We start from the raw sequence: 122847 nt of genomic DNA, 5'->3' as shown, positions 1-122847 counted from the left end.
AGGTTTACAGTATCAGGCACAAATTCCCTCCAGTGGAGAAGGCCTCAAATCCAATCAGAAAGCAGTTGAGGGCTAGAGAGATGGCTTAGCAGTTAAAAAAGGACCCAGGCTCGATTCTCCAGGATGGAAGTAAGCCAGCTGCACAAAGGTGGCATATGCATCTGGAGTTTATTTGCAGCAACTGGAGGCCCTGGTGCACCCATTCTCTATCTGCATCTCTCTCTCTCTCTCTCTCTCTCTCTCTCAAATAAGTAAATAAAGATTAAAAAAAAAGAAAACGAAAGTAGTTGAGCTAGGTATAGTGGCACACATCTTTAATACCAGTTCTCAGGAGGCAGAGGTAGGAGGATGGCTGTCAGTTTGAGACCACCCTAAGACTACATAGTGAATTCCAGATCAGTCTGGGTTAGAGTGAGACCCTACCTCAAAAAACCTTTAAAAGAAAGAAAGCATAGTGAATTCCAGGTCAGCCTGGGCTAGAGTGAGACCCTACCTCAAAAAAACAAAAAAATAAATAAATAAAAAAGAAAGAAAGAAAGAAAGAAGGGAAGGAGGGAGGGAGGGAGGGAACAGCTGATTACTCCCATAACATAATGCCACTATTACACCACATCTTGCCTAGAAAGCTGGTTGTGGAGTATACAAGGCCCATAGCTGCGTAGGGCTATTGATGACTTTTCTCCCTCAGCAGCTGGAGTAGCTCTTTGTGGTACACAACAAAAACTAGCCAGTAGGGGGCTGGGGAGATAGCTCTTCAGTTAAAGGTGCTTGCTTACAAAGCCTGCTGACCTGAGCTTAATTCCCCAGTGCCCATATAAAGCCAGACGCACAAAGTAGTGTGTGCATCTGGAGTTCATCTGCAGTGGCAAGAAGCCCTGTGGCACTCATACACACACACACATTCTCTCTCCCTCCCTCCCTCTTGCATGCATATGTGCATAAACAAACAAACAGATAAATAAATCAATAAACATAATTTAAGAAAGGAAAATTAGCCAGCAAGGAGGAAGCTGCCAGGTCAGTTCCAGCTTGATTTCTCTCTATCCTGCAATCAAAGCACATGATGTCTTCAGCAACAGGGACTTACTAATGTTAATGTTGCCTACCTTTTTTGAGAGAGGGACTCTCATTGGCCTGGAACCTTTCTAGTTAGGTTAGACTGTCTGGCCAGCAAGTCCCAGAGATCTACATGTCTCCCTGGGGCTCCTCAGCACTGAGGTTACAGACATGTGCCACCATCCCTGGCTTTTGCTTTGCTTTGCTTTGTTTTGTTTTGTTTTGTTTATAAGGCAGGATCTCACTCTACCCCAGGCTGACCTGGAACTTACTCTGTAGTCCTAGACTGGGCTCAAACCTCTGCCTCCCAAGTGCTGAGCTTTTTTTTTTTTTAAATTAATTATTTATTTATTTGAGAGTGACAGACACAGAGAAAGACAGAGGGAGAGAGAGAGAATGGACGCGCCAGGGCTTCCAGCCTCTGCAAATGAACTCCAGACGCGTGCGCCCCCTTGTGCATCTGGCTAACGTGGGATCTGGGGAACCGAGCCTCGAACCAGGGTCCTTAGGCTTCACAGGCAAGCACTTAACCGCTAAGCCATCTCTCCAGCCCCCCTTTTTTTTTTAATGTGAGTTCTAGGGATGGACGTTAGGCAGAGCAAACACTTTTTGCCAACTGAGGTAACACTCTAACCCTACATATTGTTTCAGAAAAGAAAATAAAAAAATAAAATAGACAGTTGAAACCATATGGTTTGACTATGTTCTACTAAATGCATAGAATGTACTCATATTCTAGACAAAGGGGAAAATAGTTTCTTCTTTTCAGGCAGGGTTTCTAGCTTAGGCTGACCCAGAACTCACTCTGTAGTCTCAGGCTAGCCTCAAACTTACAGCAATCCTCCTACCTCTGCCTCCTGGGAACTGGAATTAAAGGCATGCACCAACACACCCAGCTTCTTCTTATTATTTTATTTTATTTTATTAGAAAGAGAGAGAAAGAGGCAAGCAGAGAGAAAAAATGGGTGTGCCAGGGCCTCTAGCCACTGCAGTCAAACTCCAGACACATGTGCCACCTTGTACATCTTGTTTAGATGGGTACTGGGAATCAAACCTGGGTCCTTAGGCTTCATAAGCAAGAATCTTAGCTGCTAAGCCATCTCTACAGCCCTTAAAAAGGGGGGGGCTGAGGGACAGAGCTAGAAAGATGGCTTAGCAGTTAAGGCACTCGTCTGCAAAGCCAAAGGACCTAGGTTTGATTCCCCAGGACCCACGTAAGCCAGATACACAAGGGAGTGTATATGTCTGGAGTTCATTTGCAGAGGCTAAAGGCCTTGGCATGCCCATTCTCTCTATATATCTGCCTCTGCCCCACTCTCTTTCAAATACAATAAATTAAAAAAAAAAAAAACTTAGCTGGGCATGGTGGTGCATGCCTTTAAGAGGCAGAAGTAGGAAGATCACCGTGAATTTGAGGTCTCCCTGAGACTACATAGTTAATTCCAGGAGAAGCCAGACAGAGTGGTTAAAAAAAAGTCTGTAATCCTAGCACTCAGAAGGCTGAGAAAGGAGAATCATGAGCTCAAGGTCAACCTGGGTTACAGATCATGTCTTATCTCAAGAGAAGATAAAAAGAGGATTAGGAGCTGGAGATATGGCTCAGCAGTTAAGGTGGTTGCCTGTAAAGCCAGATGCACAAGGTGGTTTATGTGTCTGGAGTTCATTTGCAATGGCTAAAGGCCCTGGTGCATCCATTCTCATTCTCTCTCTCTCTCTCTCTCTGTCTCTCTCTCTCTCTCTCTCTCTCTCTCAAATAAATAAGCAAATAAATAAAGATTGGAGGGCTGGAGAGATGGCTTAGCGGTTAAGCGCTTGCCTGTAATGCCTAAGGACCCTGGTTCGAGGCTCGATTCTCCAGGACCCACGTTAGCCAGATGCACAAGGGGGCGCATGCGTCTGGAGTTCGTTTGCAGTGGCTGGAAGCCCTGGCGGGCCCATTCTCTCCCTCTCTCTCTCCCTCTCTCTCTCTCTCTCTCTCTCTCTCTCTCTCTCTCTCTCTGCCTCTTTCTCTCTCTATCACTCTCAAATAAATAAATAAAAATGAAAAAAATTATTAAAACAAACAAAAAAAAAAGATTGGAGCCAGTCATGATGGCGCACGCCTTTAACCCCAGACTCAGGAGGCAAGATAGGAGGATCTCTGTGAGTTCGAGGCCACCTTGAGAGTACATAGTGCATTCCAGGTTAGCCTGGGCTAGAGCAAAACCCTACTTGGAAAAAACAACAACAACAAAGGATTGGAATCTTATCTTGTTGGAAAAATGATATGAAGCCCAGTCTGGTTGCATGCTCTTATCATCCTAGCACTCAGGAAGTGGAGACAGGAGGGTTCAAGGTCATCCTTAGTTATAATAGAGATATTGAAGATAGCTCAGGAAACAAGATTTTCTCAAAAAAAGAAAAGTGGGCTGGAGAGATAGTGTTTGCCAGCAAAAGCCTAAGGACACATGTTTGATTCCCCAGAACCCACAGAAACCAGATGCACATGGTGACATGCATCTGGAGTTCCTTTGCAGTGACTGGAAGCCCTGCTGCACCAAGTCTATCTCTCTCTTTCTAATAAATAAATAAATAAATAAAATATTTTTTATTTTGAATCTTTTTTACTTTTTTTTTTTTTTTGCTTTTTAATTTAACTTAATTTTTTTTTTTTTTTTTTGAGGTAGGGTCTCACTCTAACCTAGGCTGACCTGGAATTCACTATGTAGTCTCAGGGTACCCTCAAACTCATGGTAATCCTCCTACCTCTGCCCCCGGAATACTGGGATTAAAGTCATGCACCACCACGCCCAGCTAATCAGTCTTTTATTTTGATGTCATCATCTTTTCTTCCTATTATGATGGTCTTGTGTAGGTAGTGTCAGGTACTATGAGGTCATGGATATCCAGGCCATTTTATGTCTGGAGGGAGCATGTTGTAAGGAGCCCTACCCTTCCTTTGGCTCTTACATTCTTTCCACCATCTCTTCTGCAATGGATCCTGAACCTTGGAAGATGTGATAACGATGTTTCAGTGTTGAGCACTCCTCTGTCACTTCATCTCAGTACCATGGTGCCTTCTGAGTCAACCCAAGGTCACCACCATCTGAAAAGAGAAGCTTCTCTAACCAAAAGTGAGAGTAGCGTTCATATATGGGTATGAACGTTAAGAGAAGAGCTTACCGGGCAGTTTGGTGAACATAGTGTACACATTTAGCCAGACAGCAGCAGATGTTCTAGCCCTAGGGCTCATGACTACTCCTCTCATAGGTTTTCAGTATCAGGCATGTAGTCCCTCCCATAGAGCAGGCCTGCATTGGAGTTAGAGAGTGATTGGTTTCCTCCATAACAGACATACCACTATTGCACCTGTTGGCTCACTTAGCTGGTTGGCCAAATTTAAGGCTTGCAGTGTCCACTGGTGTTTTCTCTCTCCCCCATTGAACTGCATGCAATGTAGCTTTTTTCAGCTTGTTGAATAGCTGGTCTACATCGAGGAGGTTTTCAGCTCAGCTCCAGCAGAATTTCAGTGACCTTGCAGCCCAAGTATGTGGAGACTCCATATACTTGAATCTTTTTTTTTTTAATGAGAGAGAGAATTGGCCTGCCAGGGCCCCTACCATTACAATCAAACTCCAGATGCACGCACCATCTTGTGGGACCTTGCATGCTTGTGTCACCTTGTGCATCTGGCTTATGCGGGACCTGGAGAATTGAACATGGGTCCTTAGGCTTTGTGGGCAAACACCTTAACTGCTAAGCCATCCCTGCAGCCCCCCAAAAAATTTTAATAAGGCATAAAAGAAGCTGGGTGTGGTGGTGCACGCCTTTAATGTCCGCACTCAGGAGGCAGAGGAAGGAGGATCGTTGCGAGTTCGAAGCCACCGAGACTCCATAGTGAATTCCAAGTCATCCTGGACTACAGCAAGACCCTACCTTGAAAAAACAACAAAACAAAAAAGCTATGAAAGAGTATATAACTATACTTTCTTCTGCTACTCTATATTTTCACAGGTCTTTTGATTATAAAAAAAAAAAATCCATACAGACATGTATTTGTCCAATGCCTGCTTTTTGCCATAGCCTACTATGTCTGTGCATCCAATCCTGTCCCTTTCTTTTCACCTGACAATCTACCTTAGATTGAACACCGGTGTATTCACGAACCTTCTCATTTTGTTCGTTACATGCTCTGCACACACCCTGCCTTATTTCACTAGGTCCCTATTCAGGAACGTTTATGTTCCTTCTAATGTTTTGCCATTCCTGCTGCACTGATCAGCCTTTACAGATACCATTATACCCATGTGCGCTAGTTCCTAGAAGGACTGGCTGGGCCTAGGGTACATTCCTTTCTGAGTTTGTTGGCTATTGCCAAAATTCTCTCCCTCCCACCAGCTTTCCTGTGTTGCCACCAACAATAGCAACAACCTGTGATCTTTGCCAACTTGGAAGGTGAAGAATAACTTTTGTTTTTTTGTTTTTAGAGACAACGACTCACTGTAGCCCAGGTTGACCTAGAATTCACTATGCGGACTAGGGTGGCCTTGAACTTGTGGTGGTCCTCCTGCTTCTGTCTCCCCAGTCATGGGTTTACAGGCATGTACCACGATACCCAACTTCAAAGAATAGTATTTTCTTCTTAAATTTTCTATTTATTTTCTTACTTTTTGACAATTTCATACATGTATAGAATGCTTTTTGAGGGGTGGAGAGATGGCTTAGCAGTTAAGCACTTGCCTGTGAAGCCTGAGGACCCCTGTTCGAGGCTCGAGTACCCAAGACCCGTGTTAGCCAGATGCACAAGGGGGCGCACGTGTGTGTCTGGAGTTGTTTGCAGTGGCTGGAAGCCCTGGCACCCCCATTCGGTCTATCTGCTTCTTTCTCTGTCTGTTGCTCTCAAATAAATAAATAAAAATAAACAAATTTTTTTTAAAAAAATAATATATTTTTATTATGTTAACTCCTCTCTCTCTCTCTCTCTCTTTGTATTTTGTTTGTTTGTTTGTTTTTGTTTGTTGGTTTTTTGATTTTTTTTGGGGGGGTAGGGTCTCACTCTGGTCCAAGCTGACCTGGAATTAACTATGTGGTCTCAGGTTGGCCTCGAACTCACAGCAATCCTCCTACCTCTGCCTCCTGAGTGCTGGGATTAGAGGTATGCACCACCACGCCCAGCCTATCTTATTGTTTTAGTTCTTTATTTATCAGAGATGAGAGAAAGAATGGTAGGGCCTCCTGCCACTGTGAACCAACTCCAGATGCATGTGCCACTGTGTGCATCTGGCTTTGCATGGGTACTGGGAAACAAACCCCCGAGCCATCAGACTTGGCAAGTAAGTGCCTTTAACTGCTAAGCTCTCTCTCTAGTACCCCTCTCTTATTCTTCTGCCACTCTCATCCATCCCTTCTTTCCAACAAGCTCCTTCCTACTTTCATGGTTTGTTTTGTTTGGGTTTGGTTTTGGTTTTTCGAAGTAGGGTTTCACTCTAGCCCAAGCTGACCTAGAATTCACTCTGTAGTCTCAGGGTGGCCTCGGACTCACTGCAATCCTCCTACCTCTGCCTCCTGAGTGCTGGGATTAAAGGTGTGCACCACCACGCCCGGCCCAAAGAACAACATTTCTTTTTTTAAAAAAAATATTTTGTGTATTTTTATTTATTTATTTGAGAATGACAGAGAGAGAAAGAGGCAGTTAGAGAGAGAGAGAGAGAATGGGAGCGCCAGGGCCTCCAGCCACTGCAAATGAACTCCAGACACGTGCGCCCCCTTGTGCATCTGGCTAACGTGGGACCTGGGGAACTGAGCCTCGAACCGGGGTCCTTAGGCTTCACAGGCACGCGCTTAACCACTAAGCCATCTCTCCAGCCCAAGACTAACATTTCATTGTGCTTCTAGCTTGTCTCTTTCTGTTCCTTTTTGATTTTAGCAGCGTCTCAAACTTGCTATGAGGCCAAGGACTCCCACCACCATCTCTCAAGCACTGGGATTACAGGTAGGTACCATCACTCTCAGCAAAGGCCATGCTCTTAAACTCTGCCTCTTGCCATCAGCAGGAAAAACAGAGGATCCAGATTCCCAGCTACTGGTGTCCCCCCACATCCCTGTCTCCTTTGCACACGCTCTTCTAGGCTATCACACTAATGTATGGACCCAGAACCACCACAGCCACGCAAGAGGAATGAGTGTGCATCGCAGAGAACACTGGTTCACAGTGATAGCTCTGTGACTACATGGACGGAAGAAGCGAAGTTCATTCATTCATTCATTCAGCGAATATTTACTATACGCTATGCACTGTATTGGCACTTGGACACAACAGTGAGCAAGACAAACCAGGTTTCAGGTCTCATAAAATTTACATTGCACCGAACAATAAACATGGAAATAATTTAAATTCCGGTTTAAGAGTTAGTGAGTGTTAAACCATGTGCTTTGGCCAAGGGGAGCTACTTTAGATGGTGAATTGGCAAAGACGTCTCTAAAGAAGGTGCCAATTCCACTGAGAAGTGAATGGCATGAGGGAACCAGCTGTTGGTATTCAAGGGAAGAGTACTGCAGACTGAGGGAACGGCCAGTGCAGACATTCCTGGCAGAAGCCAGATGTAGTGGCGCACGCCTTTAATCCCAGCACTCGGGAGACAGAGGTAGGAGGATCACCATGAGTTCGAGGCCACCCTGAGAATACAAAGTAAATTCCAGGTCAGCCTAGGCTAGAGTGAGACCCTACCTCGCAAACAAACAAACAACAACAACAAAAGTTCCTGGCAGAGACAAGTTGGTGAGTCTGTGAAAGGGACAGGCCATTTACCTGGAGCCCGGCAGGAGGGTTAAAAACATTCTGTCAGTGACTGAGTGGTAGATGCATTTAGGTCTCACCATGGGCTCTGTAGAGCAGGGAAAAGCCTGGATTTTATGAATGGGAGGTTTCCAATTAGGGATGTCGGGGTGGAACATAACCTCATGTTTTTCAAAAGGAACACTGTGGCTGCTAGGAGAAGAGCGGATCCCAGAGAGTTAATAAGGAGACCAACCAGAGGTTACTGGGGCAGCTTGGACCAGAGACCATGCCAGGCTGGACCCAAACCTCAGCAGGCCCCAGAATCCTCTGGAACACCCTCTGATTGTGGAAGAAGAGCCCAGGTTTGGTATGACTGACAAACTTCCACGTGATATTGTTGTCCCTCGTAACCCCCGCTTTGAGAAGCATGGTTACTAGACTGGAGATGTGAGAAGTAGACACATTTCAATCAACTTAGGAGGGAAGAGTCAACAGGACTTACTGATGGATTAAACTTGCAAGACAAGTGAAAGAGAAGAATCGAGGACAGCATTGAGTGTTGGGTTAAGTGACTGTGGTGATTGGTTCAGGTGCCCCCCCACCCATAAATTTAGGTGTTTCTGGATGCTAGGTTCCCCAGCTGATGGCATTGGAAATTGAAGCCTCCTGGAGGGAGTGTATTGTTGGGGGTGGGTTTATGGGTGTGATAGCCAGTTTCCCCATGCCAGTGTTTGGCACACTCTCCTGTTGCTATGGTCCACCTTATTTTGGCCAGGGTGTGATGTCCACCTTCAGCTCATGCCATTATTTTCCCCTGCCATTGTGGAACCCCCCCCCCCGGGTCTGTAAGCCAAAATAAACCTCTTTTTTCCCACAAGCTGCTCTTGGTCAGCTGATTTCTGCCAGCCATGCGAACCTGACTGCCACAGTGACCAAAGAGGCAAGGGCAGGAAATCTGAAGGAAGGACAAATTGAGGAGGGAAAGAAAGCAAAAGTTCTGCTTGGGATAGAAGTTTGAGAAAACAGACAGCCAAATGACACCCAATACTGGGCTGGCTATAGAAGCTCCCGTATTGGACATATTGTCAGGACTAGGAGGAGTCAGTTTAGAGATGGTGTTTAAAGAAATGGGATAGGCCGGGTGTGGTGGTGCATGCCTTTAATCCCAGCACTCAGGAGGCAGAGGTAGGAGGATCGCTGTGAGTTCAAGGCCACCCTGAGACTACATAGTGAATTCCAGGTCAGCCTAGTCCAGAGTGAGGCCCTACCTCGAAAAAAATAACTGGACTGGAAAGATGGATCAGTGGTTAAGGTGCTTGCCTGTAAAGCCTAACAACCTGAATTCAATTACCCAGTACATAAAGCCAGATTAGATGTACAAGATGGTGGTTACAGCAGCTGGAAGTGCTATTGTGTCGATTATTGGCCCACCCCACCCACCCATGCACGGTAGTGCATGCCTTTATACGCAGAATTCAGGGAGACGGGAGGTAGGAAAATTGCTGTGACTTCAAGGCCAGCTTGGGACTACAAAGTGAGTTACAAGTCAGTTTGTGCTGGAGTGACATGCTACCTCAAAAAAAACAAACCAAGCCAGGCATGGTGGCACACACCTTTAATCCCAGCACTCGGGAGGCAAAGGTAGGAGGACTGCAGTGAGTTCGAGGCCACCCAGGGAACTTTGTAGTGAATTCCCGGTTGGCCTAGGCTAGAGCGAGACCCTCCCTTGAAAACCCAGGGGGTGAAAAATGCTCAGTTTCTTCTATAGGAAACTTTGTCTAAAAATAAGAAAGTAACTTGACAACTCTGTGAGAAGCCATAGGGTTTCATAAGCATGGCTAGAATCTTCTAGAATCATGCTGAGCCACCAACTGTAGGAGAGCAAGAGCTGGGCTCCCCTCTCAGGGCAGTGAGGAAGGTGGAGGGTCCTGGAGCGGTGGAAGCATCACGAAAAGAAGCAGTTTGAGTTCCGGGAAAGGGGGATCTAGACAGGATGACCCTGAGTGGCTTCTCAGATAGAAGGCTTGTATCATTCTGGAACCGTCTTTACTTCTGGTTGCAATGAAACAAGCGTTGGACAAGCCCTATCAAAAAAAAACCCAGTTCTTTCACCCAGTGTTTGTGATCCCCAGCCAGACGGTCAACCCAAGCGGAGCCCTGGCTCCACCACCCGTCTCCTCCCTTCTCTGTATTTTTGATGGCTTCCTCTGGCCTGACTCCTTCCCCTCAGACTACAATAATGCCACTCCAACCTAAAATAAGTCCCTGCCCTCCACCCTTCCTCCCCTGCAGCTACTGCATTCTTTGCTTTTACCCCAAACTTCCTTCTACGCTGCTCAAGCTTCCTCACTTTCTCAACTCCTCCTGCTGGACCTTGGCTTCTGTTTCAAAAGCCAGGGCCACCTCTGAAATCATCATCAAACCCTCAAACCCTAGCCTGCTCCTTGGTCCCCACCACAGGCACCATCATCCCTCTTCATCCGTCCGTCCCCATCCCACACAAAGGCTTTCTCTCCCTCAGTGGAACCCCTGGGGCCTATGGTCCTTTGAATTTCATGAATAGCCTTTTTGCATCTTCTTTGACCATTTCTGGGTGAGTTCATCCATACCCATCCATGGTTACCTCACCTTATCAAATTGGTTCTGTGGATTTTATCTCCAAAGTATGCTGTCGCCGGGCGTGGTGGCACACGCCTTTAATCCCAGCACTTGGGAGGTGGGAGGATCATCGAGAGTTCGAGGCCACCCTGAGACTACATAGTTAATTCCAGGTCAGCCTGGACCAAAGTGAGACCCTACCTCGAAAAAACATAAAACAAAAAAGCAAACCAAAGTATGCTGTCTTTTTTCTTTAACATCCTTACTTTGTTATTCTAACAGGCATCTGACCAAGTGATCCTCCTCAAAAGTAGCCCCATGTTAGAATCACTGGAAGGTGTATATGTTTTGCACGCATGCACACAAGGACCTCATGGATAGATACTAAGCAACACTCTAGCATTGAGCTACATACCAAGCCCAGAATTATCAGCATTAAAAAAAAAAAATTCTGATGCCCAACCCCACTCCAGATTAATTAAATCAGATTTCTGAGTAAGGTGGAACACTGGTATTTCTAAATATCTCTACAGAGCTGTAATAGCATGTGCTTGTCGTCACCAGCATTTGGGAGGCTGAAGCAGGAGGATTGCTTTGAGTTAGAAGCTGGCCTAGGCTACAACAAAAGCAAAACCCACAAAGCATTTTCTACGATGTGTCTGGGCCTCGTGGCTGACACCTAGAATCCCACGTGAGGAGGCTGAAGCTGGAGTAGAAGGGAGTCAGGTAGCTTTGTCAGGGAGTTTAGGGTGACTCAGCCCCAAAAGTAAAGGCAGACGTGTCTGCCATCTCCACTTTGCTAGGTATAGATCAAAGGATGATCTGACTTCTTATCTCTCTCCAACCCTCCTGCCTCCACCTGGCACAGCCCCTCTGCACTTTCTTCTCTTTAATCTAACAAAGGCTCTCTAAACCTTACCCTCTGATCTATGGATTTTAATTCTTTAAATTCATAAGACAAGAATCCAGGGTACTCTAAATTTGTTGGTGTGTTGGCATATTGGTGTACAAGGAACCCCAAGATTCCTGTTTCAGGAGGATTGCTGTAAGTTTGGAGCTAACCCAAGCTGGACAGTGAGTTCCAGGTTGATCTGGGCTTCAGAGCGCCCGGTGTGAGATCTTCTCTCTAAAAGCAAAATAAGGGCTGGAGAGATGGCTTAGCGGTTAAGCGCTTGCCTGTGAAGCCTAAGGACCCCGTTCAAGGCTCGGTTCCCCAGGTCCCACGTTAGCCAGATGCACAAGGGGGCGCACGCATCTGGAGTTCGTTTGCAGAGGCTGGAAGCCCTGGCGCGCCCATTCTCTCTCTCCCTCTATGTCTTTCTCTCTGTGTCTGTCGCTCTCAAATAAATAAATAAAAATTAAAAAAAATAAAAAAATAAAAGCAAAATAAGCTGGGCGTGGTGGCATTCACCTTTAATCCCAGCACTCTAGAGGTAGAGTAGAAGGACTGCTGTGAGTTCGAGGCCACCCTGAGACTATGTAGTGAATTCCAGGTCAGCCCAGACTAGAGTGAGACCCAACCTTGAAAAACCAAACAATAAAAAATAAAAGCAAAACAAACAAATAAAACAAGGGTTCAGGGAAGAGCACAGGGCTTTTAGGGCTATGGGATTACTGTATATGAGAATACAATGATGGGTGTGTGCCATTATTTCATCATTTGTTGAAATTCATAGGCTGTTCACCACAGAGTGACTGTGTTGTGTCAATGCAGGTCCATCGATTGTTTCAAATGTACCCTGGTGTTGATACATATTGATAGTGGAGGTTGCTATGCAAGTGTGCAGCAGAAGTTTTTAGAGCTATCTCTGTATCTTTCTCACTACTGAGGTGAATGTAAGGCTGTTCTAAAAACCAAGTCTTTAAAAGTGCAAGATTCAGGACCAAAAATGATAGTATACGCGTGTAATCCTAACCCTTGGAAGGTACAGGCAAGAGGATCAGGCATTCGAGGCTAGCTTTGGAATATGGCAAGTTCAGAGTGAGCCTGGACTACAAGAGACCCTGTTTCAAAAAAAATATATATATATAGCTAAATAGTAAGTGTTAGTCAATATTCAGTATTGATTGTATGCCAAGCACTGTACAAAGCCCTTAACAAACTCTAGCTCACTAACATTCAGAACTCGGTCATGACCACTGAGCCAATGAGGGCTGGAGAGATGGCTTAGCGGTTAAGGCACTTGCCTGTGAAGCCTAAGGACCCAGGTATGATTCTTCAATGCTCACATAAGCCAGATGTACAAGGTGGCGCATGCATCTGGAGTTTGTTTGCAGTGGCTAGAGGCCCTGGAATGCCCTTTGTTTCTCTCTCTGTCTCTCAAATAAATAAATAAAACATTTTTTATTTATTTTTTATTTTTTAAAAAATTTTATTAACATTTTCCATGATTATAAAAAAATATCCCATGGTAATTCCCTCCCTCCCCCCCCCCTTTGAAATTCCATTCTCCATCATATAAATATTTTTTAAATGACACATTTTTTAAGTTGTTTTTCTTTAAGTAGGGTCTCTCTCTAGCCCAGGCTGACCTTGAATTCATCCTGTAGTCTCAGGCTGGCCTCGAACTCACAGTGATCCTCCTACCTCTGCCTCCCAAGTGCTGGGATTAAGATATGCACCATGCCTGGCAATATTTTTTAAAAACATTTTTTTAGGGGCTGGAGAAATATCTTAGGGCTAAGGCACCTACCTGCAAAGCCAAAGAACACAGGTTCAATTCCCCAGGACCCACATAAGCCATATGCACAAGGTGGTGCATGTGTCTAGAGTTCATTTGCAGTAGCTAGAGCTTCTGGTGCACCCATTCTGTCTCTCTTTCTCTCTCTCTGACTCTTTCTTTCTCTCAATAAATAAAAAAAAATTAAAAAAAATAAATATATATTTTTATTTATTTATTTGAGAGAGAGACAGAATGGGCTTGTCAGGGCCTTCAGCCACTGCAGACAAACTCCAGATGCATGTGCCACCTTGTGCATCTGGCTGATGTGGGTCCTGGAGAATTGAACCTGGCTTTGGCTTTGCAGGCAAGTGTCTTAACCACTAAGCCATTTCTCTAGCCCCCCCCCAAAATACTTTTTAATAAAAAAATAAATAAATAAGTAAAGACAATGAATAACTACCCCAAGTCAACACTCCCTTGAAGTCTGGCTTCACACCTAACTAGATCTACTCCTCTGGCTTCCTGGGTTGTAGTTCTAATCTGAATCTCAGTACAGCAAACCAGGGTCTCCACCATCTGCTTAGTCCATTGCATCCTACACACCTGGCCATTCTCTGAAGAAATTGTGTCGTCCATAATGTTGTGACCTTTGCCTGGAATGTCTTCCCTTCATCCCCAGCTGGACAAGATCCCACTTCTACTACCGAGCTCAGCTCTCTGACACCTTCTCTTCCCTGCCCTTCCCCACCTTCCCAAAAGGTACTGGTTGTATGGCACTTTGGCCATCTGATAAGAGACAGTGGTGTTCATCCATGTTGCTCCCCAAGAATGGGGCTATTTGAGGAAAGCACTGTGTCTTATAGACCCCTATCCAACATCTTAGAGAACCCACTGGCCTATAAAAGGGACTCATTTAACAAACAGTATAAAATTCAATGTGCTTTCTAATTATTACGGAAGACTCAGGTTCTAACTAGGGGGAGAGACCTTTGTCTTATGAGAATGACGTTTAGAATGTTCTTTAACTGCCAGGATATCTCTACCGATCTGATAGGGTTATTGTTAGGATTTGTTGAAATAATTATTTAACAACGTTGTGCATTGTTAAACACACGATGAAACAGAAGGCTGACTTATTAAATAGTCTCTGGTCACGTCCAGTGGCTAGTGGGCCATTATGAATGTCAGGAAATGTAGATTTAGCCACCACCAGCTAGCTACACGCCTTCAAACAGCCTGTCATTGCATAGGCATCTCCTGCTCTGGAACAAACGATTTCCTCACTGCCGTGGCATTCTGCACAGCTGAAAGAGCCACGCCAGGAATGCTCAACTGAATTAACATGATGTAAAATTGGTTCTGTAAAACATGTCTCCAGTGCCTTAAGGGCTTCAAACAAAATTGCTGTTACAGAGTGAGGGAAGAGGGAGGCATCAGGGAGCAGTTGTACATACATGGGCTGGTAGAAAGCTTCACAGCTTTGACAGTATCCTGCGAGACCAACCCTAAAATAAAGCACTTGGGAGCTGGTGAAAAAAAAGCAAAAAATTGATGAAAACTACCAAACTGGCAGATTCATGATGTTTAATGTATCTGAAATTTAAAGGTTCTCATACTTTATTTATTTTTCTGAGGTAGGTGCTCACTCTAGCCCAGGCTGACCTGGAACTCACTATGTAGTCTCAGGGTGGCCTTGAACTCATGGTGATCCTCCCACCTCTGCCTCCCAAGTGCTGGGATTAAAGGCGTGCGCCACCACACCCAGCCAGTTCTCATATTTTCTATATATTCTCTGAGAGATGTATGGGGGGTGTGATATGAGACAGGGTCTCACTATACAGCCCTAGTCGGCTGGAACTTGCTATATAGAATAAGCTGACCTTAAATTTGTTTCAATCCTCTTGCTTCTGCCTCCCATCACTCCTGGCTCCTTCTACATATTCTTTTTTTTTTTAAAAAAATTATTTTTATTTATTTATTTGACAGAGATAACAGAAATATGCAGGTAGACAGAGAATGGGCATGCCAGGGCCTCCAGCCATCGCAAATGAACTCCAGATGCATGTGACCCTTGTGCATCTGGCTCACGTGAGTCCTGGGGAGTTGAACCTGGGTCCTTTGGCTTTGCAGGCAAGCACCTTAACTGCTAAGCCATCTCTCTAGCTCCTTCTACATATTCTTAAAGGATAAACGTTGTCTTAGCTTCCCTACTCATTAATGAATGATTAGGAAGTTTTATTTGTAGCTATTTAATCACAAATATAGTCTTACAATTTTCTCTGATGGCAAAGAAAATGATTAAACTAATGATCAGGCCAGAGAGACGGCTCAGTGGCTAAAGGCACTTGCTGGCCATACAGCCTGGCTTTGATTCCCCAGTCCTCACATAAACCCAGACACATAAAGTGGCACATTCACCTGGAGTTTGTTTGCAGTGGCAGGAGACCCTGATGTGCCAATTCTCATTCTCTTTCTCTCTCAAATAAATAAAAAAGTAAAGCAGGGTGTGGTGGCACATGCCTTTGATCCTAGCACTTGGAAGGCACAAGCAGGAGGATCACCATGAGTTCGAGGCTACCCTGAGAGACTACATAGTGAATTCCAGGTCAGCCTGGGCTAGAGCAAAACCCTACCTTGAAAAATGAAATAATTTATAATAGCTGGGAAATGGAACCAGCCTAGATGTCCCTCAACTGATGAGTGGATAATGAAGATGTGGCACATTTATACAATGGAGTTCTACTCAGCAGTAAAGAAAAATGAAGTTATGAAATTTGCAGAAAAATGGATGGACCTGGAAAGGATTATACTAAGTGAGGTAACCCAGGCCCAGAAAGCCAAGCGCCACATGTTCTCTCTCATATGTGGATCCTAGCTACAGATGATTGGGCTTCTGCGTGAGAATGAAAATACTTAGTAGCAGAGGCCAGTAAGTTAAAAAGGAGACATAAAGGGAAGAGAAAGGAAGGGAGGAGGGTACTGAATAGGCTGATATTATATATATGTAAGTAGAATGATTGAGATGGGGAGGTAATATGATGGAGAATGGAATTTCAAAGGGGAAAGTGGGGGGGGGAAGGAGGGAATTACCATGGGATTTTTTTTATAATCATGGAAAATGCTAATAAAAATTTAAAAAAATAAATAAACAAAAAAATTGAAAAAAAAGAAAAATGACATAAAAATAAAAAAGTAAAAAGTAAAAAGTAAATAAATAAATAAAATATTTTTAAAACTGATGATCACATCATATATATCAAGCATCATCAAGTGAGGCTTTTTAAAAGATTTTTATTATTTTTATTTATTTGTTTGAGACAAAGAGAGGAAGAGAGAGAGAATGGGCACACCAGGGCCTCCAGCCACTGCAAATGAACTTCAGATTCATGGGACACCATGTACATCTGGCTTATGTGGGACCTGGAGAATCGAACCTGGGTCCTTAGGTTTCACAGGCATGTGCTTTAACTGCTAAGCCATCTCTCCAGACCCAAGTGAGGTTTTTGACAATTTATTTTGTTTTATTTTAATTTTAAAGAGCCAAGCCTGGCATGGTAGCAATTCATTTAATCCCAGCACTTGGGAGGCAACGGTAGAAGAATCATCATGAGTTTGAGGCCACCTTATGACTACATCGTGAATTCTAGGTCAGTCTGGGCTAGAGTGAGACCCTACCTCAAAAAAAAAACAACAAAAAAGAACCAAGCTATGTGTGGTGGCATGGCATACACCTTTAATCCCAACACTTGGGAGGCAGAGGTAGGAGGATCACTGTGAGTTCAAGGCTACCCTGAGACTACCGAGTGAATTCCAGGCCAGTCTGGGCTAGAATGAGACCCTACCTCAAAAAACCAAAATCAAAACCAAAAATAAAAATAAAAGACCCAAGACATTGAAAGCTTATAGAGGATGAAGAAAAATTACCTGACTTTCCATCAATGGGAAACAAGATTGAAAACACTTTGTGATATACATGTATGAACTTGTCAAATTATATATATATATATATATATATATATATATATATATATATATACTTTTATTTTAATTTTATTTTATTTTTATTTTTTGGTTTTTCAAGGTAGGATTTCACTCTAGTCCAGGCTGGCCTGGAATTCACTATGTAGTCTCAGGGTGGCCTCAAACTAACGGTGATCCTCCTACCTTTGCCTCCTAAATGCTGGGATTAGAGGTGTGTGCCACCATGCCCGGCAACAATAAATTAAAGAAACACTTTTGGTGGGCCAGATGTGGTGGCACAAACCTGCAATACCACAGCTTGGGAGGCGGAGGCAGGAGGATTACAAATTTCAGGCCATTCTAAATTACATGGTAAGTTACAGGCTAGCTTAAGCTATACAATATAACCCTGTCTCAAAAAAAAAAAAGCAAAATAGGGCTAGAGAGATGGCTTAGCCATTAAGGCACTTGCCTGCAAAGCCTAAGAAGGTATGTTTGAATCTCCAGGTCCCACATAGCCAGACAGGAGGCGCACACGTCAGCAATTTGTTCACAGCGGCTGAAAGGCCCTGGTGTACCCTCTCTCTCTCTCTACCTCTTTCTCTCTCTCTCAAAAATAAAATAATAATAAAACAAAATAATACAAAACAAAAACAAAATCCTTTCGCTATAAAAGGTGTAAGCTATCCTGTCTACCTGTATCTGTGTCTGTCACCTAGCATGTCTGGGTTGTTGAAACCCAGGACCATGGAGAAGGAGCTGGAGTGGGGAATATCATATGTATATATGCAAAGTAGAATATTGAAATAAAGTCTTAAACTGTAGAAATGACTTTACCAACTCCTGACTGTTAAGAGTCTTGGGGCTCCCTACCCATCCCCCTATCACCTGGCCAAAACCGAGCAGGAGATCTAGCCAGCCTGAGACTTCACAAGGCCTCTCTTCCCACTGGGCAAGTCACCACACCCCAAGGGCATGTGCATAAAAGCCTAGATGCCACTCTTCTCTCTTTCCTCTGGCACACTTTTCTGAAGTATGGTGTGTATTTCTCCACCTCTGACTGTATCTTTCTTCTTTTTGCCTTTCTCTTTTTTTAAAGTAAGGTCTCACTAGCCCAGGCTGACCTGGAATTCACTATGTAGTCTCAGGGTCGCCTTGAATTCACTGCAATCCTCCTACCTCAGCCTCCCGAGTGCTGGGATTAAAGGCGTGCACCACCACACCCAGCTCTAACTTCTTTATCATACAAACTACACAACCAATCAGTCAGGCAGGATATGTTCAGTGATGCAATAGTGGAATGACAGTTTGGGGGGTAAGCAACTGCTTTCTGATTGGATTTGAGGCCTGCTCCATGGGAAGGAATTCATTTCTGGTACAGAAAACCTAGTCAAAAACCGATAGCTAGGAAGGTCATAGACCCTAAGTGGAAAGTTACTACTGTTTGGCTAAATGCATATGCTGTAGCCATCAAATTGTCCTCTAGATATTTATGTTTATGCCCATAAATTAGTACTGCTCTCACATTTGGTCAGAGAATCTTCATTTTGCAGATGGTGCTGACTACTGGGGAGGTCCAAAACTCGAGCCAGGTGTGGGGGCGCACGCCTGAAATCCCAGCACTTAGGAGGCAGAGATAAGAGGATTGCATGACAGTCATGGAAGTTGTCAATCAAAATAATTAATTGAAAAAAGAAACAACCTTGTCATCCAGCTGTCGAGAATAAGTGCCTATTGAGTACTTAGCACTAAATGAGACATCTCTATCATGCCCTCCAAGACTCAGGGAACATTGTGGGCAAGGGAATGAAAAGAATGTAAGAGCCAGAGGATGGAGAGGCAGTTACACACATGCCCTTATAGCAGCTCTCTCTGCCTGCACATGTTGGGCTCATCATCAGCCTTCTGTCGTGGTTGATGGATGAGTCTCAAACAAGATGGAAGGTAAAATGGAATTTCAAAGGGGAAAGTGGGGGGGGGGAGGGAATTACCATGGGATGTTTTTTATAATCATGGAAAATGCTAATAAAAATTAAAAAAAAAACAAATAACAACAACAGCAAAAAAAAAAAAAAAAAAAAAAAAAGATGGAAGGTAAGGGCCAATACCCAGAAGTCGTCCTTAAACTGCCACATATGGCCCATGACATACACACACTGACACACATTCACATACACACACACACAAAATAAGTAAATTAAAAAAAATGAGCTGGGCATGGTTGCGCATACCTTTAATCCCAGCACCTCGGAGGCAGAGGTAGGAGGATCGCCGTGTGTTCGCGGCCACCCTGAGCCATGATGAATTCTAGGTCAGCCTGAGCTAGAGCAAGCCCCTTAAAAAAATAGATAGAAAGATAATAGATGATAGATAGATGACAGATACAAAATTTAGGCATGTCCTACTGAGAGAGGAAGAAGCAGCTGTCAACCCAATTCCCACCTCTTGGCTGGGACTTACTCAGATTTGTCCTAACAAGGAGGCATGAGAAAGCCAACTGTCCTTCAGGGTTTTTGTTGTGGTGGTTGTTAGGGTTTTTTTTTTTTTTTTAAATTAAATATTTATTTATTTATTTATTTGAGAACGACAGACACAGAGAGAAAGACAGATAGAGAAGAGAGGGAGAATGGGCTCGCCAGGGCTTCCAGCCTCTGCAAACAAACTCCAGATGCGTGCGCCCCCTTGTGCATCTGGCTAACGTGCGACCTGGGGAACCGAGCCTCGAACTGGGGTCCTTAGGCTTCACAGGCAAGCGCTTAACCACTAAGCCATCTCTCCAGCCCTGGTTTTGGTTTTTCAAGGTGGACTCTCACTCTAGCCCAGGCTGACCTGGAATTCAGTCCCAGGGTGACCTCGAACTCATGAGCGGCCTCTGCCTCCCAAGTGCTGGGTGGGATTACAGGCGTGCACCACCACGCTTGGCCGTGCTCTTCAGTTTTGTAAGTTCTGTCTCACTGTGAGTTAAGACGAAAAGGTTGCGACGTCACTTTGAACCTGGAGTTAGGAAAATAGTTGCGGTTATGATCTTGTCTCTCCTGTCTCGGCGCTTCCTTGGAGCTCTTCGCTGACTACCGACAGCCTTCTAGCTGCCATCCTTGTCCCAAATTTCTAATCTCTGAAAACGAGCCACCAGACTTTACACTCATTTTCTAGAAACACTTGACACAATTCAACCATGAAGCCTTCTTTTCTTCATGGGAGGTCATTTGTTTTGAGACAAGGGTCTTGTGAAACCCAAGCTAGCCTCAAATGTGCTGTGTAGCTGAGGACAGTCTCAGATTTCTGATCCTCTTGCCTGTACCTCCTGAGTACTAAGATTACAGGCCTGTGCCCAGTTTATATGATGCTGGGATTGAACAAGGACTTTGTGAGATAGGGTCTTGCTCTAGCTCAGGCTGATTGGAACTCACTTTGTAGTCCCAGGCTGACCTCAAACTCACAGTGATCCTCCTAACTTAAAAAATAAAATAAAATAAAAATAAACAGATGCTGGGCATGGTGGTGCATGCCTTTAATCCCAGCACTGGAAGGCAGAGATAGAAGGATCACACTGAGTTCAAGGCCACCCAGAGACTACACAGTGAATTCCAGTTCTGACTGAGCTAGAGTGAGACCCTACCTTGAAACCCCCCCCAAAAAAGTAAACACTATAATTGGATCCCTCCATGACTAAATCATGACTGAGCTTAAACTCTAGCCATATAAATCCTTAACTCATTATTTTTTTCTTTTTTTAATTATTTATTTATCTATTTATTTATGTATGACAGCGAGAGAGAAAGGCAGATAGAGAGTGAGAGAGAATGGGCACACCACTGCAAACAAACTCCAGACACATGTGCCACCTTGTGCATCTGGCTTACGTGGGTCCTGGGGAATCGAACTAATGGCCTTTGGCTTTGCAGGCAAACACCTTAACCACTGAGCCATCTCTCCAGCCCCAGAGAAAGGGACAGATACAGGGAATGGGCACACCAGGTGCTCTAGCCCACACGAGCATCCCTTGTGCATCGGGCTTGCATGCATCCTGGGGATTCGAACCCTGGTCCTTTGGCTTCATAGTCAAAGGCCGTAACCACTAAGCCATTTCCTGGTACTCTAATTTTTTCTTTTAAATACTTGTAAGAGATGTGTCCTTATACCAAGAGCACAAGGATGATCTCACTGCCTGTGTGAATGCCATGAAAGTCAGGGCATGCCACATTCACAAGTAACAGAGAACAGTGATACTATAGCAACAGGTAACAGCAGCCCTGTGTGGACAGATTCACTTTGGGGAAACTCCAAGGAGGAGAGTCAGGGTGGTTTTAGCTCCAGCTGCAAGAGCCAAGTGTGGTTCACATGGTGCGCCGCTCTGCAGGGCGGTGTGCTTGCTGAATGATAGTGGGATAAACGGCTGCAAGGTTAAAGCCCACGGAAACTTTTGCATGATTCCATGGTTTAAAATATATATGCAGCCGGGCGTGGTGGTGCACGCCTTTAATCCCAGCACTCGGGAGGCAGAGGTAGGAGGATTGCCATGAGTTCAAGGCCACCCTGAGATGACAGAGTTAATTCCAGGTCAGCCTGGACCAGAGTGAGACCCTACCTCGAAAAACCAAAAAAAAAAAAAAAATAATAATAATAATAAATATATACATATATATATATATATATATGCAATAGGGGCTGGAGAGATGGCTCAACAGTGAAGGTGCTTGCCTGAAAAGCCTAAGGACCCCACTTCAACTCCCCAGTACCCAGTGGCACTTGCGTCTGGAGTTCATTTGCAGTGGCAAAAGGCCCTGGCACTCCCCTTCTCTCTCTCCCTCTACCTTCCTCCTCTCTCTCAAATAAATAAATAAAATGAAACATATATATATCATAATAATTGTGAGTTGGGCATGGTGGTACACACCTGTAATCTCAGCATTTGGGAGGTAGAAACAAAAGGACCAATTCAAGTCCAGCCCATACTACATAGTAAGTTCCAGGCTAGCCTGGGCTAAATGATACCCTGTCTGAAACAAAGAAAAGCAAAATGAGGGCTGGAGAGATGGCTTAGCGGTTAAGCGCTTGCCTGTGAAGCCTAAGGACCCCGGTTCGAGGCTCGGTTCCCCAGGTCCCACGTTAGCCAGATGCACAAGGGGGCGCACGCGTCTGGAGTTCGTTTGCAGAGGCTGGAAGCCCTGGCACGCCCATTCTCTCTCTCCCTCTATCTGTCTTTCTCTCTGTGTCTGTCGCTCTCAAATAAATAAATAAAATTTAAAAAAAAAAGTTTTAAAAAAAAAAAGTAAAATGAAAATATACATAACAAAATTTTGGCTTTTGGGGTTTTAAAAAATATTTTATTTCAAAGGGGAAAGTGTGTGGGGGGGGAATTACCATGGGATACTTTTTATAATCATGGAAAATGCTAATAAATTTTTTTTTAATTTATTTATTGAGAGAGATAGAGAAAGGGGAAGATAGAGAATGAGCCCCCCAGGGCCTTTAGCCACTGCAAATGAACTCCAGACATATGCACCACCTTATGCATATGGCTTTAGTGGGTACTGGGGAATCAGACCTCGGTCTTTAGGGTTCACAGGCAAGCACCTTAACTGCTAAGCCATCTCTCCCTTTTTTTGTTGTTTTGTTTTTGTTTCTTTGAGGTAGGGTCTCACTCTAGCCCAGGCTGACCTGAAATTCACTATGTAGTCTCAGGCTGGCCTCGAACTCATAGTGATTCTCGTACCTCTGCCTCCCAATTGGGATTAAAGGCATGCACAACCCCACCAGGCAATTTTGACTTTTTTTGGTATTATCTAGGATTGAACCTAGAGCCCTGTGCATGCTAGTCAAGCATTATATACCTGAGCTATACCCTCAGCCCTCCTTTCCCTTTTTTTTTTTTTCGAGGTAGGGTCTCACTCTAGCCCAGGCTGACCTGGAATTCACTATAGAGTCTCAGGGTGGTCTCGAACTCACGGCAATCCTCCTACCTCTGCCTCCCAAGTGCTGGGATTAAAGGCATGCACCACCACACCCAGCTATCTCTTTTCATTTTTTATTTTGATACAAAGTCTCACTAACTTGCCTAGACTGTAGCCCAGCCAGGTCTTGAACTTGCCACCTTTCTGCCTCAGCCTCCTGAGACCCAGTTTTTGTTTTTGTTTTTGTTTTTGCAAGGTAGGCTCTCATTATAGCCCAAGTTGACCTGGAATTCACTATGTTGTCTCAGGGTGGACTTGAACTGTGGAAGTCCTCCTATCTCTGCCTCCCAAGTACTGGTATTAAAAAAAGGGATTCACCACCACGGCCGGCACTTTTTTTTTTTTTTTTTTTTGAGAGCAACAGATAGAGAGAGAGAGAATGGGTGCACCAAGGCCTCTAGCCACTGCAAATGAGATGCATGCACCCCCTTGTGCATCTGGCCAACGTGGGTCCTGGGGTATCGAGCCTCAAACCAGGGTCCTTAGGCTTCACAGGCAAGCACTTAACCACTAAGCCATCTCTCCAGCCCTTTTGGCTTTTTTTTGAAATAGGATCTCATGTCTCCCAGGCTGGCCTTGAACTTACATGTAGCCAAGGATGACCTTGAACTTCTGATCCTCCTGCTTCTACTCCCTCCTGAGTACTGGAATTATAGGAATGCACCATCATAGATGGTTTATATGATGCTAGAGATTTAGCCCAAGGCTTAGTGCATGCGAGTCAGGAACTTCATTCCTGCTTATGGCCAGATAATATCCTTTTATATGTCTATATCTTACCTTGTTAATCCTTTTATGCATTGATGGGCCTTTCGGTGGTTTCCACCCTTTTTGCTATTGTGAATAATGCTGCTACAATCATGGGTAGAGAGGTTCTGAATCTCACCTTTCAATTTCTTTGGCTATCTACCCTACAGGTGCAATTACAGAATCATACAATTCTGCCTGTACTTTGAGAAACAGCCAAACTCTTCCAGAATACTACACAAGTTTGCATCCTACCAGCAATGCACAAAGACTCCAATTTCCCTGAATTCTTGGCAATGTTATTTATTTATTTATTTATTTATTTGAGAAAGAGAGGTAGAATGGGCACACAGGGCTTTCTGTCGCTGCAAACGAAGTCCAGATGCATGTGCCACCTTGTGCATCTGGCTTACGTGGGTCCTGGGGAATCGAACCCTGGTCATTTGACTTAGTAGGCAAGCACCTTAACCGCTAAGCCATGTCTCCAGCCCTTTGTTTTCCTTCCACTTATTTATTTATTTTGAGGTAGGGTCTCACTCTATCTAGTACAGGCTGACCTGGCACTCACTCTCTAGTCCCAGGCTGGCCTCCTACTCACTTACCCTTCTACCTCTGCCTTTGAGTGCTAAGATAAACGGGGTGCACCACACCTTGCTAGGCCTTTTTTTTTTTTTTCAATAACAGACATTCCAAGCACTAAGGAGACTGAGGTAGGAGGATCTCTGTGAGTTCAAAGCTGGTTTGGGGCTACAGAATAAATTTCAGGTCAGTCTGGGTTACAGTGAGACCCTGCCTTGGAAACATACACCCTCTCTCTCTTTCTCTCTCCCCCTCTCAAAATAATAATGATCTAATTAATAGTCACCAGAGCCAGGCATGGCTATGCTTAAGTGGTAGACTGAGGCCCGCATGGAATACTCAGCAAGCTTCAAGCCAGCCTAGGACACATAGCAAAACTCTGTGTCAAAAAAAAAAAAAAAAAAAAAAAAGCCACTAGAGTGTGATATCCAGCCTTGAATTCTCAAATGAAGCCCTCGTTGCCAGCTGGGAGACACTTTCTTCCTGTCAGCGCCTTAGGACTGGGGACAAGCAGCCAGCAACAACAGGTGCAGAATGAGAACCCAGCAAGGGCAGGTGTGGGAGCGGGAAGATGAACCCAGCTGCAATCCTGGATCCAGAGCTCCAGGGTCAGGAAAAAGACCCCAAGTTGTCTCTTCCCATCCCCCTCTTCCCCCACCCCTTCCTGCACCAAGGTTGACTAATGTTGGCTTCTGTTCTTCTTCCGGGGATCACTTTCTGAATCACAACCTCCAGAGTTCTACCCACCGTTTGACCTTGTTTCTAATTTCAGGTTCACGCAAGGTTCTATCAGACCAGGTTTTCTTTCACTTTGTTTATGGGGCTTCATCTAGGACTGAAAATGGAGATGGTGATAGGATGGAGCAAAGCAGAAGGGAAGGGCATGGGGTCAAGTGTTCAGGTAGCACCTTGAGAGGTTGACCTTGGGAGATGTTGGATGTGTTGGAACCCAGGAAACCTGCCACCATTGATGACCCCTGGGGCTTGGGACACCATGTCACCTTTCTGTGCCTCATTTTTCTCGCCTGCCAAAGGGGGATAATAATAGGCTCGCCATCTGTGGATTGAGGTGAGGATTAAATGAGATAGTTCCTGGAATGTGCTTAGACCAGGCATGGCACGTTGGCAGGACTGAGTAAGCATTAGCTATTATTATCAGCCTCCATCCCCCTCATTGAAGGTTCGGCCCTGAAACTGGCATGTTCCTATGAGTGGCCCCCCCCACCCCCACCCCCATACACTGCCCCTTGCGATGTCCTAGTCTGGGCCTTTCTGGGACGGTCGAGTGCATGCTCTAGGAATAGGTGCTGATGCTGCCAAAGGCGGCCAGCTCTCATATTTGATAACGGTAAAAACTGAGTCATGGTGCCCAGACAAAAACAACAGAAGAGATTGTCCCAGAGGAAGGCGAATCCCTCAGAACCAACACCAGTATGTCAGAGTCTCCTTGACCCCTAAAACAGCATCACATTTACCTGGGAACTTGATATAATTTCAGGGTTGCAGCCAAGAGCCAGTAATAGCAGCAGCACCCCGCCATGGGCAGGGTTGGCATGCAGGGAGAGCTGCTCCGTCGACTTGACGCAGGCCTGAACCACTGTGGCCGAGCAGCTGAGGGCCATGGGTACTGGCGTTAGGCAGCCTAGATTCCTATTCAATGCCGTATGACATGGGCAAGTAACCTTACCACTCTTGGCCCCAAATCTTATCATTTATCACATGGAGATAATAAGACCCATATCAGTGCTTTAAGAAGACAAACAGTGTGTAGTGGCACACACCTTTAATCCCAGCACTTGGGAGGCAGAGGTAGCGAGTTCAAGGCCACCCTGCCTGAGACTACATAGTAAATTCCAGGTGAGCCTGAGCTAGAGCAAGACCCTACCTCGAAAAAAATTTTAAAAGGAGACAAACAGGGCTGGAGAGATGGTTTAGCGGTTAAGCGCTTGCCTGTGAAGCCTAAGGACCCCGGTTCGAGGCTCGGTTCCCCAGGTCCCACGTTAGCCAGATGCACAAGGGGGCGCACGCGTCTGGAGTTCGTTTGCAGAGGCTGGAAGCCCTGGCGCGCCCATTCTCTCTCTCTCCCTCTATATGTCTTTCTCTCTGTGTCTGTCGCTCTCAAATAAATAAATAAATAAATTTAAAAAAAAAAAAAAAGGAGACAAACAGAGGGGCTGGAGAGATGGCTCAGTACTTAAGGTACTTGCCTGCAAAGCCCAACAACCCAAGTTTAATTCCAAAGCACCTATGTAAAACCAGACGCACAACGTGGCGCATGCATCTAGAGTCCATTTGCAGTGGTTGGGGGCCCTGGCATGCCCATTCTTTCTATCTCTCTTCACTTGCAAATAAATGAATATTTTTTTTTTATAAAAAAAGGGCTTCAACCAAAAAAAGGGGCGAGCTTGAAATCCCAGCTCAGGAGGCAGATGTAGGATTGCTGTGAGTTTGAGGCCACCCTGAGACTACATAGTGAATTCCAGTTCATCCTGGGCTAGAGCAAGATCCTACCTCGAAAAAAAAAAAAAAAGGAAGAAGAAGGGCTGGAGAGATGACTCAGTGGTTAAAGGTGCCTGCTTAGACAAACACAGAAAGTGGCACATGTATTTGGATTGGTGTTCATCTGCAGTGGCAAGAGGCCTGGCATGCACTTTCTCCCTTTATCTCCCTATCATTGCAAACAAATAAATAATTTTTTTTTCAAAAAAAGACAAAAAGAGTTAACATGTGTACAGACTGTAGAACAATGTTTGACAAACAGTGCACAATCCCTTTAAAATATATGTCAGAGCTGGGCATGGTGGCCCACGCCTTTAATCCCCGCACTCAGGAGGCAGAGGTAGGAGGATCGCTGTGAGTTCAAGGCCATTCTGAGACTACATAGTGAATTCCAGGTCAGCCTGGGCTAGAGTAAGACTCTACTTCGAAAAAAACAAAAATGAGAGAGAGAGAGACAGACAGACAGACAGACAGAATGACTCCAAATCCAACAAGCACAGGCTGTCTGGCCGTGTGATGAGGGAGGAGATAGCCCAGCGCTAGGTCCTGGCGTGGGCGTGACAGCCATTCCTATCACACTGAGCCACCTGCACGGAGGGGTGTTCACTCCCACCATTCAAAGACACATTTTGGAGGAAGACAGGGTTAGATTTGCATATGCCATAAGCACCTCGGGCTTATGTATATTCTTTTTCTACCAGCCTTCAGGTCACAGAAATAAACAAAGAAAAGAAATGGGCTGGAGAGCTGGCTTAGCGGTTAAGGAGTTTACCTGCAAAGCCAAAAGACCAGGATTCATTTCCCCAGGACCCACGTAAGCCAGATGCACAAGGGGGCGCACGGTGTCTGGAGTTCGTTTGCAATGGCTGGAGGTCCTGGAACGCCCATTCTCTCCCCTCTCCCCCCGCTACTTTCTCGGTCAAATAAATAAATAAAATAAAATATTTTTAAAAAATGAAATAACTTCTAAAATTGATCATCCATGGCCCTCCACACCCCAGCAGTTTCTACACAGAGTTAATATCAGGCTATTCTTTTTTTTTTTTTTTGGTTTCTACCTAGGCGTGCAAGTCTTCTGGTTGTGACCCCTCTCTGTCCCACAAATACCTCCTGGGGTCCTGTGGTTTCGTGATGGTCAACTGCCAATTCTCAGGTTTCAAATGCCTTTTGGTCTGGCATTTTGGCAACGGCTTCCTTCCTGTCTCACTGGCATTTCCTGGCACCCACTCTTGCTCAATGCATGGGCTTGAAGCAGAAGGACAATGTGGTTGACAGCGCAGCGCTTGACAATCAGCCAGAGTTCAAGTCTGCTTTCAGGACTCACTGGCTGCAAAATTTGGGGAAAGTCTCCCATCTCGCAGAGATGAGAATCGCCCGTGCTTTCCAGCACTGTTTGGAGCAAGCAGGCCATAAAAAGGAGCTTAGCACACGCCGGGCTGCAGTGCTAACTGAAACAGAGCTATTATTAGCAGGCCTGGGCCCGGCAGCTGCTCCTGTGACTCCCCGCACCCCCCCCCCTTCTCTAGTCCTGAAACCGTGGAGAGCTGGGTGGAGCGCAGGTACATTCAAAATTACAACCCGGCTGTGACACCCCGTTTTAGTTGTGCGGGTTGTAAGGCACTAGGTACCAGAGACAAGTCAGTGTTGTGAAGTCATTTGGGCTGGGACGTGGGGCTGGGGAGGAGGGGGACATGTGGCCGAACCCCAGAGGCTTTCTGGAGAAGAACTTTTTAAGAAAAACTTGGGGTGCTGGAAAGAAGTGACAGGAGTGCTCAGCACTGCAATATCTCTACCACACCTTCCAGGGTTCAGGGTCCATTGCGGAAGAGGTGGCAGAAAGAATGTAAGAGCCAAAGGAAGGGTAGGACTCCTTACAACGTGCTCCTCCAGACACAAAATGGCCTGGATATCCATGACCTCACAGTGCCTGACACTACCTACACAAGACCCTCATAGTAGGAGGAAAAGATGATGACATCAAAATAAAAGAGAGACTGATTGAGAGGGGGAGCAGGGAGTTTCAAAGGGGAAAGTGGGGGAGGGAGGGTATTACCATGGGATTTTTTTTTTTTTTTTAATAATCATGGAAGTTGTTAATAAAAAAAATTTTTTGAAGAAGCCAGGTTTGGTAGCACACGCTTTTAATCCCAGCACTGGGGAGGCAGAGGTAGGAGGATTGCTGTGAGTTCGAGGCCACCCTGAGACTCCATAGTGAATTCCAGGTCAGCCTGGGCTAGAGTGAGACCCTACCTCAAAAAAACAAAAAAAGAAAAGAAAAGAAAAAGAAAAAAGAAAACCTGGGGGAAGAAGGGCCTGGGATGATAATGCAGGAAGCTGGTCACTGGGATTTGTTTAGGGCACCAAGGAAACCAAACTCTTAAACCATATTTGCAAAACAAAACGAAATAAACAAACAAAAGCACCCACACACAGTGTGTTCCTCCTCCCCCCCAGCAACTTCACAGAAACGGTTACTACAACAAGAGCCTGGACATTTAGTGACCTTTTTCCAGGGCTAAAAGCTCTCCTTGGACTCCAGGACAAAGCAAAACAAAGAGGTCTTCTAGTTCTCTGGTTCAAAGGAAAATAGTCCTTATCTCTTTGAGGTCGGCCTCCTCCCTGCTTGTCTAGAGTTAATATCAAATGCAGGCCACCAAAGGGTCAGACCTGCCCCTGCTTATCTCAGCCCAGTTGGGGCTTTCTTGGCTGAAAGCAAGTGTGTAGTTTCAAGTGAAACAGATTTTACTCCTTGGAGTTCCCTGGGGCAGTTGGCCAACAATCCCCAAGTCTCCCCTAAACCCAAGGCTAAGTTTCATCCCTCTGACTTCATGAAAGTTTGTGCCCTGTGGCTGAATCCTGCCTGTTGCTGTTGTCTATTCCATTCTAGAGTTTTCTGTTGAATGGAGGAGATAGGGTTTATTTTCACTCTTCTGCTGGTGCTGAATTCAGTTTAGGCCCTCTCACATGCTAAGCATAGACTCCACTATTGAGCTCCACCTCAATTATTTTTGGGGGGTGGTTTCGGGGTAGGGAAAAAAAGCTCTAACCCTGATTGACTCTGTAGTCTCAGGGTGGCTTTGAACTCACGGTGATCCTAACTACCTCAGCCTCCAAAGTGCTGGAATTAAAGGCGTGTGCCACATCCAACAACTTTTTATTTATTTATTTTTATTTTTATTAATATTTTATTTATTTATTTTGTTTTTTTTGGTTTTTCAAGGTAGGGTCTCATTCAGGCTGACCTGGAATTCACTGTGTAGTCTGAGGGTGGCCTCGAACTCATGGCGATCCTCCTACCTCTGCCTCCTGAGTGCTGGGATTAAAGGTGTGCGCCACCACACCCGGCTTATTTTGTTTTTTTGAAAATATTTTTTTCTCAATTTTTATTAACATTTTCCATGATTATAAAAAATATCCCATGGTAATACTCTCCCTCCCTCCCCCCACTTTCCCCTTTGAAATTCCATTCTCCATCATATCCCCTCCTCATCTCAATCAGTCTCTTTTATTTTGATGCCTTGATCTTTTCCTCCTCTGATAATGGTCTTGTGTAGGTAGTGTCAGGCACTATGAGGTCATGGATATCCAGGCTATTTTATGTCTGGAGGGAGCACGTCATAAGGAGTCCTACCCTTCCTTTGACTCTTACATCCTCTCTGCCAACTCTTCCACATTAGACCTGAGCCTTGGAAGGTGTGATCAAGATGTTACTCAGTACTCCAGTCACTTCTTTCCAGCACTATGATACCTTCTGAGTCATCCCAAGGTCACTGCCATATGAAAAGAGAAGATTCTCTACCCAAAGTGAGAGTAGCATTAATGTAAGGGTAAGAGAAGTGCTTACTGGGCAGTTTGCTAAGCATAGTATATAAATTTTTCCAGACATCAGCAGATGTTACACTCCTAGGGCTCATGACTACCCCTGTTTTAAGTTTTCAGTATCAGGGATGTGTTCCCCCCCCCCCCCCATGGAGCGGGCCTCCAGTCCAATTGGAGGGCAGTCGGTTTCCACCATGACAGACCTGTCACTATTGCACCCATTGGCTCATTTGGTCTGGCTGGCCAATTATAAGGCTTGCAGTGTCCACTGTTGCGTATCTTCACTGGTGGTGTATCTTTCTCCCATTGAACTGCATGTAGAATGGCTTCTTCCAGCTTTCTGTCAGTTGGTCTACATGGAGGAGGTTATCAGCTCAGTTCCAGCAGGATTTCTCAGTGGCCTTGCAGCCCAAGTATGTGGAGTCTTCAGCAATATTATTCTATTTTTAACACAGTTCTTATTGATAGAAAAGGACAGAGAGACAAGTAGAAATATCTATGACAGAGGAATTAGATTTTATGGGAGGAGATTCTAGTTGTACATAGACATCTCAGCAGTGGAGATAGTGCAAATGTGAGGTGTCTGCCCAGCATAGGGCTAGGAAGTTTTTATGTCCAAGGAGATGGGGGAAGGGAGAAACATTATCAAGTGTGAAGGCAGAGAAAGTCTTTGAACTTCTTTCTTCAGAGATAGCCATCCAGGTATGGGCTCCCCTGGGGTTATCGAAACGGGGGGCGGGGGGAGTCTCTTGACAGACTTCTTGGCTTTTGCCTGTAGTATGTTGAATTACTGACATGCTAACTCCTTCACTTATGTTGCCCACACTAGCCTCAAACTTGTTATACAGCTGAGGATGACCTTGAATTCCTGATGCTCCTGCCCGCCCCTCTTAAACCTGGCATTAAAGGCATGTGCTACCGTACCTTGACATTTCTAAGTGAGCTATAACCATGTGCATGAATATATTTACTTATTTGAGAGAGAGAGAGAGAAAGAGACAGAGAGGAGAGAAAGGAAGAAAAAGAGAGAATGGGCATGCTAGGGCATCCAGCCACTGCAAACGAATTCCATACGCATGCGCTACATGGGTCCTGGGGAATAGAACCTAGGTCATTTGGCTTTGCAGGCAAATGCTTTAATTGCTAAGCCATCTCCCCAGCCCAAAAGTTGCTATCTTATTTCGTCTAGATCATCTTAGCTGAAAATCTCTCAACCAGTTTCTTTAGTATTGGTTCCCACTTTTCCCCCTCCTTTTGATCCCCCTTCAAACTGGGTCTCTCATCTGTAGCTCAGGCTGGTTTAGAACTCATGAAAATCCTCATGCCCCAGAATTCCAAGTTCTGGTTTTACAGGTGTGAGCTACCATTCCTGGCTGGTTTCCCTTCTTTCTTTCTCTGCCCTCTCATCTTTTCTCACTCTCTCTGACTCATCCAAGGACATTTTGGAGGAGGTGAATCAGCTCCATCACCAATTGCAGAGCTCCACTACAGAGTCAGTCCACTACAGCTTCAAATCCCTCAGAATATTCTCTCTGCCTCTGACTGAAGTATGGGGGGGGGGTACAGTTAGGGTGACTGAACCCCTGAAGGTCAAAAGGGCAGGAAAGATTGCACTTGCTAGAAATCAAAGATGATCTGATTTCTTATCTTTCTTGCCTAGTTCCTAGAACTGTTTTTCCACAATCAGGACCCCTCCTGGGAGGGAGGTCTTTCATAGGATTTAAACATTGTGGTTGGTCAAGTTCAGCTCCCTAGAACTTGGAGCCAGAGCTAACCTCTTCCTGAGACAGACCCTAGCTCTAACCAACCAGCTGGCCCTCTGGTTCACCTGAGCCTAAAGACAGCTCACCCCCATAAGGTTATAAATACCTTTGCAAGGGGAGGGCAGTTAATCTCTCTCGCTCCCTCTCTCTCTCTCTCTCTGTCTGTCTGGCATCACTTGGGAACTTCCAGCTGTGGGTTAGTTTTTCCCTCCACTGGGCTTGGGCTGCCTGGATCCAGGCCCAGCCTGGACGACCCCTAGTCCTTGTCCTTACTCTCCATGTGGGGTCTTTATCCCCTCCGGCTTCCCACATAGCAGGAGCTCCTTAAACTTTCTTTTCTCTTTCTTTCTGTGCTTTTTTTTCCAGGGACATGGGATCTGTAGCCACGTGGGTGCCTTTCGTTGACTCTGTACTTCCCTCAATAAATAAAATAATTAATGTGAGCTGGGTGTGGTGGCACACACTTTTAATCCCAGCACTTGGGAGGCAGAGGTAAGAGGATCACCCTGAGTTTGAGGCCATCCTGAGACTATGTAGTGAATTCCAGGTCAGCCTGACCTATAGTGAGACCCTGCCTTGAGAAACAAACAAACAAAAATAAATAAATAAGCATAATAATTTAATAATTATCCTTCTCAGTCTTTCTTTTTTTTTCGGTCTTTTGAGGTAGGGTCTCAAAATTTCTCAGTAGTCTCAGGGTGGCCTTGAACTCACAGTGATCCTCCTGTCTCTGCCTCCTGAGTGCTGGGATTAAAGACATGTGCCACCATACCCAGCTAGTCTTCTTTTCTTTTTCTTTTTCTTTTTTTGTAATTTATTTATTTGAGAGCAACAGACAAGAGATAAAGGAGGCCGATAGATAGAGAATGGGCACACCAGGGCCTCCAGCCACTGCAAAGGACCTCTAGACTCGTGTGCCCCTTGTGCATCTGGCTAACATGGGTCCTGGGAAATCGAGCCTTAAACCAGAGTCCTTAGGCTTGACAGGCAACACTTAACCACTAAGCCATCTCTCCAGCCCATAGTCTTCTTTTCTTTTCTTTTCTTTTTTTTTAATAATTTTTTTTTAAATTTTTTATTTGAGAGCGACAGACACAGAGAGAAAGACAGATAGAGGGAGAGAGAGAATAGGCGCGCCAGGGCTTCCAGCCTCTGCAAACGAACTCCAGACGCGTGCGCCCCCTTGTGCATCTGGCTAACGTGAGACCTGGGGAACCAAGCCTCGAACCAGGGTCCTTAGGCTTCACAGGCAAGTGCTTAACCACTAAGCCATCTCTCCAGCCCTAGTCTTCTTTTCTTAATTCAATTCTTTGATTAAAAATTAGAAGGGGTGAGGGAGGGAATTACCATGGGATATTGTTTACAATTATGGAAGTTGTCAATAAAAAAACAAAAGGCTGGAGAGATGGCTTAGCGGTTAAGTGCTTGCCTGTGAAGCCAAAGGACTCCCGTTCAAGGCTTGATTCCCCAGGACCCATGTTAGCCAGATACACAAGGGGGTGCATGCGTCTAGAGTTTGTTTGCAGTGTCTGGAAGCCCTGGCACGCCCATTCTCTCTCTCTCCCTCTGCCTCCTTCTCTCTCTGTCTGTCATTCTCAAATAAATAAATAAATAATTTTTTTAAAAAAGACTAGAAGCAAGGTCAAGTGTAGTGGCACACACCTTTAATCCCAGCACTTGGGAAGCAGAAGTAGGAGGATCACCATGAGTTCAAGGTCCCTCTGAGACCACCTGAGTGAATTCCAGGACTAGACTGAGATCCTACCTCGAAAAACCAAACAAAAATAGAAGCAAACCTAGGGTTTGGGGTACAAGACTTTCTTGGACCCTTAGCACCCTGTTACCTGACCATCAAGAACCACTGGCTAGTGAGCTCTCTCTCTATCACACAGCTTATCCTCAAGCCTGCAGAGCCAAGACCAATCCGAGGGAAAGAGCGGGACTGCTGCTGCTGCTCTGCAGACTGCCACGGTCTAGACCCCCTGGCTCTCTGCAGGTGTCTGAATTACTCACAAAAGCAGCCTCTTGACCCGCCCAGCCTTCTCTGTAGTGACCCCTCAGTGGTCCAGGAATGCAACCAAAACTAAATCAATTCAGCCAGGACTAGAGCAATACTCTACCCTGGAGCAGTTAAAACACTGAGTACAAGTCCATAAGATCCCTGGGCCCATAGTTCCCCCTGGTCAGGTAGTATGCAAGGCAGTCCAGTAAGAATAGGAAAGTAATTTAAGGAAGCCTTTGAGCCACCTTTCCACAGGCCACAGGTTGTAAATTAGCCTTGTACCTTCCTAATGAGTAGGAACTTTTCCCTAGGAGGACAGAGCTTCCCGCCACTGGGAGAGCAGATGTGAGAATCCTCTTGGTAAAAGCATTAGCAAGAACTTGGATTTCCCCAGAACTTCACTATGACTCAGGGTGGCCTTGAACTCACAGCACTCCTCCTACCTCTGCCTGCTGAGTACTGGGATTAAAGGTGTCCACACCAGACCCGGCTTCCCCAGGACTTCTCTTGGGTTACTTAGCTTTTAACCTGGAAGAGTTTTGGAACAGAACAATGAGAAAACACACACACAAACAAACACATACACGGGGTGGTGTACTCAAGAAGAGAAAGTCTTGCCAAGTGTAGTGGTTCACACCTATAACCCAGCACTCAAGAGACAGAAACAGGACGATCGCTACAAGTTCAAGGTCAGCCTGGTTTACATAGTCAATTCCAGGCCAGCCAGGACTACAAATCCAGACCCTAAAAGAAGCTGAAAGCCAAATTGGGTGTGGTGGTGCATGCCTTTAATCCCAGCACTCAGGAGCCTGAGGTAGGAGGGTTCATGTGAGTTCAAGGCCAGCCTGAGGCTACTAAACTCCAGGTCAGCCTCTGCTAGAGCACAGACTCTGCCTCAAAAAAAAAAAAAAAAAAAAAAAAAAAAAAGAACAAAAAGAAGCTGAAAGCCTTGTGAAGTTCCATCAGAAAAGCAACAGCTAGAGGACAAGGAGAAACTGAATAGCAAAGCTGCAGAGAAGCCGTGACTAATAGTCTAATAGTTCTAAGGACAGTGGCTGTCGCTGTTTAACACACGTGTGTTCCACCTTGTGCATCTGGTTGACTCAGGTACTGGGAAATCAAACCTGGGTCCATAGGCTTCTCAGGCAAGCGCCTTAACCACTGAGCCATCTCTCCAGCCGCATACTGACATTCGTGAGTGGCACAATGCTAGTCCAGCTGAGCATGCCACCTAACAGTCCTGTGACGTAGATTCTGGCTCTGTGAATTGGAGAGGAGGCCACTACCTAGAATTTCTGCAGGCTAGGTGAGGAGAGACACAGAGTGCTTAGAATGGTACCAGGCAGCGCACCATCGGTTTTGTTGGGTGGCCTTATCTCCCAGCTGGGTAGCCACAGAGCCGGGATTAGGCACAAATTAAGCTACAAAATGCCTCTGGCTCCAGGTTGTGCAGCAAACAAGATTTATTGAAGCCCAAGGGGATGTGGCCTTGTGTCTCCTTGCTCACACAGGTTTGGGGTTTTCCTCTAGATGAAGGCTGGGCTACACCTCACACACCCTCCAACACATTTATCAGCCAAGCGCCACAGATGAACAGCCACCACCCGCAAGTTCCCGACTGCCTCTGCCATTGTCCAGGTTTTGTGACGCAAAACCCTGCTCTGAGAAGTGATCTTGGGAGCCTTCGCTGGAGCTCTCGGCCCTGGTGTTCTGCCAAGCTACGGACTTGAAGTACCTCTTTCTCCAGCCTGGCCTCTCAGGCACCACTCTTCCTTGAACAAGTCAATGAGCTCTTTCTTCAGCCCAGCCATGCATCAGCTGGGCACGACATGGGCTTGGCTTGCCATCTCCAGTCAGTGCCATTGCTGGCCTCCAGTCACCGGTGAGGGTGGCCCCCACACCGCTGGAACTGCTCTTTCTTGGGTATTCCCCTGGCTGGTACCTTCACCTTGGTAACAGTTTGCAAGGGAGTTACGGGATTGGTGCTAAGGCAACCACTCCCACCTGACCCCTGTCAGGCTGAGCTCCCTGAGCTGAGGGAAATCAGCTCAGAATTTAAGTGCACATCACTGCTTAAGCAAGAGGCTTGAAAAACACAAGGAACTGCTTCCCCAAGTGTTTTCCTTACTGGTCAGCAATGGGCCCGAAAGCCTCTCCATAGGTCAGGGCTTTTTTTATTTTAATATTTATTTAGGACCAGAGAGATGGCTTAGCGGTTAAGGCACTTGCCTACAAAGCCAAAGGACACAGGCTCAAGTCCCCAGGACCCACATAAGCCAGATATACAAGGTGGCGCATGTGTCTAGAGTTTGTTTTCAGCGGCTGGAGGCCCCGGCGCACCCATTCTCTATCTGCCTCTTTCTCTCTCTTAAATAAATTAGAAAAAAACGTATCTTAATATTTATTATTATTATTATCTCTTTTTTGTTTGTTTTTTCAAGGTAGGGTGTCCCTGTAGCTCAGGCTGACCTGGAATTTACTCTGTATTCTCAGGGTGGCCTCAAACTCACTGTGATCCTGCCTGGGATTAGCAAACACTAAAGACAGAGAGGGAGACAGAGAATTGGGAGAGCCTAGTCCTCTAGCAGCTGCAAATGAACTCCAGATGCATGTGCCTCTTTATGCATCTGGCTTTATGTGGATATTGGGGATTTGAACCCAAGCGATCAGACATTGCAAGTAAGTGACTTAACTACTGAGCCATCTGGCTCTGTTAGGTCATACAGATGCCTGCAACCATGACTACAAATTTGAAGCTACCTTACTTCTAATGCCTGTCATTCTAGGGAGTCAAACTTGGCAGTCGCCACCATCATGATTGAGTAGCAAGTGCTTTTAACCAATGAGCCATCTGCTTGGCTAGGCCTGATCTCATGACTATCCTACCTCCGCCTTCTGAGTGCTGGGACTAAAGGCGTGCATCACCACATCTGGCTTATTTACATTAAAATTTTTTGAGCTGGGCGTGGTGGTGCATGCCTTTAGTCCCGCACTTGGGAAGCAGAGGTAGGAGGATCTCCATGAGTTTTAGGCCACCCTGAGACTACAGAGTGAATTCCAGGTCAGCCTCGACTAGAGTGAGACCCTACCTCGAAAAAAAAAAAATTCAAAATTTCTTTGTAAGCAGAGAGAGATAGAAGAGAGTCTTTACAGGGATACTCAGGAGTCAACCCCCCCCCCCCCACCGGTCAATAGGCTTTGCAGGCAAGTACCTTAAACACTGGGCCATCTCTCCAGCCCTATTTACATTTTACATGTCTCAACGGTCTATTTAGCCCTCACTAGCTTGGTATTCCCTAAATAACAGACTGAGCTCAAGGCCTGCAAGTGTGAGGACTGGAGTTTGGATCCCTAGCACCTACCTAAATGCCCTATAGGTGTTGCAGCCTGCCTGTAATCCCAGCACTCGAGAAGCAGAGATAGACGTTCCCTAGGGCAAGCAGCGAATAAATAAAGGGCACAATGATTGAAGAAGACACCCAAAGTCAAACTCTGGCCTCCACACACATAGGAACCCACACACATACGACCATGCATACATACACATGCACACATTATGCATACACATACATGCAAAAAAATAATAAAATAACTTTTAGGGATGGATAAATGGCTCAGGGGCCAAAAATACTTTCCACCCAAACATGAGGGCCCGAGAGTTTTATCCCTAGAATTATGGGAATTTCTGGATGTCAAGAGACCAGCAGCCAAGTCAGGTGAAGGACATGGAATTTATTGACCCCAGCAGCCCGGCGCCCTGATTTTTCCATAAAGACGTCAGTCCCGAACTCAAGTTTGTTACAGATTTTATAGTATAAGCAAACATGGGTTACAATAGTGCATATGTGACAGTTGAGCGGGCAGGTTACAAAAGATTTACAAAATATATACAGTTTGGTAGACAAAAGTTACAATGGGGTGTACGTGATAGTTAAAGTTAAGGCTGCGATAAATTCGCGCAAGGGCAAGGGCAGTTTCCCTAGTCATCCACCTTCATTCCTTTCTTTTCTCATCCTGAGGAATTTTCGCACCAATAGCTGCTTCATTTCAGAAACTTTCCATGCCCCTACCCATGTAAAAGGCTGGATTTGGGGCTAGAGAGATGACTTAGCAGTCAAGGTACTTGCCTGTGAAGCCTACAGACCCACGTTCAAGTCCCCAGTACGCACATACGCCAGATGCACATGGTGGCTCATGCATGTGGAGTTCATTTGCAGTGGCTAGAGGCCCTGGCATGCCCATTCTCTCTCTTTTTCATTCTCTCTCCCTCTCTCTAGTAAATAAATAAATTTAAACTAAAGGCTGGATTTGTACACACAGGCCTGTAGCCTCAGTCCTGTGAGGGGCAGAGACCAGAGACTCACGGAGGCTCACTGGTTAGACAGGAGAAATGGCAGCTCCAGATTCAGTGAGACACACGGTCTCTAGGAACCAAAATGAAGGAGTGATAGAGGAGGATGTTTAACAGTCTCCCCTCACCTCTATACATGGGTGCACACGGCATGTACACATGCACATGCACACACTATGCATATGACACACACTACATTCACACTTGCAAAAAAAAATAAAAGTAAAATTAAAAAAAAAGAGAGAGCAAGCCAGGTGTGGTGGCGCACACCTTTAATCCCAGCAATTGGGAGGCAGAGGTAGGAGGTCGCCATGAGTTCGAGGTCACCCTAAGACTACATAGTGAATTCCAGGTCAGCCTGGGCTAGAGCGAGACCCTACCTCGAAAAACCAAAAGAAAAAAGGGGGGAGTATAAATAAAATAATACCACTATAATGGCCTGTAATGTGCCATGTTAAAAGCTTTACATTGTCTCATATATGTTTTATACATAAAGGATTTTGGCAATAGACTCAAATGTTACTAATATCATTATGTTCCACAAAAAAAATGGCAGCAATCATCACTGCAGTGAAAGACCTTGACAACATGGTCTCTCCAACCCGCTTATACTCAGGCCTTCTCCTGAGACTAGCTGAGCCGCCGATCTGAAGGTGAGTCCTTTCCGCACGAGGCAGCCCCAGGGCTGGCTTCTCCTTCCTTCATCTCTGCACAGAGGCGCCATAACAGCAAGCTGTGTTGGTTAATGTCTGGATTACATAAAGGGAGCCCCAGCGTGCTTTGGGGTGGAAGGGAGAAAGTGCTGTTCTCTAGCACATGCTCACTTTACATAAAGTACTCTTCTCTTTTTCTCTTGGGGTGGGGGGGAGGGTGAATTGAGAAAGAAGCCACGTGGTCTGGTGGCAGCAGCTGGAGGTAGAAGCGGTGATTCATCAAGACTCTTCCAGAACAGTGCAGGGTGCTTCTTTTTGGGTTTTCCAGGTAGGGTCTCACTCTAGCCCAGCGTGACCTGGAATTCACTATGTAGTCTCCGGGTGGCCCCGAACTCACGGGGATCCTCCCACCTCTGCTCTTCCAAGAGCTAGGATTAAAGCTGTGTGCCACCACTGCACCGGCCAGTGCAGGGAAATAATGGGGGGGACTAAGGATGAAGCTATTACCACCCCGACGCCCACCGCAGGACCTGAGGTTGCTTTGTGGCAGGACAGTAGGTGAGCCAGTGCCAGTGGTGGGACCTGATCAGGACAGACACTGGGACAAAGTTCAGGCGACTGGAACACGTGGCGGGGCCCTAGCATGATAATCCCGGGAGACGGAACTAGCCCGCTGAAGGGAGAAAGTGGCAGGTGTTGCCCATGGGAGCGTGGGAGAGCTTCACACTAAACTTCCCTTGCTCAGGAGGTAGAGGCAGGGTTGTCAAAAGCTCAAGGCCAGCCTGTGCTACATGAGACCCTGGAGAGAAAGAGGAGAGAAAGAAAGGAGATAGGGAGGGAAGAAGGAAAGGAAGGAATGAAGGTAAGAAAAAAGGAAGGAAGGAAAAAGGATAAAAGGAAGGAAGCTAAGACACAGAATGAATGAAAGTTTGCTCAAGCCAGGTGTGCTGGCACATGCCCTTAATCTCAGCACTTGGGAAGCAGAAAGGTAGAAGGATCGCTGTGAGTTCAAGGCCAGCTTGAGACGACAGAGTGAATTCCAAGTCATCATCAGCCTGGGCTATAGCAAGACCCTACCTCCCAAAAAAATAAAAATAAAAATAAAAATAAAAAGGTGGGTTTTTAGCTGGGCAAGGTGACACATGCCTTCAATCCCAGCACTCAGGAGGCTGAGGTAGGAGAATCACTGTGAATTCAAGGTCAACCTAAGACTACATAGTAAATTCCAGGTCAGCCTGGGCTACAGCGAGACCCTAACTTGAAAAACCAAAATAAATAAAAAAAAATTTAAAAAGTTAAAAGTTTAGAAGTGCTGGGGAATATAGTTCTTCTAGCACATGTAAAGTCTTAGGTTCAATCCTCAGTATCACCAAGTCCATCACCCATAACCAACCCACGTAAGCCAGAAGCACAAGCTGGCGCACGTGTCTGGAGTTCATTTGCAGTGGCTGGAGGCCCTGACATGTTCATTCTCTCTATTTGCCTCTTTCTCTTCTCTCTTTCTCTCTCTCAAATAAATAAAAATACTTTTAAAAAATCAATTCAGGGGCTGGAGAGATGGCTTAGTGGTTAAGCACTTGCCTGTGAAACCTAAGGACCCCGGTTCGAGGCTCGATTCCCCAGGACCCACGTTAGCCAGATGCACAAGGGGGCGCACACATCTGGAATTCATCTGCAGTGGCTGGAGGCCCTGGCACGCCCATTCTCTCTCTCTCTCTCTCTCTCTCTCTCTCTCTCTCTCTCTCTGCCTCTTTCTCTGTCTGTTGCTCTCAAGTAAATAAATAAAAATTAAAAAAAAAATCAATTCAGGGGCTGAGAAGATGGCTCAGTGATTAAGAACACTTGCAGGGGGGCTGGAGAGATGGCTTAGCGGTTAAAGATGCTTGCCTGTGAAGCCTAAAGACCCAGATCCAATTCCCCAGTACCCGCATAAAGCCAGATGCACAAGGTGATGTATGTGACTAGAGTTTGCTTGCAGTGCCTAGAGGCCCTGGTGCACCCATTCTCTCCATCTGCCTCTCTCTCTCTCTTTATCTGTATCTCCCAAATAAATAAATAAATCGTGTGTGTGTGTGTGTGTGTGTGTGTGTGTGTGTGTGTGTATTTATTTATTTATTTAAAGGGCTGGAGAAATGGCTTAGTGGTTAGAAGCCTAAGGACCCAGGTTCAATTCCCCAGAACCCACATAAGCCAGCTGCACATGATGGTGCATGCATCTGGAGTTCATTTGCAGTGGCTAGAGGCCCTGGCACATTCATTCTCTATTGCTCTCTCTTTCTCGTAAGGAAAGAAAATAACACTTACAGGCTGGAGAGATGGTTCAGCAGTTAAGGTGCTTACCAGTGAAGCCTAAGGACCCAGATTCAATTCCCCAGAACACATCTAAGCTAGATGCACAAGGTGGCATACGCGTCTGGTGTTCATTTGTGGTGGTGGGAAGGCCCTGGCATGCCCGTTCTCTGTCTATACATATCTGCCTCTTTTTCTCTATATATAATAAAATAAGTAAATAATAAAAATAGAAGAGCAGTTATTTGTCAGCAGGGTGTGGTGGTGCGCACCTTTAATCCCAACAGAGGATAGATCGGAGGATCTCTGTGACTTCGAGGCCACCCTGGAACTACTACTAGTGAGATCCAGGTCAGCCTGGGCTAGAGTGAGACCCTACATCCAAAAATCAAAACAACGCCAACAAAAAGAACACTTGTAGCAAGCATGAGGGCACCTAAGAGGGCCTGGGAATTTCTGAGTTTGATTCCCCACCACGCACACAAACAGCTAGATGTGACCACACATGCCTGTAACTTGTCCTGTGGTGAGTGGGGACTGGACAGTCACTGGGACTCATGAAAATGGCAGCTCCAAGTTGAGAGAGAGAGACTCACCCTCTTAAGGAATTATAAGCGATACAGGAGGACATCTAACATTCTCCTCCTGCCTCCCCCATGCACATACAAACTGCGTATGCACATGCAAGAAAATAAATTTGAGGACTGAAGATGTAGCTTGATTGACAGAATGATTGCCTAGCTGCACAAAGCCCTGAGTTCAATCCTCTGCACCACATAAAAGAAAAAACCTGCATGGTGGGGCGGGGGGGTGGCTGGAGAAATGGCTTAATGGTTGGGACAGTTACCTATAAAGCCTAAGGACCCATATTCTATCTACTCTCCAAATCCCACATTAGCAAGACAAAGTGAAGCAAGGGCAAGGTCACACATGCCCACTAGGTGGCTCAAGTGTCTGGAGTTCAATTTTAGTGGCTGAGGCCCTGGCGTGCTAATGCCCTCTCTATCCTCCTGTCTCATCTCTCCCTCACTCTCTCTAAAAGAAGAAGGAGGAGGAGGAGGAAGAGGGGGAGGAGGAAGAGGAAGAGGAGGAGAAGAAGACAGAAAAGAAAAGAAAAAGAAAAACCTGCATGGCCAGGCACAGTGGCACACACCTTTTAATCCCTGCACTCAGGAGGCAGAGGTAGGAGGATTGCTATGACTTCAAAGGCAGCTTGGACTGCAGAATGAGTTCTAGGTCAGCCTGGGCTAGAGTGAAACCTTACATCAGAAAAAATAAATAAATTAAATAAATAAATAAAATAAATAAATAAATAAATAAATAAATAAATAAAACAAATTAGGGCTGGACGGATGGCTTAGCGGTTAAGGCATTTGCCTGCATAGCCAAAGGACCCAGGTTTGATTCTCCAGGACCTACTTTAGCCAGATGCACAAGGGTAGCACGCGTCTGGAGTTTGTTGGCAGTGGCTGGAGGCCCTGGCACACCCATTCCCCCCCCCCTTTTCTGTCAAATAAATAAAAATAAAATATATTTAAAAAAATTTAAAAACCTGAATGGTGGTTGTAGTTGACAGCTTCAGGTTTCCTGGATGAACCTCCAGATCCGACACAGTTTATGGGAGGAGGAAGGGATTTATTTGAAGCTTACAGATCCAGGGGAAGTTCCATAATGGCAGAAGGTGGTACCCCTTCCACAGATCCAAGCAGAGAGACAGAGAAAAGCCACCACCAGCAACAGCAAACATGCTTCAGGAACAAACATGCTTTAGAACTCCAGGCAAAACTCAAGCACTTCACATATCTTAGGCTGGAATTTCCCAAGCACACCTTAGGGTTGGACCCTAGGGTCTGCCCACAGTGACACCTCCACTAGCCAGAGGGTTGGAGATCTAATAACTTTTAATAAAACACTCAAAACTATTGGGGAACATGTATTCAAACAACCACAGTGGTACATGGCTATAATCCTCAGCTACATTGCAAATTCAATGCTAACCTGGGCTACATGAGGTCCTGTCTCAAAAAAGAGTCAATTGAGGGCTGGAGAGATGATTTAGCGGTTAAGGCATTTGCCTGCAAAGCCCAAGGACCCGGGTTCAATTCCCCAGGACCCACGTAAACTTCTTTCTATCTCTCAAATAGTATCCTTATCACTTTTCTTTAAAACTTGATGGATGAGTACTAAGGGAAAATAACTACAAACTCTTTTTTTAACTTTATTTTTATTTGGTTATTTGAGAGAGAGGCAGAGAGAGGGAGAGACAGAATGGGCACGCCAGGGCCTCCAGCCACTGCAAATGAACTCCAGACGCATGTGACCCCTTGTGCATCTGGTTTACATGGGTCCTGGGGAATTGAACCCGGGTTCTTGGGCTTTGCAGGCAAGTGCCTTAACAGCAAAGCCATCTCTCCAGCCCCCCCCAAATACAAACTTTAAAGAAAATTGTTTCTGTGTTTTATGAAAGAATGGAAGGACTACATTTCAACAAATAGCCAAAATAATGTTAATGAGCTTAATAAAATGAAAACTTGGTTATGTTGCTAAATTGAATTTGGTGGATTAGACTTGAATAAAATATACATTTGACTGCTACATCATAACATCTGTTTCTTCCTGAAGATGATCACAATTTCACAACACAAATCTGAAATACACTGACTTTGCACAGATGTCTTCCAACCTAGAATGCATGCAGACAAATTCATGTTACTTGTTAAATGTTGCAGAGATTGTTATTTTTGTGATTAATAGTCTCAAAGCAAAAAAAATATGGGCATCTAAAAAGTATAAAATTATATATATATGCATACTCTTATAAATGGAAGTTCTCCTTACTATCCTGTTGTATGTTACTGAGATACATGTTTGTCATCATATATATATATGATATATATATACACACACTCACACACATATTTTTTAAAAAGTCAATTGAATTGGTCTGCCAGGCCAAAGGAGCCAACAGGTGCAATAGTGGCACATCTGTCATGCTGGAAACCACATGGTGGAAACCAACTGCCCTCCAATTGGACTGGAGGCCTGCTCCATGGCGGGGAACACATACCTGATACTGAAAACTTAAAACATGGGTACTCATGAGCCCTGGGGGTGTAACATCTGCTGATGTCTGGAAAAATGTATATACTATGCTTATCAAACTTCCCAGTAAGCACTTCTCTTAATATTCATACCCTCATATTAACACTACTCTCACTTTGGATAGAAAATCTTCTCTTTTCAGATGGCAGTGACCTTGGGATGACTCAGAAGGTATCATAGTGCTGGAAAGAAGTGACTGGAATACTGAGTAATATCTCGATTATACCTTCCAAGGCTCAGGGTCTAATGTGGAAGGGTTGGCGGAAAGAATGTAAGAGCCAAAGGAAGGGTAGGACTCCTTATAACGTGCTCCTCCAGACACAAAATGGCCTGGATATCCATGACCTCACAGTGCCTGACACTACCTACACAAGACCATCGTAAGAGGAGGAAAAGATCATGACATCAAAATAAAAGAGAGACTGATTGAGTTGGGGAGGGGATATGATGGAGAATAGAATTTCAAAGGAAAAAGGGGGGGAGGGAGGGTGTTACCACGGGATATTTTTTGTAGTCATGGAAAATGTTAATAAAAATTGAGAAAAAAAAAGTCAATTGGGGCTGGAGAGATGGCTTAGCGGTTAAGCGCTTGCCTGTGAAGTCTAAGGTCCCAGTGCTCAGTAATCCTGTGGCCCTTCTAGCAGTGAGCTACCACGCCCGGGGAAGGAGGCCTGCCGCAACACACTGACCCAACGCATTGAATCAGCTCCCACTCAGAGCAGCTGCTGGCAGCTGGAAATTTGATTTAGGAGCAAATTTACTGTTAAACCCCATTGTTTTTGTGTACAAAGAACAACGACTGAGATGGGGATTTTTTTTTTTTTCCTGAAGCACTCTTGATTTTATTATACTATTGGAGTATCCCTTATTTTCTTTTTCTTTTTTTTTTTTAGTGGTTTTTCGAGGTAGGGTCTCACTCTAGCCCAGGCTGACCTGGAACTCACTATGGAGTCTCAGGGTGGCCTCGAACTCACAGCAATCCTCCTACCTCTGCCTCCCGAGTGCTGGGATTAAAGGCATGATGCCACCACACCAGACCCTTATTTTCTATTCAGTCCCTTTCTTTGAATAGCAAACACTCTTTTCTTAGTAACTGGGGAAAAAAATAAATAGGAACCACTCCAATGTTTTCTGTTTGTTTGGTGGTAGGGGTTGAGCTCAAGGCAGTCCTTGCCCATGGTGTGATGCACCTGTTACCAAACTTACACTGCCAGCCACAAATCACCCTAGCTTTGAACAGTTCATTTCCATTTCGTGAATAAAAGCATGTGTGTACACATATTTGTACGTGCATGTGTATGTACCTGTGCGCAAATGCCACGGCATGTGTGGAGAGGTCAAAAGACAACTTTCTGTTGTTGGTTTTTACCTTCCATGTCCTTTTTATTTTATTTTATTTTTAATTGCAAAGAGAGAAAGAGGCAGATAGAGAACGGGCACCCCAGGACCTTCAGCAACTGCAAACGAACTCCAGATTCACTTGCCACCTTGCTCATCTGGCTTATGTGGGTCCTGGAGAACCGAACCTGGGTCCTTAGGCTTTGCAGGCAAGCACCTTATCTCCTAAGCCGTCTATCTCTACAGCCCTTCCACATCCTTGCTCAGGTGGGGTTTCTCATTTGCTGCTCTGTTCACCAGGCTAGCTGGTCAGTGAGCTGGGGAATTCTTTGGTTTCTGCATTCATCTCTTGGTAGGTGTGCTGGGATTACAGAAGCCCACCACAGCTTCTAGTATTTTACATGGGCTGTGGGGATCCAAACTCAGGTAAGTCATGCTTGTGTGGCCAGTGCTTTATCCATTGAGCCATCTCTCCAGCCCTAAATCTCCTCACCTTTGTAACTAGCCTCTGAACTATTTCATTTTCAATCTTCTGTACCATGTTATTTAGAACTTTACAACAAAACTCCTTACCAACCCGAAACAGCAAAACTATAGTTTAGGGCCTCACCACACTATCGCCTTTATCTGCCTTCTACCCTGTGCTTTTACTAATGCAATCCAATTTACACTGAGGTTCCCCTGCCTCTCCTCCCCTCTCTTCCTCCTCCTCAGCAATTCTGAGCTTTTGTGACTTCTTCCTGACAAGTTTACGGTCCACTAAAATAGTATCCCAGGTTGGCCATGAACTTATGATCCTCTTGCTTCAGACTCCCCAGTGCTAGGATTACAGGTGTGAATCAATCAGGTCTCTCTTGTTTTGTATGTATGAAACTGATTTCTTTAAAATGTTAACTCCAATTTACTTATTTTTAGCTTTTTAATTTTTGGGGTTTTTTGTTTGTTTATTTTCATTTATTTATTTGAGAGCAACAGACAGAAAGAAAGAGGCAGAGAGAGGGGGGAAATGGAGCATCAGGGCCTCCAGCCACTGCAAACATGCATGCACCACTTTGTGCATCTGGTTTACATGGCTACTGGGGTATCGAACCTTGAATGGGGATCCTCAGGCTTCACAGGCAAGTGCTTAACCATTAAGCCATCTCTCCAGCCCCATTTATTTTTGTTTTTCTAGGTAGGGTCTCACTGTAGTCCAGGCTGACCTGGAATTCACTATGTAATCTCAGGGTGGCCTTGAACTCACAGCGATCCTCCTACCTCTGCCTCCCAAGTGCTGGGATTAAAGGTATGAGCCACCACACCTGACCAAGGGCTTTTCCATTTCTGGGAACCCCAATCCCACCTTCTCTTGGGCAGGAGCTCTCTATGTTCTTTTGTATTTCCTTTTCTTAGGCACTTTAACCTCTATAATCCCTCTAATAAAATCTTTCCAAAACTTGCCGGGTGTGGTGATGGATGCCTTTAATCCCAACACTTGGGAGGCAGAGGTAGGAGGATGGCTGTGAGTTCGAGGCCACCCTGAGACTACATAGTGAATTCCAGGTCAGCCGGGGCTAAAGTGAAACCCTATCTGGAAAAAAAACCAAACAAACAAACAAACAAAACATACCTTGTGGTCTGTGGATTTCAAGTCTTTGAATGCCTAAAACAAGATCCTGGAGGCCACTGACTCAGTGGAAGTTTTGTGTGATAGTGACAGAATGGCACTCTAACTTGGGTTACACAAAAAAGTGCTCAGAAAGGTTCTTGTGCTCTCAAAGATATCTCAAATTCTCATATCATATTGGTGCAGTGGCAGGAAACCCCAATTTCTGTAGCAAAGAGTCTGAATCAAACATATGCTAATCATTATTAAACTTGATTGATAAAATGTTAATACTTCTGCCAATTTCTGTGGGTGAGGAAGCTGGGGTTATGATGATAATTCTTTTAAATATATATACGTAAGTAAATTTTGTTTTGTTTTTGTTTTTTTCCAGGTAAGGTTTTACTTTAGCCCAGGCTGACCTGAAATTCACTATGTAGTCTCAGGGTGGCTTTGAACACACAGTGACCCTTCCACCTCTTCATCCCAAGAACTGGGATTAAAGGTGTGTGCCACCACACCAGGTAAAAATATTTGTGTGTGTGTGTGTGTGTGAGACTCTAGGCCCTCCTTATGCTACAGACAAATTCCAGATGCATATGCCACTTTTTGCATTTGGCTTTACTAGGGTAATGGGGAATTGAACCAGAAACAGCATGCTTTACAAGCAAGTGCCTTTACTATTGAGCCATTTCCCTACCCCAAGATGTTAGTTCTTAACAGAGCTCAGAATATGTACAAGGCAAAGTTCTTCCAAAGGACTAGGAAATACATTTCCTGAAAGAAATGCAGGTGATTACAAGTCATTTAGTTTTGTGCCTGCTAGGCAAGTTCTACCGTTGACCTATACCCTTGCCCTGAGTGAGTCTTTTACCTGCTACTATGCTCTAGGTAGTTGAAATTTTTTTTTTTTTTTTTTTTTTTTTTTTTTTTTTTTTTTTTTTTTTTGTGGGAAAAAGGCTTTATTTCATCTTACAGACTCTAGGGGAAGCTCCATAATGGTAGGGGGAAACCATGGCATGAGAAGAGGGTGGATATCACTCCTTGCCAACATAAGGTGGAGCAAGAGAAGAGTATGCCAGACACTGGGGAAACTGGCTATAACACCCATAAGCCCGCCCCAAGAAAACACTGCCTCCAGGAGGTGTTAATTCCCAAATCTCCATCAGCTGGGAACCTAAATTTATGGGGGACACCTCAGTCAAACCACCACATTCCACCCCTGACCCCCATAAACTGATATCCATCCATGATATAAAATGCAATGCATTCAGTCCAGCTTTAAAAGTCCCCATAGTTTTTATCTTAATGATGTTCAAACATCCCCATAATCCAAGGTGTTTTAACTAAGCCATAATACCAAAAAGAAAAAAAAAAAATAATGGCACAGAATAAACATTCATACTACAAAAGATGGCATTGGGCATAGCAAAGAAATATTCAACCAATACAAGATTTAAACAGGGCAAACATCAAACTCTGTAGCTCCAAGTCCAACAACTCTGGTCAGTGACAAATCTCCAAGTCTAATAATTCTAACCAGCAACAAGACTCTTAGAATTCCAATTCCGCCCCTCCAACTAGGCTACTCAGTCCTGGAAAACTTCATTTGGGACTGGCAGCTTTCCTTAGCAGCCATCTCATGGTCCTGACATCTCCACTGGGTCTCCTTGAATGACTTTTGAATTAGACCAGAAAAGACTATTTTTGTGAAAACAAGTCATTTATGTTTCTTATTTCTACTCTGATGAAGACTAATATTTTTTAAATTTTTTTGTTTGTTTTTATTTATTTATTTGAAGGCAACAGACAGAGAGAGACAGAGGGAAAGAGAGAGAGAGACAGGGAGAATGGGCATGCCAGGGCCTCCAGCCACTGCAAACGAACTCCAGATGCATGCACCACCTTGTGCATCTGGCTTACATGGGTCTTGGGGAATAGAGCCTCGAACCAGGGTCCTTAGGCTTCACAGGCAAGTGCTTAACTGCTAAGCCATCTCTCCAGCCCGACTAATATTTTATAGACTTTTTCTTCTAGTTAAAATCAGATAAAGCACCAGGCATAGTGGTGCATGCCTTTAATCCCAGCAATTGGGCGGCAGAGATAGGAGGATTGCTATGAGTTTGAGGCCAGCCTGAGACTACACACACACACACACACACACACACACACGTACACATACACACATATATTGCACTACCCAACAAGCAATATACTTGCAATCAGTTACTTGGCAGCAAAGGGCAAATGAAATTAATTTTCCAAGTATTTCCAGGCTGACCTGGAATTCACTGGGCTAGAGCAAGACCCTACCTCAAAAAAATAAAATAAAATAAAGCAAGTCTAATTTTACACATCTGAGAATTTTCAAAATCTCAAATTAAACAGAGGAATTTGAAGTCTCATTAGATAGAACATACCCTGCTGTAACCATTACCAACAATCATTTGGGAAGCAGATTTAGTGGATGTGGCCACACTTAGGCTAGGGTACTCATAAAAGAATATAGCACTCAGGAGACAGAGGTAGGAGGATCACTGTGAGTTCAAGGCCACCCTGAGACTAGAGTGAGACCCTGCCTCAGAAAACTAAAAAACAAAATATAGCACCATCCACAATGCAAGCTAGGTAAGTTGATTTCTATGTCCTTCACCAATCATCTTAGGCTGCCAGGCAGTTGAGATGAGAGATATAAGCTTACTTGGACACACACATATACGTATATACGTACATACATGTATATATTGTACTACCCAACAAGCAATATATTTGCAATCAGATACCTGACAGCAAAGTGCAAATGAAATCAGTTTTCCAAGGATTTCCTAACTTCCAAGAACTGTTGGAAGACATAACAGATCAAGCTTATGGTTCATGCCCACTGAGCATTCTAATCATGTAAATTCTATCTAATTTGTAAAACTGGATTACTGCTTTGGCCTCTTGCGTAGGTTTCTAAATCAGACCTCTTAAATGAACAGTGAGTAATGTGTTGTTTCTTGTAGTAACAAAAGACGTCAGTGTTTGCTTACGACTTTCTTATCACAGAAACCATCCAAAGTCACTCAGGAAAGTAAAAGATGCTGACCCACACCCAGTGGCATACACAGCTGCTGAAAACAGGACTCCCCCCACCCTTTACACTTGGATTTGAATCTGGCCTATTTCCCTTTGATTGCTTGAGTGATGATACTGGGGTTGTGCTGGGATGCAAGGCACCTAGACTGGAATGTTATAAAACCCCACTGATTGGACCCTACATTTTATAAAAATAAATAATAGTAGGAATAATAACAAAATTATAATATTCTAGAATGCATTACTTATTTAAGAGAGAGTGGGGGAGAGAGAGAGAGGCAGATAGAGAGACAGAATGGGTGCGCCAGGGCCCCTGGTCACCGTACACGAATTCCAGATGCATGTGGCATCTTGTGCATCTGCCTTATGTGGGTACTGGGGAAATGAACCTGGGTCCTTAGGCTTCGCAGGCAAGCACCTTAAATACTAAGCTGTCTCTCCAGCCAAAAATATTCTTTTAAAAATTTATTATTATTATTTTTTTTCAAGGTAGGGTTTCATTCATTCCTGGTCAGCCTGGGCTAGAGCAAAACCCTACCATGAAAAACACAAAACCAAAACCACCCTAGGAAAGGGACTACATTTACAACAGGTCCTCAGTAAATAAAGGGGTATCTGTATATGTTTATACTAAGGAGTAGTCTAGGAATTTACCTTGGTAATTAAAATTTGCATTATTCTTTCCCTCTCAGGTTTGGTTTTGTTTTTGCACAGGGTAACCTTGCTATGTAGTGCAAGCTGACCTCAAACCTGAGGCAAGCCTCCTACCTCAGCCTTCCACAGGTTTAGATAACAGCCATGAGCCACCATTCCCAGTAAGCTTTCTTTAAATATTTCTATCGTTGGAGACTTGTCTGTTTTACATTGCTATAACAAAATAGCACAGACTGGGCAAATACAATTTATTAAGTTTCTGGAGTCAGGAAGCCTAAGATGGAGGCTATGGGATCCGGTAAGAGCATTCTTGCTGTGTCATCCCATAGTGGAAGGGTAAAATAAACACATAAACAAAGTGAGACAAAAAGAGGGAGCATTAAACTTGCTTGTTTACAAGGATTCCTCTCTTAATGACATGTATCCATCCATCCATCCATCCATTTTGTTCTCATGACCTAATCACCTCTCCTTAGGTCCCACCTAATACTGTTGCATACAAGATACATTCCAGCCATAGCTCTCATTAAACAGGATGATTTTTCTTTTCAATTACTATCAGACTCATTTGCCACACTTACATGTGTGTACGTGAGATTTCTAGCAGAGGTTGGTGATTTTAGGTATACCTATTATTTCTGAGTTATTTACCTTAATCAATAACTTAAGCTGAGTGGTGGCACATGCCTTTAATCCTGGCACTTGGGAGGTAGAGGTAGGAGGATCACTGTGAGTTTGAGGCCACCCTGAGATGGCATACTGAATTCCAGGTCAGCTTGGGCTAGAGGCTAGACCCTATCTACAACCCCTCCCCACCAAAAAATTTAATTAATGTAATCTTTTATATCTACTTGCATAAAAGCAAATAGGTTTGAACCAATGGACCAGGATGATCTAAGTGTGAATGTGATTATATCATCTTGGGGCTCTGTAATGATAATATTTTCACTGGCACTACCTGTGTATTTGTGTATGAGTAACTGACTTGGCAAAATAACCAAAACCCCAAACCTCAAACATAATTAAATATGCTGCTCTCATTAGGTAGCTATCATTCTGTTAAAGTAATGTGCTATGTTGTCTATTCCAATGTAGTACAGTTTTCAAGCTTCTATTATAACTCATAAATAGTTAGCGTTATTCTTTTAAATCTGTATACACATGTACTCATTATCTGGGTACATAGTTTTAATAAAAAGTTGCTACATGGTTCATGGTATAAATGATGCTGGGTTAGGCCCCAGGCCAGTATCTTCTACTCCAAAGAGAGTTCAACATTCCTGACTTCCTTTCAGCTCTCTCTCTCTTTTTTTAATTAATTAATTAATTTATTTATTTGAGAGCGACAGACACAGAGAGAAAGACAGATAGAGGGAGAGAGAGAATGGGCGCGCCAGGGCTTCCAGCCTCTGCAAACGAACTCCAGACACGTGTGCCCCCTTGTGCATCTGGCTAACGTGGGACCTGGGGAACCGAGCCTCGAACCGGGGTCCTTAGGCTTCACAGGCAAGCACTTAACCGCTAAGCCATCTCTCCAGCCCTCTCTCTCTCTCTTAAGCTTCTACAGCCTCCTTCCCTCTATTGCTCTGACATTGTTTAATGAAAGGTCACAAATAACTTCTCGGGACTTTTTCTCTCCGAGAGTATCTACAGTTGCTTCTTACATGCTCTCCCTGTGCAAAATGACAGTCCCTAAGCTTCCTACCTCTAGAGTCTTCTCTTTCCAAAATGCCAGTAACTCCCATGCTCAACTTTCCCAATGTCTGTGGGATATCTAAATTTCATATGAGCCTGGAGTTTACCAACCCAGTGCCACAGCCTCCTTTTCTTTTTTCTTTTCAATTTTTTTATTTACAACTTCCATTATTATAAAAATTATCCTATGACAATACCCTCCCTCCACCCATTTTTCCCTTTGAAATTCCATTCTCCATCATATCCCCTTCCCATCTCAATCAGTCTCTCTTTTACTTTGATGTCATGATCTTTTCCTCCTATTATGTGGTCTTATATAGGTAGTGTCAGGAACTGTGAGGTCATGGATATCCAGGCTATTTTGTGTCTGGGGGAGCATGTTGTAAGGAGCCCTACCCTTGCTTTGGCTCTTACATTCTTCCCGCCACCTCTTCTGCAAGGGACCCTGAGCCTTGGAAGGTGTGATAGAGATATTGCAGTACTGAGCATTCCTGTCACTTCTTTCCAGCACCATAATGCCTTCTGAGTCATCCCAAGGTCACTGCCATCTGAAAAGAGAAGATTCTTTACCAAAAGTGAGAGTAGCATTAATATAAGGGTATGAACATTAAGAGAAGTGCTTACTGGGCAGTTTGATGAGCATAGTATATACATTTAGCCAGACAGCAGCAGCAGACGTTACACCCCTAGGGCTCATGACTACCCCGTTTTAGGTTTTCAGTATCAGCGATATATTCCTTCCCATGGAGCGAGCCTCCAGTCCAAGTTGAGGGCAGTTGGTTTCTACCATGACAGACGCACCACTATTGCACCTGTTGCAGAGCACCGTTTTCAATCCTGAGGGACTGACTTGACATCCCTGATCGTGCAGCCCATATTGGGACAAACAGAACAAACACCTTGCTCCTCAAATAGCTTGTATAATACATTATTCCAATTCCCTTTCTACATCTTTAGCCAGCCCTTTTGGTCTTTTCTGCCAGGATTACTTCTCCCCTAGCATTTATCCAAGTACATGCTGATACTTTTTTTTTTTTTTTTTGGTTTTTCAAGATAGGGTCTTACTCTGGCTCAGGCTGACCTGGAATTAACTATGTAGTCTCGGGGTGGTCTCAAATTCACAGCGATCCTATCCTTGCCTCCTGAGTGCTGGGATTAAAGGCATGTGCCACCACACCCGGCTATATCCTGGTTTTTTAAAAAGCAATTTTTAATGGTTTTATTTGCAAGCAGAGAGGAAGGGAGAGAATATGAATGAATGGGCATGCCAGGGCCCCTAGCCTACTGCAAACAAACTCCAGACACATGTGCCACCTTGTGCATCTGGCTTATGTGGGACCTGGGGAATCAAACCTGGGTCCTTTGGCTTTTCAGGCAAGCATCTTAACTTCCAACCCATCTCTCCACCTTATTTATTTATTTTGGAGGTAAGCCCAACAGACTTTTTTTTTTTTTTAATAATGATAGAATTAGTGCACCAATGCCTCAAGCCACTGCAATCAAACTCCAGATGCATGTGCAACCTTGTGCACTTGCATAACTTTGTGCCTGGCTTATATGGGACCTGGTGAGTCAAGTGTGAGTCCTTAGGCTTCACAGGCAAGAGCCTTAACGGCTAAGCCATCTCTCCAGCCCATTTGTTTGTTTTGTGTTTTGAGGTAGAGTCTCACTCTAGTCCAGGCTGTCCTGGAATTCATTATATAGTCTCAGGCTAACCTTGGACTCACAGTGATCCTCCTACCTCCACTACCAGAAGGCTGGGTTTAAAGGCATGTGCCACTATGCCTGGCAGAGAGATAGAGAGAAAATGAATGGGTGTGCCAGGGTTTCTAGCCCTTGCAAATGAGCTCTAGAATCATGTGCCACTTTCAACATCTGACTGACTCTATGTAGGTACTGTGGAATCAAACTCAGGTCTTTAGGCTTTGCAGGCAAGTTCCTTAACAACTAAGCCATCTCTCTAGTCCCCTAAAAGCTTTTTTTTATTTTTTATTTTTGGCTTTTTCAAGGTAGGGTCTTGTTGCAGCCCAGGCTGACCTGGAATTTACTATGTAGTCTCAGGGTGGCCTCAAACTCATGATGATCCTACCTCTGCCTCCTGAGTGCTGGGATTAAAGGTGTGTGCCACCACAGCCTGCTCTAGCCCCCCTAGAATCTTTTAAAAACATCTCTTTACCCAGGTGTAGTGATGCACTCCTATAAGCCTAGCACTAGGGAAGCTGAGTCAGGAGGATTGGAGTCTGAGGCCAGCTTGGAACTGAGACACTGTCTCAAACAAAAATAGAAGTTATACTATGAATATATATTATATCGTGAATATATATGTTACATGACACTATGAGTAGGATACTCTATGAATATATTATGTTCCTGTCAAAAATGTTTCTAGAATAAAGTCTGAAGTTCCATCTTTTTTTTTTTTTTTTTGAGGTAGGGTCTTACTCTAGCCCACACTGACCTGGAACTCACTTTGTAGTCCCAGGTTTGCCTTGAACTCATGGTGATCTTACCTCTGCCTCTCAAGTACTGGGATTAAAGGCGTGTACCACCACTCCTGGCTACAACTGTTTTTTAAAGCATACATCTTTAATGAGAATTCTGGGCTGGAGAGATGGGTTAGTGGTTAAGGTGTTTGCCTGCAAACACAAAGGACCCAGGTTCAATTCTCCAGGACCCACGTAAAGCTAGATGCACCAGTGGCTAGAAGCTGTGGCATACCCATATTCATTCATTCATTCTCTGTCTCCCAAATAAATAAAATATTACAGAAAAAGAATTTTGAGACATTTGCACACTATAATTTGATCATATTCCTGTCCTATTACCCCCTTATCCTCCTTCCCACCTCACTATTCAGTGAGAACCCTCCTTTTTCCAAGCAGTCCTTCTTCTGTTTTGATGTCTCTCATTCTTTTTGTCTTCATTTTGTCAAAATGTTGATGGGCTCTCTTGTGGGGGTCTAATCTCTTCTTGAATTCACCCCAATATACCTTTTCAGCCTTTTCAGTCTTATTTGCAAGTACAGCCTTGGGATGGATCCATAAAACTCCACTCAGTTCTGCATGCCACTATTTCTGTACCTCCTTTCATCTGTTTCCTTTGTTGAAATATCTGCCCACAGAATCACCTGTTTCCCTTTCCTGGACCAAAGTAGTCACTCAGTACTGTTTCCCAGCAGCCTTTCACTTAGCTACAATCATTTCCTCCTTCTACTAAGTTTCTTGCAGCATTTAACCTGTTTACCTATCAACAAATTTAGTTGTTTCATGCACTTATTTCTCCTGCTAGAGGGCAGGCAAGATGCCAAGTGGTATATTCTTTCTCTAGCATCAGGAGGTGTGTAGTGAAGTTTTTGGGTTCTGAACCAAAGAGAACTTTCAGGAAATGTTAAGCGAAAAACATGTCAGAAAAAAAAATATGGAAAAACAACATTAAGGAGTCCACAGCTCCTAATTTCTATTTAATATTCTTTACCACAGAGACTAGCCTTATGAGATTACCCACTTTTCCATTTAGATAAATTTATTTTTTTCCATTTAGATAATTTATTAATCAACAGGTAAATAAGCATGGAATGTGGAAAAAAGTCAGGGTCTTAATTTCAAAGATGTTAATGTTGGGAGGGGTGTACCAATACACATAAACTGATTATGATGTCACATTCGTGTAATCTAACACTTGTGAAATTGAGGCAGGAAGAGGGTGAATTAAAGGCAAGCCTGGGCTATACAGCATGCCTTGTCTCCATCTCCCACCCACCCCCCCAAATTCATTTGTTCTCCGAAGTCTGAGTTGGAAAGCTTTAACTTGGCAGAACTGAATCTCTGATCGCTAGTGCTAATAGCTTAATTGTTGATGACAGCTTGTTTTAAAAAGACGAGAGAAAAAAAATCATGTACATTTGTAACAATCAGTAATTTCTCCAACACTGGTCTTACATTAATAGGAGTGGGTCTGACCGCATCCACCCTTTTTACAAATGCAAACATAAGCCGGCTGCGGGGGCGCATGCCTTTAATCTCAGAATCCTGAGGCAGAGGTCAGAGGATCTCCGTGAGTTCGAGGCCAGCCTGGAACTACATAGTGAAAACCAGGTCAGCCTGGGCTAGAGTGAGACCCTCCCTGGAAAAAAAAATTGCAAATATAAAAGGCGCATTCTTTTCAAAAATTTCCTACTGCACCACATTGCAACATCCGAGCAAGGGAGGCACACGCGGTCAAAAGCCTCCAACCATTCGAGCATCGGTCCTTCCTGGCTCTGAGGAATTAGCTTCCAGTAAGGAGAGCCGCATCCCGCCTGCGATTGAACCTTCTAAGCAAAGGAGCGCAGTCACAAAGCGGAGCGAGGCTCCACGGGGCAAACCGCAGACCTGCCTGCATAGCAGGTGTCCAGACAACCTGGACGCAGGACGGTGCTCAGGGCTGCCGCCAGCGTGGACCGGTACCCAGCTCACAAAGCGCCAGGCTCGCCTCGGGCAAAGAGCGCAGGCGCCGCAGGGGCGGGGACCCGGGCCGCGCTCCCGCCCTCTCCCCCCCCAACTTCCCCGCCCACGTCGGCGCAGGGCGGGCGCGCGCCGATGGGGTGGGGAAGGCCCGCGAGCATGCCGGCGAGTTGTGGGCGCCGCGAGGGCGGGAAGCAACCGCTGGGCCACCACCTGCCCGGCCCGGCCGCCCGCCCGCCCGCCCGCTTTCCCTCTTCACCCGCTTAGCCAGCGCGCGCGCTCCTCCTTCCTCTTCCGCCCCTCCCGTCTGCGCTGGGGCCCGCAGGCCCCGCCCCGCTCGCGCGGCCGTCTGTGACGTAATCAGGCCCCGCCCCTAGCTATAAATACCTGCCCCGCCGGCCCCGCCTTCCCACACTCTCTGGCTCGTCGCTCGGCCGCAGTGTTTCCTCTTTCTCTCTCGCTCTTCCCCACCGCGTCGTCGTCGTCGTCGTCGTCTTCTTCTCTTGCCTTTTTTCTCGCGTTTTTTTTATTTTCCTTCCCCTCATCCCTTCTCGCTCTGCTGCCCGGCGGTGTGACGAGGCCGACTCCTCTCCTCCCACAGCCCGCGCCTTCCTCCTCTTTTTTTTTCCTCTCCCCCCTCGCGCCGCTCCCGTTTCTCTCCGTCGGCCGCCGCCGCCAGTGCCGCTCAGCTGGTGTCGGTGCCGCGCTTTCCCCCCCACGTCGTCCCCGCAGCCTATGGCCCAGGCCGCCTTGGGTATTTCTGCTCAAGGTAACCACATCCCTCTTTAAAAATTCCGCCGAAAAAGAGAAGACGCTTTACCCGACTCTTTGGGCCGTTATCTCACGTGAGTACCCGAGCCGTGGAGGGCGCGGGAAAGGGGCCGAGCTCGGGGCTGGGGTAAGGAGGGAGGTGGGGGTGTCCTCGGCTGGGCCGCACGCCGTCCTCGGCGTCCCCGCAGCGGCCCGCAGCCGGCTGCCCCGGAACATGGCGGACGGCGGCGTGAGTGGCGGCTGTCGGTGTCTCCCCTCCTTCCCCCCCTCCGCACCCCCGGCGGCGGATCGCCGGTCTCCCCGGGACCCTCGGGCGGCTGCGGTTGGGCCAGGGGGGCGGGCTTGTGCGCGCGGAGCGGGGGCGCACTCGGTGGAGGGGGCCGGTCTCGCCGGCCGGGGTCGCCAAGCCCTTCTGCCCGGCGGCGTGCGGCCCTCACTCCTCTCTCCCGTGGTGCATTGCTGTTCCGGGGAGGGGGGGGCCGTCTGGTCGCAGTGTTGGGGTCGCACAGGGGGGACCTGGAGCCTAAGCCCCCTTGTCTTTGGGCTTTCCGCGAGGAGCTGCGGCGGCCCGGCTTATATGAATGGAGCGGGGCGGGCCTGGAGCCGGCCTCGGGTGACAGCTGGGAGGAGGAGGAGGAGGCCGGATTCTTGGAGGAGGGGGATGGTGCGGAGAGCGCGGTCCCCCTCTGGCGGAGGAAAGTTGACCTCACTCGGGGCCCGGTGGCGGGGAAGCCCTGGTGTCAAGTAGCCCGAGCCCGGTATAGGCCTTTGGCCCCTTCTGGAAGCCTCGGAGCTCGCTGCCCCGCCTCTGCGGCGCTCCTGATTGGGCCCTGTCGCCTTCGTTCTCCCCACTTAGCTCCAGAAGCCCGGGGATTAGTCACCATGGCTTCGCGTTCTGGTCCGCGCCGCGATTCCTGGGGCAGAAAGACAAGGGGGGAGGGAGGAAGAAGGGTAGGTGTGGTGTTGGCTTATCAAGTACTGTCTTGGCTACCAAGTTACTGGTGGAGTGACGTGTTTTGACCCTTAGACAGTAAGATACAGACTGAACTCAGTCTCTGGCTTACAAAAAAAAATTAAATGAAATGGTCGTTTGGCCCGTAGCCTCGTGGTGTCGGAGCCAGTCTGAGTGGAATTTCGTGGTCCTGTCTTGGTGGATATGTTTTGGGTGCCCCGTGTTGTTTCACCAGTGAATCTTGATGGCTCTCTTAAAGGAAATTCTCTCCCTTTTTGAGTGCTCAGGAAAGGTTGGTGTGGACTATGAACTAGCCTGGGACAAATTAAGTCTATAAAGATTGTCTACAGAGACCCTAGTAATCTCTTAAAATCATGAAGAGCATGCAGGTGCTGGTCTTGTTGATAATAAGCCCTGAGCAGTTTGTAAAGTAAGAAAGATTAATTGCTTAAATAAATGAGTATAGGTGATGTAAAGATTAGTGAAATAAAGTAATTGATGTTTTCACTCCCCAAGATTTATGATTTGGAACATAGAAATGTGAGTGTGGATCCATTTGCTATGTTCGCCCTCTTCAGCCATCTTTGTTCTTGTCGTACGCTGGAACACTTCACACTTCCACTTTTACTATGCACATATCCATAAGTTCTGTATTGTCTTAGGAATTAAAACAGTCAGTGTCTCTAGTCCAGGCTGGTCTGCGCTCTAGGCATTCTTCTAGCTTCAGCTTCCCAAGGGCTAGGATACAGGCTTGAGCTACTATCATGCCTGGTTTCCACTTAATGAGTTTCTAAAAATAATTTTTAATTTATTTATTTAAGAGAAAAGGAGAGGGAGAATGGGTGCACCAGGGCCTCCAGCTGCTGGAAACAAACATATGTACCACCTTGTGCATCTGGCTTATATAGGTCCTGGGGAATCAAACATGGGTCCTTTGGCTGCTAAGCCATATCTCCAGCACCATTTAATGAGTTTTAACAAAGATTGAAGTAGTACCTGGTGGCCCATATCTGTAATTACAACACTCTGGAAGATTAAGCATGGTAGCAAGACCTTTGTTTCCAAAAAGAAAAAAACTTGTTTGTAATATAGATCTCTATTAAACAATAGAACATAGTTTACTCCCCCCACACCCCCAGTTCCCGCAGAGGTCTGGCATTCTGATAGTTTCTTTTTTCTTTTTTCTTTTTTCTTTTTTTTTTTTTTTTTTTGAGGTAGGGTCTCACTCTAGCCCAGGCTGACCTGGAATTCACTGTGTAGTCTCAGGGTGGCCTTGAACTCACAGCCATCTTTCTACCTCTGCCTCCCAAGCGGTGGGATTAAAGACATGCGCTACCACCCCTAGCTATTTTTAATTTTTTTTTTTTTTTCGAAGTAGGGTCTCATTCTAGCTCAGGCTGACCTGGAATTCACTATGTAGTCTCAGGCTGGCCTCAAACTCATGGCAATCCTCCTACCTCTGCCTCCCAAGGGCTGGGATTAAAGGCATGCACCACCACGCCCGTCCTTATTTTAAAGTTTTTTTATTCACGTAGAACATCGTGCTTAAATGTCCCACTTTAGTTTTTTTATTTTACTTATTTGAGAGGAAGATAAGGGGGTGGAGAATGGGTGTGCCGGGGCCTTCAGCCACTGTAAAGGAGCTCCATTCACATGCATCACCTTGTGCATCTGGTTTATGTGGATCTTGGGGAATGGAACATGGGTCCTTTAGCTTTGCAGGCAAACACCTTAACCACTAAGCCATTTCTCCAGCCCCTGATTCCCCCCCCCCCCCCCAGGTAAGGTTTCACTCTGGCTCAGGCTGACCTGGAATTCACTATGCAGTCTCAGGGTGGCCTCGAACTCATGACGATCCTCCTACCTGTGCCTCCTGGGTGCTGGAATTAAAGCAAGCTATTATGCTCCAGGCCCTGATTTTTTAAGTCAAAGAACTCATATATAAATGGAATCCACATGCATTCTTTTGTGTAAAAGGCTTCCATTCAGCATGTTTTTGTGTATTTGAGGCAGTCTCACTGTAGCCCAGTTTGACCTAGAACCAACTCTAATCCCAGAGTGGCCTTGAACTCCCAGTGATGCTCCTTTCTCTTGCCTCCCAAGTGCTTGTATTAAAGGCATGCACCAACCACAACCTGTCTCTGTGTTTAGTTGATTTTATAATATTCTTTGTATTATTGAGTGGTCTACTACGTGAATACCTGTTTTTTTTTTAAATAAGCTTTATTTTAGAAAAGTTGCAAACATAGTCACGGATAAAGACAGTGCATTTTCAAAAGTAATTTTGAGATACGGAGTGTTGAACAGTTACTGTCAAGTAACAGTTGAGCTGGGGATTAGCTCACTTGGTATTGTGCTTGTCTAGCATGCTGAAAGCTCTGAGCTTAGTCGCAACATTGTATAAACTGGACATGGTGGCAAACACTAGTAATCCCAGTACTTTGGAGGTAGAGGCAGAAGGATCAGAGGTATGCAGCCAGCCGGAACTACAGGAGACCCTGTCACAGAACCCCTACCCAGAAAAAAAAAAACATGGCAAGATATTTTTATAATTATGTATATTTTTTGGTATTTTTGAGGCAGGGCTCACTGTAGCCCAGTCTGGCCTGGAACTCAGCTCAGTAACCCCAGACCCTCTTAACCTCAACCTCCCAAGTACTGGGACTTAAAAGTATGTGCCACTAGGCCTGCCTAGCTTGACAAGTTTTTTTATGTCTGCCTAGTGATCAATTCCCTGAGTCAGTAGTATTGTTTTCTTTGGTGGTCTCTTTAGATGATAGTTAAGGACTTGATTGCAGTGTTGTGCCTGATTCAGCTGCTTTACACAACCATTTCACTCACCCCCCCCCCCCAGTATTTCTCTAACCCAGGCTGACTTGGAATTTATAGTCCAGGGTGACCTCAAATTCACAACCATCCTCCTACCTCTACCTCCTGAGTATTGGATTAAAGGTGTGGGTCACCATGCCCAGGTTTTAACCTTTCTTTTATGCATTCTCTTCCAGGTATTCTGTTTTATCTTACCCTGTGTTCTACCACAAAATGTGCCTTTAAAAATATTTTATTTATTTATTTATTTGATAGCGAAAGAGGGAGATGGGAGTAAGGAGAGAGAATGGGTGCACCAGGGGGCCCCCAGCCCCTGCAAACGACTCCAGATGCCTGTGCCCCCTTGTGCATCTGGCTAACATGGATCCTGAGGAATAGGACCTGGGTCCTTTTTGGCTTTGCAGACAAACACCTTAATTGCTAAGCCATCCCGCCAGCCCCAAATGTGTCTTTTGGGCTGTGAAAATGGTTCAGTATTTAAAGGTACTTGCTTGCAAAGCCTGATAACCCAGGTCCCGTCTCCAGAAACCAAAAAAAAAAACAAAAAAAAAAAAGCCTATGTACAAAGTGGTGCATGCATTTGTAGTTCGTGTGCCCATTTTCTATCTCCCTCTACTCCCTCTCCCTCTCTTCTTGTTCTGGCTCCTGCTCTCAAATAAATGTCATCTTAAAAATGTACCTTTCAGGGCGGGAGAGATGGCTCAGCAGTTAAGGCACTTCTCTGCAAAGCCTAAGGACCTGAGTTCGAGTCCCCAGTACCCATGTGAAGCCAGAAGCACAGGGTGGTACGCATTCCTCTGGAGTTAGTTTACAGTGGCTGGAGGTCCTGGCACTCTTGATTCTCTTTCCCTCATATAAATAAATAAAATAATTTTTAAAATGTGCCTTGTATTTTTTATAATTAATTTGTTTTATTGACAACTTCCATGACTTGAACAATATCCCATGGTAATCCCATCCCTACCCCCACTTTCCTCTTTGAAGCTACATTTTCCATCATATCCCCTCTGGCTCTCAATCAGTCTCTCTTTTATTTATTTTTTTCTTTCAAAAATTTTATTAACTTCCATGATTATAAAAAATATCCTATGGTAATACCCTCCCCCTCACTGTCCCATTTGAAACTCCATTCCCTATCATATCTTCATCAGTGTCATTTTTTATTTTGATGTCACAGTCTTTTTCCTCCTATTATGATGGCTTTGTGTAGGTAGTGTCAGGCACTGTGAGGTCATGGATATCCAGGCCATTTTGTGTCTGGGGGGAGCACGTCGTAAGGAGTCCTACCCTTCCTTAGGCTCTTACATTCTTTCTGCCACCTCTTCTGCAATGGACCCTGAGGTAGGAGGATCTCTGTGAATTAGAGGCTGCTCTGAGAATACATAGTGAATTTCAGTCAGCCTGAGCTAGACTTATGACCCTGCCTTGAATAACCCCCCCCAAAAAAATATATATTCTGTTAAAGTCACACTATAGTTGAACATGGTGGTGGCATGCTAATAATCCCAGCATGCAGGATGCTGACAGAGGATTAATGCAGAGCTCAAGATCAACCTTAGCTACGTAGTATTGAGGTCAACCTGGGCTATAATATAAGGATACACTAGAAACAACTTCTAACAATGGTTATGATCTTGGATTGCAAATAATGTAGTATAAGGCATGATGGCACATACCTGTAATTCCAGCACATAGGAGATGAAGGCAGGAAGGTTAAGAGGAATTCAAGGTCATCCTCCACTACATAGAGAGTTCAAGACCAGCCTGGGTCCAGGACTTGGGAGACAGAGGGGGGAGGATTGCATTGAGTTCGAGGCCACCCTGAGACTACATAGTGAGTTCCAGGTCAGCCTGGACTAGAGTGAGACCCTACCTCAAAAAAACAAACAACAACAACAACAAAAGACCAACCTGAGCTACAAGAAACTGTCTAAGAAACCCCAAAAGGGGTAGGAAGGGTGCTCTGGGAAGATGGCTCAGTAATTTAAAAGTGCTAGGCAAGCCTGACCACTTTAGTTGGATTACCAGAACTCACATACAGCCAGATACAAGTAGGGAACATGTCTGTAATTCCAAACCAAGGTGTCTATAGCAATGGGAGGCAGAGTCAATAGAATCCCATAGTTCGCTGGCCAGTGGCATTTGCAGCCAAGACACATCCTGACTCACATAAGATAGAAAAGCAAGGGCCAACATCCTGAAGTCCTGTGACTTCCACATGTGCTGCAGTTAAAGGTGTGCACTACCACGCCTGACAGAACACCCTTTTGAAACCAAAATCTAACTCTAAGGCTGGACATGGTGGTACACATCTTTAATCACAGCACTCAGGTGGCACAGGTAGAAGGAGCACTGAGTTCAAGGTCAGCCTGGGCTAGAATGAGACCTACCTCATAAAAGCCAAAAAAAAAAAAAAAAAAAAGTTAAAAAAAATCTAACTATAGTTCATCTGTAAGTAAACTTGCTTGAAGTGTAACCTAAGTTTTTAAGAACTATGTATTTACTTTTATTTCCTCCTTCAGGGCGAACTTTCTGACCAGGTATACAACTACCCAGAGGGCCTAGGAGAAGTGCTGTATAGAGAGCAGTTCGACTTCAACGCTGAGCCACCTTGGGAACCTAGCTGATGATAGGGGGGTTCCATCTCCTAACTTGTCCATGTAAGTATCTTCACATCTGAAGAGATCTTAATAAAATGGAAGTATGCTTTAGTGGCTTTTTCTCCCCCCCAAAAAATTAATTGTGCCTATTTTAAGTGTAATGATTCTAACTTCTAAAATAGAGACTTGACAGTTACAAGTTTCCTACTTGATTGACTAAGATGTGCATTGTTCAGCAATGACTAGATCACTTATAACTATCTTGACTACAAAATAAATAGTACTATATTTAGTATCTTTTTGTGGACTGAGATTTAAGAAATTGTAGTAGTCCAGGTTTTCTTGCTTTATTTTTGAGGTACTTTCTTTTTTATTTTTATTTATTTAATTAATTTATTTATTTGAGAGCAACAGACAGAGAGAAAGACAGATAGAGGGAGAGAGAGAATAGGCGCGCCAGGGCTTCCAGCCACTGCAAACGAACTCCAGACGCGTGCGCCCCCTTGTGCATCTGGCTAACGTGGGACCTGGGGAACCCAGCCTCAAACCGGGGTTCTTAGGCTTCACAGGCAAGCGCTTAACCGCTAAGCCATCTCTCCAGCCCTTGAGGTACTTTCTTACTCTAGCCCAGGTTGACCTAAAACTGTGTTACCCAGATTGGCACTGTTAATCCTTCTACCTTAGTCTGTGCAGTGGCAAAAGGCCCTAGCACACCCATTTCCATTCTGCTTGTGTGTGTTTACTAAATTTGTAAAAATACTGGGCAGGAGAGGTGGCTTAGTGGTTAAAGGCAAAACCTCACAGCCCAGATTTGATTCCCCAGTATCCATGTAAAGCCAAAAGGTTCAAAGTGGTACATGGATCTGGAGTTCTTTTGCCAGAGGCAGGAGGCCCTGACATCTCCTTGTGCATGTTGTCTGCTTACAAATAAAAGTTACAAATAAAACAAGAAGAAATTAGACTCAATTTTAAGGCTAAAAAGAAGGGGGGAAAGTGTAAATAGAATTTATTGAAAATTTTACAATGAGGAATTCTAGTTGGAAGATTTACCCATTCTATCATTTCCCTACCTGTGTAAATCTGAGCAAATTATTATTTGAGTCACATTTATGATAAAGTTAGGCTCAACAGGATTTTATTTTTCTTTCTGTTTTGAGGCGGGGACTCGTGTAGCTTAGGCTATGTAATAGACAGCTTCAGGTCGCTGAGATGAACTTCCAGACCAGGCACAGTTATGGAGGAAGGGAAATTATTGAAGATAGAGGGAAGTTCCATAATGGCAGAAGGTGGCCTGTTTTCACAGGGTGAAGCAGAGAGAGAAGCCACCACCAAAAAGCCAGCAAGCACACTTAGGAACTCCAGGCAGAGAGCTCAGGCACTCTGCATATGGTTAGACTGGGATTCGAGCTCCACCCCCACATCTTAGGGCTGGACCCCAGGATCCACCAACAGTGACAGTTCCAGCCAGGTGGCTGCAGATCTAACTTACAAACTATAAAAAAAAATCCTGACACTATTGGGAGCCAACAGTTCAAATTGTCACATCTTCTATCTTCATTGTGTAGGGAGGTTGACCTGAACTCTGGTCCTCCTGTCTCTACCTCCCAAGTGCTGGGATTACAGATAACACTATTCCTGGCTTAGATCAGGTTTTTTTGTTGTTTTTCTAAACAGGCACAATTAATTACTTCTGTTTTTTATGCATGTATTGCTTTTTTGGTATGCAACCTGAGTTATTTAGCCAGGTGGCTTGTATGCATATTAAAGAATAGCATGCTTGCCACCATATTATTACTAAGTGAGTTAACTACATAGTTAATTTTACTTGCTCTACTTCTGACTATCTGCCATTTTCCCCAAAATTGGCTTGGTCACTTTTATCTTTTGACATTTTAAGGCCAAGGGCAGAGAATATGCAGTAAAGAACTTGCTTTCGAAGGCTGCCACCCTAGGTTTAATTCCCCAATACCATATAAACTGAGATGCACAAAGTGGCTCATGCATCCATCTGGAGTTTGCAGAGGCGAGAGGCCGTGGCCCATATACAAACCTGTGTCTGCCTCTGCATCCTCCTCCTCCCCCCACTTATCTCTCTCTGCTTAAAAATTGAAAGAAAAGTTCAAGGCTAGCCTGGGCCATATAATTGCCTCAACAACAACAATATCTATTGAAGTGGGTTCTTATGAACATTGTTACCATTAAGATATTCTAAGGCAAGCCAGGTGTAGTGGTGCATGTCTTCAATCCCAGCATTTTCCATGAGTTCAAGGCCATCCTAAGATTGCATAGTGAATTCTAGATCAGCCTGGGCTAGAGTAAGACCTTATCTTGAAAAACAAAGATTCTACGATGGAAATATATTTTATTTATTTATTTGAGAGAGAGAAAAGAGGTAGAGAGGGAGAGAATGGGTGCACCAGGGCCTCAAGATGATTGCACCCCTTTCCTTGTGCGTACATGAGTCCTGGAGTATTGAACCAGGAATTTGGTATTAACTGCTAAGCCATCTCCAGTCCCTAAGGTGGAAATTGAAAAACAAACTTACATCTTTTTGTTTGTTTGTTTGTTTTGTTTTTGTTTTTTCGAGGTAGGGTCTCACTTTGGTCCAGGCTGACCTGGAATTAACTATGTAGTCTCAGGGTGGCCTCGAACTCTCGATGATCCTCCCACCTCTGCCTCCCAAGTGCTGGGATTAAAGGCATGTGCCACCACGCCCGGCCAAACTTACATCTTTTTAAAGAGGAGTATAACAAAAGGTACATCATAAATCTCATGGTTCAATATCTTTTGTTTGAAAGGCATTTAATAAACCTGTAAGGAAAAGAAATGCATGTAGGGCCGAGCATGGTGGGGCATGCCTTTAATCCCAGCACTCTGGGAGGCAGAGGTAGGAGGAGGATAACCATGAGTTCAAGGCCACCCTGAGACTACATAGTGAATTTCAGGTCAGCCTGAGCTAGAGTGAAACCCTACCTTGAAAAACCAAAAATTAAAATATATAAAACTTTAATTCTACATGTTATTTCCACACTTTAGTAAAAAAAAAAAAAAATATTTATTAGAGAGCGAGAAAGCACATTAGGACCCCCAGCCTCTGCAAACAAACTCCAGATGCATGTGCTACCTTGTGCATCTGGCTTCACCTGGGTACTGGGGAGTTAAACCTGGGTCCTTTAGCTTTGTAGGCACGTGCCTTAACCACTAAGCCATCTCTCCAGCCCAGTAGTTTATTTTAAATTGGAGTAATTTCACCTTCCACAAACAACTGAAAAACAGTATTTTGTTTGAATTCTCTCTGCTTTAATGTTTAATGGAAGCTAACTTGTATATTCTTGTATTTTAATAGTTCTGATGATGGTTCTGAGACATTTTAAAAAATTAGAATCAATGAGCTGACACAAGGTTTTTTGTCTTGTTTTGTTTTGTTTTTTACCAAATCAGGAAAAACTAGTGGAACTCAAAATCTGTAAAATCCCATCACTGTGTAGGTACTGGAGAATGGAAACTGATAGGGCGTGGTGAAGACACTCCAGGTTCTGGCAGCCAGGATGACTGTCTTAGTAAGTTCACTATGCCCAGGCCAGGAAGCTCTAGGACTTGATGCTTTATCATAAAGCTAGAGGTCCACAGTTTCTTACATAATTCTGAAAATACTAAAAAAAAACCCCAAAACAACAACAACAACAAAAAGACAGCTTTATTGTGACTTAAAGTAATTTGGGAGAAAGTTGACCTGAATTTGTGCTAACTTTTGAGCTATTTTTATCACTTACATTTAGTGTTAATATTCTTTTTTTTTCCAGCCCTTAAATTTGTTTTTATTATCAATAACTTCCATAATTATAGACCATGGAAATTTCCTCCCCCTCTCACTTTTTCCTTTGACACTTCACTTTCCATTGTATCCCCATACCCCTAGAATGGCTATTTTCAAGTTTTATTTATTTATTTATCATTCATTCATTCATTCATACATACATACATACGTACATACATACATACACATATATATATACATATATATATTATATATATATATATATATGTGTGTGTATATATATATATAATTTATTTACTTGAGAGAGAGAGAATGGACATGCCAGGGCCTCTGCAAACAAACTCCAGATGCATGCGCCACAAGTGCAGCTGGCTTACATGGGTCCTGGGGTAGTGTTAATATTCTTAAATTTTACTGTAGAAGTAATGTGATTGTAGAGAGCTAATTCCTAGATAATGTTACATAATATAAACATATAACACATGTACTACTTTATTGTTCTAAAGTATGACACATTGTCTCAAAGATTGCACTAGCATTCTAAAAATGATAAAAGATTATTTCCCAGAGATAGTTTATCTTTGTATAATAGTTTGTGCTCTTTTGGACACAGAAATCCTAAGATTAATGCAAGCCTTTAGTTCCATTGCTGGGGAGGTGAAAACAAGGGACTCCTTGGGACCACTGGCATGCTAGTCTAGTAGGAGTGGTTTGTTCTAGTTCAGCAAGACCCAATAAAGTATATATATCTCCTTGATAAGTATAAAGTAATGTAGCAAGCTCTGTAAGTACAGTGTTTATTAAGAGGTAGGGTCTCACTCTGGCCCAGGCTGACCTGGAGCACACACTGCAGTCTCTGGTTGCCTTCGGACTCCCAGAGATCCTCTACATCTGCCTCCCAAGTGCTGGGATTAAAGACCTACACCACCGTGCCCTGCTATAAGTACAGTGTGAATAAATATATTTGCTAAATAGGGCTGGAGAGATGGCTTAGTGGTTAAGGTGCTTGCCAGTAAAGCCAAAAACCCAGGTTTGATTTCCCAGGATCCACGATCTTTAAAATAAATGTTCTCTCATAAATTCCTGAAGTGCCCCTACATGTCTTTTTTCAATACTTATTATTAGAGACTGATTGAGAGGGGGAGGAAATATGATGGAAAATGGAGTTGCAAAGGGTAAAGTGGGGGGCGGGAAGGAGGGCATAACCATGGGATGTTTATAATCATGGAAGTTGTTAATAAAAAAATACTATTTATTTGAGGGGGGAAGGGTGGGAGACAGAGAAAACAGGTGCATCAGGGCCTTGAGCCACTGCAAACAAACTTTAGACACGTGTGCCACCTTTTGCAGATGACTTAGGTGGGTACTGGGGGATCAGACCTGGGTCCTTAGGCTTCACAGGCAAGTGCCTTAACTGCTATGCCATCTCTCCAGCCCCTACATGTCTTTTAAAAAGCACATACACATTAGAAAAGTGATCCATCAGTTGCCATTGAGTCTAACAGTTGCACTTGCAGGTATGTGTGCTGGACTCTAGCACTTGGTATTTGCTGCAGTGCTGGTCAGTGGGGCAGTGTCTTAGCGGAACATTGTATAGTATCACATAGAAGAATAAAACTATTTAAAATAAATAATGGTTTGAAAAGTATAAAACATACTCAGGGAGAGATGTAAGAGCATCCTTAAATTACTGAGTAATTTTTATTTCATTTTTTCGAGTTAGGATCTCACTCTAGTCCAGTCTGATACGAAGTCTCAGGGTGGCCTTGAACTCATGCAGTCCTATCTAACTCATCTTTTTTTCTATGAATTCACTCTACTTTAGTCTGACCTTGGATTCCTGATCCTCTTGTCTTTACCTCCCACCTATAATCCCAGGTGGGCAACCCCTCACAAAGCTTGTATTCAAAATTTAAGTACTTTTCTTGTGTGCAAGTAGACATCTGTCTTCCCCAGGAAAGTTTGTTTATTTATTTATTTATTTGACAGAGAAATAGGGAGAGAGAGAAAGAGAGAATGGGCCCACCAGGGGCTCCAGCCACTGCAAAGAAACTCCAGACACATGTGCCACCTTTGCATATGGCTTATGTAGGTCCTGAGGAATTGAACCTGGGTCCCTTGGCTTTGCAAGCAAATGCCTTAACTGCTAAGCCATCCCTTCAGACCCCCAAGGAAAGTTTTCATTATCTCAAATAGTTAATATATTTTGTGTGTCAATTGTGTCTCCCATGTATGTTCACATAATGTGGTGGTCAGAAGTTGAAATTGGGTTTCTTCCTCAGTTCTCTACTTTGAACCAGTTCACCAAGGATCCTGTCATTGCCTCTTCAGTGCTGGGATAACAGGCATTCCACCACAACTGGCTTTTTTACATGGATGTTGAGGGTCGCAACTCATTTCTTTATACTTGACCAGCAAGCACTTTACATACTGAGTCATCTCTCCAGTCCCAATAAATGTATTTTTTTACAAAGGGCACCTAATTATCAGTTCTACATGCAAAAGTAGCATCACTGAAAGTTCCTTTACTTATTTATTTTTTGAGGTAAGGTCTCACTCTAGCCCAGGCTCACCTGGAATTTACTATATGTAATCTCAAGGTGGCCACAGACTCATGGTGATCCTCCTACCTCTGCTTCCCAAGTGCTGGATTTAAAGGCATTTGCCACCGTGCCCAACTGAAAATTCTTTTTTTTTCCTCTATTTTTATTTATTTGAGAGTGATAGGCACATAGCAAGAGAGAGAGAATGGGCGTGCCAGGCCTTCCAGCCACTGCAAAGGAACTCCAGATGTATGCGCCTCCTTTTGCATCTGGCTAACTTTGGTCACAGGGAATTGAGCCTAGAACTGGGGTCCTTAGGCTTCACAGACAAGCGCTCAACTGCTAAGTCATACTCCAGGCCTGTATTTTTGTTTTCTTATTAAGATGTTTGAACTTAATTTGAAAAATATTAGCCTTACATCCCTTAGTCATCCTCCCTCCACTGCTCATATTTCCTGTTCATTCTTTTTTTTTTTAATCACTTCCAGTTCTTTTTTTTTTCTCATTTTTTAAAATTTTGTTAATTTTTTTTTATTTTTTGGTTTTTCAAGGTAGGGTCTCACTCTAGCCCAGGCTGACCTGGAATTCACTATAGAGTCTCAGGGTGGCCTCAAACTCACAGCAATCCTCCTACCTCTGCCTCCCGAGTGCTGGGATTAAAGGCGTGCGCCACTACGCCCGGCCTTCTCAATTTTTTTTAACACTTTACATAATTATAAAAAATACCCCATGGTAATTCCCCCCCCCCATACTTTCCCCTTTGAAATTCCATTCTCCATCATATCCCCTCCCCATCTCAATCAGTCTCTTTTATTTTGCTGTCATGATCTTTTCCTTCTCTTAAGAGGATCTTGTGTAGGCAGTGTCAGGCACTGTGAGGTCATGGATATCCAGGCCATTAAATGTCTGGAGGGAGCACTTTGTAAGGAGTCCTACCCTTCCTTTGGCTCTTACATTCTTTCTGCCACCTCTTCCACATTAGACCCTGAGCCTTGGAAGGTGTGATTGAGATGTTACTCAGTACTCCAGTCACTTCTTTCCAGCGCTGAGTCATCCCAAGGTCACTGCCATCTGAAAAGAGAAGATTCTCTACCCAAAATGAGAGTAGCGTTAATGTAAGGGTGTAAATATTAAGAGAAGTGCTTACTGGGCAGTTTGATAAGCATGTATAAACATTTTTCCAGACATCAGCAGATGTTACACCCCTAGGGCTCATGACTACCCCTGTTTTTAAGTTTTCAGTATCAGGGATGTGTCCCCCCCATGGAGCGGGCCTCTTCCTGTTCATTCTTGTAGGGTCTTGCTCTAGCCCAGGCTGACCTGGAATTCACTATGTAGTTTCTGGGTGGCCTCAGACTCATGGTGGTCCTCCTACCTGTGTTTTCTGAGTGCTGGGCTTAAAGGTGTGTGCCACCATGTCTGGCTTGGTTTGGTTTTTTTTGAGGTAGCATGTCACTGTAGCACAAGCTGACCTGTAACTCATTTTGTGGTCCCAAGCTGGCCTTGAATTCACAGCAACTTTCCTACCTCTGTGTCTCTGAATTCTGCGTATAAAGGCATGCACTACCTACCATGCATGGGTGGGTGGGGTGGGCTGATAATGGGCACACCAGCATTTCCAGCTGCTGTAACCACCATGTTGTGCATCTGATCTGGCTTTATATACTGGGTAATTGAATTCAGGTTGTTAGGCTTTACAGGCAAGCACCTTAACCACTGATCCATCTTTCCAGTCCAGTTCTTTTTTTTTTTTTTTGGTTTTTTGAGGTAGAGTCTCGCTCTGGTCCAGGCTGACCTGGAATTAACTCTTGTCATCTCAGGGTGGCCTTGAATTCATGGCAATCCTCCTACTCCTACCTCTGCCTCCTGAGTGCTGGGATTAAAGGCGTGCGCCACCACTCCCAGCTCCAGTTCTTTTTTTCGAGGTAGGTTCTCACTCTGGACCAGGCTAACCTGGAATTCACTATGTAGTCTCAGGGTGACCTTGAACTCATGGTGATTCTCCTTCCTCTGCCTCCCGAGTGCTGGGATTAAAGGCATGGGCCACCGCGCCTGCCATCATCAGCTCTTTTTTTTAAAAAGAATTCTTTAGTATTCTTCCTCTAGGCTTACTTACTCTGTTTGTCAAACTCATCATTTGTAGTAATTTTGAGTGTTTATTTTCCAGTTTTTGTTTGGTATGTCCCAGGTGTTTCATGCAGAGGCTTTTGTTTTTGCCCATCACTTGAATTTGGCCAGTATGGTAAAAATAATTTGGTTTTGTCGTCACTACCCATTACAATTTAGCAGTTTTTTGGCATTTTTATTGGTTTACTTCCTCTTGTTCTTTTTATTTTTATTTTTTTACTTTTTTTGTTTATTTATTTACTTCTTTATATGAGAGAGACAGATAAGAGGAAGAGGCAGATGGAGAGATGATGGGGGGTGTGCCAGGGCCTCCAGCCACTGCAAACGAACTCCAGATGCATGCGCCTCCTTGTGCATCTGCCTAACGTGGGTCCTGGGGAATAGAACTTCTGTCCTTTGGCCTTGCAGGCAAATGCCTTAACTGCTAAGCCATCCCTCCAGCCCTTCTCTTATTTTTATACAATAGTTTCATTGTCATTCTTTATTTAGAAGTTTTTTTCTCAGTGATTTTTGTGGTCAGTTACTTCTAAAGTTACTCTGTGGTAAGTAGCATTTTTTTTCCCTCTTTCTGTTGGGGTTAGAATGCACAGTGGGCTTAGAGGACATTGTCTCTTTTAAAAAGCTATGAGCCAAGTGCTGAATCATCTGATGCTTACATGAAAAGAATGGTAGAAATGCCATTAGGGATTTCCAGAGTAACTGTAGTAATATAAATTTCAAAATATGTTTTCATTTTAATGAGTAAAGGCCTGTTAGAAAAGTGGTTGATGCTTTATTAAGGTGGTTTCCTGCTTAGGTCTGTGGAAGGCTACTCTCAACCTTTCAGCTCTCCCTGTTCTACTTCCAGGGAGGTCTTCTCTTCAGAAAACCAAGACTCACATTCATCCAGCTTGGTGTCAAGTGGGCTGTTGCTGCCAGAATTATCTTGTGATTATTTGAAAGATGTATCAGTTTCTTCTGAAGTACAGTCAACTGTAGAAGCCTTTGTAGCAGGTGTGTAACAAGGCAAGTGCCCAGCTGCTGCCTCCCAGTGAGCATGAGACCCAGGCTCCTCGTGCAAGGCGCTGGGGAGCAGTGTGGGCTTCTTCAGAGCGGTTGTTTTCTTTTGGCAGCTCTTCACAGAAAATAGTATTAAAAAAAATTACAACATAAAGGTGTAATTAAGGACTAGTATACCTTTTTTTAAAGCTGTGAGTCCAAGAGGAAATTTGTTAATAATAATAATGCTGTGATTTCAGAAATTCTACTGGTGTGGCATAAACAGCTCACGCGCGAGTGCGCCCTGTCTCTCACTCTTTCTCTGGTTGGTTTTTGTTCTTTTTGAGGCAGCTGAGGCTGAAGCTGACCTGGAACTCAGTCTGTAGCCCAGGTCAGTCTTAAACTCAAGCCTTCCTAGTGCTGGGATTAAAGATGTTTATCACCATGTCTGGCTTGTCCAACTATGTATTAGTAAACTAATTTGTTGATTAAAAATAACTTTTCAGGGCAGTAGAGATGGCTTAGCAGTTAACCCCTGCCTGAAACGCCTAAAGTACCCGTGTTCAATTCCCTAAAACCCACATAAGCCAAAAGGCACAAGGTAGCACATGCATGTGGAGTTGGTTTGCAGTGGCTAGAGGCCCTGTCCTGCCCTTCTCTTCTTCTCCCAAATATAAATAAGTAAAATATTTACAATTTTTTCAGGCTTCTCAAAATGCTAGTGAATAAAGAACACCTTTTAGTAACTTTAGTTATTAATTTTGGGTATCACTTTAGTTCAGGTTGCTCTCAAAACTTGGTAGCAATCCTCCTGCACCTCTGCCTGCCCAGAGTGCTAGAGTCTGGCTCTTCTTAATATTATTAAATAATACCTTTTAAAATACTTTAGGGCTGGCCTGTAGGTCAAGGTGTTTGCCTGCAAAGCCAAAGGACCCAGGTTCAATTACCCAGGACCCACGTTAGCTAGATGTACAAGGGGGCTCATGCATCTGGAGTTTGTTTGCAGTGAGTGGCTTGAGGCCCTGGCTCACCTGTTTTCTCTCCCTCCCTCTTTCTCTTCTGTGAAATAAACAAAAATAAAATTAAAAAAATACTTTAGGGCTGGAGAGATGGCTTAGCAGTTAAGGCACTGGCCTGCAAAGTCAAAGGACCCAGGTTGAGTTTCCCCAGTACCCACGTAAGCCTCAAACTCACGGCGATTCTCCCACCTCTGTGTCCCAAGTGCTGAACTGAGATTAAAGTCATGCTTTTCTTTTTTTGGTTCTTCCGAGGAGGATCTGTCTCCAGCTCAAGTTGAACTGGAATTCACTATGTCATCTCAGTGATTTCGAATTCATGGCATTCCTCCTACTTCTGCCTCCTAAATGCTGGGATTAAAGGTGTGAGCCACTACCACCAGCAGCAAAAGGGTGCTTTTAACAGCATTTACATATGGATCACATGCATATTAAGGTTACAGGTTCCTTTAAGAATGTGGAAGGTGGCTTTCCTTTTTACTTGAGTGTGACAGGGTCTGTACAGCCCAGGCTGGCTTTTTATGCACTATATAGCTGTAGATGACCTTGAAGTTCTGATCTTGGTATTTCTGTGTGCCTAGTTTATGAGGTACTAAAGATAGAATCCAGGGCCTCTTGCATGAAAGGCAAGAATTTGACCAAGTGACATACATTCCCAGCCGCTAGAAGATGGGCTTTCTTTTTCAGTATACTTATGGGGTATTCATTATATTACCACCTCTTAAATTTTAGAACTTCCAAATATGGCTACCGATTGATTATACAAGGCCTATATTTGACCTCCAGCAGAAAAATCCAAAATAATGATACTAGTATATTGAAGAATCAGATCATTTGTCCATTTGATACCCTACTCTGGGCTTAGATTGTTAGAATCTCAGAAGTGAAGAAAAATCACATCTTTTAAAGTATTGGTGTAATCTTTTATTGTGGTTCTCAGTGTAAGGAACTGATATTACTGATACTGGAGCTTGCTTTTGTTTTTGTTTTTGTTTTTGTTTTTTGAAGTGGGGTCTCACTGTAACCCAGGCTGACCTGGAACTCACTATGTAATCTCAGGGTGGCCTTGAGCTCACGGCAATCCTCTTCTCTGCCTCCCAAGTGCTGGGATTAAAGGTGTGCACAACCATGCCCGGCGGAGCTTGGTTTTTTTTTCACTTTTTCTTTCATAGGATCCTGGACAATTCCTGGCTCTATGCCCCTTTGTGGTTCTGGTTAGTGGTGTGCATGGCCACAATCAGCTGTTTACATGGGATCTGGAAATTTGAACTCAAGCAGTTTTAGGGCTCCTCAGGCCCTCATGCTTGTGTAGAAAGTCCACTTAACCCACTGAGCCATATCTCTAGGCCCCACATTTTATTTATTTCTAACAGAGTCCTCTGTTCAGGTTTTGGTTCACAACTGTGCAGTTGCTTCTGAAGTGCCAGTTACATCTCATTGATGTTTAACATGTTACTCCAGGCATTATATCTTTTCTTTTTCTTTTTCTCTTTTCTGGCCAGCACCTTTTTTTTCGTTTTTCTTTTTAAATTTTTTTAAATTTCACCATCTCATTATTATTATTTTTTTTTAATTTTTAATTTTTATTAACATTTATCATGATTATAAAAAAAATCCCATGGTAATTCCCTCCCTCCCCCACACTTTCCCCTTTGAAATTCCATTCTCCATCATATAACCTCCCCATCTCAATCATTGTACTTACATATATACAATATCGACCTATTAAGTACCCTCCTCCCTTCCTTTCTCTTCCCTTTATATCTCCTTTTTAACTTACTAGCCTCTGTTACTAAATATTCCTTCTCACGCATAAGCCCAATCATCTGTAGCTAGGATCCACATATGAGAGGGAGAACATGTGGCGCTTGGCTTTGTGGGCTTGGGTTACCTCACTTAGTATAATCCTTTCCAGGTCCATCCATTTTTCTGCAAATTTCATAACTTCATTTTTCTGTACCTCTGAGTAGAACTCCATTGTATAAAAGTGCCACATCTTCATTATCCACTCATCAGTTGAGGGACATCTAGGCTGGTTCCATTTCCCAGCTATTATAAGTTGAGCAGCAATAAACATGGTTGAGCACGTACTTCTAAGGAAATGAGATGATTCCTTCTGACATTATATCTTTTCTTTAGAGCTCAAATGTACTTAAATTGGATTAGCATTTTCATATCTACAATATCAGCTATTTTGATTGCTATTTTGATTGGGTCTTCATTTAATGTTTAAAATTATGAAAGTCTTTGGTTGCCTGGGATGCTGAGGTTGGAAATTGATACCATTATGATCGTGCTGGTGGTGGTAACAATTGTGTCTATTCAGATGGGTACAACTGGTTGCATGTACGCAAAATGGAAAAAAGCTTTGGAGTGTACATAAAAAAGATAACAAAGAACAGCAGGGGTCTAGGGACATAGCTCAGAGGATAAAGTGCTTGCTGCTCAAGCCTGACAAGAGTTTGATCTTCCCCAAACTCAAGTCATGGCAGCATTCTGTAATCCCAGTATGCTGTCTTGAGATGGAGGAAAAGACCAGAGAATTTACCAGGAAGCACTCAGTTTGCTAGCATAGCAAAGTGAGATCCAGGCAGAAAAACTCCCTCTCAAATGAGGTGTAAAGGGGTGAGAATTGACCCAAAAGCTGTCCTCTGGCCTCCAAACGCACACCTTGGTACATGTGCATCCACACCTAAAGCTCACACGCATAGACAAAAGCATCAGCCTTTTTGTTTATTAATATTTATTTATTTATTTGAGAGAGGGGGCAGTTAAGACTAAATTAACACCTTTGGTAAAATAAAAATAGCTTTAAAAACTCCACCATGAAAGATAATTTAGTGAGTTGAACAGAATGGTAGTCATTTATAAATGAAAATGTTACAGTACTTTAAAAGTTAAAACATTGGCCAGGCGTGGTGGCTCACGCCTTTAATCCCAGCAGCTGGGAGGCAGAGGTGGGAGGATTGCTGTGAGTTCGAGGCCACCCTGAGACTCCATAGCGAATTCCAGGTCAGCCTGGGCTACAGTGAGACCCTACCTCAAAAAAACAAACAAAAAAAAAAAAGTTAAAACATTGGGCTGAAGAGTTGGCTTAGCAGTTAAGGCCCTTGCTTGCAAAGTCTGACAGCTTGGGTTTGATTCCCTAGTATGCACAAGGTGGCACATGTGTTTGCAATTCAATTGCAGCAGCAAGAGGCCTGGCATGCCCTTTTTTCTCTTTCTCTTTTTTTTTTATATATATATTTGTCTCCCCCCCCCCCCGCAAATTAAAAAAAAATGATTTTTTTTTACTGTGAGTTTGGGGGAATTTTGGCAAATAATGCAGTTCATTTTAATGTACCAATAATGCTGTTTGTGAGCCACTGAAAGTGGCCATGGGGGGCTGGGAATATTGCTCATTGGTTAAAAGTACTTGCTTGCAAAGCCTGCTGGTCCCAAGTTTGATTTCCTAATACCCATGTAAAGCCAGATGTAGAAGTGCTCCTTGTATCTGGAGTTTGCCTATAAGCAAGAGGTCTTTGCACACCCATACACACAAGCACACGCGCATACACATAAAAATTTAAAAATAAGTTGCCAACGTAGCTCGTCTGTGTACATTATTTATGTGTAGCCAGAAATTAGTACAAGCAGTGAGTAGTATCCTGTGTGGAGGACTTATTTTATCTTGACTGATTTTAAGTCATTTGCTAAGGTAGCTTAAGAAAATTGGTGACCTGCTATGTCTTTGGCTGTCTAGAACCCATACACTATATAGCTCAACCTGGCCTTGAGTTTGCAGGAATCCTCTTGTTTGATTCCATGTGCTGGGATTATAAGTGCCCCCAGCAATGTTGTGCATTTCTGGTAGTTGGCATTTCAGTTTATATTTCCCCACACTCTTCCTTCTCTCCCTCCCTTCCTCTTTCCACCTCTCTCCTGTTAGCAGAGAAGGATTGGCATTGAATTCCTCACTCTTTCTCCCACCTCCAACTGCTGAGATTCAGGAATGTGCCATAACACCTAGCATTCATTTATTTCTTAAGTGTGAATTAAAGGACTAAAGTTTCTGAATGTGTTACATGTTCATGTAAATTCCTCACGAATTAACCACTTGACTTTGCTCTGGCTTTTATCTTGACAGTTTGTTGCATATTCTAAGGACCCAGACATAGGCTTGTGGCCCGTCTCTTGTTTTTCCTGGTTTATGACTTTCGGCTTTGTGGAATACGGCTGAGATGAAAGGATTTATTGACGATGCAAACTACTCCGTTGGCCTGTTGGATGAAGGAACAAACCTTGGAAATGTTATTGATAACTATGTATATGAACATACCCTGGTAAGCATGCCATATCAATTTACCAACTAGATTATTCATAATTTTCCAATCTGAAAACATAAGTATATGGTTGGTTAATTAATTAATTAATTAATTTCAGTTTTTCAAGGTGGAGTCTCACTCTGGTCTAGGCTGACCTGCAATTAACTATATAGTCTCAGTGGCCTCGAACTCACGGCAATCCTCCTACCTCTGCCTCCTGAGTGCTGGGATTAAAGGCGTGCACCACCACGCCAGGCTATAAAAAAATTTTTTTTATTGGTTTTTCAATATGGTTAATTTCTAAGATGCTAATCTATGAAAGCACTTTGTTCGGTTAACTTTGGCAATTTATCTTTGCTGTTATTTATTGTTTTTTGTGTGTGTTCATTGTGTCGTTCCCCCCCCCCCCACACACACACACACAGGAGGTAGGATCTCACACTCTAGCCCAGTAGCTCTGGACTCTCCTTGACTAAGTGATGCTCCTACCAGCACTCCCAGTATTGGGATTACAGGCTTACACTACTACACCTGGCTGCAGCTTATCTTTTTTTTTTTTTTTTTAATAGAAGAGAAAGGATATGTCAGGGCCTCCTGCCACTGCAAACGAGCTCTAGACACATGTGCCACCTTGTACATCTGGTTTACATGGATCCTGGGGAATCAAACCTGAATCCTTTGGCTTTGCAGGCAAGCACCTTTAACTGCTAAGCCATCTCTCCAGCCCTGCAATTTATCTTACTTGGACATTGACACTTCCATTCCCATCCCCTTTACTAGTGTTTTTCTAGGACACATTCTTAGAACATGCAGTTTCTGTTAGTTCCTGGCTTTCTTATGTTAATGTTAGGTTATGTTATGTTGCCAGAAAATACTGAATAGTTGGCATCTTACTCATTTATCTTCATTCTCTATTTTAATTTACTTTGTTTTTCAAGGTAGGTTCTCGCTTTAGCCCTGGCTGACCTGGCATTCACTGTGTAGTCTCAGAGTGGCCTTGAATTCACAGTGATCTGCCTTTCTCTGTCTGTCACCCTGTATCCTTTAGACAGTCTTTTGCTGAACCTGGAAGTACAGTTTTCTGTCTGATAGACCGACCAGGGAACCTAAGCCATTTTTCTGTATGTTCCTTGTGAGGTTACAGATATGCATGGCCACACTCAGCTCTGCCTGTTCTAAGCATCCAACTTGGTGGTCTCCAGCCCTTTCGTGCCCTCATGCTGGTGCATGCAGCCATCTTTCCAGCTCCCATTGTAATAGTCTTGCCTGTGATCTTGCTTATGTTGTGGACTTAATTTGGTAATTTAGGGTTGGAGAGATGGCTTAGCGGTTAAGGCATTTGCCTGCAAAGCAAAAGGACACAGGTTCAACTCCCCAGGACCCACATAAGCCAAATGCCCAAGGGGGTCACATGCATCTGGAGTTGGTTTGCAGTGGCTGGAGGCACTGGCATGCCCATTCTTTCTCTCTACCTACCTATTTCTGTATATATCTCTCCCAAATAAATAAATAAAAATAATTTTTAAAAACTTTGGTAATTTACACTGATGTTTACATTATCCACACCACCATATTCACTTTTTTTTTAAATATAATTTGGGTTTTGTCTTTTTTTTTTTTTTTTTTTGAGGTAGGGTTTCACTCTAGCCCAAGATGACCTGGAATTCACTCTGCATTCTCAGGGTGGCCTGGAACTCACTGCAATCCTCCTACCTCTGCCTCTGGAGTGCTGGGATTAAAGACGTGTACCACCACGCCCGGCTCGTTGTTTTCATATAAAAAATAAACAAACTCCATACATTTGTGTCAGTTTTTGCATCTGGAATAAAAGTTAAACCTAGGCCAGTACATTTTGCAAGTAAGCATCTTTAACTGCTAAGCCAAGTCCCCCCAGCTCTTTTTTTTTCCCAGCCCCTATTTTCTTGTTCATGGTAATTCAAGGTAGGGTCTTGATCTAGTCCAGGCAGACCTGGAGTTCACTGGGTAGTCTCAGGGTGGCCTCAAACTCAAGGTGATCCACCTACCTCTGCCTCCTAAGTGCTGGGATTAAAGGTGGGAGCCCCCACACCTGGCCCCATCTTCATTTTAGACTTTTATTTTTTTGAGATAAGGTCTCACTCTAGACCAGGCTGACCTGGAATTCACTCAGTAGTCTCAGGCTGGCCTCGAACTCATACTGATCCTCCTATTTCTGGCTCCCTAGTGCTGGGATTTAAGAGTGTGCCACCATGCCCAGCCATTTATTTATTTATGGAACTAATTTCCTGGATTCCTCAAATTTTTTTGATATTAAGCTTATGTTTCTCATTTAGTCTCCAGTTTTTTTTTTTTTTTTTTCAAATTCACATTGTACCTAAGATAGGAAACTGAATAGCTATTTTTAAAACAGAGAGAATGAGAATTTAGGGACACCCCAGGGCCTCTTGCCATTGCAAATACATTCCAGATTGCTTGTGCTATGTTGTGCATCTGGCTTTATAAGCAAACAACTTGAACCACTGAGCCATCTCTCTAGCCACTCCTTCCCCCTTTTAATGTTACTTCACTTGCTCTTACTCATAAAAGAAATGAACTTTACCCCATTGATGTCAATGCACAGTCTCCAGAATAGTATGGTTGGCATTTCTTAGATGATTGGTAACAAGACAACTCTCAAATTTGCCACAGCCCTTAATTTCCATGTATATTTTGTCAACAAAATAATAGATTACATTTGCATTCATTCTCAAATAATGTGGGTATCAAAGATTTGAAAACTATTTTCATGACATCCTAATACTTTATTGGTCATGATGTTACATTCCTGTTATCCCAGTACATAAGATGTTGAAGTAGGAAGGTGATGAGTTCAAGGCCAAGTTAGCTAGAGTGAGATCAATCTCCAGTAACCAAATAAAAGATTACTTGACTACTTGAGTTTGAGCACTTGCTGCACAAGTATGAGGACGTGAATTTGATAACAAGCACCCATGTAAAATGTGTGTACATGCTAAAACTCAGTAGACTAGAGGAAAACATGTCACATGTGTACACTTATCTGCCCATATACACACCACCACATACACAGAAAGATGGTTTGCCTTATAACATAAGTATATATACTCTAGTCTATATTCATAGTCATCCCTTAATTCCTAGAATAGTTACAAAGAATTTGAATCCATTTCGATTCTCCTTTAAAGTTTTTATTTATTTATTAGAGACAGAGGGAAAGAGAAAGAATGGTGCTCCAGGGCCTCTAGCCACTGCAAAGGAGCTCCAGGCACATGCACCACCATGTGCATCTGGCTTACATGGTACCTGGTGAATTGAACCTGGGTCCTTAGGCTTCACAGGCAAACACACCTTAACTGTTAAGCCATATCTCCAGCCCTGCATTCTAGATCTAGTTTAATTACTGTTAGGTTTTACATGTAGTGGTTTAAAGAAGGAGGTATGTTCTAGAACTCTGATTCTAGTGGTTCTTTGATCTTGTCTTTTTCCCCATTACATAATAGACAGGGAAGAGTGCATTTTTTGTGGGAGATCTTGGGAAGATTGTGAAGAAACACAGTCAGTGGCAGAATGTGGTGGCCCAGATAAAGCCATTTTACACAGTGAAGTGCAACTCTACTCCAGCTGTACTTGAGATTTTGGCAGCTCTTGGAACTGGATTTGCTTGCTCCAGCAAAGTAAGTATTTTTCATTATTTTTTCATAATGGCATTTAAAAATTTACCTCCAGACTTCCTACACCAGTTGAATAAATGAAGTTTATAGTTATTGAATTGCAATTCAGCATTGAACTCTGATAAATTTTCAAGTATATTAGTGAAAGGGAAGTTTCACTGTGATGAGCCTTTTGACAAGTTTTATCTATTAATCAAGAATAACTTCATAGCTTGCTGTGTGGTAGTGTACCTAAGAAGTTCAGAGGCTTAGCATATCAGGCATTCCAGGCAAGTCTCAGCAACATAGCAAGCTTGGGCCAGTTTGAACTTAAATGTAAGACCCTATTTCAAAACAAACAAAAAAACTTAATTCTTAGGCTAGAGCCATTTCCCAGATTTCTCCCCTCTCTCCCCTGAGGTAGGATCTCACTCTAGTCCAGGCTAACCTCTGGAATTAACTGTGTAGTTTCAGGGTGGCCTCGAACTCTAAGCAATCTTCCTACCTCTGCCTCCCGAGCACTGGAAATTAAAGGTGTGCACCATGACACCTGGCATGTTTTTTTTCTTTTTTAATGTCTTGCACAGAACATTTTACTAACTGATGCCTTCAGTTTCCTTTAGTCTTGACAGTTAACTAATCTGAAGAGTTTAAGACTTTCACAATAAGCCATTAAACACCAGACATATTCTTAAGTTTGATGCATGACATTCAGACAGTTACAAGTGCATATATGAACTTGTCATATAAATAGTATACATTCAACAGTACTATATTTTATAACAACAACTTCTATGACTATAAACAATAGCCCATGGTAATGCCCTCCCTCCCTCCACTTTCCCCTTTGAAACTCCATTTTTCATCATATCCCCTTCACCTCTCAACCAGTCTCTCTTATTTTGATGTCATGATTTTTTCTTCCTATTATGATGGTCTTGTGTAGGTAGTGTCAGGCACTGTGAGGTCATGGATATCCAGGCCATTTTGTGCCTGGGGGGAAGCACGTTGTAGGGAGTACTATCCTTCCTTTGGCTCTTACATTCTTTCTGCCACCTCTTCTTCAATGGACTCTGAGCCTTGGAAGGTGTGATAGAGATATTGCGGTGCTGAGCACTCCTGTCACTGCTTTCAAGCACCACGGTGCCTTCTGAGTCATCCCAAGGTCTCTGCCATCTGAAAAGAGAAGGTTCTCTACAAAAGTGAGAGTAGCATAAATATATGAGTATGAACATTAACAGAAGTGCTTACTGGGCAGTTTGATAAGCATAGTATATACATTTAGCCAGACACCAGCAGACTGTACACTTCTAGAGCTCATGGCTACCCCTGTTTTAAGTTTTCAGTATCAGGGATGTATTCCTTCCTATGGAGCGGGCCTCCAGTCCAATTAGAGGGCAGTTGGTTTCCACCATGACAGACATGCCACTATTGCACCAGTTGGCTCAAGAGTACTTTAATAATAGTATTCTTTGGTAAATATTTTAGAAAATACATGGTAACATGCTATTGAAAGTAGTCACTCTGGATAATTCACAGAGAAAATAAAGCATTTTTTTCTCAGATCTGATATTTGGTTATTTTCTATTTATAATCTGATAAACTAGTCATGCTTGTTTGCTTTCAAAGATTGTGGGTAGTGAAGCATTAACAAAATTTGAACTCTGTCGTAATTGTAATTTAACCAAAACATAACTCACAGAACTGGGAGTAGAGCATTTCTTATCATGTACATGACCATTCTGGATGCAGTCCTCAAGCACTATTGGGGGTGTGGAGGGGGCACTGACAATAATAATCAAATCGAAAGCAAGAAAAAATTCCTCTGCCTTTTAGATGATAGTGTTAAATCTTTTTCACAGAATGAAATGGTTTTAGTGCAAGAATTGGGTGTTTCTCCAGAAAACATTATTTACATAAGTCCTTGCAAGCAAGTTTCTCAGATAAAGTATGCAGCAAGAGTTGGAGTGAATATTATGACATGTGACAGTGAAATTGAATTGAAGAAAATTGCACGAAATCACCCAAATGCCAAGTAAGTGTAAATCTAAGTACCTTAGACTATTATTTCTCTTTAGGGATAGTCTGTCCTTAGCCTCAGACAAATGTGGACTGTATATGGCACAGTATTGGTGTGCATGTCAGTTACAACTTAATCTTTTTTAGAGATAGGGTTTTCTTGGACTGGGATGAAATGAAGACAATTGGGGGATAAGATCTTGAATCATTAACTTGAATGAAACCTGTGATTGTTTAATTCTATAGCTATACAATGAGCTATGTTTACTAAAAATGTTTATTATCTTTTATTGTACTTAAAAAATTGTTTGCAAGCAGAGAGAGCATGGGCACACCATGGCTTCTAGCCACTGCAAATGAACTCTGGATGTATACGCCACTTTGCATCTGGCTTTACATTGGGTAGTGAGAAAATTAACCTGGGTCCTTAGGCTTTGCAGGCAGGCACCTTAACCACTAAGCCATCTATCCAGCTCATTTGTACTTTTATAACTAACTTTAATGGTGTTCTCTTTTTTTTTGTTTGTTTGTTTGGTTGGTTTTTTTTTTTTTTTTTTTTTTTTTTTGAGGTAGGGTCTTGCTCTAGCCCAGGCTGACCTGGAAATCACTATGTAGTCTCAGGTGGGCTTGAACTCATGGTGATCCTTCTATCTCTGCCTCCAGAGTGCTGGGATTAAAGGCGTGCAGCAGTGCGCCACCACGCCAGGCTTTTTATTGTGTTCATTAAGGCATTGATTACCCTGGAAACCTTTGGATAATGACCTAAAAAAAAAAAATGGCAGAGAAAGCGGAAAAAGAGAGAACATGAATGGGCACACAAGGGCCTCCATCCACTGCAAACAAACTCCAGACACATGCATCCCCATGTGCATCTGTCTAATGTGGGTCCTGGGGAATCGAACCTGGGTTCTTTGGTTTTGGAGGCAAGTGCCTTAACCACTGAGCCGTCCTTCCAGCCCGATTAAAGACCTTTTTGAAAAAGTTTTTTGAAACCTTTTTTTTTTTGAGGTAGGATCTCGGGGTGGGCATGAGTTCATTACCTCTGCCTCCCCAAGTGCAGGGATTAGAGGCGTGCGCCACCACACCTGGCTCTTTTTTTTTTTTTTTTCTTCAGATCTGCTCTGTAAGGGATGGAAAGATGGCTTGGCAGTTAAAGCACTTTCCTGCAAAGTCTAAATCCCTAGTTTGATTCCCCATTATCCACGTAAAGCCAGTTACACAAGGTGGCATATGTGTGTGGAGTTGCTTTGCAGTAGCTAGAGGCCCTATGGTGCCCATTCTCTCCCTATCTGTCTGTCTGCCTGCCTCTCGCCCACTCAAATAAATAAAATTTTTAAAAAAATTTCACCATGATCTGTAGAAGGCAAGCTGGCTTGTAGTTCTTACTATACTATTTTGTAAACTGATGCTACTCTTAAGTAGAGTCATTTTGTTCTCTTCTTGCTTTCTGATCTTTAATCATTTATCAGGCTTTCATGTCATAAGAAGTTTTACAAATAGCATTTGTCTATTGCTAGTTTTATAACAATTCATAACTGCTTAATAGAGATTTAATCAGTCTTGACTATTTTGCCTTGTCATTTTATATTTAGAAGCAGGTAGCAAGTAGATTTTTAATTCAGTAGCCTAAAAAAGTGTATTGTTAATATGTACAATGAGTAAGGAAAGCCTCGTTGTTTCCAATTAGAAGCTTGTTAGGATTTAGTAGATTGATTTGTAAAGTAAATAGCTAACTAGAAAAATCTAGGATATTGAAGGCATTTAAAACATTATTATTTTTATTAAAAGACTGATGGCATTGCTGTTCAGTTTAGTCTTTGTGGACTTATGGACTGATGGACTTCATTCGAAAGTAATGTCGTCTTTCATTACAGAGCCCAACTGACTCTTGCTGCTACAACAGTCTTAACTTGCTGCATTTTCCAAAATCCCATCCTTGCAAGCCTCATGCTTTAGGCCCTAATTGCTAGTTTTTTCTCTATACAGGATTGTTTTTCATTAGGTTCACTTGATTCATCCATCGCTGGATTTGGGAGCACTGGCAACATAATGAACACACTTCCTACAATCTTCAGGCTTCACATGTGCTGATGATGATGTAAACCAACTCTGCCCCAATCATCTTCCCCTTCTCTTAGGGTCTTACTCCATATTGCAACAGAAGATAATATTGGAGGTGAAGATGGTAACATGAAGTTTGGCACTACACTGAAGAACTGTAGGCATCTTTTGGAATGTGCTAAGGAACTTGATGTCCAAATAATTGGGGTTAAGTGAGTATTTGTTATGCTCAGTTTTACTTTTTTTTTTTCTTTCTTTCCTCGAGGTAGGGTCTTGCTCTAGCTCAGGCTGATCTAGAATTCACTATGAAGTCTCAGGGTAGCCTTGAGCTCACGGTGATCTGCCTCCTGAGTACTGGGATTTTTTATTTATTTGAGAGAGAATGTGCGCACTAGGGCCTCCATCCACTGCATATGAACTCCAGACACATGCACTGCCACGTGCAGCTGTCTTTTGTGGATCCTGGAGAATCAAACTTGGGTCCTTTGGCTTTGCCAGCAAGTGTCTTAACCACTAGGGCATCTCTCCAGCCCTTGTTAGACTTTTTAAAAACAATTTATTTATTTGAGAGAAAGAGAATGGGTGCATCAGGGCCTCTAATCACTGCAAAAGAAATCCAGACATGTTTGCCTCCTTCTGTATCTGGCATTACATGAGTATTGGGGAATCAAACTTTTCCTGAGGCTTTGCAAGCAAGTTCATTTATTTATTAGTTTAATTTTTTTTTATTGACAACTTCTAAAATTGTAGACAGTAACTCATGGTGTTTTATTAGTTGTCTTGACAGAGTCTTGTTGCAACCTTGGTTGACCTTGAATGCTATATTTCTTCCCCCCCCCCACCCCCTCCACGAGGTAGGGTCTCACTCTAGCTCAAGCTGACCTGGAATAAACTTATGTAGTCTCAGGGTGGCCATGAACTCATGGCGATCCTCCTACTTTTACCTCCCAAGTGCTGGGACTAAAGGGGTGCACCACCACACCCAGCTTGAACCCTATATTTCTTGACTGCACTTCATAAGTGGTAGGATTATTAGTAGTATGTATCACTATTCTCAGCTAAATTACTTTTTGTATTGAGTAGAAGGGACTTGATACAAATATGAATATTAAAATACTTTTTAGCCTTTTTTTTGTCTCTCCTAGGATATTTTTTTTCCTTTTACATAATTGAGGAACCACATAATCAGGCTTTGAAGCCAGGCATGTTGGGGGCACAGAGAAGGATCAGGAGTTGAAGGCCAGCTTTGACTGCATGAGACCCTTTGTCAATGCCCTCCCCGCAAAAGTCAGACTTTGGCAAGAAACCTTGTTCCTCCTGCCCACTCATCCACAGATAAATTGAAAAAAAAAATAAAAAATGGATATTATAATTTGGATAAAAATAGATTCTACTTGTTTATTAAAGCATTTGCAGTTAACATACAATTAATATCAGAACTGTGAATGATAATTGAAAGGCATTTGCAAGAAATGCCTCAAACATGTTACTTTAAATTTAAATTTATTTTATTAAATTTACTTTCTTTCAGATTTCATGTTTCAAGTGCTTGCAAAGAATCTCAAGTATACGTACATGCTCTGTCTGATGCTCGTTGTGTGTTTGACATGGCTGTAAGTGAGATTTATTACTGTGATATTTTAAGAGTGGATGTTATTTCACCTGAGAACTCAGCATTGTTTTCTACTAGTGTGAATTACCTTATTGATACCTAATATGACACTTCACTTATTAAAATTTGATTTGTGTGTGTCACATGTGCTGTGAGCTTTTACATTCTACTTTACATGTGCTGCAGAACCAAACTGATCTGTAGGCAGGCTTGCCAAGCAAGTGCCTTTAGCCACTGAGCAATTTCCCTAGCCTCCATGGCGGATTTTTGTTTTTTTGAGGTAGGGGTCTTGCTCTAGCCCAGGCTGACCTGGAATTCACTGTGTAGTCTCAGGCTAGCCTCAGTTCATAGTGAGACTCCTACCTCTGGTGTGCATTCACCTACCTTTTCTGTTTGTTTATTTATTTACTTATTTGCAAGCAGAGATAAAAGAGAGGTGGAATAGGTGCACCATGGCCTTCATCCACTGCAAACAAAACTCCAAATACATGTGCCACTTTGTGCATCTGGTGTTACATGGGTACTTGGGAGTCAACCTAAGTAGTTAAGCTTTACAGGCAGGCACCTTAACTTTTGTTATTTCAAGGTAGAGTTTCACTCTAGCCCAGGCTGTGTAGTTTCACGGTGGCCTTGAACTCAAGGCAATCAATCCTTCCTCCTCTGCCTCTTTTGAGTGATGGGATTAAAGGTGTGCACCACCATGTCCAACTAAGTTTATTTATTTGACATAGAGAAAGAGGCAGATAGAGAATAGTCCTGCCAGGACCTCTAGCCACTGCAAACCAACTCCAGACACATGTGCCATTTTGCATCTGGCTTATGTGGATCCTGGAGAATCGAACCTGGGTCCTTTGGCTTTGCAGGCAAGTGCCTTAAAAGCTAAGCCATCTCTCTAGCTCCTCCCTGCTTTTCTCTTTAGGCCAGGCTCTCACTGTAGTTCAGTCTGAACCAAAACTCACTGTGTAGCCCAGGCTATCCTTGAACTTAAAAGGCTGTCCTACCTCGTCCATGATTAGGGAAATAACATACACATAGCATTGAATTAATGTGTTTCTGTTAATGCAAACCAAAGAAGCTAAGCACAGTGACAGGTACCTGTTAGTAGCCTCAACACTAAGGAGGCTGAGTAAGAGGATTGTATTTGAGACCAGCCTAGGTTACTTGGTGAGATCTTATCTTTGAAAATAGGCATGGACATAAGAGGATGAAGAGATCATGACATCAAAAGTAAAAGAGAGACTGAGATGGGGAGGAGCTATGATGGAGAATGGAGTTTCAAAGGGGAAAGTGGGGGGAGGGTATTACCATTGGGGTATTTTTTATAATCATGGAAGTTGTTAATAATAAAAAAAAATAGGCGTGGACAAAACAAAAACCAGGCAATGTGAGCACTGACGAACTTGATAATGCTAACTGTCAAATTAGGTAATACCTTGGGAAGGATGGCAAATGTTCTCACTACAATTTGGAAATAAAAATATTTTTTCTATCTCTAGGGAGAATTTGGCTTTACAATGAACATGTTAGACATTGGTGGAGGCTTCACAGGAACTGAATTTCAATTGGAAGAGGTAAATGTTTCTCAGGGAATGCATATAATCTCCTCTCTTTGCTACTTAATAGGTCATGGAGGATTTTTTTATCATAGTTGCAGAAATTAAAGAATATAACTTATGTCTTACAATTGTATTCTTAAGAATTGAACAGGAGAGCTGGGCCTGGTGTGGTGTATTAATCCCAGCACTTGAGAGGCTGAGGTAGGAGGATTGTCATGAGTTTGTTGCCAGCCTGAAGCTACAGGATAAATTCCAGGTCAGTGTAGGCTAGGGTTAAACCCTGACTGGGAGCAAAAAAAAAAAAAAGGAGGAGGAGGAAATTAAAAGTAGTAGTTATTTCTATAAAGTTTGAAATTTTCTGAACCCTGTCTCATCACAAAAGGTTGATTGTACTGGGCAGTAAACTCCAGGTCTCACATAGTCAAGTACCCTACCACTGAACCACACTCATAGCCCCACAGAAAGAATTGTTTCAGTTGTGTTTATGTACTTGATGTCACTAAATGAACTCTAAATAACTTAGACAAAGTCGGCAGAATTACTCCTGAGTTTCACTTTCTGCTCAACCTTACTTTTCTGATTTTCTTTTCTTTTCTCATGGCAGGGTCTCACTTTAGGCTGGCTTGGCACTTTTTTTTTCAGTGTTTTATTAATTAGAGGTATATACAGAATGGGCCCACCAGGGGCCTGCAAACAAACTCTAGATGCATGTGCTACCCTGTGCATCGTGCTTACATGGGTCTTGGGGAATCGACCTGAGGTCCTAAGTTTTGCAGGCAAGCTCCTTAACTACTAAGCCATCTCTTCAGCCCTATTTTTATTTTTTTAATTAGTGCTATTATGATACTATCTGGTGAAATTTGTCTTGAAAGCCTACCTAATTGTTTGAAGATGTCTGCTATGTAGCCAAAGTTTCATAGCTTGTAAGTGGATGGAACTCCTTAATTTTTCTAGGAAACTTAATTGTTATTAATTTATTAATGTTGGGAATTCTGTAGTCCAATACTGAAGCCATAATCTGAAATTTAAAATCCACAGGTTAATCACATTATCAGCCCACTGTTGGATATCTACTTTCCTGAAGGTTCTGGTATTAAGATAATTTCAGAACCTGGAAGCTATTTTGTGTCTTCTGCATTTACACTTGCAGTTAATATTATTGCTAAGAAAGTTGTTGAAAACGATAAATTTTCCTCTGGAGGTAAGTTAAAAAGTTTTGTAATTTTGATTTTATCATGTTTGTTAAAAATTCTTTCCATGTGATTTTTTTTCCCCCACTGTGGACTAATCCTCAGTCCATAGGAAATTTTCTTCATCAATACTATCATTTATAGTTCTTTTTTTCCTTACTAGGATCCACTGTAAGATCACATACTGCATCATGTGTCATTTCTCTTTTATATTTCTCTATTTTGATCACTTTATTTTAAATATATTTTACTTATTTGAGAGAGAGGATAATGGGTTTGCCCAGGGCTTTTTGCCACTGCAAAGGAGCTCTAGGCCATAGGTTTTGCAAGTCAAACTTTTTACTGCTGAGCCACCTCGTAAGGCCTATTTTGAAACTTTTGAGAGATCTGTGAGTTTCCCTTAGTTTTGATATAGATTTGTCCTCTTTGCTGTGCATTAAAAAATATTTTTATTTATTTATTTGAAAAAGAGAAAGAGGCAGGTAGTATGGGCACACCAGGGCCTTTAGGCACTGCAAACAAACTCCAGATGCATGCACCCCTTGCACATCTGGCTTACATGGGTAGTGGGGAATTGAATCTGAGTCCTTAGGCCTTGCAGGCAACCAACCACCTTAACTGCCAAAGCATTTCTGCAGCCCCAGGCTATGCATTTTTGCACCAAGGTGAAAAGTGTTCTTTTCTAAACCATTACACTGGGGGGGGGTGATAGTTGTCTTATTTTAATTTTGTTTTTAATATTGATGATGCTAATTATTGTACTTACTTACTTGAGAGCTAACATAAGTATGGGCATGCCAAGGCCTTCTGCCATAGCAAACAAACTACAGATGCATGTGTGACTTTGCATCTAGCCTTTTGTGTGTACTGGGGAATCAAAACTGGGCCATCAGGCTTTGCAGACCTTTGCTACTGAGCCATTTCTCCTAGGCCTGAAAGGTGGTTTTTAAAACCCATGAAATGAATCTAGGCATGGTGGTGCACACCTTTAATCTCAGCACTCGAGAGGCAGAGGTAGGAGGATGGCAAGGAGTTTGAGGCCACCCTGAGACTACATAGTGAACTCCATGTTAGCCTGAGCTAGAGTGAGACCCTACCTCGGAACCCCTTTTCCTCCCTCCCCAAAATAAGAAGAGGTGGCTGAAAGAATGTAAGAGCCAAAGGAAGGGTAGTACTCCCTACAACGTGCTTCTCCCCAGGCACAAAATGGCCTGGATATCCATGACTTCACAGTGCCTGACATTACCTACACAAAGACCAATATAATAATAGGAGGAAAAGATAATTACATCAAAATAAAAGAGACTGATTGATAGGGGGAGGGGATATGATGGGGAAAGTGAGAGGGAGGGCATTACCATGGGATATTCTTTATAATCATAGAAGTTGTCATTTAAAAAAAAAAATTGAAAAAAAACATGAAATGAGTATTGATTCTAGTAGTAAGGGTAGATTGGTGTCATAGGATTAAATACATTGTTTTTTTTTTCAAGTTTTTTTTTTTCATTCATTCATTTATTTATTTAAAGAGTATTATGAATGGTCATGTCAGTGCTTCCAGTGGCTGCAAACCGAACTCCAAATGACATGTACTACCATGTGCATCTGGCTTACGTGGGTCCTGTGGACTCAAACCTAGGTCATTTGGCTTTGCAGGCAAGCGCCTTAACTGCCAAGCCATCTCTCTAGCCTTGAAGTTAAATAATTTGAGAAATGCAAATTGGATTAGGCTAGATATTAACTGGGTATATTTGATAATGCCCTTTATAATAACTACATATTAGACTTTTTTCTATAAATCTACCTTCACCTTTGCTGTTTATTTCAGTAGAAAAAACCGGGAGTGATGAACCAGTCTTCGTGTATTACATGAATGATGGTGTTTATGGTTCTTTTGCAAGTAAACTTTCTGAGGACTTAAATACCATTCCAGAGGTTCACAAGGCAAGTTTCCTTACAAATAATCCCAAAACTTAACTTGGCAGTTAAAAAGGACAAAAGAGCTATCTTTAGGGATGTGGGGTGTTAAGTAAGACCATTCTCACTATGTGTAAGGTCCTGGGTTGAAACGCCAGGGCCATGCCACCCAAACTTTAGCTATTATATACTTAACATGTGCCCCACTTTTTTTTTTTTTTTTGAAAAGTTCTTTGAGGGTTAACATTTTCAAGCCCCTTAATTTTGTTGCCTTGGTGTGGATTTTGAATGGTGGATTTTCAATGGTAGCTTAAACTAAATGGCACTATTTCATGTGCTTGACCTTCTGCCTTCTATCTGTGGACTTAAGGGATCAAAATAATGAAAAATGCTTCTTATCCAACTATAAATTCAGTATCTTCAAGAATAAAGTTTTATTTTTCTCCTGCAGAAATACAAGGAGGATGAGCCTTTGTTTACAAGCAGCCTTTGGGGTCCAACCTGTGATGAGCTTGATCAAATTGTGGAAAGTTGTCTTCTTCCTGAGCTGGATGTGGGAGACTGGCTTATCTTTGATAACATGGGAGCAGATTCTTTCCATGAGCCATCTGCTTTTAATGATGTCCAGAGGCCAGCTATTTATTACATGATGTCATTCAGTGATTGGTAAGGTGGTTTTATTTTGAAGCAGATGGGATAATTCAAGTGACATTCTAGATTTGCTAGTAACATGTATAACTCAACTAAGAGTAAGTTTTAATGTAGTAATTGCCTTTATAACATGATAAAGAGTAGGAAATTTTCTTACCTTGATGTATTTAGCCTTTGAATTAAAAATCTTGTTAAAATTATTACAAGACTAGTTATAATCCTATTTTATGTTTGCTGTGTGATTTTGTGATCTTTGCAAGGGTTTATTTAATTTTTGAATTTTGCTTGTTTCCTATGGGTAGGTATGAGATGCAAGATGCTGGAATTACTTCAGACACAATGATGAAAAACTTCTTCTTTGCACCTTCTTGCATTCAGCTGAGCCAGGAAGACAGCTTTTCCACGGAAGCTTAAGCAGGCATTAACGCTTCTTTAGATCTGAAGTCCCAGGTTAAGCTTGTCTGGTCTACATTCCAGTTTGGGAAAAAAGAAATTCAATCTTATTTTAATTCTCTTGAAACAAATTCATAGTAATAGCTATTTGGGACCAGACAAAAATCAGCTGTCATCTATAATTCATTGGGGGTAATGGGAGATTTAGATAATGTATCCAGATTTAACTTATCAGTTTGTCCTACCCCTTAAGCGTTTAAAATAAAATATGCAACAAAATGGATGACTTAGTGGAGATGGAAGCCCATTAATTGGGTTCCCCATTAAATCGTTTACATAAAGTACACAGTTTTTATACTAAGGATTCGTGTTAAAACAGTCTTGTGAAGTTAATGTCTTTCACCCAGATATATCAGATGTCAGTGGAAGACCAGTGTGACTTCAATTAGATACGTTTAGTGTATTTAGAATGTGTAAATTTGTGCTTTGAACTGTAGTTTAATAAATGTAAAGTTGCATCATAGTATTTGTTGTATTTGACCTAATGTAACCCTTGTATGATTGCAATAAAATTTTGTGTAGATTTTACTGTTTTTTCAGGCTAAAACTTTGGGAAAGGGGCTAGCTAGCAAAAGTAGTTTTGAAATAGATGTGTATATGGTCTGTTCTGAGGGTTAGTTTTCTTTATAGCCCATTTAAAGTTTGGTTTGACTCAGTATGTTTTTCAGTTATTTAATTAATAATTTAAGCAAAGTGTTTGGTAAATCATTGTGTGAAGTTCAGATTCAGTTTGGAGAGTTGATGTGCAGTAAGCATGATGTTAACAATTTAACACCAAAAATGTTCACCTTGCATAAGCCAATTGTAATAATAGGTGTTTCTGTATAGATAGGGTGCATAGAGTACATTAGTAAATTTTTGAATCACAGATCTTCCCGCTAATATGGAAGATTGCATACTTTGAATAAACTTAGTGTGGGGTAGGATGTGAAAACGCAGAGAGCTGCAGAGCACTAAAACATAGAAGGGCTTACATCTGTATCTAGAAATCCGATGCCCCTTTGCATAGAATATTCAAGGGGGTTTGGGAGTGAAGCACACTTTCTTCAATTACTCAACTACAGTAATATCAAGTGAGGGTTTTTGTTGTTGGTTTAAATTAGTTCTTTAGTTTCTTATTTCCCATTTGTTCAGCTTAGTAATTACTTTTCTTTTTGTACTAAAACGTTATGGTGGTTGGGGGAGGGAGTTAGCATCACTAACCTGACAGTTTTGCCAGGAATTTGCTTTGTTCATTGCTAGTATATTAGTAATCCTAGATCTCAGAATCACAATAGTAATAAACAGTCTCTACAGGGGTCATTTTTTCCTAACTTATTCTATGTTCAAATGTGGAATTTCTGTCTCCCAAGAGGAAATGTGACTTCACTTTGGTGCCAATGGACAGAAAATTCTACCTGTGCTACATAGGAGAAGTTTGGAATGCACTTAAATAACTGGTTTTTACACCTTGATTTTAAGGTGGAGAGAAATTGATCATGAATCTCTAATTTCAATCTCAAACCAGTAGGTGCTTAATATTTTTGATTTAATTAATACCCATTTGGATATCATGGGTTCTATTAATTACAGAATGAACTTAGGATCCCAGTCCATTGTCATCTTACTTCCCTTGGACTTTTCCAAGGTATAGTATGGGGTTTTATGCAAAATTCCAAGCTACCATGTAACTTTTTTTAAATTGTAACTAGGAGGGGGAATAGTTCCGTACCTTTTTAGTGTTGTCCATTGTGGTCCAGAAATGCCAAACCTTTTTACAGTGGTACAACTTTGAGTCTAAGCTTGGTGACTATGCAGGCTTGAGTTTCATGGCATTTCAATTTTGCCATTTATATAGGAGAGCTATTGTATGTGAAACAGCCCAGAATCGCAAATGTCACATGTGGATGATATGGTAACTTAAAAAAAATACCTGTATTGTATTTGAAGACTGTTTGCCATAAATTTAAAATTTAAACCTATGTATTTCAATTTGGTATGTTCAACAATAATTAATGTAAAGTCTTTTTTATATAATAGTGTAATCTCAGTTCAAAATTTAAGTGAAAATATAAAACCCAAATGATTTCTATATATAGTAAATTGAACTGTAAAGGTAACTTGTGTGTGATTCTGAATACACAGATAAAATGTTTTTATTCCTCACATTTTACTCTGATGCTTCTGTCATGAAATAGACAAGAGATTTTATGAGTAAGTTTTGTGTACATTGCATGTATTTTTTTTTAAGAATCTATTAAAAGCTGGGTATTACATGTAGCACAATGAAGCATTTGATGAGCAAACATGCCCCTGGGGACACCTTCTATACCTGACTCCTAACCATTTAAAAAATTTAAAGTCCTTAGTCTTAAGTGAAAGAGTTCTGTTGTATATTCTACATGGTGGTCATTAATACCATTCAATGCAAATTTGGGCTAGAAAAGCCTAATTCCTAACCGCTACTGAAATGACACCTCAGTTGAGATACTTTTTGATAATTAGGTAAAGAAAATTCTTATTTAAGAGAGAAGCAGAGAGAGAGTGGGCATGCCAGGGCCTTTAGCCACTGCAAACAAACTCCAGACACATGCACCCCTTGTGCATCTGCCTTATGTGGGTCCTGGGGAATCAAGCCTCAAACCAGGGTCCTTAGGCTTCGCAGGCAAATGCCTTAACTGCTAAGCCATTTCACCAGCCCTGAAAATTATTACTTTTTAGGAGATATCTAAGTTTAAAGTTTACCTCCTTGTTAGGAATGCAGTAGTATAGGTTTATGTTGAAGACTGACTTTAGCCTGCCTCTCTCAGTTCCTGCTATGACATTTGCTGTGTGAACATGAGCTACATTGTAAGATGTACATGCTTTAAGTAGGAGCTAAAAGGGCCTTGGTAAGGTTCTTACATTCTTTCAGGCACGTGGCTCTGCACCTGACTTTTAACAGATCAACCAAGGTTGAAGTTGCTGTGCCAATGACATATGCTTTGCCCTTTAGGCTAATTGCCTGGTCAGGACCAGTTAGAATATGAAGCCAAAGTGGTTTCCTGGCAGGCACAAAGTCCTGAGTTTGAGCTCCAGCACTGCCAAAAATAAACGTTTGGTTTTTCAAGGTAGGGTCTCACTGTGGCCCAGGCTGACCTGGAATTCAGTATGTAGTTTTGACCTCAGGGTGGTTTTGGTAGAATTCATATGTGCGTGGTGGTGCGGCCCTGCAATCTCAACGTTGAGTGGAGAAGATCCCTCTGGCTTGCTGGCCAGCCACTCTGGCCTCAGTTGGTGAGCTCCAGCACCAGTGGGGGTTCTGGCTTAAAAGACATGGCCTAGATGGCCGTAGAGGGCCTCTGGTCCCCACACACATACCTGAAGGTAAAAAAAATATATTGTGTATGCATTTGCAAATGCAGGTTTCTGTGATGGGGACAAACTTGACTAAGATTTTTCCTTGTTGGTACCTTTAATACATGAACACAGCCGGGTGTGGTGGTGCACGCCTTTAACCCCAGCATTTGGGAGGAAAAGGTTGGAGGGCCACTGTAAATTCGAGGCCACCCTGAGAGAACATTGTGAATTCAAGGTCGGCCTGGGCCACAGTGAGACCCTCCCTGGAAAAACCATACACACACACACATACACTAATTTGACCTTGTTCTCACCCCTTTTATCTTTTGTCCCCTCTCCTCTACATGCCCCCTCCCACTTCCTGTTTTGTCTGGTTCCTTTGGCTGTTCATGGAAAAAGTTGCTGTGCTCAGAAACATGCTGGTCTTATGGGGGAATCAGTCACCACTGAGGGCATCATGAATGCACCAGTGGGTTCTTGTCACAAGGACATTGCCTCAAAGAACGACTACACATCCTATGGCTCTGGCGTGTTAGAAGTGGTGGCTCAGTGCTAAGCAGCAGGTGTTCTCTTGTTATTTTCGTGAGGAGTGGGTTTCCTCAGTATTTACCTCTATTTTACACTTAAAAAAAAAAAAAGAGCCGGGCGTGGTGGCGCACGCCTTTAATCCCAGCACTCGGGAGGCAGAGGTAGGAGGATTGCCGTGAGTTCGAGGCCACCCTGAGACTCCATAGTGAATTCCAGGTCAGCCTGGGCTGGAGTAAGACCCTACCTTGAAAAATCACCCCCCCCCCAAAAAAAAAGACTGGAGAAATGACTTAACAGTTACAGCATTTGCCTGCAAAAGCCAAGGCAAATTCCCCAGGGGCCCACATAAGCCAGAAGCACAGAGTGACACGTGTCTGGAGTTTGTTTGCAGTGGAATCCCTGGCGCACCAGTTCTCTCAAAATTAAATTTATTATTAAAAATGAGACAAAGCCAGGCATGGTGGTTGCACACCTTTAATCCTAGCACTCGGGAGGCAGCAGCAGGAAGATTGCCCCTCTGAGACTACATAGTGAATTCCAGGTCATTCTGGGCTTAGAGGGACACCTATCTCAAAAACATTATTATAGCTCAGGCAGTGTTCCCTCCACCTCCTAAGGTGGGAATGCAGATTTACAGCAAGTCTTTAAATATTTCTATTTATTTGCAAGCAGAGAAAAGACAGACTGGGCATGCCAGGGCCTCCAGCCGCTGCAAATGAACACCAGATGCACACGCCACTTCATGTATCTGGCTTTACGTGGGTACTATGGAATCAATCAGGCAAGCACCTTAAACCCTAAGCCATCTCTCCAGCTCCTTGCACTATCTTGACTGGCATTTGCTAGAAGCTGGTGTCTAACCAGCTTTCTGTTTTCCTACAGCTAAACTAGTTTCCTTTGAGGAAATTACAGACCCGAGGTAAAAAGCCATGCCATTCTGCGTTTTGTGTAACCAAACCACCCAAATACTTGGCAAATACTTGGTACCAAGGGTGGTGTGATTGAAGAATGAAGTTCTTATGTATACTTCCCTAGCCACAAGTAACAATGAGATGCTGCACAGGGGCGGCCTAGAATATGAAGATGGGGTGATTATTCAGCAGTTGACGTGCAACATCCAGCAAAGCTAGAGAGTGTCCATCAGGGTTGAGCTGCTGCTCATTGCTGAAAGAGGGCTGGTTGTGTTTTGATTACAAGAAAATAAGAGTTGGCAAGTTGTGGCACATGCCTTTAAACCCAGCACTGTGAAGGCTGAGGTAGGAGAATCGCCTTGAGTTCAAGGCCCATCTGGGCTATGGAGTAAATAAAATTCCATGTCAGCCTGTGCTACAGTAAAAAAGATGGAATGTGATTTCTTGGGACATTTTTTTCTCCTGTTTGGGAATCCCAGTCAACTTGAGGGTCTCCTTTTTGGCTCATTTAGGGTATGGGGGGAACAGACATTTGAATAAATTCTGTAAACTCAACTATATTTGGGTAAATTAGGGCCAGCCTGTAAAGTTTTCAGGCTATACTTTTCAGTTCTACTCTACAACAAGAATTGGTCCTGCTTACTGCATGGTTATCAGTGTATCTTCTGAGTCCCAGGCTGGAGTCTTCACCCTGGAAGAACACAGGTACAGGATCACACAGTCCACATGAGCTCAAAGGGAGGAGTGGAATGGTGTAGGTCTGCCTGTAATCAGCATTCAGAAGGACCACAAGTTCAGGGGCAACCTGGAAAGCCTAGATTCTGTTGGCAAAAATTAAGGGTTTTAAGCTCCTGCTTGCAAATTCTGGCTCTGATTGAATTTCCCGGAACCCATTGAGAATGAGATTTAAGAGTGCTCCATGCATCTGGCATTTGTAGTTGCCAGAGATCCTGACAGGCAAAAGGTTTAGGCTTGTGAGATGGCTCAGTGGTTAAAGGCACTTGCTCCCAAAGCTTGATGTTCCAGGGCAAGTCCCCAATGCCCAAATAAATTACAATGCACAAAGTGGCATATGCATTTGGAGTGTGCGGTGGCAAGAGAGACTTGGTGGGCCCATTTTCTCTCTTTCTGCTTACAAATAATTTTTTTTTTTTTTTTGGATTGTATTGTGAGATTTATTGAGTGAACATGATTGGTCAAGTTGAGCAGTGGGAGCTCATGAGTACAGAGCTCACCACTTGTCCAGGGGACCATGATTGGGGACATACTTGGCCAGCTGCTTCTCGGCTACCATATCTTCAAAGTCATCTGCACTGAACTTGCAGCCAGGAAACTTAAACTTGGCTCTGCACAGAGCTTCAATCATATGCTCTTTATTTTGCACCTTGGTGTGGTCATGATAACCTGGCCAATATGAACCCTGGCCACTGTGCCCTGGGACTTCCCAAATATATTTTGCTTTTTCAAAGAAAGGGTCTTACTCTAGCCCAGGTTAACTTGCAATTCGCTATGTAGTCTCAGGCTGCCCATTCCTGCACCTAAAAGTGAAATTGTGGAGAGATGGCTTAGCGGTTAAGGCACTTGCCTGTGAAGCCCAAGGACCCAGGTTTGATTCCTTAGGACCCACATGAACCAGCTGCACAAGATGACCCATGCGTCTGGAGTTCTGTAGTGGCTGAGGCTGTAGCACATCCATTCTCTCTACCTTGTTCTCTCGATTAAAATAAGTGAAATTACAGGCTGGGGAAGATGGTCAAGTGGTTAAGGTGTTTGCCTTCAAAGCTTACCACCAGTAGCACATAAGGCCAGATGTACAAAGTAGCACATACATCTGGATTTTGTTTGCAGGGGCTAGAGGCCCTGGTTTGCTCATTCTCTTCCTCTCTCCTGTCCTCCCTCCCTCCTCAATCTACCTGCCTGAGACTAGATAGTGAATTCCAAGTCAGCCTGGGGTAGAGAAACCCTACCTGAATATGCCCCTCCCCTCCCCACGAAAAGAAGAAAGTGAAATTATTTGTTTCCTCACTGCTAGCCTTGAGGTTTCATTCCTTAATGCTCCTGAATTCATATTCATATATATATATATATATATATATATATATAAATTAGTTTTTCAAGGTAGGGTCTCACTAGAGCCCAGGCTGACGTGATCCTCCTACCTACCTCTACCACCCAAGTGCTGGGATTAAAGTCATGTGCCACCATGCCTGGCCTCCTATTTTTTTTTTTTAAGGCGTGTGCCACCACACCCGACTCTTTATTTATTTGAGAGGAGGGAGGGAGAGAGAGAGAATGGGTGTGCCAGGGCCTCCAGCCACTGCAAATGAACTCCAGACGTGTGTGCCCCCTTGTGCAACTGGCTAATGTGGGTCCTAGGGAATCAAGCCTCAAACAGGGGTCCTTAGGCTTCATAGGCAAGCACTTAACCACTAAGCCATCTCTCCAGCCCTGGCCTTCTATTCTAATCTCTCCACTTTTCATCGTTTGATCAGGTGTGTGCTAACGATGTGCACATGTAACCCCAGCACTCAGGAGGCTGAAGCCAATCTTGTCATAATGAGCCCCTGTCTCAAAAATATAAATAAACTGAGGATGTAGCTCAGGTGTGTTGCTGCTTGCCTGTAATCCCAGCACTTGGAAGTCAGAGGCAAAGGAGGATCAGAAGTTCACAGTCATCCTTGGCTACATAGCAAATTTGGGATACGTGAAACCCTGCTGCCAAAACACCAATAAGAAAAGAATGGATTTAAATGGATAATGTTACCTTCAAGTGCTCAGAATGTGCAGAGCCGTTGAGACGCTCACAGTGAGGAGCTGGGTGCTGCTTTTCTCCTAAGTGGCCTGATGTCCTTGTCCCCTTTACTACTGTAACTGTATGTACTCTTTCCTAAAAGTCATGTGAGATTTTGCAATGGAAAAATGGGACTTGAGGCACACTCAAACCTTCTCAATACAACATTGACAAATGGATAGGGCTGCTGGGCGTGGTGGCGCACGCCTTTAATCCCAGCACTCGGGAGGTAGAGGTAGGAGGATCGCCATGAGTTCAAGGCCACCCTGAGGTGAGACTCCATAGTGAATTCCAGGTCCGCCTGGCTGAAGTGAAACCCTACCTTGAAAAACAACAACAAAAAACAACCAGATAGGGGGCTAGAGAGATGGCTTAGTGGTTAAGTCACTTGCCTCTGAAGCCTAAGGATCCAGGTTCCATTCTCCAGAGCCCACGTAAGCCAGATGCACAAGCTGGTGCATGCATCTAGAACTTGTTTGCAGTGGCTAGAGGCCCTGGCATGCCCATTCTTTGTGCATTTGGAAACCAACCAGGCTTTGCAAGCGAGCGACTTTAACCATTGAGCTCTTTGTCTTTGAAAAAGTTTTATATATGAAACAAAAATAAGCTTATTACAATGCAGAGAACAAACTTCTGTTACCACATCTCTGACTATACTTGACTCTGAGGCTCCTAGGGGCCTAGGACAAAAGGGAACAATTCAAATTTCAGTTTCTTTTTAAAAATCCCTTACCAATAGTATGTGAATTAGGCTTTATTTTTCCCTATGATAAAGAGTTCTCAGGGCAATTGAGTTGTAAATGTTGTGTCTGACAGGCGGCCTTGATGCCCAAAGGGTAACACTGCTGGCGGCAACTCAAAGAAATCGGGGAGAGTGGGCATCAGTGATAGATCACCCCCACGAGATGGCGCTCACAGGTCATCGGCTCACAGTACCCCAGAAAAGTTGCAGCAGAGCGTGCGTGGCTTGTCTCAGCGCTTTAACTCTTGTGACCACATCTCTGAACTTTCTCTCCTGGGCATCAATACTGTGTTTTGAGGTGTGGGTCGAGCAAGGATGCATCCCTGCCTTCCTTTTCTCCCCCACCCCGATTGCACACCACTGGTAGCAATAGCCTTTGTCACTCCAAGTTGCAAATAAAGTACAGGATTCTTCTGTCCATGACAGCCTTGGGAGCTCTGAGCAGGGCTGAACAGACAGAGGAAATGCAGAGGGGTTTTTCTGTATCTGAAATAATGCAGCTAAAGGCTACAATACAACATCAAGTCCAAAGGGATGTGGTGGTTTATGTTGGGCTGTAGTCCTGGCTCTTCCAGGCGGGCAGTGAACTGAAGGTCCAGCAAGGCCGCGGAGGACATCGCACACAGTCACACAAAGCCGAGCCAGCTTAACCTGATGCCACAGAGGAGCCCCGAGCGCCTTTGGATCCACTCTGTGGAAGTTAGAAGAGTTTTCAATGGAGTCTGGCGGTTGTGGCTGGGCTTCCAAAGGAAGGAATGGGATGTAATGGGTTGGTTGGGGGAAAAGGTGGCTGTGGATGGCTGATTTCGGTTTACAGTAGGACCTTCTGATCTGTCGGAGATAGTTTTCTGTATGGCTGTGAGAAATAATCCTCTACCTTTGTTGAGTCCTTGGTTCAGGTTTTGTAGTTTAGAAATCAAGCATGAGGCCGGGCAGGCGTGGCAGCACACATCTTTAATCCCAGCACTCGGGAGGCAGAGGTAGGAGGATTGCCCACCTGGAAGAGCCCCAGCGCAGGTCAGCTAACCCGGTCTCAAAGGTTGTAATCTCTCAATTGCAGCTGAACGAGCAACAGTTCACCCAAAGATTTTTCTTTCTGTGCCATCTCCCTCTGCTCACACCAGTTCATTTCTATTCAAAGCAACCCTGCCCAACTCTCAGGACACAGGCATAACAGCAAGCTTCACACACAAACCACTATCCCAGTCCAGGTCAAGCTCTTTCTCACCCTCATAAGCCAAACCTCACTGTCCATGGTTCTTACTGCATTCAGGTCTTGCAGCTCTGACCAGAATAGTCCATCAAGTTGTACTTAAAGCACTGCAAGGCATCTCTTAGGCCAAGGTTTCAAATCCTTCCACATTCCTCGTGAAAATCAACTCCAAAAGGCCAAAGCCACATAGGTGTCTAGCAGCAACCTCACTCCTGGTACCACTTTACTGTTGCAGTCAGGTTCACATTGCTGGTAGAAATCACCCAACCAAGAGCAGCTTGTAGGAGAAAGAGGTTTATTTGGCTTACAGGCTTGAGGGGAAGCTCCATGATGGCAGGGGGAAACGATGGCATGAGCAGAGGGTGGACATCACCCCCTGGCCAACATAAGGTGGAACATAGCAACAGGAGAGTGTGCCAAACAGTGGCAAGGGGAAACTGGCTATACCACCCATAAGCCCGCCCCCAACAATGCACTCCCTCCAGGAGGCATTAATTCCCAAATATCCATCAGCTGGAAATCTGCATTCAGAACACCTAAGCTTATGGGGACACCTGAATCAAACCACCACGGGCACCTATCATAAACCAGTCTTCCTAGCTTCCAGGGCCCAGCAGATGGTGCCATCAGTCCTCATAGTTAGTGAGCAGTGCAGAATTTACATCCTTCACTTCCATGCTGGCTCCGCTTCAACACGCGTGGCGGCTGGAACACTTCCTGAAGTTATCAATTCAGTAAGGTGTGGCTTTGCCTCACTGTCCTCTGCCTTCCCAGCGTGCCTTGCTCTTTTTCTTTCTTCTTCTTTTTTTTTTTTTTTGCCTTTTTCTGTTTTTTGAGGCTGACCCGAAATTCATTATGCAGTCTCAGGGTGACCTTGAACTCATGGTGATCCTCCTACCTGCCTCCTGAGTACAGGGATTAGGTCTTTTAAAAAAATATTTTATTGGACTGGAGGGATGGCTTAGCACTTAAGGTGCTTGCCTACAAAATCAAAGGACCCAGGTTCAGTTCCCCAGGACCCACGTAAGCTACATAGTTGCACAAGGTGGTGCATGCATCTGGAGTTCTTTTGCAGAGGATGGAGGTCCTTCTTTCTCTTTGTGTGTCAAATAAAGAAAAATAAAATATTAAAAAATATTTTTATATATTCATTTTGAGAGAGAGAGAGAATGGGAGCACTAGGGCCTCCAGCCACTGCAAATGAACTCCAGACACACATGCCACCATGTGCATCTAGCTTATGTGAGTACTGGGCAATCGAACCTGGATTCTTTGGCTTCACAGGTAAATACCTTAACCACTAAGCCATCTCTCCAGCCCCAAGGCAACACTCTTGTACTGGGCCACACATCCTCAGACCCTCCAGTCCTGTCCATTTTGAGGGGCTGGGTGAAGCTACATTATCGCTTCTCTGCCCTTGCATATTAGCTTACAATTTATGGAATCTGTAAATCTCCATGTCCCCCCTTCCTCCCTGCCACCGTGTTTATGATGACAGTTCCAGCCCTTCACATCCTTCAAGGTATAGACTGCCCTTCCCACCCACACCCCGCTCTGCTTTCAGGGGCTGATCTGCAGGGAGGGGGATTGCATCAGGGAGTGCTCCTCCCCCTGGCTTCAAGGTCAAGCAAAAGGGCATGAGGAAGCCTGCAGGTTGTTTCTGGGCTCACTCACTGCCTAGCTGGCCTCAGCTCAACTGAATCTCTTAGCAGGGACCATGCATATATTGCATGCTGTCTCTATCTGGGCCTGTTTCATCTCTCCTTCCTCTTGCCTTGTTGTGCTAGCTCCTAAGTTTCCCTGCACCCTTGGGAATTATCCCTGCATGAAAACCTTCTGGAATCACCCATTTGAGTATGCCACTTGCTCCCTACTCCTCTGATGGATATAGGTCTGCTGAGGTTAGAATGTGAAATATCCCCGTAGCCTCAAGTGTTTGTAACTAAGCCTTATACTCAGCTGGTGCAGCCTTTGGGAGGTGGACTCTTGCTGGAGGAGACGTGTCTCCAGGGTGGGCCTTGGGATCTTGTACTGCAGCCTCAGTGCTAGCTAGCTTCCTGTGCTGCTTCCTCCCTGTTGCTGTGAGAAGATGTGATGCCCTGGCTATCTGCTCTGTCATGCCTTCCCTGCCATGATGAAACTTCCCCTCAAAACTGTAAGCTGAACATGGGAGACCGAGGCAGGAGGATCAAGAATTCAAGCCTCAGATGCACAAGGTGGCACATGCATCTGGAGTTCGTTTGCAGTGGCTAGAGGCCCTGACATTCCTATTCTCTCTCTCTTTCTCTCTCATAAATGAATTTAAAAAATAAATGTAAAGAAAGATAAAGGAATTCAAGGCTAAAGGCTGGTAGATGGCTCAGTGGGTAAGAGTGCTTACCACAAAAAGCATGAGGAGGGCTGGAGGGTTGCTTTAGCTGTTACCTGGTTTGATGCCCCAGGACCAATGTTAGCCAGTTGCACAATGAGATGCACGTATCTAGAGTTCATTTGCAGTCGCTGGACACCCTGGCATGCCCATTCTCTCTCTCTCTCTCTCCCTCCCTCCTTTTCTGTCAAATAAATAAATTTTAAAAATTAAAAAAAAAAAAACCCTGTAAGCTGAAATGCAAACCCAAGCTGTTTCTGATTGCGTGTTTAGTCCCAGCAATAAGAAGGTAACTGCTACAACTGCTTTCACCTACCATCTTTCTGTAGTTTTTAAAGAACATGGGCAATATATTTTTCATTATCTCCGAAGCCTGTATCAGAGCCTGGCACACAACAAGATGACTGAGAGAAATCCTTCAACAGTCTGTGGAAAACATCAGTTTAAATTTAGAAGAAACCATGTGTGTGTCCGGGGGGGTGGGGGGGAGGACAGGTACAACCAAAAGCCATAAAGTAAGTGAAAAAAATCTCAGTTCCAGGGATGGGTTACCTCTTTAAAAGTTGTTGCTTAAGGAGGCCTTAGAGGCCCCAGAATATTATAGGCTATTGCAACTGTTATTGGTTGCATGCCAGACTATAGATGGTTAGATCCTATAACTGAAGACACCACATTCTTTGGTTGTAGAACATATAGGAATTAAGTTGGGCTGTGTTAGAGCTTCCCCCACCTACTAGCTAGCATCCACAGTGCTAGATGGCACTATGCAAGCTGATGGAAGAGAGTTGTTGCCAAGGTCATGCTCAGCTTTGGACACAGTATATTGGTGCCATCAGCTGGTGCATTAATTGGCATGACTGTTATAAGTACAACCAACCATTTTCCAAATGTGATGGTTAATATCTGATTGTCAACTTGGCAAGATTTAGAACCACTTTGCAAGCAAATCTCTTAGCATGTCTGTTACTTATTTTCTAGATTAGGACCCATAGTAACTGGCATTACCATCCCATGGGCTGGGTTTTTGGACTGTGTAAAATGGATAAAGTTAGCTGAGCTCTCAGGATTCATCTCTTGACTTCCTCCCTGCTGCTGTGACTCAGCCCTCATGTTCTGCCATGCTTTTCCTGCCATGATGAACTTTCCTGTAAAACAGTAATCCAAAATAAACCCTTTCCAAAGTTGCTTCTGGATAGAATTATTTTGGGGGGGTTATAATTTTTTTGTTTATTTTTTTTTAATTGACAACTTCCATGATTGTAAACAATATCCCATGGTAATTCCCTCCCTCCCCCAACTTTCCCCTTTGAAACTCCATTCTCCGTCATATGCCCTCCCCCTCTCAATCAGTCTCCCTTTAATTTTGATGTCATCATCTTTTCCTTCTATTATGATGGTCTTATGTAGATAGTATCAGGCACTGTGAGGTCATGGATATCCAGGCCATTTTGTGTCTGGAGGAGCACGTTGTAAGGAGTCCTACCCTTCCTTTGGCTCTTACATTCTTTCTGCCACCTCTTCCTCAATGCACCCTGAGCCTTGGAAGGTGTGATAGAGATGTTGTAGTGCTGAGCATGCCTCTGTCACCACTTCTCAGCACCATGGTGTCTTCTGAGTCATCCCAAGGTCACTGTCATCTGGAAAGAGAAGCTTCTGTAGCCAAAAGTGAGAGTAGCATTAATATAAGGGTATGAACATTAAGAGAAGTGCTTACTGGGCCGTTTGATGAGCATAATATATACATTTAGCCAGACAGCAGCAGACATTACACCCCTAGGGCTCATGACTACCCTTGTTTTAAGTTTTCAGCATCAGGGATGTATTCCCTTCCCATGGAGCTGGCCTCCAGTCCAATTAGAGGACAGTTTGTTTCCCCCATAACAGACGTGCCACTATTGCACCCTTTGGCTCATTTGACCTGGCTGGCCAAATCTAAGGCTTTCAGTGTCCACTGTTGAGTAATCTGCACTGGTGATTTCTCTCTCTCCCACTGAACTGCATGAAGCATGGCTGAGTTTTGGTTTTTTTTTTCCCCAGAAACAAGAAAGTAACTGATATACCAACCAACTATTTTGTTCATAGGAAGAAACCCATGGTGGTCTAAGACACAAACCTGTGGCTGGGAAGGTCATAGACCTAGTGGGTGTTGCTACCTTTGTATTTCTGGGACAAGCCACCCAACCAAAAGCAGCTGATGGAGTTTATTTGGCTGAGGAAGCTTCATGCTTCGTGACAGCAGGAAAAGATGGGAGAGCAGAGGCAGGTGGAAAACAGCAGGAAGAGTGAGCTGAACTAGCACTGATAAGCTGGGGCTGATAAACCCTCACAACACACCTCCTCCGGCAAGGCTCCACCTCCCAAATTGCCACTGGCTAGAGAGCAAACATTCAACACACACTGGTTTATGAGGGGCATCTTGTTCAAATCATCACACTGGGGGAAGCTATTGCTGTTGTTTTGTTAAAGGAGATGATGTGCCTGTCAAGTTGTCTTCTAAGCATTCATGTTTGCCTCCACATACTATTACGGCTGTCGGCTTTGGTCATGGCTACCGTGTGAAGACGTAAGTGAGAGTAAGTGTCTACTGCTGTAACACAGCAGCTCAATACTCAGCCCTAAATGAGGAGACAATATAAAGGGTAGAGAAAGGAAGGGAGGAGGATACTTAATAGGTTGATATTGTATATATGTAATTACAATGATTGTAATGGGGAGGTAATATGATGGAGAATGGAATTTCAAATGGGAAAGTGTGGGGGTGGGGAGGGAGGGAATTACCATGGGATATATTTTATAATCATGGAAAATGTTAATAAAAATTTAAAAAAAAATGAGACAATAATCTAGGCCTTATCTCCCTCTCTAAGACCTAAAAAAAAAAATTTCACAAACGGAGGGGGCCAAAGCAGCCAGAGGAAGGGGTAGAATACTATAGAATGTTGCCCTCCAGGCATGAGATAGTTGTGGAAATACTGAATGCAGAGCCACTGTGATCATCTGCACAAGACTCTCACAAGATTTGGCCCAATAGCATGTTTTCCTGGCAGCAGGAGAGTTCAGGGGGTGCTTGGCAGGCAGAACACAGGGCCCTTCTCCTAGGATAGGTTATTATTGTCCTTATTGGAGTGCAGCAGGACTCTGCTTTGCTGGTGTGTCTGCCCATAAACCCCCCGTGCTCCCTGGCCCACCCATCCCTCGTGCTCCTGAAAGTAACTCCAATTCATTGATTCACTAAGCTAGACTGTATGGAATTATTTCTTTGGTCTGTCACGGGAGCCTTACCCGGAGTGAACAGACTTTTGTTCATGTCTCCCCAAGAAAAGTCACACAAAACTGCTGCTGTCCTTGAGAGCTGGAAACAAACAAACAAACAACAACAACAAAGCAGCAGTTAAGAGTGGGGCAATTCCTTCCTGACCTTTGGCTCTAAGGTCTTGGGACTCGTTTTTCTGTTCAAGTCTGACCACAGGTCCCTAATCCTATGGGTTTGGGTGTTAAAACCATGGGGAAAGTATGCTGTTGAAATGCAGCCAGTGTTTAGTGAATAGTGTTCCCCAGGTGGGGTCCCCTGGCACAGGATGAAGGAGGGAAAACCACTCAGCGTTGTTTGAAGGTAGAGAAGGCAGTCTGGCCACATTCCAAAGTCTCACCAAACCCTGCCCTCCTGTTACATCTCACCGCAAGGCAAGGAGCCCGGTTGGGAAGGGTGAGCTGAGGCTCACGAACTCACCGCTGTCGTCAATTCTCCATGTGCACGGAGGTCAGCGGGCCTTCAGGTTCATGCTGCAGAATGCTCTGGAAACCCAAAGCCTTGTCTTTGGTTTTTCTTTCGTTCTTTTTATTTTTTGGGGGTTTTTCGAGGTAGGGTCTCACTCTAGCCCAGGCTGACCTGGAATTCACTATGGAGTCTCAGGGTGGCCTCGAACTCATAGCAATCCTCCTACCTCTGCCTCCCGAGTGCTGGGATTAAAGGCGTGAGCCACCACGCCCGGCTTGGTTTGAAATTTCATTTGTTCTGAGAACCGAATTGGACTGACATGCATCCGTGTGCACCCTTCCTTTGTCCCACTTTGCATGCATAATTGTAAGTTTTGCTGCAGCAATGCAACGTGTTTGGTTACTGGGTGTTGTCCCTGTCCTCGGACGGTCGTTGAACATTTTCCATTCTAAACCCATCTGGCTTCCAGATTCTACTTAAAAAGAGCTAGTGGGTCATTTTACCAATAGCTTCTTGGGTACCCACAGACAGGGACCTAGGAATTCTAAAGAAAACCGTGTTAAAAATGGTGGCGCTGGCCCTGTAAGGCATGATCCCACTTTGATAAACACAGCAAGTGGGGTTTTGAGCAGCAAGGTCTCTAAAATAAGGTCTCAATGTTATTTAACAAATAGAGCATATTGTTGAGGTACACAAACGTCTGTAATCTCCTAGTCCTAAAAGCCTGCGGCAGAAAGATCCCAATTCCGAAGCCAACCTGGTCTACTTACGTGGGCTGTCTCAGAAAAAAGGGGGGGGGGGTGGGGACTGGAGAGATGGTTTAGTAGTTAAGGTGCTGGCCTAAAGACCCAGGTTCGATTCCTCAGTACCCACATAATTTGGATTTGTTTGCAGTGGCTGGAGACCCTAGTTCACCCATTCTCTCTCTCTCTCAAGTAAGTTAAAAAAAAAAATTAATTTGTTTGAGGTAGGGTCTCACTCTAGCCCAGGCTGACCTGGAATTCACTATGTATTCTCAGGGTGCCCTTGAACTCATGGCAATCCTTCTACCTCTGCCTCCCAAGTGCTGGGATTAAAGGCGTGCGCCACTACGCCTGGATTTTTTTTTTTTTTTTTTTTAATAACCTGCCCTCGGCAAGTGGATCTTTTGCTCCAGATCCAGGCAGGGGTCTCCGTGCAGTTCCGAGGCGTCGCCAGCAGAGGGCGATGCGGCCGCACGCTCGGAGCGGAGCCACTGCGCGCTTTTCTCCCCAGCAACACGGGCCGGCGCGCGGCGCTGGGGGGCGCGGCTTGGCGGCTTCCCCGCGGGGCCTCTCCTCCCGGGCCGGCGGGGGCGGTGGTGGCAGCGCGGCGGCCTCGCCCCTCCGACCCGGCCCGCGGACCACTCCCCTCGGCCCCGCCTCCCCGCGCGCCGCCCGGCCTCGGCGGGCTCGCACTTTGGACCTGCGATCGCGCGGGCCGCAGGGGGAGGCCGGCCTTCGGGGGCACCGGGGCGCATGGAGGTGGTCACGCCCGGCTCCCCGGCCAGGGGAGCGGGAGACGGGCTCCTCGGGCCCCGCCTTTGGCCACAGCCGCTGCTGGGCGCGGGGACAGCCTGGCCTGGGAGGGCGGCCAGGCCACCGTTCTGCCCGCAGTCGGTTGTCTGGGCCCCTTTCCGGGATGGGTGGGGAAAGAATTTCTACGCTGGAGCAGATCCACCCGCAAGTGATCCCGGTGGAGGCACGGTCTGGCCTCGGTTTTCTAATCTGCAAAATAGGGAAACGAATACCCACTCCCAACCGGGAAGCTTGCCTTGCTTCAAGAGGAAGGCCCAGACAGCAGTCCCAGTAGCAAAATTACCAGGCAGACGCCTCTCTGCCACTAGCTTACACGGAACAGCCATCCCCAAATAAATACTGGGCTCCCGAGACTCTTCTGCATTTCCCCAAGGCGCTCAACAATCAATTGCTCTATTTTTACCAGGAAACACACTTCACGAAACCCTGGCTGTATTTCAACAGCACTCCTTCTCCATGGGCTTAATGCCCAAACCCCTAGGATCAGGGACCCGTGGCCAGACTTGAACAGAAAAACAAGTCCCAAGACCTTAGAGCCAAAGGACAGGAAGGAGTTGCCCCACTCCTTTTAACTGTTGTTTTTTTTTTTTTTTTTCAAATTCCAATCTAGTTCTGCCATTGCTGCCTCTCAAGTTATGGGGGTGTCTTCTAGTCTCGGTTTTCTCAGCTGTCAAATGGGAACAATATTGCTTAGTGCGGTGAGCTAGCCCATTGCTCATAATGAGTCTTAACTTCTGCAGACTCTCACTAGTCCTTTCAGTATTGTCAAGCGTCAAGAAAACACTTCCTTTAGTGCTGTAACCTAAATCCTTCCAGGCCAAATTGCTACCTGGTAGTCTTGGAGGAGGACAGCTGTTCACCCACTTGGTAACCAATGTCATTTCCCTTGCAGTAGGGAGGCTGCTGCCAAGTTTCTCAGTCTGACCACAGAGCCTCAGATGTAACTTCAGGGTTCTTCTCAAACTGTGTGGATTAGGAGGTGGGAGGGCAGACAGATTTCTAGTCTTGTTCAGACTGGAAATCTCCCTACATTGAGAAGGGTTACTAGCAAAACATGATCAAGGGAAAACTGATCCCAGTGCTTAGTGGACACTGCAAAGGAATTGATCTCAAGATCTCCAGCGGGAACCTCTGGGGTAGGAGTCATCACCAGGGACTCCCATCTGTCCTTTACCTTAGTTTACCCTGCCAGGTGTACGTGGGAAGTTGGGGCATGACTGTACTTGTCTCTGGGGGCTACTTCAACCCCCAGAGAGGTTCCTAATGGTTATCACTAGCTAGATAGATCATCAGGCCCTTGGGAACAGGGATCTTGCCCTCCCTTCCTGTCAGAACCTTTGACCTCAACTGCAGGGTGGGTCCCTGGCAAAGACACTGTAGCTCCCGGTCTTGGGGAGTCCAAGTGCCCCTGGAGAGATCTGCCAGTGCTGGTTAGCAGGGTGTCTGAGATGCGGCACCTGAAGGCCAGGAGGCCCTGCTGAGTGTGGGTGTGACACTGCCTTGATGGTGACCATGTACATGTGGCCCTGCCCCGAGCTGTAAAACCACATTGTTGAGAAGGGGTCTCATGCATCAACACTTGTTTTCTAAAACACTTCTAGGTGAGTCCATTGCTATGGGGGCGAGAAGTGCTGGTGCAGACAGTGATCTAAGGACAGAATAGGAAAAGTATTTGCGATCTGGACAAAAAAGGACCTGCGTTAGGCACCAAGTCATAAAAAAGCCATTGGAGGCAGAGGCTCCTGCAGCAGAGCGCAGCAGAGCTGTGGAGCCCTTGGATGGCATCCATCTTTCTGGGAACTGGCACTCCTCTGTGCCCAGGGCAGTGGGTGGAGCCCTGACACCAGGTCCCCGAGAGTTACATCTGTGCTGCTGGGCCAAGCAGTGGATGCTGTTCAGAGCCTGGATCTTCTACTCAAATAAGATTCTGGCTTGGTCCCAGGACTCGGTCTGCTTTTCCCACTGCATTTAGGTTTCTTTTTTTATTTATTTTTATTTATTTATTTGAGAGCGACAGACACAGAGAGAAAGACAGATAGAGGGAGAGAGAGAGAATGGGCGCGCCAGGGCTTCCAGCCTCTGCAAACGAACTCCAGACGCGTGCGCCCCCTTGTGCATCTGTTTTTTTTTTTTTTTTTGAGTGCATTTAGGTTTTTATTGTAGGTGTTCTTTTCAGTCTAGAATGACCTTTCCCCACCAGTTCAAATCACCACAAGGTCCCTGCCTTAATGCCAGCCCCACTAGGGTTTCTGGGTCTGTTCTCCCTAGCTCCTTCCCATCGCTGTTCCAGAGCTGTCACTGGCCTGAATAAGTGCAGGCATGTGAAACCCGATCACATTCCCCCAGTACTGTCCCCACCTGTCTTGTCTCTGGGGTTGGGGCGTCTTAGCACAGGGGAGCCTCACCAATCTCCTGGGTGTTGTAGAATCTGTCCCTGCTCCAGGGCAGGCTGGACACTACACAGACAAAGCCCTCCGGGTCCACACCCCTTTCTGAGAATTCTCTGACCCCTGGGCTGCATTTCCTGAGTGCCACGGGGCCTTGTGGTCAGCCGTCAGTGACAGGAAAGATGTGGAGCCAGGCTTCCGGCCAGCACGTGGTGTCTGCAGACGCAGAGTAGCTTTCCCCGGGGAGGGGGGCTCCGCTGGAGGAAGGAGAGGATCGCGCCCCGGGGCTGCGCTGCGCGCTCGTCATCTCGGACAGACCCCTTCTTACGGCGAGGGGGGCAGACCCCAGCGACCTCGGGAGACGCCCGGGACCCGCCTTCTCCCTCCACGCAGCGCCGCGGCACGGGTGGGGAAGGGGCGGGACCGGAGTTCCCAACGCGTGCGCGGGAGATGGGCGAGGGGGCGGTTTTGGGGGGGGGGGATGATCCAGACTTCGGTCCGCCGCGGGCAGCCCCGCCCCCCCCGCCCCCGCTGCGGGTGCCCCGCGCCCCGGCCGCTGCACCTCCCCGGGGTTTCTCGGCCGCGCCACCCCCGCTGCCGCTTTCTGATGAGTCAGCCCGGAGCCTGGGGCCGCCGCGGGCCTCGGAGGGCTCCGTGACGCACCGTGACTCACGGCGCCCGCGCCGCCGCAGGCCCGCACGCCTCCCGCCCCGGCCCGGCCCGGCCCGGCCCCGCCGCAGGCTGACATCACCCGCTGGCCGCGCGGCCGCCCTGACTCAACACTTTCCGAAGCGCGGCCCGCCGCCAGGGAGGCTTAGCAGAAGTCACGAGGGGCGAGGGCGACGGGTGGGCGATGGCCACTCTGCCCTGCCGCGCCCCCCGCCCCCTCCGCCCACACTCCCCATCATCCGCACCCCACTCCCACCATCCGCGCCCCCGCTTCCCACCATCCGCGCCCCCACTTCTCACCACCCGCACCTCTCCCCTACCACCCGCACCCCCACTTCCCACCATCCGCACCCCCATGCCCCGCCATCTGCACCCCCACCCCCCGCCATCCGCACCCTCTTCCCCCACCATCGTACCCACACCATCCGCACCCACACCCCCTACCATCCGCACCCCCACCTTCTACCCGCACCCCCTCCCCAGCCACGTGCCGAAGTCCACGCGGTAGGGCTGGCTGGACCCCAGCCCAAGGCTGGAGGGGAGGAAGGGCGAGGCCCTTTGCTGGGAAAGGCCCCAGGCCAAGTTTCTAAAGGAAGAGAAGAAACCACGTGTCCGCCCATCGGTGTCCCAGACTGTCCTTTGAATCGGGCCTCGCCTGCTGGTGGGTGGTCGTGAAGAGCGACTCGGGCCTCCGCTAATTCCTTCCTGGAGCTATTAAAAAAAAAAAAAAAGATGTATGTCCAGGGGTTAAAATAAAGGGAGTCCAAGAGACCGGGTAAACTCAGGGTGAGTGACCATCTTGTGAAGGGGAGCAAGAATGGTATGAAGAAGGAAGAAAGTATAAAAAGGAAGGGAAGGGGCTGGAGAGATGGCTTAGCAGTTAAGTATCTTGCCTGCAAAGCCCAAGGAGCTCAGGTTCGATTCCCCAGGTCCCACATAAACCAGATGCACAAGGGGCGCATGCATCTGGAGTTCTTTTGCACTGGCTGGAGGCCTTGACACGCCCATATTGACAATATGGCACAATTCCCCCCCACTCCCGAAAAAAGCTAGTTCCCAGAGTCTAGATAGTAGTTCAGGGTAGAGTGCTTGCTACTTAGCATTCGTGAGACCCTGAGGTCTCAACACTGCCATTAAAAAGAAAAAAGAATTTCTTGCTATAGCCACATGAGAAAAAAAAATGGCTTGGCCCTAGGGAGGCTGTAGAAGGATGTGGACTAATCTGGCCTTCCCCTGTGTACAAGGGTAGACATCTGTGGGTGCTGTGGGCTGTTCCTCAGTCTTTTTATCCAGTTATCTCTTTGAAGGGCTGTATTTCTAGAATACCCAGAGGACTATTTTATTTATTTTTATTTTATATAAATGATGACAGGTTATTCTCTTTTATCCCCTCTCCCCATCTCCATTTCCTCAGTGGGGTTCTGGTTTTCACTGTTGGGGTCATGAAAGCCTCTGCCAGTTCCTGAGGAGGGGGGAGGGGGTAGCAGGGGACATTGCCTTAGGATATTCCTACCACTCTGTGGCTCTTACCCTCCTGCCCTTCCCCTTTTCAGCAGTGTTCCCTGAGCCATGACAAGCCACTTGGCAGTCTGATTTAGTGTTAAGTTCTTTGTAGTCTCTGGGTTTCTGTTTCCCATAGGTTTTGATTGATCACTGTCTTTGTCGCCATCAACCTGGGGCTGGTTTGTCAGGTTAGCAGTAAGAGCAGTATTCATGTCACCACTTCTCCTGGGCCCTGGCAGATATGGTAGAGGTGGCACATCTCATGGTGGGCAGTTGGCTAACTTCTTGTCTCATTGATGGATTTGGTTCTCTGTTTTCTGTACCATCTGTGAAATAAAATAGATTCTACAAACAAGAGAGCAGCTTGACTTAAAGGGGGGGGGGGTCTGAGTTTCCTGACAATGGGATTCTGACTTAGTTTCCAGTACCACACATGAATTCTCACTGAGCTGGCCTCTCATCCATTAGCGAACCATTGGTTACCAGCAGAGGCTGCGTGCCACTATTACACACGTGTGTGCTTCTTGACTGGCTGGCTGATTTCATAGTCTGCAGGGTCCCCTGCTTATTCATGCTGTTGATGGCCATTTTCTTCCAGCACCTTCCATTGAGCTTTCCAGCACCATGAGGGCCCACCAAGTGGAAGATAGTTTCCCTTTCAGTTCCAGCATGGCATTCTGATAGAGGACTATTTAAAAAAAATTTTTTTTGTTTATTTGAGAGCTGGAGACAGAGAAAAAGGCCTCCTGCCACTGCAAAGTCCAGGTGCATGTACCACTTTTTGCATATGGCTTTAACATGAGTGATGAGGAGAATCGAACCCAGGCTGTCAGGCTTTGTAAGCAAATGCCTTTAACCACTGAGGCATCTCTCCAGCCTGACTAATAACTTTTTTTTTTTTTTGGTTTTTCAAGGTAAGGTGTCACTCTAGCCCAGGCTGACCTGGAATTCACTATGTAGTCTCAGGGTGGCCTTGAACTCACGGTGATCCTCCTACCTCTTCCTCCTGAGTGCTGGGATTAAAGGCGTGTGCCATCATGCCCGGCTGACTAAGGACTCTTAAACAAATTATCTGGGGACTAAAGATGTTGCTCAGTTATAGAAAGTATATTTAGCATGCACAAGGCTCTGAGTTTGATGGCCAGCCACAAAACAATAAAATTAATATTAAAAAAAGATTGGTGGTGCATGCCTTTAATCCCAGCTCTTTGGAGGCAGAGGTAGGAGAATTGCTGTGAGTTTGAGGTCAGCCTGAGACTACATTGTGAATTCTAGGTCAACCTGGGCTAGAGAGAGACCTTACCTCAAAAAACCAAATACACACAGCATCTACTACCTCCTCCAGTGGATTAGTGGCCTCTGGAAGCTTTTTCTTCTTTAACTTGGGCAGTTTTCCCTAACCAGGTCAGACAGCAAGGCACTGAAAGGCAACAGGTATCTGCCACAGGTACTTGGGCTTTCTCCCCTCTCACCTCAGCTCCTCTCTGGCCCATCAGTGACCCCTAAGATGGGTAAGACAGGACTATCTTGGAGGGCCTCCAGTTGGAGTTCATTTCGGGCCCCTTTCCGGGATTTTACTTGGTGTTCTTTCCAAAGCCACTGTTCATTGAAAGATACCAGCTTGGGGAGGGGGGTGTCTGTGTCTCAGCATGCAGACAGAAGTGACATAACAGCTGCGTTTACAAAACTGGGAACCCATCCGATCCATCTGGGCTGTCAGTCGAGTTTTGACAGGGTCCATGTGACCTTCAATTTGCCAGGTGTGACTTCCTCCAGACCCAGGCAGAGCATTCCCAGTCGTACTGTTGGACAGCTTTCCCCCAAGTGTGCCATTTCAAGGGGTGAGTGGTTCCGTTTTTGAGGGTGGAGGGGGAGTTTCGAGGTAGGGTCTTGCTCTCGCTAAGGCTGAACTGGAATTCAGTATGTAGCCTCAGGGTTGCCTCGAACTCATGGCGATCCTTCTACCTCTGCCTCCCAAGTGCTGGGATTAAAGACATGTGCCACCATATCTGGCCCTGACTGGTTCATTTTTGCCAATCCCGTCGAGCTCAAAATAGCATTCAGCCAGGTTTCTGGGAAGTCCTGTGCTCTTTTTCTGCAAAATAGTTAAAAATGACAGCTCTTGGGAAACCAAGGGTTCTAATTTGCAGAGCTGGAGCAAGATGCAGAGTCCTGTGACATCAGAGGGAAGAAGCAGTGGCCAGGGCTGGGTCTGGAAAGTGGTAGTGGTGAAGGCCTTGGGCCCTGTGTGGTTGCCCTTCAGGGAAGTTTGTGGGCTGTGGGCTGGACTAGGGAGGGTCAGCCTGGAAGCTGGGGGCAGGTGGCCGGATATTTATGCCACAAACCCCGTAACTTCTTTTTTTTAAATTAATTAATTTATTTATTTTAGAGAGAGATAGCGTGTGTGTGTGTGTGTGTGTGTGTGTGTGTGTGTAAGAGGCAGAGAGAGAATGGGCACTCCAGAGCCTCCAGCCACTGCAAATGAACTCCAGATGCATGCGCCACCTTGTACATCTGGCTTGTATGGGTCCTCGGGAATTGAACCTATGTCCTTAGGCTTCTCAGGCAAGTGCCTTACCCCAAACAGAGCTTCCTGTTTGCTGTTGCTGCTTACAAGACAGCCTTCTCTTGGGTCTTGACCCTGCCTATGCTTGCCTGAGCGAGCAGCCCAGCAGTTCTTGATCCAGTCTCAACATCCGGATTGACCCCGGCAGCCAATCAGCAGGAAGGGGCGCAGCACCTTCCTCACCCTTGGAGCCCAGCAGGGGACCAGTGGAATGTACGCGCGCTTTCTGAACGCCAGGCTGCTCAGGACCTTACTAGCCTTGCTAAAGGTTCAATATAAGTCCACAGTTACAGAATAACCACAAGGGCTGCTTCCCATTGGAAAAAATTTCTCCAAGATCACTAATTAGATTACTGGGGTTGGGTTGTAGCTCCTGGTAGTCATGTGTTTAGCATGTGCAAAGCCCTGTGTCCCATCCCCAGCGCCACATTAAAAAAAATCAAAACAACGACAACAACAAAACAGTAACAAAATGAGTTGCTAATGGGACAGATGCATTCATAAGCCAAGGCATTGGGAGGGGGACAGTGAGCTTCCTTGCCTTCCCAGGGTGCCTCCCTCCCTGCCTTCAGCAGCCTGGGGGCTCCCCAGTCTCCACTGTCCAGGGATGCTTTTTAGGGAGGTTCACCACCAAGGCACGTGCCATTCTCTCCTATTTCCAGCTGTAGCTGCAAGTGCCCAGTTTCTAACCACTGCTTCTCTTTCTGGAGACCAGTGCCCACCTACTAGCCACTAAGAATGAGTGTCTCCTTAGAACAAAAGACACATCACCTAGGAAAGGGATTAAGAGAAAAAAATAAATAAATAAACACGGGGCCGGAGACTACGTAGAGAATTCCAGGTCAGCCTGGACCAGAGTGAGACCCTACCTGGAAAAACCGAAATAAAGAAAAATAAAATAAAATAAAAAACAACCCTTTGGCAGGCTGGAGGGATGGCTTTGCGGTTGAGGTGCTTGCTTGCAAAGCCGAAGGACCCAGGTTCAATTCCCCAGGACCCATGTAAACCAGATACACAAGGTGGCTCATGCATCTGGAGTTCGTTTGCAGTGGCTGGAAGCCCTGGCATGCCCATTCTCATTCTCTCTCTCTCTCTCAAATAGATAAATATTTTTAAAATTAAAAAAAAAAAAAGTGGAGAGGCTGTACTGATTAAATCTGAAAAGGAAGCCAGGGTAAATTAACACTAGGGAACAGTTAGCTATTAGCAGATACAGTGCATGATTGAACCTATTTGCTTTGTTTTCATAAGGACACTAATGATAATTACTGTATACATTTAGTGGCTTTGATAAAAGAACATGGGGCATAATTAAATCCCCCCAAAACTTAAAAAAAAAAAAGTGCTTGCTTGCAAAAGCCTGAGGAGCCTGGTTTGATTCCCATTCACTGGCCCATGTAAAGCTAGATGTATAAAGTGATACATGCATCTGGAATTCCTTTGCAGTAGCAGAAGGTTTTTGTGCACCATACTCACTTTCTCTCTCTTCCTCTTTCTTCATCTGTCTCTCTCAAATAACTAAATACATAAATACTTAAAAAAAAATAGGAATTCCAGGGCAGTCTGAGCTAGAGTGAGATCCTACCTCAGAAAACCAAAATAAATAAATAAAATTAAACTAAAATATAGAAGAAACACAAGAAGGACATATGGAGCCAGCATCTCTATTATCCAGCAAATTAGAAAGATTTTCAGGAGCTCTGTACCAGGAACCAGGGCCAGAGACCAAATATATATTTCTTACTATATTATCACAGCCTACCTTGTTAGAGCTCTTGTGAGGATCAGAGAAAGTAGCTGGTATTGAGTGAACAGTTAGTCACAAATAGTTGAAAAGCCAGGGATGGCTGTACAGACCTGTGATCTCAGCTCTGAGTTTCAGGTCAGCCTGAACTAGAGTGGTACCTCTCATCAAAAAAACTAAACTTGGGGCTGGAGAGATGGCTTAGCGGTTAAGCGCTTGCCTGTGAAGCCTAAGGACCCCGGTTCGAGGCTTGATTCCCCAGGACCCATGTTAGCCAAATGCACAAAGGGGTGCACATGTCTGGAGTTCCTTTGCAGTGGAGGCAGAGATAGGAAGATGGCTGTGAGTTCAAGGCCACCCTGAGACTACATAGTGAATTCCAGGTCAACCTGGGTTGGAGCAAAACCCTACCTAAAATAAATAAACTAACTAACTAACTAAACTAAACCAAACAGACAAACAAACAACATAAACTGAGTGGAGTAGATTGTACCTTTAATCTCAGCACTTGGGATGCCGAGGTAGGAGGGTATCTGTGAGTTTGTAAGGTTCCTTTATTCTTTTTATTTATTTTTAATTTTTATTTATTTTTAATATATGTGTATATATATACTTTTCTTTTCTGGTTTTACGAGGAATCGTCTCACTCTAGCCCAGGCTGACCTGGAATTCACCATGTAATCCCAGGGTGGTCTTGAACTCATAGTGATCCTCCTACCTGTGCCTCCCAAGTGCTGGGATTAAAGGCATGTGCATCACTATGGTAACTGGCTTTTTTTTTTTTTTTTTGAGACAGCATCTTGGCTATGTATCTGGTTTTGAGCTCTAGATCCTCCTGCCTCAGCCTCCCAAGTGCTGAGGCAGAGGCATGGCATGATTCTTTTTAACTCACAACCTTAAGATTTCCTTTGCTGACTGTCTTAGGGACGTGACATCAGGGACAGAATTCTCTACATTCAGGTGCTCCTTGGTTTATGGCACGGGTGGCCTTAGAAGACCCTTCTAGCTCTGAGACACTGTGACGTGTCAAAGACTCGAGGCAACTATAACACTCTGAGAGGTCCCAACAGCTGTCTCCTAAGTGGATGAAATCCAACACCATGCAGAGACCATCACTCAAGGTATGAGCCCACACCTGTTGCTTCTAGAGCTGGTCATAGCCTCTTAGGAGTAAAGCGATCCAGAAAAAGGCAATGTCTGTGTCCTTGTTGAGTAATCAAAAAGAGAACAGTGGGGAACAGCATCTGCAAGCTCTGCATGGAACTTCCTGGAAGGAAGGGGTCACAGTCTCTTTCGTGGACTTTCAAGAAGGCATCTGCTCCCCTCCCTCCCCTGAACCTAGGCTCTAGAGGGGCCAGGGCCTGGGTGCTTAGGTAGTATCTTCGGTCTGTGCTTTGGCATGACCCAGCGCTGGCAGGGGCTGGACTTCTCATAAGCTCTGGACTGCTAAGCCCGTCTCTGGCTCAGCAGCCTAGGCCCCCAAGCAGCCAGCTGGGGAGAGATGAGCTCAGAGCTGCAGAGGGCTGGAGGTCAGACAGGCCTTTCTTTCTTGAGCAGAGGGGGAGGCAGAGAAAGAGCCAAGGGGTTAGAAGTCATAAAGAAGGAAAAAGTGTTACAGAAAGGCCTGCATCTTTCGTGTAACATGTAATTAACTCCCAGCAGCAGATGCCGTGAATTCATAATGGGAGCTGACACAGGGGGAGGAAGACTGACCACCATGAGATTCTTGTGGGGGTTTTAAATTTAATTTTTATTATTATTATTTTTTAAAATTTTTATTAGCATTTTCCATGATTATAAAAAAAAATCCCATGGTAATTCCCTCCCTCCCCCCCCCACTTTCCCCTTTGAAATTCCATTCTCCATCATATTTAAATTTAATTAAAAAATTTTTTTAATTTATTTATTTGAGAGCGACAGACACAGAGAGAAAGACAGATAGAGGGAGAGAGAGAGAATGGGCGCGCCAGGGCTTCCAGCCTCTGCAAACGAACTCCAGACGCGTGCGCCCCCTTGTGCATCTGGCTAACGTGGGACCTGGGGAACCGAGCCTCAAACCGGGGTCCTTAGGCTTCACAGGCAAGCGCTTAACCGCTAGGCCATCTCTCCAGCCCTTAAATTTAATTTTTAAGGGACATGAAAAGTTGCAATTAATAAATGTGGCCCTTCAGTGATGGTGTACTCCACCCTCTCCCCAAGAGGAATGAACCAGAAGGTCTTGGCTCCTAACAGAGCAGCCCCTCCA

At 44.4% G+C, this 122847-nt stretch overlaps 1 protein-coding gene across 3 annotated transcripts; it reads left to right on the top strand.

Moving 5' to 3' along the window:
• The first annotated feature begins 57985 nt into the window (after window positions 1-57985).
• On the top strand, window positions 57986-96847 carry Azin1 (antizyme inhibitor 1). 3 transcript variants are annotated; one of them, NM_001291551.1, is given in 13 exon segments: window positions 58125-58429; window positions 64659-64796; window positions 74032-74177; window positions 79305-79500; window positions 82980-83153; window positions 84992-85164; window positions 87287-87421; window positions 88741-88822; window positions 90318-90392; window positions 91416-91578; window positions 93396-93511; window positions 93936-94150; window positions 94438-95297. In NM_001291551.1, coding segments are annotated over 10 exon segments (1347 nt in total). In that variant the 5' UTR covers window positions 58125-58429; window positions 64659-64796; window positions 74032-74177; window positions 79305-79398; the 3' UTR covers window positions 94550-95297.
• Window positions 96848-122847: the final 26000 nt, after the last annotated feature.

Source organism: Jaculus jaculus, chromosome 2, assembly GCF_020740685.1.
Source record: "Jaculus jaculus isolate mJacJac1 chromosome 2, mJacJac1.mat.Y.cur, whole genome shotgun sequence".
NCBI lineage: Eukaryota > Metazoa > Chordata > Mammalia > Rodentia > Dipodidae > Jaculus > Jaculus jaculus.
The sequence above is the reverse complement of the archived record's forward strand: the minus strand, read 5'-3'. Positions and strand labels throughout refer to the sequence as shown.

What these genes read in the sequence shown, in the direction of transcription:
- Azin1 (XM_045142497.1), top strand. Translation starts at nt 79,399, where the DNA reads ATGAAAGGATTTATTGACGATGCAAACTACTCCGTTGGCCTGTTGGAT. An exon ending in CGAAATCACCCAAATGCCAA is followed by an intron (nt 85,165 to 87,286) that starts GTAAGTGTAAAT and finishes CCCTTCTCTTAG; the next exon opens with GGTCTTACTCCATATTGCAA. An exon ending in CGATAAATTTTCCTCTGGAG is followed by an intron (nt 91,579 to 93,398) that starts GTAAGTTAAAAA and finishes TTATTTCAGTAG; the next exon opens with AAAAAACCGGGAGTGATGAA.